At 49.1% G+C, this 142,742-nt stretch overlaps 1 protein-coding gene and 2 long non-coding RNA genes across 11 annotated transcripts; all 3 read right to left on the bottom strand.

Moving 5' to 3' along the window:
- Window positions 1–18,052: 18,052 nt before the first annotated feature.
- On the bottom strand, window positions 18,053–41,132 carry LOC106985564 (uncharacterized). Of its 5 annotated transcripts, none has more exons than XR_008294756.1 (4): window positions 40,793–41,106; window positions 40,160–40,549; window positions 30,674–33,374; window positions 18,053–18,277 (listed from the first exon to the last, which is right to left on the bottom strand). It is a non-coding gene; the product is annotated as an uncharacterized LOC106985564 (long non-coding RNA). The 5 variants fall into 5 exon arrangements; XR_008294759.1 differs by lacking the exon at window positions 18,053–18,277 and having other exon boundaries at window positions 30,360–33,374; window positions 40,160–40,263; window positions 40,444–40,549; window positions 41,054–41,132; XR_001431931.3 differs by lacking the exon at window positions 18,053–18,277 and having other exon boundaries at window positions 30,360–33,374; window positions 40,160–40,263; window positions 40,444–40,549.
- A 30,840-nt stretch (window positions 41,133–71,972) lies between these two features.
- On the bottom strand, window positions 71,973–102,078 carry ALOX5AP (arachidonate 5-lipoxygenase activating protein). 5 transcript variants are annotated; one of them, XR_003421996.2, is made up of 7 exons: window positions 101,878–102,077; window positions 95,504–95,603; window positions 86,114–86,288; window positions 85,392–85,462; window positions 81,039–81,120; window positions 79,365–79,505; window positions 73,263–73,397 (listed from the first exon to the last, which is right to left on the bottom strand). XR_003421996.2 is itself a non-coding variant. In XM_015083762.3 (6 exons), exons 1-6 carry the CDS (start codon window positions 101,945–101,947, stop codon window positions 72,608–72,610), a joined length of 588 nt encoding a protein of 195 aa, XP_014939248.1. In that variant the 5' UTR covers window positions 101,948–102,078; the 3' UTR covers window positions 71,973–72,607. The 5 variants fall into 5 exon arrangements, 4 of the variants coding, with proteins under 4 accessions (XP_014939248.1, XP_053069595.1, XP_014939250.1 ...); XM_015083762.3 differs by lacking the exons at window positions 73,263–73,397; window positions 79,365–79,505 and adding an exon at window positions 71,973–72,697 and having other exon boundaries at window positions 101,878–102,078; XM_053213620.1 differs by lacking the exon at window positions 79,365–79,505 and having other exon boundaries at window positions 72,912–73,397; window positions 101,878–102,066.
- Window positions 102,079–108,353: 6,275 nt separating this feature from the next.
- Window positions 108,354–138,620, bottom strand: LOC106985563 (uncharacterized). Its single transcript, XR_008294729.1, has 3 exons — window positions 136,996–138,620; window positions 122,025–124,150; window positions 108,354–110,092 (listed from the first exon to the last, which is right to left on the bottom strand). It is a non-coding gene; the product is annotated as an uncharacterized LOC106985563 (long non-coding RNA).
- Window positions 138,621–142,742: the final 4,122 nt, after the last annotated feature.

Here is a 142,742-nt window from a genome sequence, read left to right as displayed (position 1 = left end):
CGAGCTCAGAAGCCCTGCAGTCTGGCACACAGGACAAGAACGTGCAGGGAGGCTCACGCCCATGCCTCTGCCTCCCCAGCACCTTCATCTATTCGAGTGATCTCTTCTCCAGTCGTCCCATTGTATGGGGGCTTTAAATAATGTCCACACCGCTTCGTAGACAACAGAGATTCTGGCCTGAGAACCACATCTCCCAGGCAACCCATCTCTCTCTCGAGAATATAACACTTCTCAGAAGAGCAAATTAGAATTAAATATAAAACCGAGGCTTTTGCATCGTATTCAGATGTTTGGCCTACGCCAGCCTCATTTACAGGGTCACTGAGGCCAAGAGACGAACTTGTTCTGCAGCGGTGTGGTGGGGGTTGGGAGGGAGGGGGCAGCTATGTAGGCCGTGCTGTGACATGCAGCTCTTAGAGCAGGTGACTGGCCAAAGTGTGGGTGGTAAGTGTGTGGGGATATATCTCTTGACAACACAGCTCGCAAGTGCTTTTTCAAATGTCATTAAGCATCCTTCCTCGAAGCGTGGCTGCACGTTAGGTCACCTTTAGGTGCACAGTGGGGAAATGTGGTACCCAGGTGGCAGGTCATTAACCGTGTCTTTTATCGGCTTGCGTTCTGGCGCTTTGACATGTGGGGCCTTGCTGGCCCCAGAGGGACTGACCCCCCCCTCTCCAGGTTGAATCGAGTCCTCGAGTTGGTAAATAACTGGCCCAGGAACAGGCTCTTCAAAGGCAAACCAGCTAATCCAGAGCTCACACACACACTCCACCTCCTCCACTGGGGTCTCACACCCTGGGCCCCTATCCATCTGCACTAATGACCCCAGAGCCAAGGACCGGACAACTGGGGTCAGCCCTGTGTCCCAGAGCCTGCTGACATTACTCAAACTAGCCGACCCTAAATCTGCTGACCCTGCCTCATCCATTCCTTCCCATGGAAACTACAATGAAGACCCTGGCTCACAGCTCTCCCCGCCTCCCTCTGTCTCCTGACTGACGCTGGTGATTCCCTGTGTGGCCCTGTGTGCTAAGACAGGCCTGCTTTTCCTGGAAACTGGGTCTGATTCATTATCTTTCCATGGCAATCATCTCCTGTTCTGTTGGCCTTCCCATGCCCCAAATTTCTATACTTAAATTTTTTTAATGTTTATTTTTGAGAGAGACAGAGAGAGACAGAGTGCAAGCAGGGGAGGGGTGGAGAGAGAGGGAGACACAGAAGCTGAAGCAGGCTCCAGGCTCCGAGCTGTCAGCACAGAGCCCGACGTGGGGCTCAAACTCACGAACCGTGAGATCGTGACCTGAGCCGAAGTCAGACGTGTAAACGATTGAGCCACCCAAGTGTCCCAATACCCCACATTTTAAAACAGTCAGCAACATTCGTAGTTGGCCTTGGAGTGAGAGAAGAGAATCCAGTGTTGTGTTGAGCCCCCTGCTTCTCTATAGGTGCAACAGGGAGGTTTCACTCACCTGGTCTTGATATCACAGAGATCCAGAACTTGTATCCAGCTGCCCACCTGGCATTTCTGTTGGGTGTTCCATAGGTAGCGCCACCTGCGCTGTATAAAACCAAACCCCAAAGCTCCCCCCTAAACAGGTGCACATGAACACACACACACCTCTCACACACACACTCACAGCCTCTGCCTCCCCCAGCCTCCCTGTCTTCGTACATGGCATCTCCATTCTTTAAGTTGCTTAAGCCACAAAACGTACTGTCTTCCTGGACCCTTCTTCTCCCTCCATTCCAATCTGCCACCCAACTTCACCATTTCCACCACCAAGCTGGTCTCCGTCCTACCATGTCTCCCCGTCTACCAGCCTCCTGTGAGCCACTATGGTTTCGAGCCTGGACTATGTCAAAGAGCCTCTTTCTCCACTTCTCCATACAATCGCCCAAACCACCTTCTTAAACAATGAATCATAGGCCAGAATCCCTTGCTTTAAAACATTCATTTGTACTTAGAACATGTAATCCTTTCGGGATACGAGCTAAGCCTGACCACCTCTTCAGTCAACTCTCACTACCCCCCCTTTGCTCACTCCACTCCACCCACCGTGTGTTTTCTGAGCCCCTTGCCCCCTGGAATGCCCTTCTCCCCATTCCTGGCCTATGCGGTAGACGTTCCTGGCACTCGCCAAGATTTCTGGGTCTCTCTCCTTCCGGGCTCACGTCTCCTTGAAATTAGGGGCGGCCATGAGATTTGCTTTGGCAGTGAAATGTCAGGGGACTCATGTCCCTTCGGCGGCATTCAGAGCTGGGGCGCACGTCTCCACGCTCCGTTCCCCACCGCAGCGCTCTTGGAAGACAAGTGAACGTGGAGTTGCCGTAAGATCAAAGCCCCGTAGACCCGCCGAGCCACATGTGGAGGACAGCTGCTCTGAAGGGTTACCCGGATCCTCGGCCAATTTAATGCGAGTGAAAAGTCAACTTTTAATGTTAAGCCGTAGAGATCTGGGGTTGGTGGTGACCAGCTGTTTTGACTATCACAGCCTGGCCGGGAAGTTTTCATCCTTCCACTGACAGGCCTTCCCAGACTCTGCCTTAGAGCATCACATGCGCTTCCGGAAGCTCAGCCCCCCTGGTATTCTCCCATAGCCTCCTTTACTCTTCCTTCGTAGATAGCTTTATCGAAATTTGTAATCGTGTGTTTAATTTGTGTTTATTTGCTCATTAGCTGCCTCGCCGATCAGATTATGAACTCCACCTGGATCAGGAACACGTCTGATCCGTTTGTCGGGGAAGCTCCACGGAGCCTGTGCACAGAGCCTGCACGTAGTAGGTACGCAAACAACACTTCCTGAACGAATGGAGGAGCGAACGGATGAGTGAATGAATGAACGAACCCTCTGGGGAAAGAATCACTGCCTATGGCAGGCACAGCCGCTCGTACCCCGTTCCATCCTTCCCACACCCCCCCTTTCCCTCTTCCCCTCCTGCCTCCTGCCTTCCTCTGCCTGTACTGCCTCGGGCTCCTTTCTTTTTTCTTCTTCTCTTTCTTGCCTGTTCTCCACTTTCGTCCCTGCCTAGGATGGTGACAGAGACGGAGGGGCACAATTGGCTCTGTGCCATCTGAACTAACCGGGAGGTAGATTCTGATCCCCGGAGGAGCGAAAAGGAAAAGAGCTAGCAGCCTGTTTCTGCACCTGCCTCGGGGCTCTGAGTCTCCAATCCCCGTTTCCGTGCGATCTGCCTGTGCGCGCCCACCTTCAGGCTGCCCCCCTCTACCTTCTCCATCTCACAGAGTGACGGGACCAGCGAGAAACCTGACAGCATCTCGGGCTCTCCCTGCCACCACGCCACACTGAAGGGGCCGCTCAGCCCTGCACGCTCTATCCCCGAAGCCCAGATCCTGTCCGTCCCTTTCTCTGCACCCTGCTGAGCCAGCTCCTGCCCACCCTCCCACCTGAACTCATTGCATCCCCTCCCGGCTGGCCCCCCAGGCTCTAAAGTACCCCCATCGAGGCCTCTGATGCAGTCTGAACTAACCCCCGCTCAGACCCGTGGCCCTTTTCTGCCCCTAAGGTTAAGAGGCACATGCCGCAGCCCGGCCTGCCAGGCCCTTCAGACTGAGCCCAGCTGCCCTCTCTCTCTTTGTCCCCTGCCTTTTGCCCCTCACACCCAACACTGTGGCCATCCTGGACCGAGGCTGCTGTCAGGATTGTGTGGTAACCGTCCTGCTGAGTTTTATCTCATGTTAAGACATGCCTCTTCAGGGAAGAGCTGCCTCCACTTAGCAAAATACCCAGATAAACTGCTCTTTTTCGAAGATTAGGCCCTAAGATGTGGTTAGAAGGAAGTAAACAAGAGATAGCTGAACCATGATAAGAAATGAACGGGAATGTTTTTCCTCCTTTTTTTTTTTTTTTTTTAATGTAAGCTGTGTTTATTGTACGTATAGAAGAGTCAAGGTGTATTTATTGTACATACAGGAGAGTGAGCGAGTCACCTATGTCCCGTTTCAAAAACAGTTATTTGGGGCGCCCGTGGGGGTCAGTCGGTTGAGCGTCGGATTCTTGATTTTGGCTCAGGTCATGACCTCGCAGTCCGTGGGATTGAGCCCTTCATCTGGCTCTGTGCTGGCAGCTTGGGCCCTGCTTGGGATTCTCTCTCTCCCTCTCTCTCTACCCCTCCCCCGCCCAAAATAAATAAACAGACATTTTAAAAATAAAGCAAATCTCTGCGTAACCATCACCAAAGTCAAGATGGAACATGAGCAGGATCTCAAAAGCCCTCCCTTCCTGGTCACAACTTCCTGGGAGTGGGGGGTCTGGGGCAGGAAGAAACTGGAGGGGAGGACACCCCAGCACCACGGGAGGCTAAGGCAGGCAGTGGAAATGGCCAAGAGGATTTTTAAGCACAGAAAGCCTAGTATTTGTATTTCAATGATCTGCTGTGTCAGCTTCGTGAGTTCGAGCCCCATGTCAGGCTCTGTGCTGACAGCTCAGAGCCCGGAACCTGTTTCAGATTCTGTGTCTCCTTCTCTCTCCGCCTGTCCCCCACTGGCTCTTGCTCTCTCTCTCTCTCTCTCTCTCTCTCTCTCTCTCCCCAATTGAAAAAAAAAAAAAAGAGGGAGGAGTCTGTCCCTTGCTTGGGCTGTTCTGGGGCAGAAGTCAAGGAACACCTGTAAGATTCAGGGAGGAGAAGAAAAATTCGGAAGAAACTGGGAACTGGAGTCGGAGGAGGTCTGGAACCCGGTGCTCGTCTTCACACTCACTTCCTCATTTCAGTGTCGCCATGTTCTCTTTGCAGGCCTGTGTATCCTCGCGTGCACCTTGTGCATGTGTGATGCACGGACACTGGCCGTTGGGACCTAGCTGTTGGGATGTCGTCACAGGGACGTAAGTACCAACAGTGCTGGGGGCCCGTAGGAGATCCACCTCGGCCCATTTTCGGGGCCAAATGCAAGTGTCATACTTCAAGGGCTTACAAGAAGAAGATAAGAGACCCACACGCGGAAGTACCAAGAGCATCCCCGTTACAGTTCTGTTGATCATGGCTCCCCGTGCTCATTCTGGGGGTACAGGCTGTTATGGAGATGGCAGGAAATGTAAACTGGAATGAATCTGGGGGGAAATAATGCAATGCAGAGAAATTCATTGGTTGGATAAGCTTTCATGAACGTTTACTCTTCTGAGTCGGATTAGGAGGATCCCAACTCGAGGTACTAGGTAGTAGTCTAAGGTTCCACACCATTCTGTAAATCGGGTTAGTCTTCTCCTTCCCCCACAATATCCCAGGAACTGGGGGCAAACATGGCTAGCAAGGGGGGCGGGAGGGAGCTCCGTCCCATCCAAGCTTCTGTGATGGAGGAGGAACAGAAACAGCTTGGGAGAGGCACATGCACCTTCTCACCCTGAGAAGGAAGAGCGAGGTAAACGTTCAGCCGCGTCTTGGCCCTGAGAGGTGAGAAACGTCTGCTCTCAGGATGTTGACACTTCTCAGACTGCTAAACGGCAGGTGCCAGCAGGAGTCCAGCCTGCAGGACCTCAAGGGCTCCCACGCCGCTTTGCAAGGTTGGAGGGGGAGGCGTGCACCCCACCAGAGGCCCTGCTGCTCAGGCGGAGTCCGCCATGGGGGTCATCCCTAGGGTCACTGCCACAGCCCCGCACCAGCAGGGGTGCCCTGGGAGTCCGTGTAGCAGCTGGAGGCTCTGGAAGGCCCCAGGACCTCTCACCCTCCCAAACAGAGTGCCTCCTGTGCCCAGGGACATGCCCTCCCCAGAGCGGCGGGGGGGACCTGAAGCAAAGCGGTCGGAAATGGGTCTGCTTGGAAATGATGAGGGCAACCTAAAACAAAATTAGGCCTTCTGTTCCAGGGGCTGGGACCACAGCCGCAGCAAGATATAAAACGCTAGATCCTGCTAACCTTTGGAAGGAGGCAGGAAAATGGGACAGGGCACAAACGTCTAACCCTCTCTACTTTTGATGTTTTTTTTCTTTCGGGACCTCAAGGAGCCTTTTGTCACCTCCAATCCCCTGAGTTAATCCCCATGCTGTGTGAGGGGTTTGGGTTTGGTGCCGTGGAGGAGACGACAGCACCTCACGTATGGTTGTGCCCTCCAGACGCCCAAAGTCCAACGGGACAGATAAAACGGGACCGCGGGTGTCACAGTGTCTGATAGAAATCGATAAATAGAACTAAAATGTTCTCTATTTAGAGGAAAGGAAGGTTTATGGGTAAGACTGTCAGATAAAAATCAAGATGCCCGGTTAAACTTGCATTCCAGATTAACAACGCTGGTTTCTTGTTTTGTTTTGTTTTGTTTTTTTAATATAAGTACAACACAAATACTGCTTGGGACACACTGCACTAAAACATTACGCATTGTTTTGCACTGTTTATCTGAAAATCAAATTTAACTGTGGGTCCTGGGTTTTTACGCGCGCCCAACCTGTCTCCCCTATTTGCGGAAGACTTCATGGTGTAAATAATATTCCATCTGAGTTCCCAAACATGGGCAGGACGGGGACGTTTAGAGAGCCGTGGTCTGCCACAGGGTCAGGATGCCCTCCGACCCCCTGCAGAGACTTCCTTCTGCACAGTCGCAAAGGGAAACTCTGCAGGTTTAACAGGACAGGAAATTTTATTTCTGCAGCCTGTCACCGAGGCCGGCGAGCTGCTGGGAGGGGCGGGTCAGTGCCGCAGTCCCCAAGGGCTGGGTCACGCTGAGATAGCAAATAACCCCCAGCGTCAGCCAGCCAGCCATCCGCCTCTCGGGTCCTCGCTCCAGGACCCAGGCTGATGGGGGGGGGGGGGGTGCGGGAGGGGGAGGCCACTATCTAGGACATCGCCAGTTGCCATGGCAAAGGGAAAGAATGTTGCAAAGCAAAGCAGAGGCTTTGAAAACTTACAGTCACTCCCATGCAAATGCCGGAGCTCAACAAGACAAGAAAATGCCATCCCACCTCATGCCTGGGAGAAGAGGAAAACGCAGGTCTCTGTGAACAACCCTAAAGACGCCCTCAGCCACCCTGCTCCCATTTCTAGTTGCACCGACGACCTTGCTTCAAATGTTCCTGCCCCCACCCCTAAGCAACCCCCCCCCCCATCTAGTTCAGGGCTGTCACATTCTCACACGCAGGCAAATAGCTTTACTCCCATCGTGCCTGTTCTAAAGACTCACATGATGCCCTCTCCCTCGGGATGGTAGGCTGGCGATGACCAGGAATCCCAGTAGCCCTGAGCAGTGTCCCCCCTGAGGCAGCGTCCCGCTGCTGGAACAAAGGAGCTGGCTCCAAGGTGATCGTCAGAACCCAAGGGTGACCCTGGAGACGCACATTTGGAGCCCTCAGGCCCCCAGGGTGGCTGTGGCAGCAAAAGGTTCAGCTCCGCAGGGGCCGCCGGGGGGGGGGGGGGGGCGACCTTCCCGAGGACCATCAGGGAGCGGACCCAAGCCTGACCCGCACTGGCTCTGGCACCAAAAAGCAGCCTGCCTTTAAAAATCAACACGGAGAGGAAATGAAAAGCACTCGCGCAGGGCCACCCAGACCCAGAAGCGGTTTACGAGGCGGTTTCTGGAAGAGGCATGACTAATGCTGTTATTGCTGAAAGCGCCCTGGCTGCGTGCCAGGAGTGCCTCACCAGTAGCCACCTCCGCCAGCAGTCAGGTGCGGCCGGGACAAAGGGGCCTTCTGTGAGCAGAGGAAGCCGAAGGAGCCAGACAATGGTGCGCGCACGCAGGCAGGAGCCTGGGGGAGGCAGCCCGGGGGGGAGCCGGGGGGTGGGGGGTGGGGGGGGAGGCCGCACCTTCGCCCTCCCCCTCCCCCTCCCCCTCGGGCACCCCTGGCCCAGAAGGGGGAAACCTGGGGCCATCCTTGGGCTGCCAAGGATCGTTCACACCCGAAAAGAGGAGAAGCAGACCCCAAGCCGGAGAAGCAGACCCCAAGCCGCAGGGAAGGCCCGGCGCGGGGACCCTAGGGGCGGAGCCCCGTCCGTCCGCCCTTGGAGCCAACGCGGCTGGCGCAGGGCCGGGTCCAGAAACAGCGGCCCTTTATTGACCGCTCACCGCGTACCAGGCCCAGGGGTACCCACTGCCCTTAGACCACCTTCGTTCCTTTCGCCCTCACGGCCAACCCTACCAGTAGGGGATTTATTCGCCCCAAGTGACAGGGCATGAAACTGAGGTTCAGAGAGGTTAAGGACCTGTCCAAGGTCACCCAGCTGAGGCCGCGGTTCATATCCAAGACCTCCCTACGGGAAAGCCGGGTCCCACAGCCGTAAGCCGCCCCCACTAATGCTGCAGTGAATGGTGCTCCCCTTCCCAGAGCAGGGCCCGGGGAGAAAGGAGCCTGGGTCTCCCTGGCGTCTGGTGCAAAACTGAGCACCCGCCAAAGAATTTAGCGATCAGGGTAAATAATATTTTAATGCAATGTTTTAAAACACCAAAATTAATGCAAAGCATCCATGATGAACAAAAGTATCGAAATTGTGAATAAAGACAGGACCCAGCCCGCGTCTGTGGGTCCTGAGGGACTCCCCCTCATGTCACCCTGCACTGGCCCTGCCCCAGAGGGGGCCCCCCTGCTCCCCGCCCCTTGGAACAATGTGCACCCTCGGATACACATCCACCGAAACATCTTCATCCCAACAGACAGGATCCTTTGCCTCTGCCTGGCATGCCAGTTAGATCCCAAGACCCTTTGCAGGTTCTGGAGCCGTCTCTACTCGTGTGGGCAGCACTGGACAGAACCATAAAGGTCTTTGGCCTTCTGGTTTCCCCTCTCGATTCTTATGTCTGCCTCTGCCCCTGGCCCCAGTGTTGCTCATAGCTGGCTCTCGGAGAACAGATTCAGCCGTGGCGCTCATGGCTCTCAGCCCCGACTGCCATTGGCCAACTGAACAGGAGCTCTAGGGGTGGCCCAGGTATCTGTGTTCTAAGGCTCTCCTGGTGATTGCCAAGTGCAGCCAGGGTTAAGAGCCTAAGAGGGAAGGAATTACTCATTCCTAGGGCTGGATTTAGATTTTCATAGCGGACCCCTTAAAAGCAGAATACCCTGGGGTCGCCTGGGTGGCTCAGTCTCCTGAATGTCCAACTCTTGCTTTCGGCTCAGGTCACGATCTCACGATTCATGGGTTTGAGCCCAGCGTTGGGCCCTCCCTCTCTCTCTGCCCCTCCCCTGCTCATGCTCTAACTCTCTCTCAAAAATAAATAAACATAAAATTTTTTTAAAAAGCAAAAAATCTTTTAAGACCCATCTCTGAACTCAAATTATGGGATTCGGTCTCCAGTGGGTTAGTGGATCCTTCTAGCATCTCTCAATCATTACCCCTAGGCAGGTTCTTACTCAGAATAGCACCTGTGTCTTCTAGCTCAATTATCTGTCAGCAATCGGAGGCCCGGATAAACACTGCGGCAGCTCCCAAGCCTGACTTCATTCAGTGGCTTTAATTGTTCAGAACGCCCAACAAGGAACAAAGTTACCTACTTGCTCATCTTTCTATCTCCAGCACCTAGCACTACACTGACTCCAAAAAATATTTGCTGAGTCAACCAATGAAAGATGAATTGTTATTTATCTTCTTTATTCAGCTGTTTGCATGACCTTGGGCTGCACCTGACCTACACAAGCAGGGGATATGTGGCTGCCGTCCCCACCCCCCGGCCCGGCTGCTCAGTATCCGCTCCCTGTCCTAGGAAACTCACCTGTCTGACCACATGAGGGGCTGCCTTACCCTCTGGTTTTTGGTTGGGTGTGGTCAGCGGGAGCCCTAGCAGATTAGAGGACAGAGTGAGGTCAGCCTGCTCAGTCAAAATGGGTTCTTTATGCTAATTGGGGGGGCAATGGTTGGAAAAAATCGGGGATCTTGAGAAACTTGGGATGCCCTCTAGGATTTCAGCTCTGCAGACCCCCTGAATGCTCAGCACCTACAGAGGTGGTTCAGAACTGGCACTTCTGAGTGGCAAGATGCTGCACAGGCCTTGCACCCGCCCCACGATAGCAGGCGGAGAAAGGGCCCCCCAAAGATGTCCATGGCCCAGTCTCCAGACCTGTGAATAGGTTACCTGAGATAGCAAAAGGGACTTTGCGGATGGGATTAAGTCAAGGACCTTGAGATGGGGAGATTGTCCAGGATTATCCAGTAATCCCATGGTCATGTGGGTCCTTACTGTTGAATGATCGTTCCTAGCTAAGGTCAGAGGGCCGTGTGACTGTGAAAGAATGGTCTGAGAGATCAATGTCACTTGCTTTAAAGGTGGAGGAAGAGGCCACGAGCCAAGGGACGTGAGTAGCCTCTAGAAGGTGAAGAAGTTAAGAAAACAGATTCTCCCCTAGGACCTCCAGAGAGATTTGTGGCCCGGCCAGCATTTAGATCTCAGCCCAGTGAGACCTATGGTAGCTGCCGATCGACAGAACTATAAGATAATGAATTTGTGTTGCTTTCGGCCACTTCCCTCTAGCCTCCTCCTAAGTTTCTCCAATAATGAATTTGTGTTGCTTTCGGCCACTAAGTTTAAGGTAATAGTTATAGCAAATAGAAAACCCACTTCCCGTGACTCCCAATGACCCACTTGGGGACTGCCTTAGTCCTTTCAGGGCAGTAACTAAATACCAGAGACTGGGTGGCTTATGAACAACAGAGACTTCTTTCTCCTGGCTCTGGAGGCTGCAAGTCCATGGTCAGGGTGCCAGCGTGCTCAGGTGAGGGCCCTCTTTTGCATCACAGAGTTCTTGTTATGTTTCTATGTGGCAGAAGGGCCAAGGATTTCTCTAGAGCCTTTTTTATTGGGGCATTAATCTCAGTTATGAGTCTCCACCCTCATGACCTACTCACCGCCCCCCAAAGACCTCACCTCCGAATACCTATGATGGGCATTAGGATCTGATGTTGAAATTTATTATATGTGGTCTTCCTCCATGGTTCCTGGCACTTTGTAATGTCCTGAGTGATAAGAGCTATAGGGACATCTTTGTTCCCAGGTCCTATGCCTGGGTGGCTCAGTTGGTTAAGCATCCAACTCGATTTGGGCTCAGGTCATGATCTCACGGTTCGTGGGATCGAGCCTTGAGTCAGACTACACTGAGTGTGGAGCCTGCTTGAGATTCTGTCTCTCCTTCTCCCCCTGCCCCTCTCTTGCTGGCGTGCATGCACCTGCCCCCCCACTAAAAAAGAAAAAAAAAGGACAATAAAATAGTCCAAAGAGATAAAGCTGAAATGGGTGTCTTTGATATTCATAACAAGCCCCTTTCCTCCACACCTGAGTTTATGTTAATGCGGTGACTTTGGGAAAGGTGCCAGGGAGCCCAACTATGCAATTAGAGGGTTAAAAATTGAGATCAATAACCAATAGTCAATGATTTAATCAATTACATCAATGCAATGAACCTTCCAGGAAAAAAACCCAAAAGAACAGGGCTCAGAAAGGTTCTGGGCTGGTAAACAAGAATGCATCTACCTGTCAGGAGGGTGGTACATCCCAAACTCACAAGCTCCTGGGCTTTGGACCCTTCTGGACCTTGCCCTGTGTATCCCTTCACCTGGGTGTTGAAAGGAAGGAAAAATTCTTCCTCCGCCTTCCAGGTCTTCCAGCAGGACTAAGAATTAAATTGACTTGAGACAGAGTAACTGGAGAAAAAAAAAAAAAAACCAAAACAGTTTTATTATGTGTGCAAGGAGCCCCAATAGAATGAAATTGAGACTCAAAGAAATGACCAAAGTAGGCAGTTTTTCTACCTTTTAGACAAGACAGTAAATGTGTGAGGAGTTGACAGGACAGAGAAAATTTAACTTGGGGAACTTCGTTTAGTAAGGACTTCTAAACAGCATTTGGACTGGGGGAGTAAATTAGTAAAAGTAACAAGCAGTGTTCATATAGCCTCCTCTGCTCTGAATTTCTCACCTCTAGTGATAAGGATGTCTCTTACCTCCTGGTGCAAGGAAGGTACCTTTGACAAAGGAGATTTATTTCCTGCTTCCAGGGAGACAGAGGAGGGAGAGTGTCCTTTTTGCACAGGCTGGCTCTTAAGTAACTTTTATTTAAAGTTGTCAATATGCCAGGGCGCCTGAGTGGCTCAGTCAGCTGGGCGTCTGACTTTGGCTCAGGTCATGACATTGCAGTGAGTTCGAGCCCCGCATCTGGCTCTGTGCTGACAGCTCGGAACCTGGAGCCTGCTTCAGATTCTGTGTGTCCCCCTCTCTCTGCCCCTCCCCTGCTCACGCTCTGTCTCTGTCTCTCCCTCTCTCAAAAATAAATAAACATTAAAAAAAATTTAAAGAAAAATAGTCAATATGCCAAAGCGACACATTTGGGGGCAGCCTGGCCCGTCCATGGTGCATTTGTATTCTTTAATATCCTTTGTAATAGGCTGGTAATCTAGTAAATAAATTGTAGTTTTTTCTGAGTTCTGTGAGCTGCTCTAGCAAATTAATCACACCCAAGAAGGGAGTCTTTCAGTTCACGGGTCAGAAGGACAGGTAACGACTTGGATTGGCGTCTGAAGGCAGGGGGCAGTCTTGTGGGACTGAGCCCACAACCTGTGGGATCTGAAGCCTGCTCCAGGGGGAGAGCGTCTGAATTGAGTTACATTGGAGGACACCCAGCGGGTGGTGCAGGGTTGCTTAACGTGTGGGAGACCCACATGTCTGGTGTCAGAGGTGAAGTATCACTGTGGGGGAGGGCTGAGAGGCACAGGAGTGTGGCTTTCCCTAGCAGATCTCAGCACATGGATTTATAGGGGACACATTCAGGCCACAGAAGAGACTCTGTGCTTTCTGTCCCCACGACTCTGGGCTCTGCAGGGTTAGAGACCCTGGCCCCCAAAGGGGATACACTCTTGCCAGGGTACACCACAAGGGTCCCTTTGAAGTACAAGTTACGGCTGCAGCCGGGGCACTTTGGACACCTTGTGTCCAGTGGCCAATAGGAAGGAGAACCACCATCTTGGCAGGGGTGATTGACGCTGGTCGGCAGGAGGAGGCGGGACTGCCTTTCTTCAGCAAGCGTGGGCTGGAATATGTGGGGAGCCCAGATGGGCCTTGGCATGTCTCTTGGCATGCCCTCGCCCAATTGCAACTGTGGATGAACACATGTAGCATCTGTCCTGGCCCCAACAAGGATGGGGTCACCAAGAACCCAGAGCCTCAGGAATGAGGGGGTGACCTGTTGAGCTGATAGCTAAGGGAGAGGGGAATTTATTATTGTTATTTTTTAGTTTTGTTCACGTCCATTCATTTTTTGAGAGAGAGACAGACAGACAGAGCGTGAGCCGGGAAGGGGCAGAGATAGAGAGAGGGAGACACAGAATCCGGAACAGGCTCCAGGATTTGCGGGGCTCAAACTCACAAACCGAGAGATCATGACCTGGGCGACGTCAAACACTTATCCGACTGAGCCACCCAGGCGCCCTGGGAGGAGGGAATTTAAAAAGCGAAGCAAAGAAAAAAAGACGTTGATCGTTGTAGTGTTGCTTGCACTGGTAGAAGAGGGAGTTCTTCCCTCTAGCCTCCTCCTAAGTTTCTCCTTGGGAAGAAAGGCCCACAAGAACCATATTCCCCACACGTGCTTGGAGAAGGAATTCAGCCTGGCACAAGGAGGGCGTGCCGTGGCGGCCATGGACGGTGCCTTTCAGCTCTGCCTCCAAGAGCGACTGCTGCAGCGGGTGTAGCTGACCGAGGGTCTCCAGCTGCCGCACCTCTGGCCCCTCCAGAGCCTTCACTTCCCCTGGATGCTTCCAGCCAATGACTAAGCCTCGTGGGTTCTAGGGCCGGGACATTGCTGCTCGTCACGGACTCTTCCAACAGACGTCCTTTGCTTGAGGTCTCCCCAGAAGCTTGGAAAGACCCTCTCCAAACTGTACAGCGTTTGGAGACCCTGCCCAGCCAATCTTCCTTCCCTGTCCCTCCGCGGATGTCAGCCCTGCCTCCCTGTCCGCAGGCTCTGCCCGCTTTGACTCTTTGCCCTTTTGTGCTTTCCACACATTTCCCCCAACCCGTCTCTCATGTGTCATCCTGTCCTGGCATCCGCTTGTCAGAACACCTAAAAGGGACCGAGGGTGAAAGCGGACCTTTCTTTGAAAGGAACTAATGCCCCTCCAGCCAGCCGTGCCCGGAGGCAGCCAACCCTGGACAGGAAAGGAAACGTCCAGCTCACTTCCAAGCCCAAGGTCCATGTTAGTCCTCTTTCTGAGGCACAGAGATCTGGGGAACATTTATTCAAGTCTGGAAGAATGCAGGAGGCCTGTCCTGTGAGATATGCCGTGGTGGGTCTGGGTCTACGGGACAGGGGGACATATTCTGTGTTATGCTTCCCTTCCATTTGCCCCAGAACCTTCGGTAGAGCCCTGTTTGTAATTTCAGCCTGGTCTCTGCTCTACAAAGAGGCATTAAGGGAGGGAACCACTCTACACCCAGGAGAGCGATGTCCCCTCCCCGCCCTGTGGTCAGAGTAAGGTGACAGCGGTGCCCACGGAACAGGCCCCCCAAGGGGCCTCCACCTGCACGGTGGCAGGTTGAGGAATTGGGCCGGGGGCCCTGGGACCTCTCCTTAAGGCCAGCTCTCAGAAAGAACTAGGGCAAATGTTTCAAGAGATACCAATGTCCAGCCAGAAAGCCATTGGGAGCTTGTGATATCATAACTGAGGTTAAACAGAAACGTACGGGAGTTAAAGGGCCCCTAAATCCTCCAACCAGATGGTCAAAAACTGACCGCATTTATGCTACTTGGCTGCCCAATACTTGTCTGGTTTTTTTGGTCTTGTTTCCTGTGGTTGGAATAACTCCGATTTTCCCAAGCCTTCCAGGCCCCGACTCCCTAGGCTTTCCATCAGTGCTTCTGCAAACTTTAATGACCATAGGCTCCCCAGGGGCATTTGTTAAAATGGAGATTCTTGGTGGATCTCAGAGACTCTGATCCAGTAGGTCTGAGGTTGGTCTCAAGGTATGAGTGAGTGAGTGAGTGAATGAGTGAGTTATTTATTTTTTATTTATTTATTTATTTTGAAAGAGAGAGAGAGAGAGAGAGAGAGAGAGAGAAGGCACAGGTGGGGAAGGGGCAGAGAGAGAGGGAGGGAGAGAGAATCCCAAGCAGGCTCCACACTGACAGTGTGGAGCCACATGCGGGGCTCGAACCCACGAACCGTGAGATCTTGACCGGAGCCAACGTCAGACACTTAACTGGCTGAGCCACCCAGGTGCCCCACAGGGGTATGAGTTTTTAAAAGGCCACCCAAGTGCTTCGAATGCAGAAGGCTGAAGACCAGTCTCAGTTGAAGCCAGTGGTTCTCCAACTTCAGTGTGCGTCGGGATTCCCCACAGAGCTTGGTAAAGCACGGATTTCTGCCTCCGGATCGCCAGAGTTTTTTCAGTAGGTCTAGGGTAGGCCCAAGAATTTGCATTTCCAACCAGTTCTCAGATGGCAATGGTACTGCTGGTCCAGGGGCCACACTTTGAGAACCTTTGCTTTAAGAGATTCACTCCTCTCCCCTCTCAAACCTACCTTTACTGGGAAAGAGTGATCATATTATGTTTAATTCTCCGGAGCTTTCCCACAAGGCACAACCGTCAGGGACCTGAACTACCGCAGGTCTGTCCTGGCCAAGTTGACTGGGGGCAGGTCACAGCTCTGTCAGGCCATCAAACCAAAATGTCAAGTAACTGAGTCCAGGAACAGATGTGACCACAACTTACCTGTACAAGAGGCCTTAAAAGAGGTTGGAATGGGGGTCTGGAAGGCCTGTCTTGAGGCATTGACTTCTTAGCAGGTGCACTAGTCTTATTGAGATTCTATTTTACTTGGAGGGGTTTGGTGGTGAAGGATAGAGTTGAGGAAGACTATGGCAGGGGAGCTAAAGTCCAAGCCACCTCTGAGAGCTGTCTTTGGAATGGGGGTGACTATCAGCCCAGGGTCGGAAAGGGAGAGGTAAGCCGAAAGAGAACAAAAGGTAAGAGGACACAGGAGACTCTCACCCCGTGGCTGAAATCGCAGGGAGGCAGGAACAAACAGGAGAGGAGTGGGTTCCAGCTCACAGGACGGGACAGGGCAACAGACCATTTGTAGAGACCGCCTGAGCCTTAAAGCCCCAGCTCCTGGGGACCCTCACCCTTGCCGACCTGTGTTCCCACCAGGCTGTCAGCCCTCCCTCCTGTTCCCTCCTCTGTCACCACAGTAGATCTGGGGGTGGCGTTGATACATAGAAATGATAAAGGAAAGTCCGGGATAGTGCCCCTCGTAGAGGGTGGTTCTCAAGGTCTGAGTATTTGGACAGAGGGTAAGGAGAATCCTAGGTGTCGCCTTCATTTTGGGGTTCCTTTTGTGGCAGGAGGTGTTAAGGGGTCAGAAAACTTGGAGCAAAGGAGCCCCAGCGTAGTAAGGTGACATTCCGCAAAACAGGAAGCAAGGCAGTTGAGTCCCATCCTTCCCCCCATACACGCACACACACGCACACACGTGTGCACACACACACAGGCACACTTGTTCGAGCTGTGGTAATCACGAGTACCTTCTACCAAATATTTTCGGTTTTCCTCTTAGGCACAAGACAGAATTGCATTTCCTAGCGCCGCCTCCCGCCCCAGAAATTTTGTGTGGCTGTGTGATTTGGTTTAAACAATGAAACGTAAACACTCCTCACACTTCTGTGAGAAGATTTCACGAGCCAGTGAGAGATTCGCTGCCGTATTTTTACCTGTCTTATTGATCGGAGCAGCTTCTCCCTCACGCGGGTCCCAGGGAGAGGTCCAGACAATCAGTGATACACATTTAGAGTGAGAAACTAAATTTCAAAAAATTAAAAAATAAAAAAATAAAAAACCCACAACACTTTGCTGTTTTAAGCACCGAGTCAGGGGGTGGCGGCGGGGGGCTTGTCACCCCAGCATCATGTGGTCTCTGCCACCTGATGCAGGGTACGTTGCTGGCCCTCTCGCCCGCCCCTGTCACATTTTCCCTGGGAACTAAGGAAGACTGGGAGAGATCTGAAGTTTAGGGAAAGACTCCGTATGAGCTCGGTGGAGACTGGTGAGACAGGGAGATTGAAAATCAGATGCGACAACTGTCAGAGAGGAGTCCCACACCACCAGCACCCGCGTCCTCTCATTTATGCTTCATTTGTTTGTGCAACGAACATGAAATAAAAGCGATGCCATGCAGACCTGAGAGTTCTTCTAGTCTTGAAAAAACAAGGATGAATCGACACAGCCTCCGTCCTGGGGAAGCCCAGGGTCTGCATGGGCTGGGTGACACGGGTGACAGGCGTGAAAATAAATGGTCACTATGCAAGTATTATTGGAGACCCAAAGACAAAGCGCCAAGGGGAGCACCAGAGAAGAGTGACCTTCTCTCTCTGGCAGCTTTGTGGGCTTTGCGGAGGGCTTTGTGGAAAAGCCTGAGATGTACACAGAGTAGGAATCCACTAGCTTTCACAGGGTCTGGCCCCACCTGTGACTTCGTGTGAGCCCAGGGCCCAGCCTCGTCTGACAGAGCAGGCCTCTGGCCCCTGGAGGTCATCGGCTGGCTGTGACCAGAGAACAGCCTGTCCACAGGAACTTCACAAGGAGAATCGTTTTCAAGCTGGGGAACTAACAGGTTGTCCCCAAGACAAGCTTCATTGACCGTATCAAACAGAGTCCATTTTAGCACAACCCCTACTGAGGTGTTGATTGGCTGGGCCTCAGCTCTCAGTATTTTTCAGGAGGCCTAAACGCCGAGGAACCAGCCCAGTCTGGAGGAATAACGTAAGGATTACAGACCAATGCTGCACTCTGAGATGTATATGAGGACATGATGCAGAGTTTCCCAGAACCTGGGGGAGAGTTTGCTGTGCAGAAATGAATGCCACAAAGATAGATGATAGACAGATAGATAGATAGATAGATGATAGATAATATATGTGATCGACAGACAAGATAAATAGGTGATTGATAGATAAATAAATGATAAGTAGAATAGATGAGTAGGTCAAAAGATAGGTAGATGATAGATGGCTGACAGATAAGTGATAGATAATTGATACATTAGCTATGGATAGATAGGTAGATAGATAACCAAGGTGAGAGTATGTAGCCTAAGATTTCTGGGGTCCCCTGGAGTGACCCAGTTTCTAAAACAAAAATGTCAGCCCAGGCTGCCATCATTTTTTCTGATCTGTTTCATCATCAAGTTTTACAAAGGTATGAAAATGAAGGTTTTTTTTATTTTGTCACATAATAGTTGCCTTTACTGAAAATATTTAGTGACATCAGATCAGGAAATTCCAGGTGTACAGGTGGCCAGAAATCCACGCTGGGCTCCACCCAGGGACAGGTCTGACTTTCGCCATGGTAGAATGTGGTGGCATCTCTGTTGAAAGGAAATCAGAACGTCAATATATCTGAAAATACTTGGAATGTGATAGTGGAGGACGCGTCCTTTCCCTGCCTCTCCCAGCCCTATCCCCCCCTGGACGTCAGAGGATAGACCATTTGTTGAAACTGAATCCATTTTACTAATGCTTCAAAATAATGACCCAAACTTCACCAAGACATCCTTTGCAGGGAAGAATGACTTGAATTCTTGAGGATGACTTAGTGAACCACCAGAGGCTCGGTGACACGCAGTCCTGTGCCTAGGACTCCAGGGATCGCATTAGAACAATCGACTCCCAATAGAAGAGAAGCCAATGTGAAACAAAGTGCTGTCATTTGGATAGCAATTTGCCTAGCAAAGTTTGCCTTCCCGTGTGACAATCACCCCTTTCTTCAGGGACAACCACGAGGTCAAAACAACTAAGCGATTCTTTGCATGAATACATACATTGGTTGTCGTCTTTGATAAATGGACAACCACCCAAACCTAAGGCTTTCTCTGCTTCTCTCTGTCTTTCCTCCTGATCTCTGCTTGGATTAATTTCTCTCCCTTTGTTCTTTCATTCATCTCTCTCTCTCTCTCTCTCTCTCTCTTTGATATTCATTCCTACTTGAAAAGACATGGGACTTTGGATCAAGTGCCTGCCACAATGTTTGTAAAATCCTGTTCCCGAAAGTGACACTAATGGCCTGTGGAACCTCTCTGGCCCTAATTACTTGGCAGTAGAAATCTCTGTGGGCTGCTTCTCCTGCAATCAGTTCGTCCCGTAATTACCACAAGCCCGAGTGGCTGAAGCCATGTGCTGAGAAAAGCATGGCATTGGGTCCCTGACATGCCTGCCGCTGACTTTATGTGTGCACGGAAAGGTAACAGAAAGGTGAAATGTGGAGCAGGAAGGGCCCACAGATTCCACACATTTTGAAAACCAAAGTCAATTTATAGAAAAAGGGAATTCATTTCTGCAAAACCAATACTACGCTTTGTTTGGGCCAAATCATCCAGTCTCGGTTGGTTTTAAATCAACTTGCCCAGAGGGAGGTCATGACATCTCGGCTCTAGAACTCTGCCACACAGGGACAAGACATCAGAGGACGCCAATGGCCTGTGGGCACGACTTGGCCTTGTCCAGCGCATGCTGCCCCAGAGCTGAACGTTTAACAGAAAACACACCAAACTGAAAATGAGCCACAATGCTAGTTTGTAGAGGCCTCTATCGCTCCGAAAGTGTGGTGAAGAAGGCTCTGGAAGGGAAGAAAACCAGTCTTCTCTGCGGCTCTGTTCTAGTACATCGGGCTACTTTGGGCTAGAATTTTGCGAAATCTAATCACAGGCACTGGATTGTCATCCTATGTTTCTCTGGGTTATGATTATTATTGAGCCGATCTCAGCCCTGTTTTTCATAGCTTCCAGAACTTGGAAGAGCACTTCCACTTTCGTAAGCTTTTAATTTGCCCTGTTTGAAAAGGTAGCACATACTGCATGATAAAAGACATTCATGGCTGTATCCCCAGCACCTAGGACAGTGCCAGGCACAGCAGAGGCATTTGGTGCGTATCTATCACAAGGTGATTTAACGAAATAGAATAGAGCACATTATGGGGTAATTTGTTAACAGGCGTTGGTTTTCTTACTAAATGTTCCGGTAGTCATTCCACCACCAAATCCATTAATTCAACAAATATTCATGGAGAACCAGCTTCATGCCAATTTGGGACTCTGGGGCCAGGGTGGTGAGCCAAGCAGGCAACCAGCCTTGTTAAAGTCACTGAGAACCGTGGTCTCCACCCTTGAGCTGCTTATAATAGGGTGAGGGAACAGAACAGATCAGAAGCAATTAGAAAACAATTAAGTGTTAAATTATATGCCTCTGACTAGCCCAGGGTATTCTCAGAGGGAGAAGATGCTAACGCAGTCATTGCTGTTTTCATGGAGGAGGTGGATCTTTGGCGGGGCCTTGAAGAACGCTCTGGATTTGGGAAGCAGAGCACAGGGGCTGGCGTGGAACGAACCTATTAGGCGGCAGCTACCTGGGAGCCACCCAAGGAAAGCTGAAGCCTTGAACATCCAGTTATACACTGGACCAGAATCGCTCCCAATTAAACAGCCGGAAAATGCTCTAAAGACTTAGAGATGCTCTAAATGCTCTAAAGACTTGGAGATAATAGCCACCTGCTGCCTCAGAGGCTAATTTCTCTTCCTCTAAAAGGCCAGGACGTGACCCTAGGGTTATTTCCTTCAGGTCACTCTGCTGAGGGAGAAGCCTGAGGCCTCCGCCAATTGCTGGCCCAGGCTGATTGCACGACAATCTCCTGGGGACAATCTTTCCCGGCCCTGCCCACAGTCTCCACTTCAGCAGCTCCGGGATGGGATCCAGGAATCTGTATGTTTTTAAAGTCCCCCAGGTGATTCTATTCATCAGCTGGGTTTAGGAACTACTCCCTTAGATTTATTTCAAAGACATTCCCTTTCAGGATGAAAGGGAAGGTGTCTAATAACCAAGAAAATAGATATGACTTCTACCTGCGAATCCCTGTACAACGGGCCCCCTGGAGAAGTCCCAGGGGAAAGAAATCAATCCAACACATTCTACTTCCTTGACCCCCTAAATGAGTCAAAATGGTCAAAATTTGGCTAAAATGAATTAGATTTTGCTTTTACAGCAGAGGCCCAGCCTGATGAATGAAAATGAGAGATTTTCTTTTTATTTAAAATATTAGGAAGATGAAGCTGTGAGCAAACTGGAGCAAAGCCAGATTAAGGCCCTCACTTTTCTTATTTAGCTATGTCAGTTTGTGTCTCCAGTTCCAGAAAAATGTCCATTGGTGTGTAAGGTGTTCCAAGCGCAAAAAGCAGGAACAGCCTATCTCTCAGGCCACACACACTGCTGGGAGAATAATACCACATCCATCAGCATTAAGATTGTTGAACGGATGGGTCTTGTGTGCCATGTTCCACGTCTCCGTCTCTCCATTTTGTAGGAGGCGATGCTTATTAATGTTTCAAGATATGTTCCTCCTCTTGGACTCACCTGGCAAGTCCCTGGTTCTATCTTCTTTTATGTAGCTAATACACACTCTGCCCTGGGGATGAGTTTGCATTTCTCTCTTTGTCTGGGTGTTCAATTCCTATGACTATCAACGGGAGTTATGTGCCCAAAATATACCTGCAAATTTTTTCTTGGCCAACACGTGTATATGCACCACACACACACACACACACACACACACACACACGGAGTTTCTCCTCTTCCCACCGTACTCTTGACCCTTGCTTAATCCAAGACACCAGCGTTCAATGTCTTTGTGACATTTCGAAAATCTGACTGAGGTTCCCTGAGGTCATCCGCCTAGGTGGAAATTAACTAGCTTCTCCCATTCTGAAGCACTACTGCTTTCAGAGGGTCTTAATGGCTCAGAGGATGTACTTAGTCTCTGTAGACCTAACTGTATGACCTAGTTTATTATTCGTTCAGGATTAGTTCTGAACCACTGGGAGCAAATCTCAATGTATTCATTATTTTCCGCTTAGAGCAGGCGATCGTGCAATGGCTTCCAGTTCCTGCCTGAAATGTGTCTCCGCATTGTTTTAACAGACAACCAGCCCAACAATTATCCCGGAGTTAGAGTAACGCTTAACAGAGGAGACGTTGCAAGTGCACACGTCAGAAAGCTCAGTCATAAATATTCCCATCATTATTGCTATGATGTCATGGCAGTTTTAACATCTACTTTAATGATACATTAGGACTCAAGATTTACCTCCACAACAACTGATAAGTGCCCAAGGTAAGGCACGAACACCAGGGCTAATTATATCTACGGTCATGTTACATTAGTCCCAATCCTACGGGAAAAGAAGCATCAAACTCGTCATTAAGCTGAGAAGCTAGACTCCGTTTCCCTCGTATATGTGCCTTAGAAGGTTCAGAGCATTCTTTTCTGTTAGGATTCTTCTCTGTGACATCAAATATGTACTTTTTTTCCAGAGCTGCCATTATTCTGGTGGGTTGGCACAGACATCAAAGGCCCTTTCTGGAGGCAACTTGGTGGCTTTATTCACTCAATGGGCATGTATAGAGCAGGCACGTCGTGCCCGGCACCTTGCAAGCGGCTGAGCATACACTGGTTAAAAACAGACATAGTTCCTAGTCTCACGAAGGCCCGGGCTAGCAAGGGAGACTCAAGTAATGACAGATCGATGTATATCCAGAGGCCGCGCGGAGTGTTAGCACAGACGAGCGGCTCTCTGAGACACGTGACAAGACACCTGGCCCAGGCTGGAGGTCACAGAGGGTGTGAGTGAGAAAGGGGTGTGCCTGAGCTCAGACACGAGGGATGGGCAGGATCAGGAAGGCCACAAGGGCGGCATGTGCAAAGAACGGGCGGAAAACATGGCCCTGTGATGCGATGTGCAAAGAAGACAGGTGTGGTCTGAACAGGAGCTTCCAGGACAGGTGCAGGTAGGACCTGGTGTGATGGAGCCTTGGGAGCCCCTTTCGAGAATGCTGTCTTTATCCCCAGTGCAACCGGGACCTATCGAAGGTTTTGAAGAAAGAGCGACGCAATCAGACGTTCACCCAGGAGAAATGTTCAGGTAGCAACCTGGGAACACAATGAAGGAGGTGCAAAAGCAGAGGTAGACACGGAGACCAGTCAGGAAGCCAGCTGGGCCGTGAGTAGCTGGCATCAGACTAGGAAAGTGGGTGAAGGGCAGCTGGGAAAAAAGGGACCGATGCAAGAGTTAAATAGGAGGTAGGAGAGGCAGGCATTGGGAATGATTGGATTTCTGGGTAGGAGGGTGGGTGTCAATAAAGAACTTCTAGACTTTTGACTTGCATAATGTGATGGACGTGGTGTCCTTGGCTAGAAGGGGATCAGACTTGCTGGATGAGGTGGCCGTGAAGCATCTGAATGGTGATGCTGAGCAGCCATTTGGAGATATGTGGATGAGAGATGTGAACCAGAAGACGTTTGGAATTCATCATTGTCTAGCTGGTCATTGACGTCACGGGCATAAACGAGTAAGACAAAAGAGAGAATAGGTCCACGGCCATACGACCCCGATGGGTGGCTCAGTTGGTTAAGCATCCAACTCTTGGTTTCGGCTCAGGTCATGATCTCAAGGTTTGTGGGTTCAAGGCCTGCGCTGGCCCCGGGTCGGGCCTGGAGTCGGGCCCGGAGTAAGGCTCTGCACTGACAGCTCGGGCCTGCATGGAATTCTCTCTCCCTCTCTTTCTGCCCCTCCCCCATTTGCTCTCTCTCCCTCCCTCTCTCTCATGCTCAAAATAAATAAACACTAAAAAAAAGAAAGAGAGAGAGAGAGAGAATAGAAGGAAACTCGGGCTTCTGGAAAATAATTCTGCCACGTAGAAATGGCATGAGTCACGGAACTTGAAATCAACGTTCCTAAATTTAATATGCACACCGGTTCATTGTTCTATGCAATCCATCTATGATTTTAACAGCTAAATTAAAGGGTCATTGCTATTTCTTTGTAAGAGAAGCCTTCAGAAGTAGGCTTAATTATGGCGAACCACTAATAACACAGGATTCCAATTTTTTTTAAAGTCATTTATCACAAAGGTTCGGTCAAATGTGCTTACTTGTGCCTTGGTCCGTTCCGAGAGATCAGGCTGACTCAGCGAAGCAGGAGGCCGGCTCAGTGTCTGTCATGATTAAGATGGAATGGGCCCCAGAGTTTTATTTTCGTGGCTCTCTTCTACAAAATCAACAGTCTCTCTGCACATTTATCTTGCTCACTAATTTTATTAACCTCTATCAGGCAGGTCCAGGATACATATGATCTTGGGGCAAAGATCTTTATTTTTATTTAGCAGCCCCCTGAGAACATGTTGACGGAGGTACAGTATAATTACCAGTCCTTTAACTCACCAGCCAACTTTTTGTTCTCGTAAACAAATGCAAATTTGGGTTCTTGAACACTCTTGAAAAGTAGGCCTTCCTTCCTCTCTCTTCCCAGATAGAGTTTTCTATAATCAAACCGCTGTTTAGCCTGCATTTTTTTTATGTTGCTTTTCACTGGGAGGCCAGCATTCCCAATTTCCCAGTGGACCCAGTCACTCCCACATTTTGGCCCATCGTGGCTCACGCCAGGCTGGGAGATAAAAAGATGTGAAGAGATAGGTATTTCTTCCTAAGTCAGAATGTCTCAGTGGGCAGCACCACGCCCCAGAAAGTGGTAGAATGTAAGATATGTACCATCATACCATGGATGTGAATTTTCAGAACCTGGTGGCCCAGAAGCTGCTGCCAGACTTCAGAGGAAGCCATCTGCAACTCTGATAACTATATTCACACGGACTACAATTCACAGCCTTCGGCAGTCCTTTCCATTTCTTCAATGCCTTGTGTTTCCTCTCTTGCCTCCGGATGTGTTATCTGCTCCTGTCCAGGATCTTCTTTTCCCCAGTCCTGCCTCTTGGTGGAACTCATACCTCCAGCCTCGGCTTAGCTCTCCCTTCTGGGAATCCCCTGGTCCCCTCTCGTCCTTTAAAGCACCTGTCACATTGTTTCCATGGTACCCTCCACTCCCCTCATCCTAACTGACACTCCCTTGTGAATGTGTTCTTACTTAAGTGTATCCCCTCTCCACCAAAAGGACTGGGTCAGTCCCCACAGGACCATCCTTGTCTCTGTTGTGGGCCTCTTGCCTGGAGCCATTTGGTAAATACATGAATGAACAAATTCATTGTCAACCGTCCCTGCCAGGGCCATGCCCTCACCCTCAGATTCTATGTGGGAGAGGAGAATCCAACCAAAAACAAAACAAAGAAACACAAAGAGCTGTTTATTGAGTACAAATCCTACACCTCATCTAACCTATTTCTCTCCTTCTCTTACCTCAGGGCAGAGAGGACTGAGTCTGCAACCCTCCAGAGGAGCACTTTGGTCTCTGTGTCAATGGTTTACATGGGTAGAGGTGGGAAATTCCCCATGAGGTTCAGGTGAGGAGCTGTCCCATGAGCATGAAGGGCTCTGGGTATATGGCCCCAAAGGGAACCAACCAGGCCAGGCCACGTAAGGTGAGAGTGACTCTGTCTCTGAGAAGTGGTCCCTCTCTGAATTAAGCAATCTCAATTCAAGTACAATTTCAAGTACATACCTCATGGGTCACTCAGCCTTTGCAGAGGGCATCTAGACGATCAAGGCACCTAGGCAACCGCATTGGCATTACCAATAGATCCTGGGGTCTCCTTCCCTTCTCCGAGGCATTGTACCTAGAAGACCCCATGTCCAATGGCTCCCTTCCAGACATCAAAGAAAGACCATAGCATCATGAGCAAATACCTTCTTAACCAAGGAATACTGAGGCCAGTCCAGAGCCACAGCCCTATCCCCACACCAGTGATCAAGAACCTATGGTCCTCTTCCAGACACAGCCTTTTAGCTCATACAAAGCAATAGTTGGGGCAGTTGGGGGTGGGGTAGGGCTGCAGACTCTCTAGAGCAAACATCACAGAGTGGTCCTTGATAAAACCGAACTTCCCGGCACATCTGCTCCAGGAGTGCGATGTGACCAGAGTTATAGGGGAGAGGACCATGGCTTGGCTATGGGATGGCCCCATAGGACTGGGGGGCTGCATTCCGGGGAAGCCAAAGTCTACATGCTACGTTCTACACACCAGGCCCTCCAGGGCCAGAAGCACGGCTCAGCATGGCTCAGAGCTGGATAGATGCTCTTTCTGTTTGTCTAGTTTGGGTTTCCCCAGAAACAAAGCCTACATCAGAGACTCGGGTCCAGTTCACTTATTTGGAAAGTGATCCCAGGAAGAAGGAAGGAGGGAGACAGGAAGGAAGGCAAAGCCACTAAAGCTGAGTTACTGAGCAGGTTGCCGCTGTGACAGGGGGCTCAATCCTACTGGAGTCTCCTGAGGAATGGTGTAGAAGGGTCTCGCAATTGTGCCTTCACATGCAGGGCTCCTGTTCCCATTGGCTGAGGCACGCCCCAGGGCACGTCAACTATTTCACACTTCTTTTTTTTTTTTTAATTTTTAAAAATGTTTATTTATTTTTGACAGAGAGAGAAAGAGAGAGACAGAAAGACAGAGAGCACCAGTGGGGGAGGGGGAGAGAGAGAGGAAGACACAGAATCTGAAGCAGGCTCCAGGTTCTGTGCTGTCAGCACAGAGCCTGACTCGGGGCTCGAACCCACAACCTGCAAGATCATGACCTGAGCCGAAGTCGGACGCTCAACCGACTTGAGTCACACAGGCACCTGGCTATCTCACACTTCTAACCTGCACTGGAAAAATACTTGGCAAATTCCCATAGCCTCCAGGAAGCTGGCAGGTAGACAGCCACTGGGCATAGAGGCAGGATATTGAGTCTCACCCAAGGGTCCTTTGCGGCTACGCATACGATCAGGGCCATAATCAACTCCTTTCTTGTTGTGTGCAGGACATTTCAGCCCTCTGGAGCCTCAGTTCCCCCATCCATAAAGTCAGGGTGAGAACAATACCTAACTCCTGGGGCTGTTTCCAGGATAAAACAAAATATAAGGAAACACATAACATGCCCAAACACACGTTACAAAGAAACTTCAAGGTGGGACGTCAGGTTCTTGTTTCCAGTAAAATATGAAATAGTACAACCAAATAGAGGGGGAGTTGGCAGTATTGAGCAAAATCACACGTGTACTTGCCTTTGGAAGCAGTGATTCCGCTTTTAGGAATTCATTCCAAAGATAAGCTAGCGAAAATATTTCTAAAAAATATGAAGAGACGAATGCACGTTAACTATTTTTAAATACGTGAATTTTTAAAAAGCAAAACCAAGTTGAAGTAAACTTCACTCCACACCTTCTTGGTGGCATAACCACACAAAGAGGAAATATACCAGCAAATTTTCAAACACCATTATTTTATTGTAGATGTCTAATGAGGTATACCCTAAGGACAAGGGCTGGAAAAGAAAAAAAAAAAAAAAAACCTAAACTGCTTTCAATAACACTGTTATTCTGAGATGATACGTGCGTATGGTGGGATAAAGCAGTATCAGCATGGAAGAAAGAAAAGACATCTACAAAGCCAATAAGATTAAGTAAAAACCTCATAGTTCTAAAATGATTGTATCTGCATAAATTCATGATATCTTTTATCTTTTAAAAAAAAATTTTTTTTAATGTTTATTTATTTTTGAGAGAGAGACAGAGACAGAGTGTGAGCTGGGGAGGGGCAGAGAGAGAGGAGACACAGAATCCGAAGCAGGCTCCAGGCTCTGAGCTGTCAACCCAGAGCCCGACACGGGGCTCGAACCCACAAACGGTGAGATCATGACCTGAGCCGAAGTCGGACGCTTAACCGACTGAGCCACCCCGGCGCCCCATGATATATTTTATCTTAAACAAATAAAATGTATGATTCCTGATTCTGCCCACTGAAAAGGTAGGAAGGCATACCTTTAGAACAAATTTTTTTAAAATATTTATTTATTTTTAAGAGAGAGAGAGCAGGGGAGGGGCAGAGGGAGCCAGAGACACAGAATTGGATGCAGGCTCCAGGCTCTGAGCTATCAGCACAGAGCCTGATGCAGGGCTTGAACTCACAAACCATGAGATCATGACTTGAGCCGAAGTCAGACACTCAACCAACTGAGCCACCCAGGCGCCCCAGAGAGGCATATCTTGGTGGCTTCTAAACACTTGGGCTCCTTGGAGAAATGGCTGATAACAGGTCAGAGGAAGAATCAGGACCATCCTGTCACCTAAGGAAATAAAGAAACTATCAGAGAAACTATCACGTCAGATGTCAATTGAAAAGGCCCCCATTGCTAAGGGGATGCTTTGAGCACCCTTATGGATATGACATGTAATAGGCTGAAATATATAAAATGTTTTTTCATGATAATGCTTAAGGAAAAACTCATTGGTAAATGTTGGAGGTGTTAGGGAACCACTCCATTTATCCTTCCTTTGCTAAATGCTCCATGTGTCTGAGTAGCCAACGAGTTGATAAGAGGAATTTTTCTACATAAAAGTGTGTCAGCTAATAAATGGAAGAGCATGACCATTCTTCAATTCCTAAAAAAAAAAATGAATGGATGAATGAAAAATTGGAATGTGAACTGAATCACATGATGCCATTTACATTAGCACCAAGAAAATGTAACAGGTGCAAGTCTAACATAATATGCACAGGAACCATATGAGGACAGCTACAAAACTCAGATGAAAGAAATCAAAGAACATCTGAATAAATGAGAGATATCTCATGTTCACAGGTAAGAAGAATCAATATTACGGGGCACCCGGGTGGCTCAGTCGGCTAAGCGTCTGACTTCGGCTCAGGTCATGATTTCATGGTTCGTGAGTTTGAGCCCCGCGTCGGGCTCTGTGCTGACAGCTCAGAGCCTGGCGCCTGTTTTGGAGTCTGTGTCTCCCTCTTTCTCTGCCCCTCCCCTGCTCACTCTCTCTCTCTCTCTCTCTCTCTCAAAAATAAATAAACGTTAAAAAAATTTAAAAAATATATTATTATGAAGTCAATTCTTCCCAACCTGATCTATAGATTCAATGCAATCCCAATCAAAATTCCAGCAAGTTATGTTGTGGATATCAAAAAACGGATCCTAAAGTTCTTATGGAAAGGCGGAAGGCCCCGGAGAGCTAACAAAGTGCTGAAGAAGAACACAGTGGGAGGAGTCGTGCTACCTGCCTTCAAGACGTACTAGAAAGCCATGCTAATCGGGATGGTGTGGTATGGGTGAGAAAGCAGACAAAGAGATCAATAAAACAGGACACAGTGTCCAGAAACCGACCCACATAAATACAGTTAGTTGATCTTTGACAAAGAAGCAAAACCACTCCGCGAGGAAAGGAATCTTTTCCACAAATCATACTGAAACACCTGGACGTCCACATGCAAAAAAGAATGAACCCAGAACTTACACCTTTCCTAGAAACAAGCTCAAAATGGATTCTAGGCCTAAATGTAAAATGCGGAATTATAAAACTCCTAGAAGACAACAAAGGAGAAAATCTAAATCACCTTGGGTTTGGTGATGAGTTTTTAGATACAACATGAAAAGCATGATCCATGGGGGAAAAAATCAAGAAGCGGGGCTTTATTAAATTAAAAACTTCTGCTCTGCGAAAGACATTGTTAAAACATAAGCCACAGACTGGGAGGAAATATTTGCAATACATGTAATTGACAAAGGACTTGTATCTGAAATATTTAAAGAACCATTACAACTCAAGAATAAGAAAAAAAAAAGAATAAGAAAACAAACAACCCACTTTAAAAATGGGCAAAAGGTCTGAACAGACACCTCACCAAAGAAGAGATAAGATGGCAAACAAGGATATGAAAAGCTACTTCCCCCCACGTCATTAGAGAATCACAAACTCCAACAACGGTGAGATTTTACTCTGCACCTATTAAAATGGCTCAAATCAAACAACCTGACAAGATCAAAAGCTGGCCAGGATATGGGACCACAGCAACTCTCTTTCATTTGCTGGTGGGAATGCAAAAATGATGCACCCACTTGGAAATACAGCTTGTCAGTTTCTTGCCAACTAAAATATTCTCACCACATGATCCAACGATAGTGCTCTTTGGTTTTTACCCCAGTGAGTTGAAAACTTAGGTCCACACAAAAACTTGCCCACAAATGTTTATAGCAATTTCCTTCATGATTGCCCAAAACTGGAACGTTTAGTAGTTGAAATGGTAAACAAAGTTCGGTACATCCATACAACAGAATATTATTCAGCAATAAAAAGAATGAGTAAGAAGCCACAGAAAGAGACGGAAAAAAACATCCGCATGTTGCTAAGTGAAAGAAGCCAGTCTGAAAAGGCTGCACACGGTATGGCTCGAACTATATGACATTCCAGAAAAGGCAAAACTGTGGAGACAGTAAAAAGATCAGTGGTTGCCAAGGGTTTAGAGGTGTGGGGTGGTTAGACAGGTGGAGCACAGAGAATTTTTAAGGCAGTGACATTATTCTGCACAATCCTGTAATGGTGGGTCCGTGGCTTTATACATTTGTCAAAGCCATAGAATTGTACAAAACAAAGAGTGAGCCTTAATATAAACTGTGGACAAAATAAGCCTGCACCAATACTGATTCATCAGTTGTAACAAACGTACCACACTAAAGCCACATGTTAATCTAGGGGAAACTGTGGGGAGCAGTGAGGGGATATCTGGGAAACTCTCTGTACTAATGCTCAATTTTTCTGTAAATCTAAAACTGTTTTTAAAAAATAGCCTGTTTTTAAAAAAATAAGAATTGATCTAGGCAATAATCATCAACAGCTGCCAACCACACACAAAAAAGAAATAACCACACGTTATGTTACGTACCTCCTGATGGAAGAACGCAAGACCAAAAACAAAAGAAAACTCGAATCTCCTCAAGCTCTTACCTCTAACTTCCAAATGGCAGAAAATACCGCTGTACCCTAGGAAATACGGAGAACAATGCATTATGTCCGACAACACAGGGGTGCAATCAGAAATACAGACTATAGGAAACCCTGCAGAACAAAACACAATTTCTTTAGCAAATCATTTGTAAAGAAAAATAACAGAGAGATAATAGGAACTCACAGATGAAGAGACTTAGGAACAGATCGTGCAATTGCCATTTAAGGATCTCCTCTAGATCCCAGCCCAAATAAACGGTGGGGAAGAAAACACAAAACCTGTAATAATAAACTTTCATGAGGGGCGACTGGTTGGCTCAATCGGTTGTGTCCGACTTTGGTTCAGGTCACGATCTCACGGTTCGTGAGTTCGAGCCCCCCCATCGGGCTCTGTGCTGACAGCTCGGAGCCTGGAGCCTGCTTCGGATTCTGTGCCTCCCTCACTCTCTGCCCCTCCCCCGTTCATGCTCTGTCTCTGTCTCTTAAAAATAAATAAACATTAAAAAATTTTTTTTAAATAAAAATAAAAATAAACATTCATGAAACAGCTGGAAAAATCTAATACTAATTCGATATTTTCTGATATTAAGGAATTATCATTGATATTTTCAGATGTGATGATGACACTGTGGTTTTATGTTTAAAATTAGAGTCCTTTTTTATTTTTATTTATTTCTTTTTAATTTTTTTTTTTAACGTTTATTTATTTTTGAGACAGAGACAGAGCATGAACGGGGGAGGGAGAGAGAGAGAGGGAAGACACAGAATGGGAAGCAGGCTCCAGGCTCTGAGCCATCAGCCCAGAGCCCCACGCGGGGCTCGAGCTCACGGACCGCGAGATCGTGACCTGAGCTGAAGTCGGACGCTTAACCGACTGAGTCACCCAGGTGCCCCTAGAGTCCTCTTTTAGAGATAAATACTGAAATACGGATACGGATGAAATAATTTGGTGATTAGAGTTTGCTTCCAAGACTGCAGCAGGGAGGAAGAAGGGATAAGAGGACAGGTAAACCGAGGTCGACCGTGAGTTGGTTTTTTTTGTTGAAAATGGGCTCACAATGGCTTAGGGAATCCTTGTATCATTTCAGGGGTCAGAATAACAACTATTTTTTGCTCTGCTGATGAGCTGAGAATGACCTTTACATTTTTAAATGTTAGGGAAAAGTTAAAAGAAGAGTATTTCACAACATGTGAAAATTATGTGAAACTCAAATGTTAGCGTCCACAAATAAAGTTCTATTAGAACACAGCGTCACCATTTACGCACTGTCCTTGGCCGCCTTTGTGCTGCAGCAGCCGACTTGAGCAGTTGAGGCAAAGAAAAATATGGCTGTCCGTCCAAAGAATTCCCCACTTTGGCCATTTGGCAAAACACACTCCATGCCTCATCTACCCTCCTGGATGCCTTCTGCTCTGCAACTCAGAAGGTGTCTACGACATTGTGAAATGATTATTTTTCACTGAATTAATCTTGACCTTAAGTCCGGTGTCGAAACTGCAACATTAGCACATATATGGCTTGGCAGCCCCGGCTGGATTCTCATATTGAATTCTCTACCCCGAGCCGTTCTTTGATTCTCTGCACCCAGGCTGATATTCAAGCAAAATGAAACTGTATATTAAAGCTACGTACGTTTTACGTGACCCATGGCAGCTGTCTACTTGGAGATTTGTGGGACTCTCGTGAAAGCCTGCCAATTTAGACCCATTACTTGTGATTCTGAATTCTTCCACTGCAGGTGCTCGTGCGGCTCTGGGTTATCTGCTGTGCATTTCTGCTGAAGTCAGGCAAATGACCCGCTAGGAAAGAGCGCCTTGGATCCCAGCCTCCGCTCTGTGGCAGCCAGCTCTCTACGAATCCTGTCGTGTCGGTTTTCATGACAAATCCAGTCCTTCTGGATGGGTCTCTGGGGAGTTAATTGGGCGGGGAAGAAACATGCCGTGCCCTTCGAGAAGAGCCGCAGGATGGAGCCCTCTGCACCTGCCCGCTGGCCGGCGCTGGCCCTGTCGCGGCCCGCCTGTCAGAAGCGATGTGGCTCTCGAGGCAGCTGATGGTTTGGACTGTCGTGCGAGCGCTCCTAAGGGCAGAGCGTGGCTGCTGCCAGCTGGTGTCGGAGAGCATGTCAGGGCAGGCCTCGGTCATGCCCTGGTGTGGCCTCTGTCACCCCCTGGCAGGGCCTGCCCACCTGGCCCCACGCCCGGGGCGGGAGGCGTCAGGCCCGCTCTGCAGTGCGGCCAGGGAATTGCTGTGTTCTTGTCCTCCGTGGGTTACTCCCCACTGATGCTGGCTTCAAGCCCGTGCTCTGGGGGGACAGTGCCGGCGTGTGCGTGCACGCGTGTGCCTCTCCTGACCCCCAAAGCACGGGGTGTGGAGGTTCCTGGCAGCAGCCGGCTGACTCGGCTCCTGGGGGAGCGCCGATGGAAAGCTCCAGCAGCCGTGACCGGTCCGGTTACCCAACAAGCCCGGCTCCTGCCTTTGGTGTGTCGGGAAGCCACGTAGTCTGCGTCTGGTGCCAGCCCCCCTCAGCTGGGAATTAGAGGAGATGGAGAAAATGAAGCTCCGTGGGGATTCGCCCAGCCTGGAGCGGACGAACACCCACTCAGGGCAAAACCGGAAAGGGGCCGTCTGTAAGATTTCCATAACGTTTGGATGAAGACGAAGGTGGGCCCGTTGAAACAAAAAGGCCAGGAAGCCGTGACACTGAAAGGAGAGTAAAAGCCTAAATTCTCACCGTTGCCCAGGCCCTGCTTCGTCCAGCCTTTCGCTCTTCCTGCCTCGTTTCATGCCACTTTCCCTCGCTCCCACCTTGTCTCATACTGGTCGGTTCAGCTGCTCAGACATATACAGCCTTACGGCCTCAGGGCCTTTGCACAAGCAGCCCCTTCTGCCCGGAATGCCTCATGCCCTCCTTCTGCATCCTCTGCTTTCTCCCAGTCCTGACCTCCACCCTGCCTCTGCTCGTAGCCCACCCCTTTTCTTCCGTGAGGCCCTGGGGGAGAGTTCCCCCTGCCTCCTCCTTACAATCTCCATCAGTAATTCTGTCTCAGATTTTTTTTTTTTTTTTTGGACTCCGTCATAGCCCTTGATACAACGTAGCTGTTTTACTTCTTGTTTTACCTACTTAGGTTTTTTTTTTTTTAATGTTTATTTATTTTTGAGAGAGACAGAGACGGAGTGTGAGCGGGGGAGGGGCAGAGAGAGAGGGAGACACAGAAGCCGGAAGCAGGCTCCGAGCTGTCAGCTCAGAGCCCAACTCGGGGCTTGAACCCACAAACCGTGAGATCGTGACCTGAGCCAAAGTAGGACGCTTAACCGACTGAGCCACCCAGGCGCCCCGTTCCGTTTGCCTACTAAAACAGCCCCTACCGACCTGGAGTCGGTGTCTCCCTGCCCCCCAGTTTCAGATCTCACCTGGGAAGCTCCTGAACAGGTTACAAACCCACAAGAAGCCTTCTGCTTCTCTTTAACCCCACACGAGCCTTGGTCAGACCAGAGTTCTTATTATGGGCTAACCTATGCTTTGGGCATTATTTACTATTTTAATGATCCATGAGATTTCTGTCCACTCAGAGCAGGCAGTTGTATTGGTCAGAATAGGCTGTACAAATAACCCCCAAATCTCACAAGCTTCAATCCCTGCAGAGCCCGATAGGAATGTTCTGGATTGCACGGCCCTCCAAAGAGTCATTCAAAGATCCTCCTGTCATGTGATGCTTCATCTTCAACACCCGGCCTCCCCGTTCACCACAGGTGGGGAGGAAGACAGCGGACTCGCCTGGACCCCTCACCTGCTCGGTCCGCAGAGACACGGCTTACCCTCAGTCGGACAGGCAGTCCCACGGTCCCACGGGGAGACAGGGTCTGGCGTGGGGGATGCGAGATGGAACCCCCTGGCGGGCAGCCTCTTCCAGCAACGGCTCTCACAAGGGGAACACGAGGGCCCCTGCCACAGCCGTGGGCCAAAGAATGACCCCCACGTCTTCATATCACCCACTTCTCACACCCCCTTGGAAGGCCTGAGTGCAGCACAAATTCCGGGCCGCCCAGAGGTGTCCACTGTGGTGGCCCTGTTTAAGGGCACGAGTAGGATGTCACCTGTACCTTCTGCTTCCTTTGTCTTCTGTTTCACTCTTGGCCCTTCTCTGGAAGGCCCTGGTGGCAATAGTGCCCGGACATGGCCCTTGCTGGCTGCGCCCCACCCCTCACTCTGCGGCCTGCCCTATCCTACACGTCCTATTCGGACATATCCTGACGTCCAGCCCCGTCGGCCCCAAGAGAGCTCCATTTGGTAAATGATCCTTCTCTTTCTCCATCTCTCTCTCTCTCCTTTCTCACCTTGGCTTATACTTGGGTGCAGGAAGAGAGTGGTCCTCCAGGATGGACTCTCAGTCATAAAGGACTGACAACACACCCCTCTGAGACACGCGCCTTTGAAGCAGGAGGTTGGTGGCGGACAGATTCGTGCAGACAGAACCACAGGCAGCTTGACAAACCGGAGGAAAGCACGTCAGGCTGCCAGCGGTGAGGGTCGTCCGCCTGGGGAGGAGGGCTCTTAAGTAGCAACAGGTAGCTGTTCTCTGTTTTATTCATTCATTCATTCATTCATTCATTCATTCATTCATTTTTGAGAGATGGCACGTACAAGAGCAGGGGAGGGACAGAGGGAGAGGGAGAGAGAATCCTAAGCAGGCTCCGTGCCCAGCACAGTGTCTGACGTGGGGCTCGATCTCACAACCATGAGACCATGACCTGAGCCGAAATCAAGAGTCGGATGCTTACGGACTGAGCCACCCAGGCACCCCGGCCCTCTGCTTTAAGATATAAGCTGCATGACTCTTCAGGTATGGTGAGGCCAGCAGATCAGGAGGTAACTGCATTGTAAACGGAGTCTGGGACCTTCAGTTCCCAAGAGGAGGGCCACCCGGGGAAGCATCAGGGTCAGGCAGGTGGCAGAGACAGGGGACTGTGGGTAAGAGCCTTTATTGTGGTTTTTCCCACAGGAAGGAATGGACAAGGCTTAGGATTGGCTACTCGGAATAAACTTCAGAGGGCTCTGGGGCAAAGCTGTCCCTGGTTGTCTGGTATGCCCATTTGCCATTTAGAGGGTACTTTCCCCAGTTTGTTTCTTTTGCAGTTTAAAGACTTCTCTCGTGTATTTTGTAATAGCTGTTTTCAAGCACGCACAAAACAAACGAGGGTATAATATCCCCCAGCCCCAGCTATCACCTCACCTCAGTACTTATCAACCCACGGCCAGTCTTGTTGTAACTCTACCACGACCCCCTTCCCCCTTTTCCCCACACTAATTTGCAGCAAATCCTTGACAACAGAGGGTCTTTATAAATCGGATCAAGTCACTTCCTAGTTTAAAAATCTCCCACAACTTCCCGAGGCTTTGATAGTGAAAGCCTACACTGAGCATGACACTCGGAGCCCTGCTAACCACTCTGGGGGCATTTCCTCATTCGGCTCAAGCTACCGTGGTGCTTCTGTTCTCTGGACTCACTGAAACCTGTCCCAACTCCATGCCTTCACCCTTGCCGTCCTGCCCTACGTCTACTCAGCTGGCTCTACCCTGGCATTCACATCTCAACTCAGACGCCCCCACCCCACTGGAAGGTCTTCCCAGGGGACCCATCCTGGTAGCCCCCTACCTCTAACGACACACTCTCCACTAGAAGACTCTGAAATCAGTTCACTCATTTCAAAAGTTTGCTCGTCCTAAAATTAAAGCTTCAGGGGCGCCCAGTGGCTCAGTCAGTTGGGAGTCTGACTCTTGGTCTCATCTCAGGTCTTGTTGGGCTCCGTGCTGGGCCTGAAGCCTACTAAGAAAAATAGATAGATAGATAGATAGATAGATAGATAATTGATAGATGATTGATAAATAGATGGATAGACGGATAGATAGATAGGAAGATAGATAGACGGATAGATACATAGATAGATTGATGATAGATCGATAGACGGATAGATAGATATATAGTAGATAGATAGATAAATAGATGGATGATTGATAGATAATTGATAGACGGATATAAGATAGATAGATAGATAGATAGATAGATAGATAGATAATTGATAGATGATAGATATTTAGATAGATGGATAGATAGATAGACCGATAGATCGGAAGATCGATCGATAGGTAGATAATAGATAGATAGATCAAAGCTTCAGAAAAGCTTTGTTCAACATAATCTTGTTCAATGTTATTTCCCCATAAAGTGCTTGGCATATCATAAGCACTGACCGTTTGTGCAGTAAAAGCAAACAGAAAAGAATACAAATGAAAGGTATTAACTTTAGGGCAGTTTTATTTTACTTTTTTAAAGTTTTTTTTAATGTTTTTTAGAAAATTTTCCTTTTCAATGTTTATTTATTTTCGACAGAGAGAGAGAGAGAGACACAGCATGAGCAGGAGAGGGGCAGAGAGAGAAAAGGAGACACAGAATCCGAAGCAGGCTCCAGGCTCTGAGCTGTCAGCACAAAGCCCAATGCGGGGCTCAACCTCACGAACCTCTAGATCATGACCTGAGCCGAAGTCAGATGCTTAACCTACTGAGCCACCCAGGTGCCCCATAAGCACTGACCATTTATGCAGTAAAAGCAAACAGAAAAGAATACAGATGAAAAGTATTAACTTTAGGGCAATTTTAAAAAGCAAACTTTCCTGGTGCACTTACCGTCAAATTAACGGATTTAATTAAACGTCGTTTGTTAGGAAAAATACATGCGCACCAATTTATTTGCGGGGGTAGAGGGACAAAACCTCTCACCGTGCAAAGACATGCACACCTGTGAAAGATCCTAAGTGAGCTGAGTTCTGAATCCACAAACAGAGAAAGAAAGTTCAGGATGAACTGGCTATTTTTAGTGCTTAGAGGTACCTCCTTGCTCCAGCTAATGTGAGAACCACACTCTCTCGCTCTTAATGCCTTGACATGCCAGGGGGGAGAAAGGCGTCTAAGGAGACAGGATTAATGAATTCTGAAATGAGAAGTAAAACACAGAAATTTAGTTCGTTTAAGAAAAGCCTCCATTGAAGGCGTTTGAGTATTTGAGGTCCTATTTGATAGAACTCAGATTCTACAGTGAAATTACATTGTGCGTTTAATTATTTCATATCATGTTTTAAAACAAATATATAAAACATAATTTAAAAACATGATTTTTTAAATGGGGAAAATCCATTCCAAAAAAAAAAAAAAAAAAATCCTCTTTTCTTCCCGGTCCTGCATCCCACACTCTGCTGTCTACACAGCCCCTACCCTCAGCCCCTACCTTCATCTAACCTGCCTTTAGAACTGTCTTCACAACTGAGAATCTCTTTCATCTGCCTGTAGAAATATTTTTGTGGAACGGGTGCTCAGTGCTCCCGATTGTGAGTGCGTATGCCCTTACACACAAAAAACATGTGTAGTAGAAAAGTTTCGTGTTGATTAAATTTGTATTAATCCCAGGCCTTTAAACTCACTAGAAGGGAATCCTTTTACAAAAGCAAGCAACGCTCCCCATAACTGTTCTGTTGTAAGTCCACAGACTGGGAGACTGGGCCGATGTAAGGCAGGTGGCACCTACACAGCCGTGGGGCCTCCCTTCCCCCTCGGGTCGACTCCGGCTTTCCAGAAGGCCTGGGGGGACGACAGCGTACCCTCAGCCTTCTCCCACACGTCCCTCGTCTCCGAGGGCAACGACAGCATTATTAATTCAGGCATTGGCAGGAATGTGCAGGGGCTGGGGCAGGCTCCTGGCACGGAAACTCTTGGAAGACACAGCACTGAGGCAATCGGGAGACCTGGAGCTGCGTGCCGGGCAAGGAATCCGTGGAAAAAACCTCACCTGGTTTCCTGAACTCTGTGACTGGATTCAGGCCTCCTACTTCAAGGCCTTATGTGGCTGGGCTGGGCTGGGCTGGCCTAAGGAGTTGGGGCACAAAGGACTCTGAGGGACGCCTGGGTGGCTCAGTCGGTTACGTGTCTGACTTTTGATCTCGGCTCAGGGCGTGACCTCCCAGTTCGTGGGTTCGAGCCCCACATCGGGCTCTGTGCTTCCAGCTCAGAGCCCGGAGCCCGCTTCGGATTCTGTGCCTCGCTCCCTCTCTCTCTGCCCCTCCCCCGCTTGTGTTTTCTCTCTCTCTCTCTCTCTCTCTCTCTCTCTCTCACACACACACAAAATAAATAAATAAACTTAAAAAAAAAGAAAAAGAAAGAAAGAAAGAAAGAAAGAAAGAAAGAGGGCACGTCGGTCGAGCTCTGTGGATGGCGTAAGTCCAAAGACTTCACCTGTATGCCACATCATTTGGAACATTTTTCTGTGTGGCAGCAAAAACCCTTGACGTGACTGGCTCACTCACACCGCGCACGTCTCTATGAGGTAGGATTAATATCACTTTCTACTGCGTTGAGGGAACTGAGTCACAAAGAGGTAGGAAACCTAGTGAGCTCACATGACTTAGGCAGAGGAGGAGCTGGGAATGTATCCAAAGCCCTCTGACACCCGTGTCTAAGTTCTTGACAAGCACAGAGCCAGCACAGACAGGGATAAAAAAACACAGACCCACACAACGTGGGTTCAGATCCTACTTCTGCTGCTCTTTAGCTGTGCGATTTTAGTAGGTTGCCAAGCTTCTCTGTGCATCAGTCACTTTAGGTATAAGCTGGGAATAACGATAGGAGCCTCCACATGGGGTTGCGTGTGCATTAAATCAGCCACTCACTACACGTGAGTGCTTCTCTGTGCCTGGGATATAGCAAGTGCTGTGTGTCTACCGCGGTCTCCCCAGAGAATGGGGGTCCCTTCCCCCACCCCTGCCAGATGGGCGACTGGGCCCCTGCACTCCAAGGCCGAGCCAGTCTGCTCTCTGAGCCCTCATTGTGCCAGAGCCATATGGGGCCAAGCCGGGCAGCCTGCCTCCAGGGCCTTGCGGAGCACTTAAGGGAATTGGCTTCCGATTTTTTCTCACCGCATCCAGGAGCTCATGGGAGGCTGCGCTGAGGGTCAGATCTGAGGCAGAAATTAGAATTAAGCCTCCTCTCCAAATGCTTGAAGCTCTGCCATTAGCTCTCCCCACCCCCTTCTCCCCTCCCCCTCCCTTCCAGCCCTCCAGCCCTCACACCCTCCCCACCTCCCTCAAGTCCAGGGTTCTCAACGTGACTGCAAAGGCCCCTGGGAGGCTGGGGGGTCTGCAGTCTGCCAAACTGAGCGTGTGTGCGCCCACGCGAGCACGCATTTCTTGGCGAGACTTCCACAGTTAGTGTCCTGTTCTCAAAAGGGGTTTGCGATCCCCCAAACGTCAGGGCCCCTGGCATTGATTCCATCGGATACGTCAATCTATTGGGCTGGGCTCTCCAGAAAAGGCCCCAAGCTGGAGTTAGGCATGCAGGGGGTAGCTGAGAAACTCCTGCGGGAGAGACGGGGGCGGGGGGGTGGGGGGGGGGTGTTGGAGAAACAGAATTGGGGGGCAGTCAGGCAGGAGGGAAACCTACCCAGGAGCTGCTCGCTGGGGTTCTGGAGCACAGACGACTAGCAGAAGGGTCCCGCGCTGGACAGAAGGGCTGGGCCCCTGGACCACATGTTGGCCTCCGCAGTCCTAAGCAGAGTAGGGCCAGGTTTGAAAGCTGAGGTCTATCCTGAAGGACCCGTCACCCCGCCATGCTCATTGTGGCCGGGGCCTGAGCCCTTCCTGGAAGGGGGTCTGGGCGGTACACCCCGGTGCCCTTTATATGTCCTGGGTAGCCACTGCACCCAGCTTCTGGCCCGTCCTCCTCACCGTCCATCAGACTTGCCCAGGTAGATCCAGATCCAAGTGGCCCAGCCTAAGCCACACCAGGGGCCCCTCGCCCTTGACCTAGGAAGTAGGAGTCCCTGAACTTGACCTGCGGAAGAGAGCCAGAGGGATGTTGGGCAGGAGAAGCAAGGGAAGTCTTTATCTCATGAATGGATTATATGCATGATGGTTGTTTAAAATTTGGGAACATTTTCTCGCGGAAATCCTATTAGAAATGGTTCCCCGGGCTCATTTGCAAAAACCTATTAAATTCTTAGCTAGGTTTCAATAATAGGAAGGGTCATCCTGAGGTCGGAGGCCGGAAAGACCCCACCCCCCACCCCCATCCCACCTCTGAGTTGTCGGGGGAATCCTGCAGCAGCGGAGGAAAAGGAAAAATCTGCCAGCATCAGGGGGCAGAAGCAGTCTGAAGGAATCCAGGCTGGCAAGGGCGTCCCAGGACTTCCGCAGTAAAGGGAGAGGGGCTTAGCTGTAGAGAGACAGAACCCAGGGATGCGGAGACCCCCGGGGTCTACGGCAGGTGGGGGGCGGGGGGTCCTGCAGCAAAGGCACGCTGCTCTGTGCAGTGAGGTTACGCCGCCTCTTTACTAACAGGGTTTCTTGCCTGCCATCAGCCCAGGCCTCTTTGCGATCACCCTCCCGGAAAGGCTCAGCCTGGCTGGAAGGAGCCAAAGCGGCCTCCAGCAAGCTCTTGGTTAACCTCTGCGATGCCGGGCTTCTCCTCCCAGAGCGCCCGCAGCGGCAGAGCGCGCCCGAGGGGGACGTTCCGAAAGCGGCCACTAGAGGGCGCGTCCGCCCTTCCCTACTCCGGGAGCGTCCGAGAGGGCGCGGGTGGGGAAACCCTTGGCTGTCATGGCCCTTTAATGAGAAGGCTGTTCCCAAAGTGCCCTCCTCCCAAGGAAAGCTCCAGGCTTCTATTAAAGGGAACAGCTTGGGGGGTGGGTGATGGGTATTGAGGAGGGCACCTTTTGGGATGAGCACTGGGTGTTGTATGGAAACCAATTGGACAATAAATTTCATATATTGAATAAATAAATAAATAAATAAATAAATCAAGGGAACAGCTTATTTATCCTCTAACATGAGGAAGTTTCCATACAGCATCAATCAAACACGCTTAATGTGACCAGAGCGGGAAAACAGCTAACGGATAGAATGAAGGGTTGTTACCATTTTGAAACATCAAACCACCCATTTCGGTCTCCAGGGCGTGTAGACCAGCTCCGGGATGGGTCTCAAGTTTGCCTATATGCCGCCGAGTCCTGTCCCCTCCCCAAACAGGCTGAAGCTTGGGGGGCTTGCCTGGGTATGGTGTCCAGATCCTCCAGACCTGTCGAGTAGCCTTGCGTCGTACTGATTTTTCTTATTAGTACGCACATTGTCAGCACCTTCGTTACAATGCGGGCGCTGAAAAATTGGGCCACTGGTGATATTTTCTACACTGTTGACCTAATGTGTAGGACAGATTCTGGAAGGTTCCATCGTCCGGACCAAAGTAGGTCCACATTGAATAAATGTGTTCCCAGGTGCGGGGTGTTCAAGGAGCACACGATGCGCCAAGAAAAAGCGAACGGAAATCTCAAGCAAGAGCCACAGTTCTAAATTCTGAACTGCCGGAGGGGTGGGTCAGACACAGGATGCCATTAAGGTTGTGGCTTAGTAACTAACCAGAGGGTGAGGAAAGGCGCTTAGGAGAAATGCCCCTCTTTCCTTGGTTCCAAAAATAGTGATTTCCTAAGCAGCTGACCTGCTTTTATCTCAACATTCATCCGTATCCCTTTTCTGTTTACTCCCGGTGCCCGGCTTGTGGCCCTTTGGAAGGAAGTCTGTCAACCGGCTCGGTAAACTTTGTATTTTTCCTCACCTCACTCCTGGCTCCTTGTTACGTCTCCATTCTTTGTTTTTTTTCTCCTGCTCTTGTTTTTAGTGTGTATGAAGCTTATAGCTTGTGTCTCTTTTGTAAACTGCCTTAAATCCTTTGTGGAACAGAGCAAACGGCAAATAAAATAAAACAGACATCAGATAACGTTCTTACTGTGGCACGGCACCAGGCCGAAGTGTGCGTGAAAGTTTGTTACCTGTGATCCTAGGCAGGAAAGGAGACTTTTAACGTTCTCTGCCAGACTGCCTGACTGGGGACATGTTCCAATAACTTTCCACTTCCTATCACCCTTATTTTGCTTACCCTGTTACTTGGACACCTCCAAGTCGCGTCTTCTAGACTTTTCTCTTTTGTATGTCATACCCAACCTCACTTTTCTGATTTTCTAATTTCAGGAAGTATATTCTAACGTCTCAGATGGCTGAAGCAACAGATTCGTTGTTTAAAAAAATTCACTTTGGTTTACACATTTAAACTTTTTTTTTTTCTTCTCTCTCTCTCTCAGAAGACCTAAGTACTACAAACCAGCAACATCATTTCGCCAACCCGGCCGGTCCCTTTGAAACGGATTAAGAAACGAAGAGAAAGTCACAGCGGTTTGTCTCAAAAACTCAGATACTCCCAAAGCAATACACGGTTTGGCTGCCGGTGTTGCTGTTACAAGGATTGGTAGCCTTTCTGAAGGCCTCCTTTCCTGAATCTCAAAGGTTTGACCCCAACTGGACACAATAGGTGCTCAACCCTATTTGGTAAATGAACGAATGAGTTAGCACAACCTAACCAAGATGCAGAGGAGGAATGAATGAGTCCCCTGGGTCGGGCCTGGGTAGTTCCATTACCCGGGTCCTCGAGTGGGACTGACTGACTTTCAGTGATGTTGTGAGCATTTGCTGAACTGGTGTTGCTGCGGTTTTCTTGAGGAGGAAGGGACTGGGCCAGAAAAGGCTGGTCTCTGGAAAAGGCAGCTTTGAAGGAGAAAGCCTTGGTGGACAAGGAAAGCTTTTTCCCTTCTCTCCCCCATCACCTCCCCTGCCTCAAGTGTTAGCAAGTAGCCATGTGAATGCCAGCAATGAAACCCCACCGTCCTGATCCCACAGTCCCTTCTTTCCCGGGCTCGCTTCTGAATGTCTGTCCTGAGAGGCTTTTTCTTTTTTTCTTATTTTTTTTTTTTTTTTTTTTCCTGAGAGGTTTTTCATTTCTGAAGGTGTTATGTCATTGGCCAGGCCTCAAAATTTAAGAGAACAGAGAGGGTAATTAGTCTGTGGGTTTGGGCTGGGTAAACAACCGATTTCTCTAATTCGGGTCAAAAGGTGCATGTACCGAGGACGCACATTTTTACCGAAAAAAATTCATTTATATTAGAAAATTCCACCAGTGGGTCTTTTTTCGACTCCGCAGATGCGTCTCATTCTCTCTGGCTCCTGCTTCTTTTTGGTTTTACTCTGACTCCTTTTTTTAGGAGTCTGAAACATCCCAGTGTTGTGGGGCCGGGCTTTACAAGAAGCAGACAGTGCTTGGTGAAGGGGGGCCTCTCAGCAAGCTGGAAACATTTACTTTCCTAACCAGCTTCCCTCCCTGCCAAGGAATCCGCGAGCCTGGGGAAATGCTTTCCCTACTATGTTTACAAAGCACTAAATTTTCGAAGTCATTAATTCCCTTCATAAAGAAAGGGCCTAATGGAGTTTTCTACTAGTCATTGAGATAGCGGTTATAACCCTGAAAGATCCAGAAAGCAATAAGGAGCCTAAATTGAAGCGGGTGTAAGGTGGGGGAGGGGGGGCGGCAAAATCAGTTCTGTTTTTTCACCGTCAGATTTCTCCGGCTCTAGAGGGAAATATTTTGAATGTCTTCATCGCTACCTCACACATTTGTTTATTTTGTTTTCCTTTTCAGAACATCGGGAAGTGTTGTTGTGTAGACACAGACCTAGTCCCCCTCCAAGCATGTGTTTCTCAAAGGAAGCTTCTTTGTCCCGAGGGTTCTGGCTAACTGTGTCCGGAACGGAGCACCCCGCATGGGGGAAGGGAGAAGGGGGGAGGCTCAGGGTCTCAGCCCCGAGGGGCAGGCACCAGAACAGAGGTGCTGGCTGGTGTGCCCAGAGGGCCAGCAGAAAGGCCCAGTGCTCCAACTCTCCTTGGAACCCAGGCTTCTGGGGAGACTGTTAACCCTTTCAGGGCCTTAACCCTGCAGGGACGCCCTCCTGTTCCGAACCCCTGCTTGGCCATCTCTGGGTGGGCTCTGGGGGAAGGAGAGGGGACCCTATTCTTGGTCAGCCTGCACAGCCCTGCACAGCCTGCACAGCCCTGCACAGCCCAGCCCCCAGGGCCTTAACAGGGCCCTCCACAACTCCCCGATGATGAGTCCGGTAAAGATTCCTACGCACTTCGGCATAGATTTGTTTTCTGGAGAATGTCCTGAGACTCCAAATGGCTCTCAGAAGTGTCTCCGTGGCCAGAGAATCCACTGGAAGCTGTGTCGGCGGGGAAAGCGGGAGTTTTCAAAATAGGGCCCACAGACCTCCCACATCAAAATCACTGGCAAAGCTTGTTAAAAATACAGACTCTCCCCCACCGTGACCACCACCAGCACTGCCCGCTACAAACTCAGAATTTCTCCGGAGGGTAGGCGAATGGCAGGAAAGAGCAGGAAGGATTCCTGCACCTGCCTCTGAGCCCCCGAGGCATGCAGGCCTCTTTGCCTCCTGTGATGGTCCCCGAAGGCTTTCTCTCCAGGTACAGAAATACTGGGCTCCCATGGGAGAGGGCATGCCCAAAGGCCACAGGGGAGCCCGAAGGCCACAGGGGACCCCCAAGGCACGCTGTCCCCATGGAGCAGTCAGCAGGCTGTGCCTGCCAGCCTTCTGGACTCTGAATCTTCTTGCGCACATTGGTGTCTTCACCTCAGTGCTCCCGGGTAGAATCCAAGAGAGTATTAGAGTCTCTCCATAAAGTGCTTACAAGTGTGGATTTCAGTTACCCTGGAGATGACCTTTGTCCCCCCCGGGGCTGCCTGTTTGGCATGTGGGCCTGGCCCTATCCTATTCACATTCCTAGAGAGACACTGCGGGAGCCATATTGGGTGGAAGAAATTTACAGACAGGCACGGGGATCAGGGATGCCTGTAGCAAAAAGAATTCCCAACCTCTGACTATCGGATGCACCCGGGGCATGTTGGCCACTGTAGCACCCACGTGGGACCCACCTCCTCGGGAGGCTTTCAAAGATGCTGGGATTTTCTTCTTGTGTTCATCTTTCCTCTGTGCCAAGCCTTTAGAGGCAAGGAGCCAGGAGCCAGATCCTGGCCCTGCCTTTCATAGATATGCGATCTTGGGTACATTAGTCTCCTCCTCTGGGCCACAGAGGGCCTTACCTGCAAAACAGAAAAAGTAATAATAGTCCTGATGTTCCTGTGGCATCAATGAGATGAAATCTCATACCAAGTGCTTGGCTGGTGCTTCAGCGGATCTATTCCTCCCCTGCCTGCCGGCAGCCTTCTTGCTGGGTGTCCACACCAGGAACTTGGGCGTGTACCTGCACACTCAGAGAAATGGGGTCAGGGAACCATTCGAACTGCCTAAGTTCCACCAGTGATCTGTTGTGCCCTGATAGTTAGTTGCTCCTGATGTTGAGCGGAGATAATTATTGCTCGATTCTCAAAGCAACAAGTTGCCCGGTCTGTCGATGAGACCTCCCATCGAGACATATGATCCCCCAAGCCAGGGGTGGAGGTTGTCAGAGCTGCCTTGCCTCTCAGATTTTCTTCTGAGCCTCCCCCATGCTGGGGGTGGCTCTGAGCGCGGTAAATATTTATGCACATGTCTTGTGTAACTAGCATGGATCTGGGTGCACCAGGAGCCATAGAGAAACACGCTGGCACCTAAGGGTCCCAGCTTCGAGAGACAGCGTTGAGGCCAAAGACGGGGAGTCTGTTGGCTACCGATGGCTGTCAGGTAGCAGAATCTTGCGGTCTGTTCATTGTCTTGGAAACAAAGTCTTGAATTGGGAGGAAGAGAAAGCAACGGTAATTAAAGCTTTCCTTGGGCAGAGCTTCCCAGTGAAGGGAATTGGCACATTTCTTGTGTGCCCATTAAGCTCCAGGCGCTAGGCTAAGAACTTCGCATACATTGAATGTTTTAATCCTTACAACAGCCAGAGAAGGGACTGTGGTTGTCACCAAGAAACAGAAGTCAGAGAGGTTAAATAGTGTCCTCAGAGTTTTACAGCTACTCAGCGCCGGAACCAGGCGACGAAGCCAGGGTTGGGCCCTGTACCAATGGAGAAAGGGAACCAGTCCTGCTCTTTTTAACCCTGAAGCCTTGCCGGTGACATGCTCTCGGAGACTGGCTATCCTTGAGACCAGGGAGAAGGCTCCTGTCTCCAGGGAATGCCTCCGAGCTTCCCGACTAGGTCGATGCTAAACCCCTTCCTGATGCCTCGTGGATGCCCACTGGGAAAATATGTTCTGTGCTATCTCAAAAGATGTACATATTAAGACTCAAGGGAATGGAAAGACATCAGAGACAAAAGAAAGTAGATGCAGGATTGAGGTACTGTGCTACCTCCAGGCAGAGAGAGAGGAAGCCCACCCTACCTTCATCTTCAAGCCCCGCCCATTGGCAGGCACTGTCCCTCTGCTTCGCACACAGACCTCTGGATCCACTGGCCACCGCAGGCCCTTCCGCCCTCTGTTCCCTGGATCGCCGGCAGCCACATTTACTTCCGGAAGTTCCTCCTTACCTGGGTCGGCGCCTCGGCTCTTCAGATGCAGCCAGACTGGCACAGCCTGCTTCTTTTCACCCGGTCCTACTCCTTCTGGACAACCTCATAATGGCACGTGTAGACACTCGTCCCTTCTGCGATCGGTGAGCTCCGCCGAGGCGCTCCAAGGGTTGTCGTCCAAGCGTTGGCCCGCGGAAGGCACGCAACACATGCTAAATGGCAGGCTGAACGAAGGGATGGCGGCCTGGGAATAGAAACTTCGTGCCTCCGATCCACATTCCCAGACAGAAGGATCTGTCCGGTCATTGTTTTCGTTGCAGCCGGAATGCAATACTTTCTTATTCAGAGATAGTCAGGACGACCTTGTTCCCTGAGATGGTAAACAAGGTTACGCCGCCTCGTGGAGAGCTCCTAGGGAATAACCAGTAACTAAGCAGTGGTCCAATGCTCACAGGATCATTGAAAAATGAGACGAAGAGGGCCTCTAGAATTCAAAGACAATAAACAGCGCTGGAAAACTATTTTTTAGATTTCCGAGCAAGTATTTCAGTAGCTCCTGGGACAATTCACTTCACTTTGTAAGAGTCACTTCAGTAACTCAAAAGCATTCACTGAGCACCTCCCGAGTGCTTGAAGCTACGGGGGAAATTAAGATCTTCTACATAGAAAGTGCTTTATGGCCCTCAGCACATGTCGTGGAACGCTTCTGTGTTTCTCGGCGTCTTCACGAGGTGGGCAGAACGGCGGCTGCAGAAGGTGCCCTTGTCCTAACACCTGCAGTGAATGTGTGACCTCACATGGTCAAAGGGACCTTGCAGATGTGATTACACGGAGGGTCCTGAGGTGGGGAGAACACCCTGCCTTATCTGGGTGGACTCGGTGTCATCACCAGGGTCCTTATAAGGGGGAGAGAGGAGGGTCAGGGTCAGTCGTAGGGGATGAGACAAGAGAAGCCCATGGTTGGGAGGTTGGAGCCATGTGGCCAGGAACCGAGGAAAATGGGCAGCCTCCAGAAACTGAAAAGGGCGAGGAAAGGATTCTCTCCCAGAACATCCGGAAGGAGTACAGTCTTGCTGATACGTCCATTTTAGACTTCTAGGTTTGTGTCATTTATTACACGCATCTTTACAACAGAGATAAGGGTAGTCCTTACCTCGTGGGCTCTGCCGTTAGATGATACGTGACAGAGGTCCAGAACAGCGCCAGGCACGTGGCCATTTAGTCAGCTGTCGTTATGATAGAATTCTTATTTTTTGTTCTTTATTTGGGAGATCTTCTGCTGTGGGGTAGGCAGACCCCCTTCGTATTCATAAAACGAACCAGTATTAAGTCCTCACCAGACCCCAGGTCCTCAGTAACCCTGGGGACCAGAGAGAAATTGAATGGCCTTTCTGACCTCAGGGGCTCCTGGCAGGCAGGGAAGGCACGCAGCTTAACATGAAGGCCAGCACGAGGTGACAAGACTCAGTTAGGGGCATGCCCAGGATTGGGAGTCCAGAGGGAGGATCTCTGGTGGGAAGCAAGGTGACTGGGGAGGTCCCTCTAATGAAGGAAGCCTTGAGCCAAGAACTGTAGACAGCAGAGGCTGCCGGGCTGGCAAGAGGAGGGGTTTAGGTATATTGCAGGCGGAGAGACCAGGGGGAGCTGTGTGCGGAGGCAGCCCTCTAGAGAAGAAGGTTTAGACAGCTGCCCAAGATCCCACAACCGAGACTCAAACCCAGACCTTCTGCCTTAGCCCTGTCTGCTGCCCTGGGGATACTCTGCATGCACGTGACCTAGCTGCTGGCAGGCCTCAAGGACAGCATGGTTTACCCAGAGACGACTGGATACAGGATAAGGACACAAGGTAAAACAACCATATTTGAGAAAGCTTAAGAATAAATGGTGGCGAAATTCCACCAGGAAGGTGTAAAAGAACCAGATTTGGGAAGAATTAAAGAGGGAAGGACATGAGTTGGACCCTACGGGTGGGTAGGATATGGACGGTCGGGGGCGGCGGGTGAGGGAAGTACCTTCTCAGCATCATGGAGGCCAGTCCTCCCCGAGGCATGCCACTGGGCGAGCGTGGGGACTAGCCACAGGAGCCCAGAAGGCAAGGATGACGGGCTAGCTGTAGAAAGTCATGTGGGGCCTTGAAAGCTCGTCCCAGACAACACTTTATTTGGAGCGTATTTGGGGAGTCTACTGAAGGATCCTTTGAGTAGTAGGAAGCGATCAGTGTATCAGACACACTAACGGGTCTGCCTCCAAGACGGGACTTACCTTTCTGTCTCTAGCATGGTACGTGCTCCTCCGTTATTTGTTGACCTGAACGGAGATTTGTAGGATGGATAGGAAGGCAGGGGGGAAATCTGGTTTCTGATCGAAATGCTACTTATAACTGAGTATGACTGACTATTGACTCAGTTGTTGAAACAGGAGCTGAAAACGGGATTTCGGCACCGGATTCTGATGGTAAGACGCAAAGCCTTCTCTGTCTTCTGAGCCTTAGCACGGTATGATTCCTGCCCACGCCAACCCCGCACGCGGGGAGTTGCCGAGCAAAATGGGTGCTTGGCTGCCAAAAGGTGCCCAAAACTGTGCACCAGAAATAATGGTAACAATAGGACATGTAGAATGCTAACAAACTGCTGGCAAGTAGAATGAATAGCAGGGACCACAACCTGAACTTGGGTGAAACGAGGCGCACTTCGATTCAGACAACCGAATGACGGCGAGGCACCCTAGCCTGGGGAACGGCTGGAGCAGGGACCCAAATTCAGACAGAACCTTCCAGCCACTTCTGCCACATGCTTCTCTCTGCATGTTAGCTTCACTGTCACCAAAAGGTAGTGGATCTTTTCCTCCAGGACGTGGGGGACACGACCACCAGCGGCGTCCAGGCTCTTCTCTCCCTCCCAGTGAGGACCCCTCTCCTCCACCAGCTGCAGTTCCGATAAATGCCAGGGAGGGACCGTCTCCAACGTCCTCCCCTCAAGGGGACTGAGGCCAGGGAGGCAGAGTCACAGAAAGGGATGACAGCCCCATTTTGGTCCAAGTGGCTGGCATCAGGGGACATAACAGGTAGTTTCATCAAAGAAGGGCTTGGGTAGCAAGAACACTAAGGCACTATTCCAGGCCGGCAAGCCAGCTTCAGGATTCGCACAACAGCTTGTGGCAAAGCTAGGCCTGGAAGGGTTCTGTTCTCTTTTGGGCGTCACAGCCTGTGTTCCCCAGGTCATCCCGTCTGGCCTCTGATTCCTGGCGAATCCAGGAGAACTCACTTATCCCTTCACTGGAGTCAGTCTCCGCTCTCTCCCCAACTTCCCTCTGCATGGGGTCCTCTGAAGTTCCCGGTGCCTGCAGTTCAAAATTCAACTTTGGGGGCGCCTGGGTGGCTCAGCCGGTTAAGCGGCTGGCTTTGGCTCAGGTCATGACCTCACGGTTCATGAGTTCAAGCCCCGCGTCAGGCTCTGTGCTGACAGCTCAGAGCCTGGAGCCTGCTTCGGATTCTGTGTCTCCCTCTCTCTCTGCCCCTCCCCCACTTGTGTGCATGCTCTCTCTCTCTCTCTCTCTTTCTTTCTCTGTCAAAAATAAATAAATAAACATTTTTTAAAAATTCAGCTTTACCATCAAGTTAACATTATGTCAGGTAGGCACAGCAGTGAGAGAGACATATCACGGCCTAACATTCTTGTCAAAGACTCACGAGATCCTACAGCTTAAAAATGTAAGGTGTGTGTGGGTGAAATCAGATTAGGTTGCCCTCAACTGTTCATCAGAAGTTGACAGACACCACCCCTAATGACTTCGAATTTTACATCCACGGTGACCGATCGGGTCATTGGTCATTGCCCTGACAGGTGGTGAAATCTTAGCCGTGGGCAAGCTCACTTGTTGAGAAAAAGGCCTTGCGATGGGTGAAATGTTGACTTAATTTAGGGATAGTGCAATTGTATCTGCACATCCTGCCTTCAGCTGTTGTTAAGACCAGAGGCTGCCCGACTGGTTACATTTTTGTTTCAAATCCTCCCGCACCACTGATCCTGAGTTGACCCCAGCCAGATTCTAGAGCATCAGAATCTAGCCCCCACTTGTTTGTCACTGGCCCCCACGGCCAGCGCTGGCTTTTCTGCGCTGTGTCATCTGCTGTGATACTCTGAGCTCAGCCTCGAAGGCCACCCTCTAACTGTGGGTCAGCCAAGCCCACAGCCTCCTTGGGGGACTCAGCAACGACAGAACCTGCCTGTGGCTAAAGTGTGCTATGTTTTTCTTAAGGGAGGCTATTTAAAACAGAAGCCTTAATTTTCTGGTTAGCTGGCCAATAGAAGTTCCATCCGTCCTTGATTGTCAGATAGCTGACTGCTATTGCCTGGGCTAGTTATCACTTAGAGAAACGGAGAAGGTGGGTTCATTGCACCCGGAGACAAACTCTGTCCCTTGGCCCCCCGGGGCACATCCTGGGACTCCGCCCGGCGGAGAGCAGAGCTCATCCACTTCCCCTGCCCCCGAGTGTCATCCTGATGTGCAGAGGAGAGTGAGTTCATGCATTGAGAACCCACCCCTGCATGTAAGAGCAAACCAGTTGGTTCTGTTGGAGCAGGCTGGGGGTCCGGGAAGCTGCACTGGCGTGGGGCTTCAAGCGGCAATCTGGCCAAAGGTCCCCTGGTGGCCTGAAGGAGACTGCATGTAAGTAAGCCCTGCACTGAAAACAACAGAGCCTTGAGGCCGGTGGTTTATTGGGTGTTTCCAGTAAAGATGCAGAGCCCAAGGCCTCCCAGGGGAATCCCTGGCACAGTAACCCGGCACACATTTATCTGGCCACATTTGCACTTTTAAGCACTTGGGGATATCCAGAAAAGGGGCCGGTGTGCCTTTCCAAGCACCACGGCCGCCTGCCTTGGAAATCAAAGCTGCATGGTCAGATTCAGATGGGAGGAGCCACAGTGCTCAGCCAGAAGCATTAAAGGCTCGGAACGGAACGGCTCCTCAGCTGCAGGCAAAAGTGTGCTTTTTCTTAAACCACGAACCTGGAATGTGCCCTCTGATGATGATTACAGGCCAAATCAACACCCAAGTGATGGAAACCAGTCCCATGCTCTGCTCGCGGTGTCCAGACCGGGACAGCTGCGTCCTAATGGAATCCAGAAGCCCTAATGGGATCCTGCTCGCTAGCAGGCCCTCGGGGGAGGGGGCACCCAGGCGCTGTTCTGAAGGGCTGCTTGCCAGCGCGGGGGCTCAGCAGGTGTGCACCAGAGTCAGCCCCATCCCACACAGGGACGCCTTGCAGGGTGACAGGAAGGGGCTGTGGTGCTGGGGTCAGCCCATCTGGACAGAGCTCTTCCCCCCCGCAGCTCAAACCATGACCTATCTGCCTGCAAATCTCTCACAACCACAAAACTACACCTGGAAAGGCAGGGAAAGCTTGCTCTCTTTGCACTTGGTGGAAAGGATGTTTCTATATGATACGTAAGGAGGCCCCATGATAAAGCACTCACGACAACAGAAGATCGAATGAACAGACAGAGAAGGTGATGGACTCCTGCCCTCTACGCCCACCTCCCCTGGCCATTCCGCCTAACTCATTACAGCACACGCCCACCTTTTATGGGACTGAGCTCCGGGGGCCCTACTTGGGAATTTACTCTATTTAGTAATGCAAATCATGCATAGAAAAATGCCAAGCATACAGAAGTCCCTCCACTTGCTGCCAGGGCCACTTTGGTGAGATAAAGCCCTGGTGAGATGCTGCTGTCACAGACATTTATACCTTAAGGAGCTTACATTAAAAAAATTTTTTTAATGTTTATTTTTGACAGAGAGAGAAAGACAGAGCATGAGTAGCGGAGGGGCAGAGAGATTGGGAGACACAGAATGGGAAGCAGGCTCCAGGCTCCAAGCTGTCAGCACAGAGCCCGACGCGGGGCTCGAACTCACAGACCGTGAGATCATGACCTGAGCCGAAGTTGGACGCTCAACCGACTGAGCCACCCAGGCGCCCCAGGAGCTTACATTTTAAATGCCCACGGGTCACTGTCACCTATCAGTGGTCCCCCAAGTAGAGGCTCAACAGTTAAAGGTGTGCATAGGGTCCTGGTAATGATGTTTGGTCCCTCACAGAGCTGAAGGGTACAGAGATGGTTTAACAGAGAAGTCAGGGCAGAACATGTGCTCGGGTCCCCACAGGACAGCAGACCCAGACTTGCCCTTGTTAATAAGCTGCCGCCTCACACAGCTCTGGGGAGGGTATGCGGCTGATGCTTAATTGTCCACCATTTTGGATGGCATCTGAGGCAAAGACACAAGATCCAGCTGTTCCTTCCAGCGCCATCTTCCCCATCACCATTACTGGAACCATTGGTCCTAAGAAATGAAGCATTCTTGAAAGGTTGGATTCTTGAGAGGCTGGAGACGTGCTCATCCCTAATCTTGCTACGTGTTATTGTCAACGACATTCTCGGGTGTCATGGAGCTACAATTCCTGAACAAGAAAGAATAGTATCTTCTCAACAGCTTCAGCCCAAAAGATGAACTTGAAGAGGAGACATGCAAGTATGGAGGGGGTGCCAATTTTCCACATTTAATATTATTCGGGCTTTCCGGGAAAGAAACCGTGGTATAGTTGAGACCTGGCTACACTCTCAGAGGAAGTTTTCATCACTACCTAGAGCCCCGGTCTCTTTAAAGGGGCAGAACTCTCCAGATGTTACTACAAGGCTGCTGTGATCTTCCTCGGGTCACCCCACAAGCAGACAAGTCAACAAACCCACTCCTCACAAACATAATTGTGTGAACTTCACCCTGCCCTCCGGCTTCACCCACGGGAAGTGCACTCCAGAATATACTGGAATATTCCAGAACTTCCTGAGAATTCTAGAATACCTGTGCTCTCCCACTAGGCCTGCCCAGTTCTCTGCTCCAGAGCAGAGATGTCTTGGTGTCTATTAGCTCACTCCTCAAATTTTGTTTGCTATTCAGTATGTTCTCACTATTTTGCATTTCCTTTTTCTCAAATTTTTAATCACAGTCCACAGTGGGTGTGTGAGAGGCAGGAGAGTCACATCTGGGAGTTTTGTCAGATGGTAGCAATTGAAGGACTTCTCTGACCCCCCAGAGGCAGAGAAAGATACTCCTTTGTATCCTCAACCTCCAGTATAAAAGCTCAACACACTTTTTCACATTATATGGTGACTGTTGATATGCCTTCCCCTAGAAAATAACACCATTTACTGAGCACTTCCTACGTGACAGTGTTTAACGTACATTATTTCCATTCCCTTAAGACACGTATTCCTGGGGCGCCTGGGTGGCGCAGTCGGTTAAGCGTCCGACTTCAGCTCAGGTCACGATCTCACGGTCCGTGAGTTCAAGCCCCGCGTCGGGCTCTGGGCTGATGGCTCAGAGCCTGGAGCCTGCTTCCGATTCTGTGTCTCCTTCTGTCTCCGCCCTCCCCCCCCCGCCCCCATTCATGCTCTGTCTCTCTCTGTCTCAAAAATAAATAAAAACGTTAAAAAAAATTTAGAAAAAAAGATACATATTCTTTTTTCACCTATAACAGATGAGAAGCTAGTGTTCAGAAAGGTGAAGTAACTTCTCCAACATCACACAGAAAAAGATTGGGCAGAGAAATCAAGCTTCTGTTGGGCAGGCCTGGCTCCAAAGCCAACTCCCTCTCTGTTCTTCACCTGCCGGTCAACATCCTATAAACCTGAGGTCTGGGCTCAGACTTTCCTCTCTGGCCTGAAGGTTAACGCTGGGACTGAGACGTTTCGTGGGACGTGGGACTTTTGGTACTAAAACCGGGACAGTTGGTCATCGAGGGAGGGTGGACATGTGGACCTTAAGGTGGGCCTCAGGTTGGAGTGCAGATGCCAGGGGGTGAAGAGCCAAGAGAAAGAATATCCACTATGCACAGAGACGTCTCCTGCAGGACAGACCCTGCAATGACAAGTCTTCCAACTTTGCAGAGGGTTACAACTTGAGTCTCCAGGCCAGAGCACGGTCGTGATCATTTGGATAGTGGACGTGGGTTTTGTCAGTGGGTAAGATTTGCCAAACATTAGAGAAACATCCCTAAGGTTTTCTTCCCTTTATGTGAATTCAAGGAATCTAAAACTAGATAAAATTTTTGAAAATATTCATGGATCCACTGGACTCACCCTCCTCGAATGCTCATCTCTAAGAAGGCTTCTGGGCCCACATGACCCAAGGTCCTTAGGGTGCTCCAGATCCGATGCCTGCCAACAGCTCCCATGCCATCCCCCTCTGCGCACACACACACACACACACACACACTCCCCCCCCCCCACATGACCTTGTCAAAGTGTCCTTGCAGCTTCACTCCATGCTTCTGCACATGCCGTGGCCATGGGTTAGACCAAAGCTCTCCTCCCAGAGCCTCCCGACTACCTGTCCCCTGCCTGGGTCGCATGGCACTGTCCTTCTCTGTTGAGGGTGTGTGTTTATCTCACCCCTCGAGGCTGGCACACCAGGGCTGTGTCTTATTCCTGGGTGCTCAGGATCCACCACGGTGTTTGGGAAGCAGATGATCAATAGGTATTTGTTTCAATGACATGGACGCAGGGCTGCAGAGGGCGTGCTGGTAATGAACGACCCCAGCCGGAAGGGCGCCTTGCTCCGGGTTGCAGCCACAGGCAGCTCCAGGCTTATAAGCCTACTGTTAGCTTCTAACCAGGGCTACTCAGTTCCCGGCAGCTGTGGAGGCCACCCCATGGTTGCCATGGGAACCAGCCACTCACAAAGCCTCTGGGGCCCCGAACTCCACCCGTGCTCCCTGCTGCAGAGCCTTCTCAGATGCTACCGTGGGAACGGCCCGGGTGCCAGCGGCTCTCTCCAGCCCACCCCTTAGAGTTGCCTCGGGCCAGAAGATGGAGGCCGGGCCCTGGCCGTGATCCCCGTACAGCTGCTTTTATGGAAGAGTGCACTCCAAGTTGCAAAGTTCCAGTAAGTGAACTCCTGGAACACAACCTGTGAGATAAAGTGGCTTGGTTCTAGGCAGCTGGTCTGAGAAGGGTGAGAACCAAGAAGCAGGCAGTTGGGCAAATGGAAGAGGGATCGGACCTCCTTTATCTCCAGACTGGGGGTGGGAAGTCCGATGCTGGCAAATCGGGGAGTTGGGGAATGTTGTCAGACCTGCCGGTGGTGGGTCCCAGCAGTCACTTTACCAACTGGCAATCGGTGGAGTATTTCGCAGATGAGGGAACTGAGGCTCAGAGAAGCTAGCTGAGTCCGTGTTGGTTTCTTCTTCCTGGGCACACGTTGCATGGCCTCTCTTGCAACTAGGAGAGGCCATGTGGCTGTCCAAGGGATCTGAGAGGAAACAATGTGGGCCCCTTCCAGGCTTGGTCAAATCTCCCACGCACGCCTCCACGCCCTGACCCTCTTATGGCCGGCTGGGCTGATGATGACCCCCAGGCAACCTTGGAAATGATCAGTGACCTGGTGAAGGTAGCAGAGCCTCCACCGGTTCAAGTCCATGAATGACTGTGCTGAGTGGGTTCCCCCACAAATCTCTGTACCTGCCCAGAAGTATTACTTGAACAGAAAATAAACTTCTACTGTGATTATACATGTCAAAGTCTGTTTGTTACAAGTAGCCTTCCCTAACGGATAAGACAGGACGGTTCTGTCTGGCTTTCAGCTTCGCTGTGCCACGTCTCACAGGTCAGGGCTAGTTCCAGGGCAACTCCTGGCATCCGAGATATATAGGCTCAGTTGGACAAGTCCAGAGATGCTGGGATCAGAGCTGTTTTGTTCATTGCAACAGCTGCTTCCTATGCTCTGGAGGCCTTCCAAGAAGCTGGCTCCAAGACAGAGCATGAATTGTCCACATGACATGTTCCCAGGGAGATTATGGATTTTCTTCCTGGTCTCTGGTACTTAAAAGGTGTTCTATAAATAGTTATTGGATGGATGGATGGATGGATGGATGGAAAATAGCTTCTACTATAGGGTTCCTACTATAGGGAAAGGAGAGAATGTCCTAAATATAGGGCTGAGAGTCTAATTGAGACACCGGAAGGTAGGTAAAGAGAGCTGGTCACTCCAGTGACAATATCCATTTGCAATCCAGCTGGGTTGAGGGCAGTATGTGACCAGAGATGGACAGGCCCAACGAGGCAGCCAATGTGTGGCATTAAATGGCCCCTACTGCTGGAAATGCTTCACACCCATCCCCAACCAGGGCTGGGCTTGCCACTTCCTCAAATAAAAGCACAGGATGTCCAGTTAAGTTTGAATTTCAAATAAACAACTACTATCTGTCTCTATAAAACTTGGGACATACTGGTACTAAACCATTATTCATCTTTTAAAATCTTATCTTCAAATTTAACTGCATGTCCCGTAATTTCATCTGGCAACCCTAAAGCAGGCTGCCCAATAATTGATCTAGTCTGGACAAATGGAGGAGGGAGCTGACATGGGCTGATCAAAGACCATTGTTTCAGGGACTCAGTCTCACTGTCAGGGCGGTTTGCCTCGTGTGGATAACCAGGAGGCATAAGACCTGTAGCAACTTCATTTGGCCTCTTTCCTGCATTCTGGAAAGTATGCTAAGTATGGAAAATGGTAGGTCTATAAATAGTGGTGTGAATTAGAACGGGGGGGAAAAAAAAACAGCTTTGGCCTTCAGTCCATTAGATCCAGAAAAGAAATCCTTCCAAGCCAGTGACTGTTTAGTAAATGTGAAACATACAACCTCATTCATAACAGAATTTATGGAACAGGGGTACAAGGGGCCTTGCTGTTTTCAACCTTTAGAAGAATTCTCTGTGTTTTTTTTTCAAGATTCTCAAAACAAATATCATTCACATATAGCTACTGTCGTTGTCCAAAAGCTGATATTTAATAAATAGTCCGCTGTCGGCACAGAATTCTTGGTGGGTCTTTACTTAGACACTGTTGTTCTCTCCCTTTAGATTCGACACAATTTTAGCTTATCTTAATATTCCTAGGAGCCATGGGAGAAAGTTCTAGAGGCAAAAGGAATCTAACCTCACCCCTTTCCCCCCACACTGATCACATGACAAGTTTGCAGTAAAATCTCCGAGAGAAAAGGCAAGAGGGCTGAAGGGGTAAGGCAATCACCATCCTGGGTCGGGAGGTTTGGTCTGAGACAGCTAACACCACATGCTGGCTGGTGTTATGATGCCTCGTGTTAGTAACAAGATTCGGAGCTGCATCTAAGCATCACATTGTGCCAGAACCTCCATCATAATCACCCTCATTGGCCACGTGTTTTACTTGTCACTGTCCCCCACTGGTGTCCCTATTTTAAGGCTTGCCTCACGGCAGGCCATGCTCAACCCAGCAGCAGCCAGAGGGATCTTTGTGAAATGTCATTCTCCCATTTTAAGCCTTCCCACGATTCCCAGCCCTCTAAAAAATATATCCACACCCCTTGGTGCGGGCTACAATGCTCATGACTCGACCTCTCTGACCTCACTTTCTTCTCCTACTCTCCCCAACGACATTCACCCCACCCTACCAACACTGGCCCGCCTTCTTCTCCTCAAACACACCAAGCCTGATCCCTGCTCAAGGCTCTGCATGAACTGGTTACTGTGTTTGAAAAATTCTTGCCCTCGGTGTTTGGCTGGCTGCTGCCTTTTGTCATTCAGGTAACAGCTTAAAATTGCCTTGGAGAGCAGCTTTTCGAGATCATGAAACCTAAAGTAATTCCCTCCCCCATCCCTCCCCCTCTCCTCACCCTATTTTATTTTATTTTTATCATCACACTTACCACTAGCTCATAATTTGTTATTTATCTGTTTATTGTCTGTATCCTCAAAATAAAACGTAAATTCCAGGAGGACAGAGATCTTATTTGTCCTACTCAACCCATATCCCCAGTGCCCAGAACGGCATGTAGGCTGTCACTATATGAGTCTTGCAGAAACTTTTTCAAAGCTTTGTCGTATCACCAGGCACCAGATTCTTCTGAAGGCAGCATCATGAAGAAATCCTCATGAAGACAGCATATACACAGACTGATAATGCTAGTGAATATTGATCCAGGGCTTACCACATGCCTAAGCACTTGACATGTATAATTAATTCCCCTAATTCTCACCATAGCTCTAGGAATTCTGTTATACACTATCCCATTTTACATTTTACAGACAAAAGCCTGGAGCGCAGGCGGGAAAAGTAACTTGCCCATGACCACACCGGGGTAAGGAGTTGCCTGGATGTACCCAGGGAGTCCACCTCCAAACTGTAGGAACCGTTCACTGAGCTGTGCTGCTAACCCCAAATAAACCCAAATCCTGGGACATAAATGGGGCGGAGTCCAAGCTAGTTTCTGAAAGATATTCCCCGTGAGGCTTTTGGTTGTCCATGTTGGTTTGTTTCATCTGTAGAGTTTCGGTCATATATTCAACGTTAGGAAGAAGGAGAACCAATCGTGATTTGGCAAGAATTACAAGACAGCCAAAGACAGAAGAGGACAAAGGCCATGAAGGCCTAAATAAACCAGTGTCTTCTGCGTCTCACCCATCCATCCATTTGTCTCTGACTCAACACACGTGTTTTGACCACGTAACCACTGCTGGGCACTACTCTAGGCACATTTGTCCATCAAGAGGCAGTAAGGTCGAGAAATATGGAGCACCCAGGAATAGAACCATGCTGCTTTATAGGTCCATGAGGGGTCTGGGAGCAGGGTATTCGAGGCAGTGGGGGCAGCAAGTGTAGAGGCCCTCAGGCAGGAACACGCCTGGCATATCTGGAAGACGAGGAAGGAGTGGATCTGAGACGGAGAGAGCAGTGGTGACGGACGAGGTCAGAGGAGAAGAGAGGGGCCTTACGGGTGTTGTAAGGTATTTGAATTTTACTCTGAGTGGATGGGAAGCAATGATTTGACTCATCGTGTTTAAAGAATCACTCCGGCTGCTCAGACACCATGGGGTCCCCGCAGAAAGCCGAAGACCAGCTATGGTGGTGGTTCTGCCCCCTAGTGGACATTTGACAACGTCTGGAGACATTTTTGGCTGCCACAACTTGGGGCGGAAGGGGCGAGTGCAACTGGAATCCAGTGGGGAGAGGCCAGGGATGCATGCTGGCCTCCTACAGCGCCCACAAAGCCCCCACAACAGAATTACCCAGCCCAGAACGTCAGTAGCGCTGAGGTTGGGAAATCCAGAGTCAGGGAATTACTACAATAATCTAGGCAAGAACCAAGCACCTACGATGTGCCAGGCAATGCACCGGGAACTGAAGATACCACAGCGAACAAAACGGACGAGGTGGGCACCCTCACAGAGCTTCCCTTGAAGTGATGGCGGAAGCTGAGAACAGAGCAGAGATTGGCAGGGGGGTAAGGACGGTCAGATTTTTTTTTTTTTTTTTTTGAATGTCTGTTGAAGATAACACTGACAGAGTTTGCTCAGAACTGGATGTGCAGAAAGCAGAGTCAGACTTGACTCCAAGGCTTTGTCCCAAGCAATTAGTACAGATCTGCCATGGGTTGAAATGACGACCCCTGGAGGAGAAAGTGATTTGGGGGCTGGAGCAAAGGGGGGTTCTGTTTCGGATGTATGACGTAGACAAGTGGGCAACGGGATATTTTAGTCTGGAGGTTTGAAAACAAACAAAAGGCCTGGAGATGAAAAAAAATAAGAGAGAGAATCTTAGAAATTGGCAAATGTAAAGAAGAATACTCAGGGATTCGGTTTAAATGTAAGAACACATCTGAGAGATCCTCCCCCCCCCCCCAAGCCCAAACTCTCCGCCGTGGGGGAGCTTGGGGAGGAGCCAGCAAAGAAGGTTGAGTTAGGAAGATAAGCAGGCATGCAGAGTCGTGTCAGAAGCCAAAGGGAGAAAGTGTTTCAGGAGAAGAGAGTGGTCAAACCATGCGAGGTAAGGGGTCCCATGCAAGGAAGGAAATCTAAATACCACCCATTGACATTTTCTAACACTATGAATTGTTCTGGTGAGGCCATCACGAAACTTGGCCCGCCCATCATTGCCTTATGTGTTCAGTCTCTTCCAGGATAATTACTGAGCGTGTATCCTGACCGATAAATTAAACCGGATCTCACATAAGACGCAAAAATGATAAATACATAGTGTCTGTCCTCATGAAGCTTTCTGCTAGAGAAAACACAATATCCCCCAAAATTTCTGCCACATCAAAAGAAGGAATTAATCCATCCGTACTCATTGGGTATCTACTAAACTCAGGACTCTCCTTATGGTTAAAAATATACAAGAGAGGGGCACCTGGGTGGCTCAGTCGGTTTAAGCATCCAACTTCGGCTCAGGTCCTGAGCTCACGGTCTGTGAGTTCGAGCCCCACGTTGGGCTCTGTGCTGACAGCTCAGAGCCTGGAGCCTACTTCTGATTCTGTGTCTCCCATCTCTCTGCCCTTCCCCTGCTCATGCTCTGTCTCTCTCAAAAATAAAAATAAAATAAAATAAAATATATACAAGAGAAGGGAGCCTGGGTGGCTCACTCGGTTAAGCACCCAACTCTTGATTTCGGCTCAGGTCATGATCTCGTATTTGATGGTTTCAAGCCTTGCATCAGGCGAGGGCTCTGTGCTGACAGTGGGGAGCCTGCTTCAGATTCTCTCCCTCTCTTTCTGCCCTTCCCCCACTTGCATGTGCTCTCTCCAAATAAATAAATAAACTCTCTCTCTCTATATATATATGCACACATATATGTGAGTGTGTGTGTGTATATGTGTGTGTATATATATATATATATATATATACATTTATATATGAGAAATGAGAAATGTACAACAAAGACATTTGTCTCACGGAATTTATAGTGCAGTAGAGGAAACTGGGACCGGGGTAAACACAAATGAAATATTTAGAGAAGAAATAGAGGCAAATGCCCTAGGTGTCTGAGGAAGGAGGAAACCATTCATATTAAAAAGCCTCTCTTCCTGAGCCCCAGCCTGAAATGCTTCCCCTTTGCGGTGGTTCACATAGGCGTGGGGGATGGGAGTGGCACGGAAGGCGGCCATCAGGCAAGAAGATGTAAATAAATCAGCATCTGACCATGACAGCCTCTGAGAAAGTGGCCCCAAAGCACACCGGCCACCCGCTGCCAGTCAGAGGAGACTTTTTCTAGGTGCTCAGCCTCATGATTAAGCATCTGCTGGGACTGGTGGTGTGAGTGGAATCGGGGCCAACCAACGCGGAGCTATCTTGGTGTCTCTTCCCATTCATTAGCTCCCAGCTGTTACTTCCCCAGAAGTAACCAGATAAAAGAGGTTTTGCATTTGAAATGTTGAGGCTTTGGAAAAATCAATTTCCACACCAATTTCTCCCTCAGTCTGATATAGTAACCCAAAATACTTCTCAATTTTGCATACCCAAACATTACAGTGGGAAGTTCATGAATTTCTGCATAATATAACCCAATCCTCATATTAGACTGAGCCGAGCTTTGGTGCTCCCTGGAACTTTTTGTGTAAGGGGCAGATGAGCCTCAAAGGACAATCAAGGATTTGCCTCTTTTAGCCTCATTTCTGGAGTACGGACGGGCTGGGCGGTAAAGCAGCGGATTGCTGGGCACTTGTAAGCAGAATATGCTTCAAGTTACTGCACAAGTTAGATGCCTTTTTCTATATCAATTCAAACAATTTTTAAGATAACTGTGTATGACCAGAGTAGAGAAGGGATAAGAGAAACCGTATATTCTCTTTTTGTATGAATTCCTGAAATACTATTTCACTACAGCTCAAAATAGCTCAGAAGGAAGATTGAAGGACAAATTGTTTCAAGAAAATATCTACTTCCTCTATCTCCCCCCGCCTCTTCTTTTTCAAGTCAGTTTGCCTTAGCAACAGTAAGATATTTCAATTATCCGTTCTGTCAACACCCCACCAAAGCCAAAGGAAACATGATCATTTCACTTTGGTCCAGATAAATGGGGGGGGGGGGGAGATTATCTTTTCAAACAGCAAAGGACCATAGAGTTAGAAATTACCTATAAAGTCTGGAAGGCTTGTAAGGCCATTATCAGGAAAATGCCTTAAAGTCTCTTGTCTTTAGCAGAGAAACAACTTTAAACAATTTTAAACATATTTTTATTTTTCACAGTGTGGAGCCATCCTGTTCTCTTTGAGCCCAATCCTAAATTGGAAAATTCAGAAAAGTCCATTATAAATACAAAAGATCAATTGATTTCTTATGAACGTGATTTTTCTTACCTGACATGCTTTCCATAAATTAGGATAATGTGGCTGTGTTTTTAGATTCAAAGACCCGGTTCAGTATGTCTATCCGCGGAAGAGAAAATGAAACATCTACCTCGTGCATCCATTAGGAAGATGGACTTATGACAGGCAGCTGTCAGGCAAGGCGTCTGGATTCTGATGGTGCTGGTTTAGATCGTGGGGCTGAAAGTCGTCAAGAATCCATTGAAAGTCATAGAAACTTACCACAGCCCTTCCCCACCCTCCATCCCCAGAAACATCATGTACGATATGGCTGCCCACACATCCACAATCCTGGGTTTTTGAGCTTCCCCACCCCCAAGGTCCAGACCTGGATCCCACGTCCATGAGTTTCAAGCTGTCCGACCTGGGTCAAATAACTTGTTCTCTTTAAGGTTCACTTTCGCTTTCCCCCTTTGTACAATGGGCATGGAATAATGACACCTGCCTCATCGGTTTGTTCCGAAGGTTAAATGAGTAGATACATCTGAAGCCCTTGGCACAGTCTCGCCCATCATGACAGCTGGTTATTATGTGTTATTTTCATGCTTGGGCCGTGAGGTCAAGATTTCCTGGTCAAAAAGAATAATATAGGTGCTTTACAGTTTATTGCTACCATTTTTTAAAAATCCATATTACAGTTTTATGGAATAACAAACAGTTCAACGTATGGGTTTATTTTACAATGTTCCTAATTTACTTTAAAATAGTTGGACATTGAGCATGAGAACATGAGTTTGTATTACTGGAAGTCTCAACTCTAGGGGCATTTAGTAGCCCTTAGAAATTCAGGGGCGGGTGGTGCGCGTGGGTGGCTCAGTCGATTAAGCGTCCGACTTCAGCTCAGGTCATAATCTCATGGTTCATGAGTTGAAGCCCCGCAGCCGGCTCTGTGCTGACAGCTCGGAGCCTGGAACCTGCTTCAGATTCTTTGTCTCCTCCTGTCTGCCCCTCTCCCGCTTGTGCTCTCTCTCTGTCTCTCAAAAATAAATACATGCAGGAAAAAAAAAGGAAAAGAAAAGAAAGAAATTCAGGGGCAATAGAGAAATTCAGCCTCGAAACGTATTACATCAGAAAGCCATCAGCTCTTCTGATCTCAATCACCACTTGAGGCTTTAAAACTCAGAATAGTGAGTATCAGAAGTGAGTTTCTTTAAGTGTTTATTTTTTTAAAAAATGTTTTTATTTATTTATTTTTGAGACAGAGAGAGAACATGAGCAGGAGAGGGGCAGAGAGGGAGGGAGACACAGAATCTGAAGCAGGCTCCAGGCTCTGAGCTGTCAGCCCAGAGCCCGACGAGGGGCTGGAACCCAAGGAGTGTGAGATCATGACCTGAGTTGAAGTCGGACGGTCAACCGACTAAGCTCACCCAGGTGCCCCTGTTTATTTATTTTTGAGACAGTGCAAGAGAGGGAGGAGCAGAGAGAGAGGGGGAAAGAGGATACAAAACGGGCTCTGTGCTGCGAGCAGAGAGCCCGACATGGGGCTCAAACTCACGAACCGTGAGATCAGGATCTGAGCCAAAGTTGGAGGCTTAACTGACTGAGCCGCCCAGGCGCCCCCATGAGAAGTGAGTTTCTGTTGGCCAAAAGAGAGGCTTGCTGGTTTACATGATGAATGTCAAAAATGGGCTCTCAGTGTTCAAATTAAACGTATTCATATTTTGAGGACTGGGTAAATATTGGGCAGGTGCTCCCCAGCCCAGGTGTGAACGGGCCGTAGGAATCCAGTGAGGCCTGAGACCATGTCCTTAGGGACGGCATCTGACTCAAAAGAAGCTTTTGGACGAGAGGAATCCCCGAGCTCGCAGTTATATGAACTGTCCCAGGCCTGCTTTCTAAAGGGAGGTTTGTTTAATAAAAGATCTATATTTGTGGCCAAATCTGGCCTGAGAATTGCTTCCTTGATAACAAGATAATGAGGCCGAGGACATAGCTAACTCTCACCCACCTTCAATGCCCCAGTGCCATTGTAGTGGTTGGACCTTTTGGATAAGGTCAGTTGACAATGACCTTAAAAAGAGGTAGACTTAGAAGCCTGGGTGGCTCAGTCAGTTTGAACATCGAACTCTTGATTTCAGCTCAGGTCATGATCCCAGGGTCGTGGGATCGAGCCCCACGTTGGGCTCTGTGTTGAGCGTGAAACCTGCTTAAAATTCTCTCTCTCTCTCTCTCTCTCTCTCTCTCTCTCTCCCTCTACCCCCTCCCCATGCTCTCTCTCTCTAAAATATAAATAAATAAATAAATAAATAAATAAATAATAGACTTGAACTTGGATCCGGGATCTGCTCCTTGCCAGCTCTTTAACCTTGGGGCAAAAGTCCACAAGTGAGAAAGTAATAAAAGCATGGTCATGGCTATTATTAAGTGCTTAGCAATTCTTACTTCTCCTGATTATAAGTGGCTTCTCAGTGTCCCTTGATTTTCATTTTTCTTGATGTCTTACACAGAACTGTAAGTCAAAACTGTTCACTCTTATGTGTCTGTAACCTCTGTTGCTCCGGTGATTCCTCGACCTCTCTGGCTGCTTACTGTCCCCTTAGAATAAATGTTCCTCAAGGGTGATCTTGTCTCTCTTTGTCACTGTCGATGCCCAGCCCCTAGCCCTAGGCCTGGGATATGGTAGGGGCACTCTGGGAATTTAATTACAGGCTGATTCTCTTCTCCCCCAGACTCAAAACCCAGAATTCTCTTTTACTCTCCTTCTCCTTTCCTTGCTTCCATGCAACCAGTCATGCTCCCTCTTATTCAAAATGTTACATCTTCTACTCGCTTCTCCATCTTAGTCCAGGCCCCATCTTGCATTTAAACCATTGAAATTTTCACCTACCAATGATCTCCAGCGCGTTCCTCCTCCCCCATCTAGATATTTCCTTTCCTCGGCTATCTTCAGTAAAGCTGCCAGGTTTTTCTATGAAAATCCTGCTTTGCACAAGGCATCATTCTCTTAAAAACAAAAACAAACACTTTCAACAACCCTCAACTGAGAGCATCCAAATCCCACAGGCTGGGCGGCACTGCAGAGTCCGCGACCTTAACCCGTGGACCTTCCTTTTGGGCGATCTTTCACTCCAGTCAAAATGGTTTACTCATGATCTGCTGTTGATCCCTGTGTTCACAGTCCAGCATCTTTCAAACCTTCCTACCAGTCTCCCCAAATCACAGAGGAGGTTGACCCAAGTACACCGTGGGAGACGTGACTTTCAAGCCTTGTGTTTTATATGAAAAGCCATATCTATCTTGCATATATCTGTCAGTGGTAAGAGCTTTTCTGATGCGATGCTTTAAAATGCTTCCAACAGAGGGGCGCCTGGGGGGCTCTGTAGGTTAAGCGTCAGACTCTTGATTTCGGCTCAGGTCACGATCTCACAGCTTCTGAGTTCGAGTTCTGAGTCGGGCTCTGCGCTGACAGTGCGGAGCCAGCCTGGGATTCTCTCCCTCTCCTTCTCTCTCTTCCCCTCCCCAGCTTCTGCTTGCTTTCTCTCTTAAAATAAATAAGTAAACTTGAAAAAAAGGAGGAATATAAGTAACAAGTAATGGCTACTTTTTAAATTAATTCGTTAGCACTTTATCAAGGTCAGAGATTTATTTGACTTGTTTCATAGTAACACACTAGTTAAGAATCCCTCACTGAAGTAATGCGGAACATTCTAGAAGAGTACCCACGCAACTCTTGACTTTCTGGCGGCCCACTTCCTTTCTCTGCCTGGCCTCCCCCCATTTAATTCCTCAATAACAGCCTCACGACAGGGAAGAGTGAAGGTAGTGATCTCAGGAAAGGAAGGGCTTTGAAACAAAGGATTATGATGAGAGTAGGTTCAGGCATTAACTATGTTTTCTGTTGTCCTCATTAACCTAGGTGATTGAGAGACAGAGAGAAAGGATGTGTCAGCTGATTCACAAAATGTTATTGTGGGTTTTGTCCTCTCTGTAGGCGCGAACGAATCACACACACACACACACACACACACACACACACACACTTTCCCCAGCTCCCCAACCCCACTGCCAATAAGGCCTTTTGCTGACGGAAGTTACAAGAATCATCCCACTTCACGGTCAATGGCATCAGCTAGCACTCTTTTCACACCAGCTGAAGCATTGGTAAATTTGAATATAATTGAGGTGAGGGAGGGAGGCTGTGTGCCCAGTGGGCGTGGCTCTTGGGCTCCAGGTGAGAATAGACGTTTCCAGACAGTTGCTGTGGCCGCGTTCTGGTTGCCATCGTGTTGACGTCGAGGAAGCAAACATACATGTAGGGAAGGAAGTCATCTTGCACCAAAGGTTCAGTCTTCTGCTGTCTTGTTCATTGGCTGAGAAGTCATTTATTAGTCTGAATTCTGCGAAGGCTTATATTTCATTTTGTTTATGCAGTGGCTTCTAGTCCATTTTTGCAAGTCTTCAACTATGAAGGCCAATTTCCGTTAAAAATTGTTTCTAAAAATTATCATAAGAGAGACAGAGTGGTTGCTTTCCTATAGATAGACCTTCTGATATGCTTGAAGCCCGCGCTGACTTCTTTTAGGCAAGTTCGAGTGCGCCCATTTGCAGGGCTGCAGGAAATTCAAACGCGTGTGCTCCGTGCAGACCTTCTGCGCTCCCTATCAGCACGGCATCTAAGTGCTTAGGCAAGGATAAGGAGAAGAAAAGGAGGATAAACTTCTCCCGGGACTCTGGTCTATTGGTGTGCCAAGCCAAATTTTTAATTTGGAGAGCAATTCTGCAGAAAATGAACAGAAACTGCTATCTAAACATTTTAATAAGAATAAGCCCCCAAGCCAATATGCAATCGAGTGCACTGCTTTCTAGTAATTTCATTTATACAACAGCTCCCACAAGCTGTTTCTCTCTCCATATTCAGATAACCCTCGCCTCTAGGGTGACCGTAAAAATGATATTTTAATAATGTGCCACGTCTGTGATCAGAAATACGTAATGAAACACTCTCGTGATCATATGGTAACAAGCTTCAAAGAACTATTTCCAGATTCAGACAGGACCAGTTTGCTTCTTGTGGTAACTTTCATCGGCACATTTTTCAATATTGTCTGCAAGAAATCATCCCTGAAGATAAGTGCGCAGGGTAGGGACCAGCACTTATTTCAGCTGTGAGGCTTGCTGGCTCCCGTAGAACTTCTAGATCAATAGGAACATAATGTGAGCTGTATATGTAATTTAAAATTTCTAGTAGTCAGATTAAGAAAAGTACAAAGAAACAGGTGAAATTAATTCTAATAATACATTTTACTTAACACCCACAGCCACGAGAGTATCATTGCAACGTGTGATCCATACAAAAACATTATAAATGAGATACTTTACATTTTTGGTATTAAATCTTTGAAATCTGGCGTGCACTCCACATTTTCAGCACATCTCAGTTTAGAGGAGCCATCTTTCAAGGGCTAGTAGCCGCCATATTGGGTGGTACAGCTGTAGAACGGAAAGCTTCTGGAAGAGTGGTCTTCAACTATCTGCATCAGGAAAATCCAGAGAATCTTAATAAGAATGTGAATTCCTGGGCCCAATCCCTGAGGGATTTCCATTTTCTAATGGGTCCCCTAGCTGGAGTTTGGCTTACTCAAATTTAAGATCATCTGTAAGGCTCCCTGTCCTGAATTTGCTCACAGCCCTTTAGCCATCACCACTGCAACCTACCTCCGAGTCACTTAAGCCAGTAGACACAATCATCCAACCCAGTCCATTCTTCCATTGACTCATTCTGTATGTCTGGAGCACTGATTATCTGCCTAGCACTGTTCTAGGCCATGGGAATGGAGGGATGAGCAATACAGACAAAATCCCTGCCCTTTGGAAGCTTCTATCCTAGGGCAGGAGACAGACAATGGACAAGTAGGGGACTAAATAAGTGATCTAACTTCAGGCGACAGAGAAGAAAAAGTAAAACAAGGGTAGGAGATGGAGGGCGGGGCAGAGGAGGAATTGTACTTCTATGTAGACTCTGCACTGGTCTTGGAGGGCTCTGTGAGGAGGTGACCACTGGCAGACTCTGAGCGGAAGGAGGGAGGGAGCCACAGAGCTCCTGGGGGAGGAGCCCCGCATTACAGCCGGCAGCAGGAGGGCCAGCGGGGCTGATGCCCAGTGAGCCAAGGCGGGCAGCTCGAAGAGGAACACGGCCACCAACCACAGACGCCCTGGAAGGCCACCTCAAGGCACTTGGGGTTTATCCTAAGAGTGATAAAAATGCCCTGGCAGGTTTCAAGCGAGGGCATGTGATGTAACACCCAATGGAGGTGGCTATGGAAATGGTCCAGGAGAGACATAACGTCGGCTCAGGCAACGGGGACAGCCAGTCAGGGACATTCTTATGAAAATAGCGTATTTTAGTCAAAATGGAAGGGGAGGGTGGGGTTCATTTCTTGTTTGTCACAGCTTCATCTGTTCTATCACTGCACTGTTTCCCACAGGGGATAGAAAAGGTTATGAATGAACTTTCCCTGCTCCTAAGGAGTTGGGAGAGACCCCAGCCTCCTTCCTAGTAGAATTCTCACCCAAATGTTCACACGTGCACGAGCACACGCACACACACACACACACACACACACTCCACCCTGCTTCTGCCCAGAAGACCCATAATCTCACCATCCATCCCGCTCCCTTTGGCTCCTCTGAGACTGGAAGGTAAGCTGGGTAGTCAGAATCCTAAAATGACTCACCCTTCTGTATCATCTGCCCCCCGCCTCGAGGGTGAGCAGGGCCTAGATTGTAATCTCACTAAGTTGCATTATAAGGTAAAAGTGAAGGGGTTTTGCAACGTCACTGTGGTGCCAAAGCAGTTGATTTTAAGTTCATCAAAGGTGAGCTTGACCTGGGTGGGCTTGGCCTAATCAGGAGAACCTTATAAAAGTGGGTCTAGAGGTCAGAGATGAAAAAGGCACCAATGTTGCTCTCCTGTTGGCCTTAAAGAGGTAAAAATGCCATGTTGTGCAGAAGCCTATGTGTCAGGGAAGGGGCTACCAGGAGCTGAGGGCTTTTCTTCTGGAGTGGCAAAGAACCGAGTTCTGCCTACAACCAGTGAGCCTGAAGAGAATGCCAAGCCTCAGTGGAGATTGCATCCCAGGCCGACATGTTGATTATGGCCTGCTGAGACCCTGAACAGAGGACCCAGCTCAAGCATATGACCGCTGACCCAATGAAACGGTGAGGTGGCAACGTATGGGGTGATAATCAACTAAGGTTGTGGGAGTTTCTTATGCAGCAATAGAAAATGAATCAAACAATGTAACGATAATAAATATAATAAGTATAGCAATACCAGATGATAATATTCAGCACGTATTATATGCTAAAATTTTTCAATTGCTTTCTCTCTTTATAGCAACCCCATATTTTGACGCTATTATTATCCCAATTTAATAAACGCAAAACTGGAGGCTTGGGGGGAAGTCACAGAATGGAGGGGGTGACAGGGCAAGGGTTGAGCCCAGGCCTGGAACTCTGAAGACAGAGTCTGACCACTAGGCAGGGTCACCTCCGACCAGACAGCAGGAGTTCTGCCCTGAGACCCTCTTCTTCATAACAGTCAAGTCTCCTCTACCTGCACCTCAACCCCTGAGTGCCCTCAGTCGTGGACTCTCCACCCAAGCCAGAGTCCGCAGAGCCTCTGATGGGCCATGACGTCATTTCCTGTCTTTGCACTCTGGAGGTCCCATGGTCAGTTCGGACGGTGCGGCCTCTGGGAGCTAAGGGGTCCCCAGGCTCCCCCGAGCATATCCTGGCCCAGCTCGCCCTTAGAGCAACCCACTCATCTTGGTTTTCCCAGGACTGTCCCAGTTTTAAAACCGAAAGCGTCTCCTCCCAGGAAATCTCTTAGTCCCAGACAAACATGGATGCCTGGTCACCTTGTTGCCCTCCACACCAAGCCAGGCTGAGGTGGCCCCTGGAGCCCCCTCCACCTTGCGGTCTGCGAAGCCCTTTCCTTCCCACTGCCCACTGGCACATTTCGGTCCTGGTCTCTACAGAGAGCTAAGAGCGGAAGCAACTCTGCTGGAGCCATGGGCACGGAGAAGTTTCTGCTGGTTGGGGTTTGGCCAGAAGACCCCAAGCGGGGCTTTAGTCTGGACCATCAGATAGGCCTAGGAAACCATGCCCACATGGGGGTTTTCCCGCGAATTGAGAAATCTGCTTGCCTTGGGCATCGCATGCGAAGCACCTTGATCCAGACGTCACACAGGCCGGATTCCATGTTTCATTCCCTCCACACCCCAAGCAGGCAACTCCGAGAAAACTGGGGAGCTGTGGCCCCTGGATTTGTCTCATTCTGCCTAAGACTGTGACCATCATGAGACTCAGCGGGGGTAGCAGGGACTCATCCATCGCTGTTCACCTCAGCCAAGAGCTCAGTCCTCAGGAGTTGCTGGCTTCTCTCTGTCGGGAGTCCTGGACCCTTGACCACACCCAGCTATTATTTAAATTGTGACAAGGGACACCGTGTGTGTGTGTGTGTGTGTGTGTGTGTGTGTGACAGTTGGTTGCACCACCGTGAATCCATCCTCAATATGGGAAATGGCTCGCTCTACAGACATATTTTATTAAATACTGCTAGCCAGTGATTTATAAACTCGTTCATTCATTTATTCATTTGTTCAACCAATACCTGGGGGCCCCACAATGGGCCCGGCATTATCCTAGGCTCTGACACTGAGTTACGGCATGTTTCGTTTTGTTTTGTTTTAAATGTTTATTTCCGAAAGCGAGCACACAAGCAAGGGAGGGGCAGAGAGACAGGGGGACAGAGGATCTGAAGTGGGCTCCTCACTGACAGCGGTGAGCCCGATACGGGGCTCGAATTTACGAACCGCAAGATCATGACCCGACGCTCAACCTACTGAGCCACCCAGGCGCCCCACAGCACATTTTAAACTGAGATGATATGATGGGTGCTGGGCACGATGCTAGCACATAAATATACCAACCTAATCCTCATGGGGTGTGTGAAGGATTCTTAAGGAAGTCAACAAAAGATCCTTCAGGAAGTCTGTCTAAGGAAGGATAGTGTGGGGGGCGGGGGTTTGTTTTCGTTTTTGCTTTTGCATTTCTCCACAATTAATCCCATTAAAACATCGAAAGAGAACATCTTAATCTCCTAAAACACCCCAACTGTCCCCTACCATATATCACTTTGCAGGACGTCTGTTTGAGTTCCGAACTAGCTTGAGGCAGGATGCCTGCGATGTGACAGTCTCCGAGCTTGGCACAGGAAAAGCAAAATAGATGGGACATCAGGGATATCCAAGAGCTAATGATTTAGTGGGACGGGGCGACACACGCTAATAAACATCTTTCCATTGTAATATGGATTTGCTGCGGTTGAGATGTTCAGAGGGTGCTGTGGGAGGTCAGAGGGCAACACTAGACCAACCGGGAGATGGGAAAGGCTTCCCAGAAAGGCCACGCTCTGGCTGTGTCTCTTCTGGTTCTGTGCTGAGTGCCATTTATTTGCTGCAAATAATACATGAAAATATAAACACAGAGTAAAACTCACCCCCAAATCGCTTCAGCCCAAGATAATCCTAATTGACATTTTGGTGAATGCCTTCCAGGCACGCCTGCGTGTAAGGACAGTGTATTTTCTATTATCGTCGTCGAGGTTGACGAAAACCGACTAGGTGTTCAAATGTAGCAAGAAACCCACAAAAAAACTCGACCCCCAGCCTGAAACATGTCTCTGCGCTTTATTTGAGGAAAACATAAATGTGGTCACAAAACATCTTCGGGAAGTGGGGTAACTCAGGAAACCTACAGAACTACCGAACGGGTCTGAGTAAGAGATACGGGGCCACTGCCATTCTCAAGGGCGGGGGAGCGGACACTAAGTTATTTTCTTCCGGGGAAAGCAAGGTTAACTCAAGCTGCGGAGCCCAGATGGTCATTCGATTTACAGCTGTCTAAAGAGGAGCTGTATCTTTCCAAGGGCTGAGTTATGATGACTTTAGGTATCGATCAGATGGAAATGCCGACCCTGTATTCGGCGGAGAGTCAGGGGATGAGGAGTAGAGGGGAGACGGTGGTGGTTACTGTCTTTATGTAGTTTTCGAAGTCACTTCCGAAAAAGAAGATGAGATAATAGTTGAAGATTCCGGCAAGGGACATGAGGAACAGGAACAGTATGATTCGCTTCCCAAATATGTAGCCCGGTGTGCTGGAAAAGAGAGAAAACGGTAGAAGCGGCAACTGAGATGGGCTTAACAAAGAACGTCACCAATTTGAGACACAAGGGGTTTCGATTATAGTTCCTTTTACTCAGGCATGCTCCATTGACTTCCTATGAAGAATGGAAGGGTCTCTGCTACTATTAGTCACTGAACGTATTTCAGAACCAAGCTACAAGAGCCGAGACCCCAAACCCCATCATCATTAGGGCTCTGCTCTACAGCTTCTCTGCGTTCCCCCAGTGTCCTTCTGAACCCTGATGGCGTGAAGGCAGTGGGTGCTGTCGGTCGGTCGTCAGGCCTTCTGACCTGGGATTAGGAACCCCAGTGACTCGTTCCAACCCTTTCTGCAGCCGCTCTGCTACAGGAGTGCCTGCGAAGCAGTGCTGGCCGCTGTGTCTCACCCAGGACTGAAGTGCCTCTCCGAGACAGGGGCTGGTTTCACGAACCAGTGAGGCTGATGGAATCTAAAAGGTGCTTCAGGATCCGAGGGTTCAATCTATTCTCCTGAGGCTGCTTGGGAATGAGCCATGTTCACACTAATGAAAGCTGGACCCCTAGCAGCGGAAGACAGGCTCTTACATTTTAAGCGAATGGAGGTGGGGCAGAGATGTTTTAGTACATTCATATTCTTCTCTCAAAGGCTCTAAATCCTACGCTGCTTAGGCAAGTCATCAGCTGGGGTCAGGAGGCAGCTCCCCAGTGATAGGTGACCACCTAATTGTGCACAGCGGCTGCCCTGGCTTCCCTCTGAACGATCCTTTTGTGACCGCTGTGGCCGGATCCAACCCAGGTAGCGCTAGTGCGTTTGGAAAGTCCAGCCAAATGGCTCGTTAAGGCTGTTAGTCACGACCCAGTGAGGGGACCCTTTGGCAATCATGGCTGTTCAACGAGAACAGCCACCTCAGCTAAACAGGTGCGTCAGTGCTGCTGAGCATTATGGTTTTTGACATAATCAAGAGAGAGAGCAGAATTTGGCATCCCCAGGCTCGACGTTAGAAATTTTATCTTTTTGAAATGGACCGCAAAGCTTCATCACGGAACTCCTAACTTCCCTATGTCAAGGGTCTGAAAAACGTTCAGCGGTGCGACTATTTCCTTGCTACTCAAAGTGTGGGCCGCGGACCAGCAGTGTTGGCATCCACCGGGGGCTTGTTAAGAAACGCAGAATCGCAGGTCCCTCTCTGGATTCAGCGGATCCAAATCTGCATTTTGACAAGTCCCTCCGTGACTCACAGGCCATTAAAGTTTGAGAAACATGGCTGGCCGACATTGTCCCTGCTCCTTGGCCCGCTGTGTTCTTCTGCCCCGTTCTGACCTGTTCTTCTGTCCTCGGTTCCCTGTTTACAGTCATGCTCACGAAGTGAGACCTCCTGTTTCTTTATTGGGGAGAAAAATAATATGCTCTCTAAAGAGAGCATGATGGGCTAAATTGTGTCCCCCCCCCCCCCCGTCATATGTTGAAATCCTGACCCCAATTCCTCAGGACATGACCGTGTTTAGAGACAGAATCTTTAAAGAGGTAATTAAGGTAAAAATGTTATCACCAGGGTGGACCCTGACTCAATATGGCTGGTGTCCTTTAAGAACAGAAGATCTGAACACAGACCCACACAGAAGGAAGACACAGGGGAAAGATGGCCACCCGTGAGCCAAGGAGGGAGGCGTCAGAAGAAGCAAGGCAGCCAACACCTTGATCTCAGATTTCTACCCTCCGGAGACAATCTCTGTTGTCTGAGCCACGCCGTCTGTGGTACTTGATTACAGTGGCCCTGGCGGACAAATACAGTCACCTGCTAATGCTGATGAGAAAGTAACAGAGTCTAAGGAAGGGCTATCTTTTAGCCACAGAGAGAATAGAGGGTTCAGGGAAATTAACTTGTGAAAAGTCAAATATTGTGGTGGCTCAGATTTATCACAGGAATGAGGCCACCATATGCTCATTACAGAAACAAGAAAAAGCGATCTGCAAAGCTGGTTCAGAATGTGCTCGAGATAAATCTGCGGTGAAGGATGAAATGGCAGCGCCTGCTGCTGAAATAGTGGTGTTCTCGACTTCGGGGCAGCATTTTTCAAAGGTCTCAAGGCATCCCGCCCCCGAGGAGGCGGCTGTGTGGTGCCTTAACTCTTCCCGGACCGTGCGAAGGGTGTGGAAGGCAAGGGTTCAGCACGTGCCCACCACCCGCAGGGCTGAGTGTGAATGGGGGTCCCCACCTCGGGCACTTCGGGAGCCTCAGTTTGAAATCTGTCCAGCCTGGCGGTGGGTGTGGTGGGGGCAGAAGGAAGGGCCGGGGTGGGGGGCCCGCGGGACACGTCCTGCATAATTAGACTGAAACCCAAGGCATCTCTATGATTGTCTCTGGAACCTGATGCACAATTCTCTCTAAATGGGGCGGGGAAGGTCAGAATTAAACGAAGCATCTGAGGGACAGGCATTTTGTATCTGTGACTTTGTGAGGTATTGGTAACCCATTATCCAGGTGGGGAAACTGAGAAGAGACGGGTTGAATGATGTGCCTAAGGGCACACAGCCAGGAAGAGGCAAAGTGGGAATTCAAACCTGTCTGGGTGAGGCCAGAGTCCTGCTCTGTGTACCTTCCCGAGGGCTCCTTTGGAGACTAGGATTTTGTTGTTACGTTTCGAAATAAATGTATCCCCCCTCTCTTACACACACACACAGCATCAAACCTACGTGAACACATCAAAAAGGCATTATGACAGGGGCACCCGGGTGGCTCAGTCGGTTGAGCATCCAACTTCCGCCCAGGTCACGATCTCTCGCCATTTGTGAGTTCGAGCCCCGCGTCGGGCTCTGTGCGGACAGCTCGGAGCCTGGAACCTGTTTCGGATTCTGTGTCTCCTTCTCTCTCTGCGCCCCCGCCCCCCAACTTGTGCTCTGTCTCTCCCTATCAAAAATAAATAAAATAAAATAAAAAATTCAAAAAGGCATTATGACAGACAATTCCCATCTCGAATGTGCCTAAAACTTCGAGGAGGAGGAGGTGTGGTGTGAGGTGTAGTTGGGGCCAGGCACCAGGACCCCTGAGCTCCAGCCCCCCCTCCCTGCTGTGTGGCCTTGGGCAAGTCGCTGACCCTCCCCCGCCTCACATAAAAATATATACAAAATGTGGGTGGAAGAAAGAAAGCTGCATGGTCCCATCTGGCCTTAAAATTCTGTTCTTTTCAGAAAGGAAATACCACTTTAAACCCGGTAACTTCTAAAGGGAATAAAAATTGTAAGGCCCACGAGAACAAGATATTGTTCCTCTGCTCACCCACATATCTCCAATAAATGAGGCCCTCCAGAGATTTTTGTCAAATGAATCATTCTTAGAAAAGAGGCATGAACAGCCTTCAGTGATCCCCACACTGTGTGCAGAAGTTGTTAAAATGCATACTCCCAGGCTCCCACCCTAGAGATTCTGATTCGGTACATTCAGGGTGAGGCCCAGGAATGTCTATTTTTAACAAGCACCCCCAGGCAATTCTTGGTGCACTTGGTTGTTGGTTGGTGGGTTGCACTTTAGAAACACCAGCCTTGAGGGGCGCCTGGGTGGCTCAGTCGGTTAAGGGTCCCACTCTTGGTTGCAGCTCAGGTCATGATCTGACAGTTCATGGGTTCGAGTCCCACATCAGGCTCCATGCTGATGGTGTGGAGCCTGCCTGGGATTCTCTCTCTCTCTCCCTGTCTCTCTCTGACCCTCCCCTTCTCTCTTTCTGTCTCTCTCAAAAATAAATAAACTTAGGGGCGCCTGGGTGGCTCGGTCGGTTAAGCGGCCGACTTCGGCTCAGGTCACGATCTCGCGGTCCGGGAGTTCGAGCCCCGCGTCGGGCTCTGTGCTGACCGCTCAGAGCCTGGAGCCTGCTTTGGATTCTGTGTCTCCCTCTCTCTCTGCTACCCTCCCCCGTTCATGCTCTGCCTCTCTCTGTCCCAAAAACAAATAAAACGTTAAAAAAAATTAAAAAAAAAAAAAGAAAAAGAAACCCCAGCCTTGGTACCCATACACTCACCCCGGGGGTTCCAAGAAAGCAAGTTCATTCTCTAACTCTGGTGAAGTAACCCAGAGTCCACACTTCAGGTGGGGGAGGGGAGGAAGAGATTCTAAAATATTGACACGAGAGGGGGAAATGGCTATGAGGGATCGGGACTTTTGAAAACTGTGCCCGTTATTGTTTCTATAAGGTGAGTAATTTTGGTACTGCTCCTGACTCTAGCAGACCCCGGGCCTCTTTGAGGGCAAGGGTTTTGTCATGTTTATCATCATCTCAGCCACTGACTCTTACCACCCCGGGGGAGGGGTGGTCAGTAAATATTTGCTACACGGGTGCTGAGTGCATGGGGAGTGAAGGTGGGGCTGGTTAACCTGAGTTGCCAATCCTTGCTCGTCCACCGCTAGGTTAAGAACTTCCAAATGCACAGAGGGATTTTAGTGGGAGCTCCGACAGGGAACAGGGCCCTGAGGGACGGGAAGAGAGAGCAGCTTGGTACCAGCTAGGGAAGGTACATGATAAAAGTCAAGTAAAGGTACGGGTGCCCGGGGGGCTCAGTCGGTCAAGCGTCCGATTTTGGCTCCGGTCATGATCTTGCGGTTTGTGGGCTCGAGCCCCGCGTCGGGCTCTGCGCTGACAGTTCAGAGCCTGGAGTCTATGTCTCTTTCTCTCTCTGCCCTTCCCCTGTTCATGCTCTCTCTTTCTCTCTTTCTCTCTTTCTCTCTCTCTCTTTCAAAAATAAATAAACGTTTTTTTTTTTTAAAGTCAAGTAAAGGTAGATGGTAAAAGCCAAGTAGTCTTGTAATATAATGCCAACTGCCACTGAGTTTGGGTCCCGATAGTAGCTTAGAATGAAAGGGGAAGAAACTAAAATTCATTTTTTTTTTTGAGAGTCAGACAGTGAGCGGGGGAGGGGCAGAGAGACAGAGGGAAAGAGAATCTCTGGCAGGCTGCATGCTGTCAGGAAAGAACCCAACACAGGGCTCGATCTCACGGCCCTGAGATCTGAGATCTGAGACCTGAGCTGAAATCAAGAGTCGGACGCTTAACCTACTGAGCTACCCAGGCGCCCCTGAAATTCACGTGGTTTGAGATGCTACAAACTACCTAATTAAAACAGGGAGAGAAGTGTCAGGGAGTAGGATGTAGGGCTGAGAATGAGAGCCATAAGCTTCTAGGAGGGACAAAGATGGGGGCTCCAAAATTCCAGAAGGAAGAAGCTTTGGTGGGGGAGACACATCAAGGAATGTCATGCCCACCCACTGCACCCAAAATGACACTAGAACTTCTGATGTGGATAGGGCCAAAGCAACTTCTGGGGAGGAGCAAACATGATTGACAGCCCCCGGGAGAAATTCCTGGAAGGGTCTCCCTGGGCAGTATCTTCCTCTATGGTGAGCCCAAGAACTAAAGCAGATCCCGAAGACATTTGGCCATTAGAGCATCTGCAGAGAACAAGTGCGACACGGCCCAGGGACGGAAGTGGGGATCCGAAAGAGGGGGTCCACGGCGGAAGAGGGTATTAGCACATAGTTTCCAGAAGGCAGAATTGAAAATCCTCTTGGACCTAGCCATGGAGGCTCTCGGGGTTGCATCTACCTCAAACTATATGTCGATCTAGATTAGGATTAGACATTTCATCCCATAGATGTCATTTCTCCTGATGCCAATAGCTCCGAACTCTGTGTTCAGAAGTATTGTAAGGCCGTGTTTGGTCTCGGCAGGAAGGAGCACCGTGATGGATGAGTAATGAAGACTGTGGGTGCGGGACAGGTGAGAAGGCTCTGAAGGCACCACAGACAGTGGTAAAGGGGCCGGTGGGATCTCACGGGGGAGACCAGGACAGGATATAAAAGGTTAGGCCAATTACATTTTAATGAGGTCCAGGGAAGTCTAGTATTTTTAAGATTTTAAGTCTAGATCTTATTATTTTTTGCCACCTCGGTTCATTCCCTAGCAGTGATTACCTTTAAAATGCAGAGAGCCTACGGGCAAATCAACAAATGTTGTCATGCTCCACAGATTGTCTTAGAATTAAAGCAACTTTAAGATCTCAGGCGAGAGGTGACAGGCCAAGAGAACAGTGACTGGGCCAGACCCCGGAGACTCTGCGGAGGAAGACAGGGATGCACGGGAGGCAGCCCAAGAGAGCAGAACCCCCTTATTTTACTGATAGACACCCCACCACCCCTCGCTTCTTGACAACAGGTGCTCTCCCGGGAAAAGGCGGAATAGAGGCTTTCCAGAGTGGAAGAGAATGAGGAATATCATTTATGAGAGTGTTGATAAGGGTAAGAGAGATAATGGAACTGTGGTTTTCAAGGGTAAATAAGAACCCCACTAGAGAGGAATGAATAGCAGACGAGCCCAGGAAAGAATCTCTGAGAGACGAGTCATTCTTCTCTTGGCTGCAGCTCGCCATCAGCCCCCGGCCCCCAGCCATTTAGTTTCACAGGCTCCCAAGGTCCCCAGACAGAATGCTTTCACCTGCCGACCTCCCGGGATGTCAATGCCTTTGTCACCGCTGCAGATGTTAACTAAACGGAGAGCCCATTAACCGCGAGAGGAGGGTGCTATCGTAAGAGACGGGGGGGGGGGGGGGGGGGGATGTGAAACTAGACAAGGGAGAAAAATGGAGGGGAGGGCTGGAGTCACCACTCGGGCAGGCGGCAGCCTCCCAGAACACACGCCTGGCTCCTGGAGCCCTGCTGGTACATTAAGAATTCGAAAGAAGTGGGAGCGCCTGGGTGGCTCAGTCAAAGTGTCCGACTCTTGATTTCAGCTCAGGTCACGATCTCACGGTTCACGAGTTCAAGCCCCACATCGGGCTCTGCGCTGGCCACGCGGAGCCTGCTTGGGATTCTCTCTCGCCCTCTCCCTCTCTCTCTGCCCCGCTGCTGCTCACTCTCTCTCTCTCTGTCTTTCTCTCAAAAAATAAATAAATAAATAAAATTCGAACAAGAATCCTGAGGAACTGGTGGCAGACTATAACATGTCTCCTGTAAGTATCCTCATTTATTTTATGGAAATCCGGATTTCCCAAACCGGGTGTAGCCAAAGTTATAACTGCTGCTCTGGGGCTTTCCGTCTGGCAGCCTCCATCAGCAATGCAACGGGGACTCTATTCACAGGCTCCGTCCTCTGAGTGTTCGTGCGTCCTATTTTTGCAACATTCTTCCTGCTGGTCCCTGGAAAATCTGTTACTCAAGAGAACTGATCACAAGGTGCACGTTTTAGTTCTCATTTCTTTAGGCAAACAGTGAAATGCTTCACTCACCGGAGGCCTTGGGAAGCCAGACCCAGAAAGTCAGACTCTGAAGGGTGGGAGTAGAGCAGGGGGCAGAGGGGGTGCAAGAAGGGGCAGCGGGCGGTGTGAAAGCATCCTTCGTGGGCCCGACGCCACGTGGAGGAATGTGTTACTGGGCATAGGAATCAAGTCCCCCAGCGGTATTTGCCGAGCCCGCAAAGTTCAGGGGGAAAAGGGGGAGGGATACTATAGCCCTCACCCTCCAGCCCCGAGTGACACGCCCCGCCCCCGCCCAGAGCCTTAAATCTTGGGCAGAATATGGTGGTGAACTATCCCTCTTCTTGCTCAAAAAGCATGGCTCACACCTGGTTCTTAAACAGTCCCAGTGGCCTACCTCTGAGTTCTCTCCCCCAGGTAGCCGACGAAGTATTTTTGCCTCACGAACAGGTACATCAGTCCAGCAAAGGCGGCGGGAACTAAGTGGAGAAAGGGAAACACCCGTGTGAGTTTCACAGATGCCAGAACATGCTAAGTTAGCATGGTATTAATCCAGTCATTATACAACGAATGTTGGTCACGAAATCTAGCAGAAGCCTCAAGTGCTGGCAGCTGGGGCTGAACTTCAGCAAACGCCCAGGGCTGGTAGAAACCTAGAACCTCGATGATAGTAGTGTTACTTTCTACGGGCGTCGTGGTACAGTTTACAAAGTGTTTTCCTGCCCATCATGTAATCTGAATCCTTCGCACATGACCAATATCATCTTTGCTTATTCGACATGTGAAAACTTGGGCTTCAGGGGTCAAAGGGCTTGTGTAAGACTGCCAGGTGGGATGGGTGGTGTGTGTGTTTGTGTGTTTGTGTGTATGTGTGCGTGTGTGTGTGTGATGTGGTCCGGGGCAGGGGATGGGGAACCAGACCCGGAACCCCAAGCCCAGCTCTAGGCTGGCTCTCTTAAAAGTATACCCTTCCCCTCTGGGCCACCAGGCAGTGCAATGCTCAACCTTTTCTGAAAAATTGCTGCCAATTCAGAAAACATCTCTAGAGAAGGAGATTCCCTTTGCTTTCTAGTCCCCTGAGGAGCACCCGTGAGCATCAGGAGTCCTGAAACTTGGATTTGAGAGTTAGAAAACCCAACCCCACAAGAACCATTTGGATCAGGAGCTAATACTTAACTCATTCTACATCTGGACAAAGGGGTGACTGCAGCTTTCCTACCTCTCAGGAATAATTATGAGGGTGATATAAGTGATGGGTATAAAAGCACCCTGAAGACCTCCCAGCATTATTCAAATGCCAAATTAATTGTGTCGACAGAGTGCTTTTTATATGTCAGGCACTGCCCCCAGGCACTTTGGGTACTTGGGTCTCCAATCCTCCCAGCCCCCTGGTAAAGAGCGTATCACTGTCGCCATTGGGCAGGTGAGGAAATTTAGGCTCAAGGAAGTCAGTTTGCCCAGCTGCACTTACCAGACCAAAAGGCCCATGAGGACACACATTTTTGGCCAGCCATCATCTCTGTGCTTGGCATAGTGCCTGGCACATAGTGGCTTTCAAAACTTATTTGTTAACTGAATTAATAAACGTCAAGTAAGCCAAAGAAAAGTGTTAAAAAGAAAACCACACACCCAAAATGGCATCAGTTAGGCCAAGTCCCCAAACCGGGCTTCTTATCTAACCTGATACCAATTTCCATCTCCCTCCAAAATGCAGTCTTAATCTGTAGTCAGGAATTTTCTGATCCGAGCCAAGGCAGTCATGGGTCACATGGGCCCTCTCCCACGTGGGGGATGGAAGGAAGGTGAGGTCTGCAGGATAAGGGCCCCTCCTCTCCTCTCTAAGGGAAAGAAACCTTGCCCGGAAAAATCCTTTTCTTTTGCTAACAACTTTCTTGCCTCACCCTCCTTCCTATAAAAACCTTCCATTTTGTACAACCCCTCTGCCCCCCTCCCTCCCCCCATCCCCTCCCCACCCCCCCCACCCCCCCGCTTGCTAGATGGGATGCTGGATTCGTGAATCCTTTAATGAAGCCGATTAGGTCTTCAAATTTATTCGGTTGAATTTTATGTTTTAACAAGGTGGAATCTGAAACCAAGTTTGTATAATTTTAAAACCATGTTACCACCACCAGTGCCATCAATAATCACATTTACTGGGCTTCTATTGTTAGGTTGAACTATATGAACTGCCATTTTTGTGGATCCTAAACTGTCAGGCATCAGCAGTTTTCTATGGTTCAATGTGATATATGCCATGCACTATGTCAGGGACTTTATGCACAGTCTCTCAAGCACCCTGGGAACTCAATTATTCCTGCTTTACAAATGGGGAAACTGAGGCTTAGGAAGGATGAGTGAAGAACAGCCCAGGGTCACAACACCAGCAGTGAGTGTCCTCACAATAGTCTCTAGGGATGCCTGAGTATTTGATTAAGTATCTGACTCTTGATTTTGGCTCAGGTCATGATCTCACAGTTCGTGTGTTAGAGCCCTCCCATCAGGCTTTGTGCTGACTGCGCAGAGCCTGCTTGGGATTCTCTCTCTCCCTCTGTCTCTGCCCCTCCCCTGCTCATGCATGTGTGCTCTCTCTCTCTCTGTCCCTCTGTCTCTCAAAATAAAGAAAGAAAACACTTAAAAAATTAAAAAAAAAAAAAAAGAACTGTCTCCAGTCTGTCAGTCCCCAGACCCTCCCAAAATACTAGTGTTATGTGACAGGTAAGAAAACCAAAACACAAAAGAAACCACTTATGAAGTTCATGCTATTATCTGAAAGTCACGAAACTGTCACAATTCACAATCTGCCCTGAACAAAGTTTTTCCTGGTTTGTCCCTTCTGGATGGCTCTGCTCTAACTTACCAGCACATCTCTCTCTCAACAGGAGCTAAACTGAACATGAGCTCACAAGAGTCAGGGGTGGAAAATGGCTGGGCTCATGCCTCGTGGACCCACCAGGCCGCCTGGAACAGTAGGAAAGGCACAGTGGGTTCGAATCTGGACTCGAAAATTCTGAGGTTTGAGCAAACCGCTTATCCCTCTGGGACTCGGGCTCCTGCTCCTGTAAAGCGAAGAATCTGGGCGAGAATGATCTCTGAGGTTCCTTTTGACTAAACAATCCAGGAATTTACTATAGAGCATAAGAAATGATGATTACCGAAGCGGGTTTACTGACACTTTTGACCCCTAGCAATGCCAACAACTGTTTGGCAGAAAATGCATAGTTCCGGGGCTCTGAAACACCTTCACACTCCCTTTGTATTTATCTAGCTAGAACAACTCTAGATCCGCCTCTATCATCTAGGACCTAAAAGGAATCGTAACTCCTCGTATAAGCATAGTTTGGCTTGATTTTTCAAGTGACGCCGGACACGTTTCTTATTTCACCCGGGATAGATAGTGGTAAATAAATAGTGAGTGATGACAGCCTTATGGAGCACAGGAGGAGGCCACATGCTGTCCCTGAAGGGGTTTCTGCTGCCATCCCTCACCTCTGTTCTCTGTCCCTGCGCCTGATTCCTTTCCTTCATGGCGCTTCTCACTCTCGGCAGCAATGTATCCATTCGCTTTTTTTCCTGTGGTTCGTCTCACCAAGTGCCATGTGCTCGGCCACTATGTCTTGTTATTTATCACTGTGTATCTAAGCACAGGGCTTGTCACGTAGGAGGTGCTCAAGGTCTATGCATCATATACGTGGATAATGCAGAAAAGCCCTGGTGCAAAATCCAGGACTTAGCGCCAGAGACCTGGGCTCCGTTTCTGGCTCTGTTATTCACCAGCTGAGTAACCTTGAGCCCGTCATCTCATCTCCCCGAACCAAAGTGTTCTCCAGGTGAATAGAGGGAGGGGCGCCTGGGTGGCTCCGCGGGGTTAAGCGTCTGGCTCTCGGTTTGGGTTCAGAGCCTGTGTGGGACTCTCCCTCTCCCTCTCTCTCTCTGCCCCTCCCCCACTCGCTCTCTCCACCACTCTCAAAAAGAAATAAAGAAACTTAACAAAAAGATAACAGAGGGAGATAATACGCCCTCTACCTACTCCCTCAAGTGGGAGAAGAGGTAAGGATTAGAGAGTCCCTCGGGGGACACTTGTGGCCTTTTCTTACACACCCCCGCGGGGGGCCACATTGTGGAAGCTGGCCAGGTCACGCCAGCACCCCCTCCGCCACCCCCCCCCCCCCCCCCCCGCCAGGCACAGTGCCGATCTCCAAAGGGGACCCGAAAAACACGACTCTGGTTTCCTGGTCCTTTTAAGTCAACTCTGGGAGTCAACCTGCTGAAGTCAAGACCGTGGGCGGCTGCTAACCCCGGAGAAGGCTGGGGACCTGGAATCCGGCCCGTGGCTCTGCAGACCCAGGCCCGACAGAGGACCTGCCACCCTGCAAGCTTATTAGCAGAAGAGCAGAGTGACGGCGGTCCCAGAATAGATCCCTCAGGCGCCCTCATTTATAATGCCCTTGTATCTGCGCTAACACTGCTTAAGGATTCTGAGTCACATTTAGCCTTAAACCACCCTTGCCGGCACAGAAGCTCTCAACCAGCCACGGGGGAGCAAGCATTAGCAATGCATTATCGCACCCGCTCCGCACAGGCGCAGAGCATGCCTGAAACACGACCTCCCGAGGGTTCTCGCCTCTCCGAGGGCTTCACGGGGATCGGAGCTGGAGGTCAAGCAAAATCTTTTCAACAAAAGAGCCCGCGCTTGAACCTCCCCACCGCGCACGCTCCAGAAAGAGAACACACAAGGAGAAGCCAGAGTTACCTTGGCTGCAGAGCAGCCCCGCGCTCCAGAGCACGACAAGGAACGTGGGGTACGCGTCCACACAGTTTTGGCTGTAGAATAAAAAAAATAAGGAGAAGAAGCATCAGGAAACACGCTATCGCGGCACCGTCTGAAAACCACCTGAAACCCCAAGCCGATAATCACCATCACACATGAAGCACGAACCCCATTCATGACTCCACTTATGAGACATAGGCAGTGGCATAAAGCAAATACATGCTCAGAATCCATTTAGTCCCTTCCTCAGTGAAGCCAGTCGGAGACTCAGTTTCTTGATGGATTCGTTTTGGCAGGGTTCCTGCTCCTGGCTGTGCCAAAGTGCTTCTTGGAATTGAAAAGTGAGCAACACAGACAGCAGGGCTGTGGCAGCTGTCAGGATTGGGGGTGGGGGGGTGGGGGGTGCAGGAGAGAGGAGCCCAACTGAGAAACCTTTGTCAGACACACAAGTCAGCTGAGACCCAAAGGCGAGGCTGGCGGGGGGGGGGGTGGGGGGGGGGTGGGGGGGTGGGGGGGGTGGGGAGATGAGCTTCCAGCGTGAAAGAAACCAGGGTCGATTCAGAAAAGCTGACGCTCAGAAAGGTCTCATGCTGGTGGTGCGATCGCCGTGTTCAGGGCTCAGTCTTCGCTCTCGGGGAGGGGCTCTCCCCTCACACCAGCCACCATGCTGATATTTTACACCCTTTGTCCCCCCAGACACTCACCGCAGCCGTGTGAGCGCGCAGGGTGACTGCATGCGTTTTCTGCGGCTGCTGGAATAGGTAGCCCCAAACGTCGGGGCTTAAAACAAGACAAATCATCTGGAGGTCAGAAGTCCAAATGGGTCTCACTGGGCCACGGTCAAGGTGGGTCAGCATGGCTGCAAGCCCGCTGGAGACCCTAGGGAAGAATCCGTTTTGCCTTGCCTTTCTCAGCTTCTAGAGATCACCTGCATTCCTTGGCTTGTGGCCCCCTTCCAACCTCAAAGGCAGCAGTGGCCGAGAGGGTCTTTCTGACACCCACTTCACCTCCTTCCTTCACATTTAAAGAACCCTTGTTAGGGGTGCCTGGGTGGCTCAGTCGGTTAAGCATCTGACTTCCTCAAGGCATGATCTCGCAGTTCACGGGTTTGAGCCCCGCGTCGGGCTCTGTGCTAACACCTGAGCCTGGAACCTGCTTCAGATTCTGTGTGTGTCTCTCTCTCTGCCCCTCCCCCACTCACTCTCTGTCTCTCTCTCAAAAATAAATAAACATTAAAAAAAATTAAAAAGAAAAGAAGCCTTGTGATCCCATTGGTTCCACCCAAATAATCCAGAGTAATCTCTTGATTTTAAGGTCAGGTGGTTAACAATCTGAATTCCTTCTTGCCATGTAACAGAACCTACAGGTTCCTGGGATTGGGATGTAAAGATGTTTGGGGGCTCTTTATTCAGTCTACCACAGTTACCCTCATTGTCGCATGAGAAACTGAGGTTGGGAGAAGTTGACTAACTGCTGAGTGTCACTGAGCTACGAAGTGATGGGGCCAGGATGCATGTCCTGGTCAGTCCAACTCTGTAACCATATCTGTTAGCTCTTCGACTACACTAAAAAAATAGCAAATATCCTCTGGAGAAGTTGACAGTCTCGGTCAGGACCATCAATATGCACATCCACATTGATAAAAATCCCCAACAAAGTAGCCAGATGGAACATACTTCAACATCACAAAGGCCACATATGAAAACACCCACAGCTAATATCATACTCAATGGGGGAAAAACTGAGAGTGTTCCCTCTGGGGTCGGGAACAAGACAGGGATGTCCACTCTCACCATTCACTATTTAACATAGTACTGGAAGTCTTAGCCTCAGCAGACAACAAAAGGAAATAAAAGGCATCCAAATCGGCAAGAATGAAATCAAACTTTCATTATTCGCAAATAACATGATATTCTATGTAGAACACCGGAAAGACTCCACCAAAAAATTGGTAGAACTAATACGAGTTCAGCAGAGTCGCAGGATGTGAAATCAATGTACAGAAATCTGTTGCATTTCTATACGCCAATCATGAAGCAGCAGAAAAAGAAATCAAGGAATTGATTCCATTTACAATCACACAAAAACAAGAAGATACCTCGGAATAAACCTAGCCAAAGAGGTAAAATATCCGAGGTAAGATACCTCGGAATAAACCTAGCCAAAGAGGTAAAACCTAGCCAAAGAGGTACAGATATTTTCTAGGACTCAGTCGGATATCATTCTATGACTGATTCCGTAGAACAGTTATGGAATATCTTGAAGAGGACACAAAGAACTGGAAAAATATTCCATGCTTATGGACTGGAAGAACAACCATTGTTAAAATGTCTATACTACCCAAAGCCATCCATACATGTAATGCAATCCCTATCAAAATACCACCAGCATTTTTCACAGAGCTAGAACGAACAGTCTTAAAAGATGTATGGAACCACAGAACACTCTGAATAGCCAAAGCAATCCTGAAAAAGAAAAACAAAGCTAGAGGCATCACGGTTTGGGACCTCTAGCTATATTACAAAGCCGTAGTCATCAAGACAGTAAGGTACGACACAAACACAGACACATAGATCGGTGGAACAGAATAGAAGATCCAGAAATGGACCTACCACTACATGGTCAACTCACCTTTGACAGAGCAGGAAAGAATACCCAATCGAAAACAGACAGTCTCCTCAACAAATGGTGTTGGGAGAACTGAAGAACAAGGTGCCGAAGAATGAAACTGGGCCACTTTCTTACAGCATACACAAAAATAAATTCAAAATGGATGAAAGACCTAAATGTGAGGCAGGAAACCATCAAAGTCCTAGAGGAGAACATGGCAGTAACTTCTCTGACCTCGGCGGTAGCAATGTCTTACTAGACATGTCACAAGAAGCAAAAAGGAACTCCTGGAGCTTCATCAAGATAAAAAGCTTCTGCACAGTGAAGGAAACAAACAACAAAACTAAAAGGCAGCCGACAGAATGGGAGAAGATATTTGATAAAGCATTAGTCTCCAAAATCCATAAAGAACTTGTCAAACTCAACACCCCAAAAACAAAAAGACCAGTTAAGAAATGGGCAGAAGGGGTGCCTGAGTGGCTCAGTAGGTTGAGTCAGTCAAGTCAGTCCAGCTCTTGATGTTGGCTTAGGTAACAATCTCACAGTCAGGAGATCGAGCCCCATGCCGGGCTCCTCACTGGTCACGGAAACTGCTTAAGATTCTCTCTCTTCCTCTGTCCTTCCCCATTCTCAAAAAGAAAGGAAAGAAAGAAAGAAAGAAAGAAAGAAAGAAAGAAAGAAAGAAAGAAAAGAAAAGAAAGAGAGAAAAAGAAAGAAAGGAAGGAAGGAAGGAAGGAAGAGGAAAAAATGAGCCGAAGACATGAATAGATGTTTTTCCAAAGAAGACATCCAGATGGCTCACAGACATATGAAAAGATGTTCAACCTCACTCATCATCAGGGAAATACAAATCAAAACCACAATGAGACACCACCTCACACCTGTCAGAATGGCTAAAATGAACAACTCTGGAAACAACAGATGTTGGCGAGGATGTGGAGAAAGGGAACCCTTTCGCATTGTTGGTGGGAATGCAAACTGGTGCAGCCACTCTGGAGAACATATGGAGGTTCCTCAAAAAGTTAAAAATAGAACTACCCTACGACCCAGCAATTGCGCTCCTAAGTAGTTACCCAAAGGATACAAAAATACAGTTTCAAAGGCAGTGCATGTACCCCAAAGTTCACAGCAGCACTATCAACAATAGCCAAACTATGAAAAGAGCCCAAATGTCCATCAACTGGTGAATGGAGAAAGAAGACGTGGTATACATAAATACAATGGAGTATTACTCATGCTATGTGCAATGACGTGGATGGAGCCAGAGGATATGCTAAGCAAAATAAGTCAGGCAGAGAAAGACAAATACCCTATGATTTTACTCATATATACAATTTGAGAAACAAAATAGATGTACATACGGGAAGGGGGAAAAAAGAGAGAGGGAAACAAATCACAAGGGACTCTTTATGATGAGAACAAACTGACGGTTGAGGGAGGGAGGTGGGTAGGGGATGGGCTAGATGGGTGATGGCCATTCAGGGAGGGCACTTGTCGCGTTGAGCACCGGGTGTTGTATGTAAGTGATGAATCACTAAATTCTACTCCTGAAAACAATATTACACTATATTTTAACTAACTATACCTTGGATAAAACCTTGAAAAAAGAAAAAAAAATACACGCACATCCGTGGAAAAACCACCTTACAAGACATGGAAGCGTGAATGGGGAAGGGCAGCACAATGGAGTGGAAAGGGCACGTGACTAAGGTTTCGCCTCTGACCTGACATTCACCATCTGTTTGTCAATGGCAAAATAATCACTTTGGATGTAGTTTTCCCACCTGAAACACTAAGAGACTGAGAGTAACTCTAAGATCCACGTAAGCTTTAAGAGTTGATGCTCTAGTGAGGTGGTCCTCAAAGTGTTGTCCCTGGATCAGCAGGCATCCGGAATACCTGGGAACTTGCTAAAACTGAAAGTGTTAATGCCCATTGGAGACCTACAGAATTAAACACTCAATGGGTGGGGCCCCGCAATCTGTGTTTTAACAGGCCCTCTAGGTGACTCTGAAGCACACTCAAGTTTGAAAACCACTGGTCTAATGTCACTCAAACTAACAGGCAAAGCAAAGATGCACTCTTCAAAGCGTATTTGGCCTTTTATCTGAATTCCTTCCTTGGATTCCTTCATCTGGACCCTCCCTGATCTGGTTCTCATGACTTTCCTCCTAAATCGGCGACGGACCCTTATTCAGACTGATAGCGTCTCATGCCTCAGTGGTACCATTGAGGACTCTGGTCCATCCCCCACAGAGAACCCAGAGAGGATGTGCCGTGTCCCCGGCCACAGGAAGTTTCATGTCCCTCTGATGATCAAAAGATCCGCCACCGGAGAGGTCAATGAAATTAAAGGCAAGAAAGCAGCGTATCCTACCCTGGGATACAGGCACAGGGGAGAGAGCACAGCCCCGCTGAGCTTGCTGGGTACCCAGGGGTTTCACTGATCTAGCGGACACAGTAGTACTTACGTAAGTACTTCTGTGTCTCATTCCCAAAGGTGGAGAAAAACAAAAGGGAAAATACGAGTCCTTTTCTCCACGAACACATTGATGGTGTGGTGCATCATATTGAACACAGCACAGTGACCTGTCCACAAACCCAGCAAGCACCTCAGAATCAGACCCGGAGGAAGGGCAGGAGCCTTGAACCAACTTATCATTTGGGGTGAAGTACTCAGCGAACAAACAGGTACCGTATGCAGCTATGGAGCGCCCCAATGTCACAGCTATTACGTACTAGAGGAACAAACCCACAGCCTTGGGACTGAGAATGTGACCCTAGAAAACTAGGTCACATTATTATTTATTTAATTGAATAATGCTCTATGTCTGATGGGATCTAATACCTGAGGCTCCAACAATTTGACGATCTATTGATGCCAAAGATCGCCCCTACGTCCTCCTCATTCACATGCTTCTGGTTTTGTTTGCATTTGAGTACTGGTTTGGGCTGGGTGATGTAGTTTTTCAAAATGCTTAATTATCTAAGGAATTTGCTCATTAGAGAGAACGGTATAGTAATGTGACATTGGATCAGTCCTTCAATCATTCTTGCCTGTTGTCTCAAGTCACCCGGGTCCCTCATAAAACACGGTCTGTCTGGATTGGAATGAAACTCCCAACTCCTGTCCCTCGATCTAGCTCAAGCCAGTCTTTTTCCGATCCAGAGTCTCTGACCCGCCTTCGATCCACAGCTCCCCATGCATATGTCCCTCCTTGGCAGAGAGCCACCGCCGGGCTGAATTCAAGTGGCATTGGTCAGTGACAGGGCCGTCCCTTGAGGTGGAGCCGGATGGATGTTCACATGCTCTTTAAAGGCACAAAGCCTGGGTCCGATGCCTACTCTGCCGCTGCGTGAGTGCACTGAGCCTCAGTTTTCTTCATCTATAAGAGGTGAGTGGAGGGGCGCCTGGGTGGCGCAGTCGGTTAAGCGTCCGACTTCAGCCAGGTCACGATCTCGCGGTCCGTGAGTCCGAGCCCCGCGTCGGGCTCTGGGCTGATGGCTCGGAGCCTGGAGCCTGTTTCCGATTCTGTGTCTCCCTCTCTCTCTGCCCCTCCCCCGTTCATGCTCTGTCTCTCTCTGTCCCAAAAATAAATAAACGTTGAAAAAAAAAATTAAAAAAAAAAAAAGAGGTGAGTGGAGACGTAATTACCGCCCTGCTTATGAAAATAAAATGAGATAGAGCAGTGCCTAGCCCAGAACAAGCATTCAATAAACGGTGACTGTTACCTCTCCAATGTCTTCCTTCTTACAGTCCCCAGTGGAAATGCCTTTCCTGCAGACAAATTATTATTACTCCAAATTTTCTTTTGTGGAGGGTTTTGTGCCGTTCTTTCTACGAGACAAAATTGACAGACCCATCTTGGCTCTCTTCATTTCCCCAGGTCTGATTCTGAGGCACTTGCCCGATTTGTCGACAAGTCACTCTGCTGTGTTCAATGTGATGCACGACACTCTGTGTGCTCATGGAGAAAGGGACTCGTATTTTGCCTTTTGTTTTTCTCCACCTTCGGGAATAAGTGCAGGAGAACTTACTAAGGGTTTTGTTTAGGTTAACTTAAAGCAAGTAAATTATCACTAATAATGGTAATAGTAGCTATACTAATGGATGGAATCAATGCAGAACTATTAGCTTCAAGTTATTTACAAGTCCACCCTACTTAGAAGTGAGCCTAAAGCGAATTCTGAAGGGTGCCTGGGTGCTTCAGTCGGTGAAGCGTCCGACTTCAGCTCAGGCCGTGATCTTGCGGTTTGTGGGTTCAAGCCTGGCATTGGGCTCTGTGTTGACAACTCAGAGCCTGGAGCCGGCTTCGGATTCTGTGTCTCCCTCTCTCTCTGCCCCTCCCCCCCCTCAAAAATAGATAAATGTTAAAAAAAATAAAAATAAACAAAGTGGATTTTGAGAGGTGCAAGGGAGAAGGGATATTAGGGTGGCATTTTCCAAAAAATGCATTTTGTGAAGCACTAAACCCTGGATATGACCTGCCCAAAAAAAGGGATGGGGGGGTGTATCTGTACTTAAAAAAGACTTCCCCTTCTTGGAGAACCAAGAATCACAGTGTTCCTCAGTACCTTAGAAGTTCTCAAAAGTCCTGTTTTACAGAACTTGCTCTCCTCTGTAATACCTGTTACCAGCCCAGGAACATGTAATCTATGGAACATCTGTAGAAAATTACATTTCTCCAGAGACCCGTCACCTCTCTGCAGCCTGTGCTTACCAGCATCATGGGGAAGAATCTTGGGTCAGTTTAACTGAGACTTTTCTCCAGAAATCAAGCTCTGTTCTAGCTGTGCTCATCATCTGGGAACAGGGCTTTGGACTACGCCTTGCACACGTGAACAGAGTCAAGGTCAAGATTCTTTTTATCTCTCAAACCCTGACTCGGCTCTACCCTCGTAGACCGTTAACCGGGGCCCCGTTGGAGCCGATGGGCCACACCCAGCCACGATACCCATTTATCAACGGCCCCCCCGATCTCGAACCATCTGCATCACTCAGCAGTCATATTTGGTGCTGAAAAATCTGCATCAGGCGTTTCAATCCACCAGCATCATTTATCCTTTACGCTAGTTTTTCTTTACAGCCATGGTCTGGAAACATTTATGATCTCACACCCCATCAACCAGAAGATCTGATTGTGCAACCCTGTGACGGGTATAACATACACACCGCTCTCAACCTGTGTATTAAAACCGAGCAAAGCTTAATTTCTTATTTTTTTTGATAGCAAGATTAAATCCCTGTTCTTTTCTTGCTGCACATCCACGGCTCAGCTGGCACCCTCTTCGGTGCTTTGGGGGCCAGACGAGTCCCTCTGACACAGGACCCCTTGGCAGGAACTTCCTGGCAGACGCAGGCACACCGGCGCCTCTGGGTTCTGCGAGCACGTGGTGGCCCGTGGCCCTGATCTTTCAGCCCTTGGACAAACCACCACAGGCACACAGACTGCCGTCAGCTGGGTCAGGGAGGAAGTGGTCTTTGTAACAGAACCACAGCAGCGTCTGGGCCGCCTCCCTCTTCCAGAAAATTCTCCGTCTCTCCCCCTTAGCTGATCCCGCTCTGCAGCTCCCTCTCCTCCCAACTCTTGTGGCTCTCCTCCCACGGAGGTGAAGCACAGACGCGTGGCTTTGGGGAGCTGGGCCACGCGCCCACACCGTGGGGACCCCCGGCGCAGCCGGGATGGGCCACCACGGTCCTCCAGCGCCTTCTTCCCTCCCGGAACCCCGCAGCCTTGCGGAACTTCCAAACCGCCCTCCCAAATGACGCAGCGCAGCGGCCACCAAAGGGCGACTTCTGCAATTTGGAGGCTGGCACCCCGGGCCAGGTATGGGCGGAGCCGCTCCTTAGGCGCAGAGCCAGCGCCCCCCCTGGGGGACGCGGCAGAACCCAGACGGCCTGGCCTCCTCCTCTTCGTCTCCTCTTCGTCTCCTCTTCGTCTTCGTTGCTGCCAAAACGGAAACTGAACTTCGGCACGAGGTGAAACCACCTCAGGCCACCTGCGCCGCCCGGCTTCTCCGGAACGGAGCCACCCGGTGCAACTGCTAAAAACGCGGAGATCTGGGCAGAAAGAAGCTTCTCCTTCCCAAGTAGTCAAATAGCGTCAATGTGCCCTTCGGGGTTGTTTGCAGAGAGCGTTTCGGGGCGTCCCTGATCAAAGACACCTTCTTCGCACCTCTCGCACGCAGAGTGTCTGAGAGGCGCTCTCACGGCTCCCCCTGCAAATGGCACAAAGACAGCGATGCGCCCTACGTACGTTCCCTGTGCTCCTTTAAGTGTCAGTGTCTAAAATGGCTTCAGACACATCTTTAAACTTTTCGACTGATTCTGAGAATTAATACCCCGAAGGTCCACATGTTAAAAGAGAAATATCCCGGTAGGTAGTTTAGCAAAGGATTTCCCTGAGACCAGACTGCTGGAATGACCCTACTGGGGACAGCAGAGTGTGAGCGAGGGGGGCCCCACGGCAGGTGGCCTGAGTGAAGGGGAGGTCTTGGAGGGGCTTCGAGCACTCGGGAGTGGCCTCAAGTCCCGAGCCCAAAAGGCAAAGGGCTCAGAAAGGGTGAAGGGACCTGGATATCAGCCTGTGACAATTTCCTTGGGTATCCACGACTGCCCCTGTGGGAAGATCTCTGCGGCCATCAGAGCCACCTCCGAGTTGAGACTGAAGGCCAGCTCCTTGGCCAGCTCCTCTCCGAAGCCTTTCCCCGTGACAGGCCCCTGGTCACAGGCACAGAGAAGCAGACAGGCCACTGCCTGAAACTGCTGTCCAAATACATTCTGCGTAAAGGAAAAACGCGTGTGTGAATAACGTCCATTCAGATTTGCATCCCGAGTAGCTCCCATCTCCTTCTCTGAGCTGCTCAGGTATTTTCAAACAGCTTTTTTATTCAAAAGTAAAGAATGGCGGGGGGTGGGGGGGGGATGGGGAGGAATTACACAGCTCCCCCATTCTTTTCTGTTCTTGTTCTGGTTGCTCAAGGAGAGCGGGCGTTACCAAAGGTCCTGGCACACCTCCAGAAGTCCCCCCAAGGGGGACGCAAGGGACAGTGAGCTGAAGGCTGTCACCATCGCGTCCCACCTGTTGCCTCCAAAGCCAGCCGATGAGTTTGCATGGCTGGTTTGCATGGTAGTCCCTTTGGACGAGTTCCCCAGGAAGTCGGTAACGCCGTGGCTACGTGACTGGCTCAGAGGCTTCTGGAGCACGGGGGAGCTGCGGCGATTGTACCTCTCCCCACTCCCGCCCCCCACTACCCCTAATTCCTTTCTTTAAACACTAGCCCTTATTAAGATGACCAAGGGTGCCCCCAACACCCCCCACCCAGGTGAGGTTCAATCGTCCCTGGGAGCTCTGCCTTCCTGGCACTCTGAAGGTCGACCCAGACAGACATGTAGCCTTGACGGTGGCCTTCACTCCAGTAGGAAGGCCCCCTTTGCCCAGGGCCCCACTCTGTTAGTTTGCAGTGTCAGGGTTTGAACTCACTTGGCAGTGTAGACGCGTTCAAAGGCAAGTGTTCCCGTCCTCTGGAAGCTCCGCCCATTCTGTGTCTTGCTTTCATGCTCCACCTTGTGGGCAAAGAACCCTGACAGAGGGAAAGGTTTGGATCTGGTTTACCATGGGCACGTTCATGAGCCTGTCGTCCCCTTATTTTACTAGAACGTTAAATGTTTCCTCGGTGTGCCCTCCAAACAGCCCCAAATGTCTTCTGTCAAACGTCATTTGCCAGAAATTCACTCAGCAGCTATCTCTACTAACCTCTGACTTGCCACGAGCCGGACACTTAGCTTGCATCCGAGAACAAAACACACAAAGGACGTTGGCCTGAGAAGCTCATGCTCTGGCGGGGGTGGAAGAGGAGGAGGCAGACCGTAAACCGCGAACAAAACACTTAGATGAAATTTATCCAGTGCGCCCAGCCGCGGATGGAGGGGAACGCAGAGCCTGGTGGGGGGCCACGTGCGGTGCCCACAGGGTGGACAGAGCGAGAAAGCACTAAGCGAGCCCAGGCCTGGAGAAGAGGATAGTTGAGAAGCGCCTGCCGGATTTGGTGGCGTGACTGTGACCTTGATGTGAGCCGCGGTAAGAAAATCAAAATTCATGCCCATCTCATGAGCCACAAGGAGTCACTGGCAGGGATAAGCTGAGCAAGTGGTGGAAGCAGGAAGCCACTCCGTCTTCTGCATGGGGAGCGTCCAGAGGGGTCAGGACCGGGACAGCGGAAGATAGGGAGCCCGCTAAGGTGGGGCGGTGGGCTGGGGGGGGGGGGTTGCCGAGAAGGCAGAATCCCAAGGGTCTGTCTATAGATTGGATGGAGCGGGGAGGGATGGAGGTCTCTCTCCCTTCCCCTCGTCTTTTACTCCTCTGCTCCTATTTCCAGAATATCAGGGGTCCCTGTGGGATCCCTTTTCATCAGCTTGATATTAGCCTCCTCAAAAAGCTGTGAAATGGATGCCTTATCAACCGTGTATAGGAATAAAAGCCTTCTCTGGTTTCCTTTTGGGCAAAAGCACAGCCGTACCCTAGCAACATGCCTGTCTGGGGGCATAGCAGCTACGGGCCCACTGGTAAGCAGGGGGCGTCCCCCTCCAGTAGACACCTGACGTCTATTCCCTCGATGGGCCTTGTGCCCACTCCGCGGAGTGGGCCATGCTGTCTCCCCTTTGTAGACAAGGCCCCAGTGACTCAGGGGGGTTGGGTGGCATTCTCAGAGCCACCCCACTGGGGAACAGTGAAGCTGGGGACTCAGATCCAAGGGGGCAGATGAGGATATTTTCTTCCTGTTGCTGTCACATTGCAGCTCACCGCAGGGGACCCACCAGCCACACAGGGTTTAAGTACACATCTGTCTGTTCTGAATGTCTCTTCTTAGCACAAAGGACAGCAGGTAGTCCTGCTCACTGGCTTTCCAGAACCTAAGGGTTCCGAACCTAAGGGTCCGGAACCTAGGAGGCCCTTGCCTCTGAACAGGTAGCAGAGATAGTATTAAGAAAGTCAGAGGTGATTTCTGCAACCAGCAGCACGACGTGGCTATAGTTCTCCGTGCCTGCCTGCCTTCTCTCTCTCCTTGCTCAGACAGACCCCTTCCTCGTTTGAAGGGCTTGCCCTCGACCTGTGACTTCCAGCCCATTCCTGCTGCCTCTCCGGGCCTTTGTCTCATCAGTGTTCTCCCCAATTCCTGAACCTTCCCTCTCTTTTTTCCTCCTTCTCTTGACCCTAGAAACATACTCGGATCTCTCCTACCCATTAAACAAAAAAGCAAGCCTGCCCCAGCCTACGAGGCTTTCCCTCTCCCTCCTTCTTAGCTACACTTGAACGAATTTGCCTTCCTTTGCCCACGCCTCGCCACCCATTCACACCCCACCCCCGTGTTATCTTCCACCATGTTACAGAAACCTCGAGCGCAGAGACCATTGATATGCTTATCTTGGCCAGCTGCTGACGGTGAGCCAAACCAGAGGGATAGCACCAGAGTCAGAGACACAGAGAGAAAAGGCTGCCGACCACTAAAGAGCACACACACCGCATGCCGGGCACCGCAGGCTACTTTCCCTAGGTTGTTCCATTGCAGGGTGGCTTTGTTTGTTTGTTTGTTTGTTTGTTTTTTGGGTAGGCTTCATGCCCAGTGCGGGGCTTTAGCTCACAGCCCTGAGATCAAGACCTGAGCTGAGATCAAAAGTTGGACGCTTGACCGACTGGGTCACCCGGGCGCCTCTCCGTGCGATATATTCAACAGACACGCACGGAAGTCATCGTAGCCCCACTTGTCAGTTGAGGAAGCTGGGAGTCAGAGAAGGCAAACAGCTTTCTCAGGATCACATAAAACGATCTTGAGGACTTAGTTAGGCACAAAGTTAATACGAGCCAGCAGTGCGATAACAAGTGTTCAAAAGAATAATGCACCTGTGATTATCTTAATCGGATTGATGTCTGGATCTCAGGAAGAGTGAGTTTCCCTGTACAGGAAGCGTCTGTCTGCATCTTAGAAAGCTCAGGGCAAGATGGGTGGAAGGGTGTAACCCAATGACAAGGGACTCTGGAAACCAAGTCACAAAGGAAATGATACATTGATGACAGGATGGCTGACTCTGTAAACCTAGAAGCAGCAAGCATAGTCCAAGCTTTTCCAGACAATAGAAACAGGACCAGTGGTTAGAAGTTACAGGGCAGTAGATTTCAGCACGCGTAAGAAAGAACTTCTTGAGTAGGGAGCTTTTGAATAAATGAATTTGAGGCAATAAACATAGCATAAGCGTCTACTTTTTGGAATTGGATTGAATCTCAGTCCAACCATTGTTCTAGCCTCTCCAAGCCCCACTTTGCTTATCTGTAAAATAGGATCGATCGATCGATCGATCGATAGATATAGATATAATTCACAGGCTGCAAGGATTCAGTGAAATAGTATTATGCCCAGCACAAAGCACCATGCTCGACACAAAGCAAACTCCCAATACACCTAACAACGGAAAGGGGGAGTCCAGTAGCCGTGAGCTCTCTATCACGGGAGGGTCCAGGCCGGAGCTGTTGAGAATGCTGCAAATAAGATTTCTGCTTTGGGGCGCCTCCTGAGTCCTGTTTCCACGGCCCATTTAACCCTACGTTGGGCCGTTAGGTCTTCCAATATGGTGCCCGCGAGATTCACTTCGAGTGTGTGTGGTGGGGGTGGGAGTACCAGGGTGGCACGGAAATGGAGGTGTTCCCTGCCAGCTCTCTAGCCCTCCTTGTCCTATGCTCACAACCCCCTGCGAGAGCAGGGCCACGATGTCTCCCTTCCTGGCTTCACGGTAAGAAGAGAGTTGAGAGAGAGAGGATGATGCCAGTTCCCACCACCTTTCCCCACAACCAGAAGGGCGGCCGGAACGGCTCTCCTGCTGGAGGACATCTCTTCTCTGCTGCCACTCAGGCTTCCATGCATGGGCTCAGTGGCCCTTCCCCTCGGCTCACCTTCTCCTCTCAAGCTAACTAGTTGGGCTGCTTATGGAAATCACTTTCTCCAAATTCATGCTTATTGCCTGCGTGTTTCTGCATGTCAACGCTGCTGGCACCTCGGCAGGAGGGGTCGGAGGCCCTCTGGATGCTATTTATAGGAAATGCATCTATCTGCATTCCCTGGGAAACCAGCCTTTGGTGGTTCTGGCCCCGCTTTCTTGGAACGACGTATTTGAAACTTGCTCTGTGCTTCCAGATCTGTGTTTTGCTGGATCGAGCTGGAAGAGGGTCACAGGTTCAAAGATCTTGATGACTCAACAACGTTTCAGAGTCGGAGGGGGAAGTTCTGGGCTCTGGGGGAAGGCTGGGCTCTGGCCTCTTTCTGGGAAATGAGGTTCTCACACAGTGAACAGAGAGCACAGACCCAAGACACCATCACGGACACATGCGGACCGGACCTCTCTGTCGTGGGGCAAAGACAACGTCTGTGGTGCCGGGCGACAACACGGAAATATTTTTTAAAACTAAGAGGAAGGGTTTGAAGTGGCATTTGGCGGGGCAGGGAGAGAAAGGCACCGTTTTTGCATATTTTCTGAACTCTCGGAGGAGGACCCATGGTTGCAACCTTGAGGTTAATTAGCATTGCAAAGGGTTCGGGACAAGCACTTGAACCTTTGCCTTCGCCTGAAAGCCCAGGTGTAAGCGAGCACAGATATTCTCTTCCGGGTCGTTTGGATTTGTCTTGTTCCCCGACATGGGCACATTTGACGGTCACAAGTAAAAGGCCTCACCCAGCGGTCTCCACATCACACGGCAGTCCGGGTCTCGGCCTCAGAGGGAAAGCATGGCTTTCATGTGGCTTCAAAAAGAGCCTGAAAAAGTCTCCGGGCCCCAAACGATGGCTCCACCCTGGTCCAGGTTTGCAGCTCCCCACCGGGCAGCCTTCATCCCGCATCAGCGGCTGGAGCTCTAGCAGCGAGGCCACTGTGTTGTGTCGCCATCTCTCTGAAATGGCCTGCCAAAAGTCAAGGCCCCCACGCTGCAGCTGTTAAGGCTCAGACATTTGGCCGCCTATCATCTCCCCTTCCACACCGTACCAAGGAAGAAGACTTAATCTCATCTGCCAAAAATAATTAGGAACTTCGTCGTCCCCCTCAAGTCGGATCAGGGCTTGCTTTGCACTCGGGGAAAAGCCCGGGACCCACTCGACAGGCCCGGACCGGGTTCTGCATCTCGGGAGCGATGAAGAGACTCTATTCTCACAACAGGAGACCCTGCGGCCTCCCCCAGCTCAGCTCTGAACCGAGAGGCAGCAGTTCGGGGTGACCTACAGCCTTCCAGCTAGCTTAGCCCCATCCACACTGGCCAGTGACAAGGCACTGGCTCCCGGGTCCACCGGTATTTGTCAGTTACCTTGCCATTTACAAGGGGGAGGGTGGGAGGGGAGACCCTACACAGAGCTGGAAAAGCACCGCCCACTCGCCCAACCAGACCGGTTTTTGAAGGCTTCCTACTGACCTTGCCTGGTCATCTCTTTTCGCTACCCTTTCTTTCCTGGGACACCCACCCCACAGCTATGTCCCCATAAAGCCAGGACTCTGACCATCACAAGGGCGGGGGGCGGGGGTGTCCCTGCACGTTGAATAAATGAATCCCTTGCTGATTCGCAAGGCCAAGGGAGGTCCTGACGCCTGCAGGAAATAGCAATGGCTCGAGGAATGGCAGACTAAACAACCCACCTGTTCCCTCTCGGAGCTGCCACTTTATCGTGTGGGTTTAGCATGAAAATGGTTGGGTCAAAAAGCAGCCAACTGTTGTTCCACAGAGGAACATACAGGGGAAAGCGGGTCTCTCTGGTGTGGGGAGGTCTCAGGGAGGCCTTACTCAGGGCTCAGAAGGCTAATCCTCAGCCTCTGTCCAGGTTCAAGTTGGGGGGAAATAACAGAGGATCCCAAATTGGTGAAACATTCAAATGTCCAAAGTGTGACAACAGTGTGTGAACACGCAATAATTACCATTAAGTGGTAACAGCCGCCCTTGGTAGTTACTTTCTTTTTTCCTCTATCTTAATAAACTGCAAAACACAAAGCCACTGGAAACGCTTAGAAAAAGAATCTGTGGCAGTCCTAACTCGGAACTTTAAAGAGACAATGCTACACGGTCTTGTCTTTTTCAGGTCCCGGTACCTTGCGTATTTCTTTCTTCCTTGCTCGGTTTTCTTAAGTGAGAGCGAGGTGGATGGAAATGCAAACCCCGCGCAAGAAAAAATGTTTCCTCTCTCTCTTTACATTAATAGTTAATATATAACGCGTATGAAAAATGCTTCAAAACTACACATCGCTAGGAAAAAAAAAAAAAGTATTACAAAGAATCTCTTTCTTCCAAAGAAAAAAGAAGCAATACAGAGATAAATGATAATAAGGTGATTTCTTCCTCCCACTATCCAAATTCAATTTTTTTTTTTTTTTTTTAGCCTACAGGTGACAGGTAACGTCAGTTTCACTGAAGTCAGCCCAGCTGCGCTTAACAAAAGCCCAGTGTCTTGAGACAACATGTATTTCACTTTCCCTTTCTAGGCTTCTTGCCTCCCACCCGGTCTCTGGCCACAGTAATTAATAGTTAAAATGCTGACTGCAGACACTTTAGTAAGGGTTTTTATAAAGCTTCTAGATCGCAGCCCCGGCTTTACAAACATGGTTAGTCACCAACATTGAAGTGCAAGAAATACCAGACAGAAGGAAACCCCCAAAGTCATGCATAAGTGCATATATCCTATACATTCAAAGCAAAAAGAAAACAAATACAAATAAGGGGGAAGTGGGCAAAAGTGTGCACAGACACAGAGAACGGTGTGAGCCTCTGACTTTCAAGCGATTGACAAACAAAATCGGTTTTGTCTCCCCCTCTGAGTGAGGGCGTTCCCTTACCGTTCTGGACCACGCTGATGAGGGTGACAATGGCCAACAGGACAATATTGCCCACGGTTTCCTGATCCATGTTTGCTTCGGGCTCCCCGGCAAGGACTGCTCCTGTCTGGTGACACCCTGTGCTGCTCAGAAAGAGGAAGTGAGGGCCCTGCCTTTCATCACTAGAATTTCCAAAGGTCCCAGCACAGTTACACAGTGACTTCTTCTTCTTCTTCTTCTTCTTCTTTTTTTAACTAGCCACCAAAGTGTCCTGGCTCAGTGTGACCAGCCAGGAGAAGCAGGGCTTGGAAGCCGAGCCGGAAGGGAAGACAAAATAAAACTTACGTTTTAGGGGCACCTGGGTGGCTCAGCTGGTTAAGCGTCTGACCCCTGATTCCAGCTCAGGTCATGATCTCTCGGTTCATGGGATGGGGCCCCACGTCGGGCTCTGTGCTGACAACATGGAACGCGCTTGGGTTCTCTCTCTCGCTCGCTCTCTAAAAATAAGTAAACTAAAAACAAAACTTGTGTTTTATTTAGAGAGCAGCAAAAAGATCTGTGTTTTGAATGCTGTCACTGCTTTCTTGAATTCCCAGGAAAAAACCCTGACTACATAACACATGGCAGGGTCCAGAGTAGCAGCCACAGAATAAGGCCTGGATGGGTGAATAAATGGATGAATGAGTAAGAGGGGGACAGCTGACATCTCTATTTCCACAAGGGGAAGAAAAAAAAGGCAACAAGAGAATTAAAACTAAACCAAAGAATTTAGATAAGGAACAGAAATGAGGTTACAGATGACCCTTAAGGAAAACTTTGAACAGAAGTATTATTAAACACCGTGGCTTGACCCCTCAGAGCTCATTGTTGAAACACCTTCCTGCAATGGCCTCAGTGTAATTAATGATAAGAGAGGAGAGAAGGTGTAAGAGTGAGCCCGCTGGGGCAGGTAGGTGGTGACCTGGCATTTTACGGGACAGCTTTCTCCGTGTAAATGGCAATCCCTCGGAAGCCACACAGAAAGTGCGAGATTCCTGCGATCTTCGGCCCAGACCCAACAACTCTTTAGCAGCGACAGAGTGGAGCTTTTATCAAAACCTCACTTTGAAAGAGAACGTTAGCCACTATACTCGGTGGCCGCAGGGAGCTGCGCCATAGTGTGGGAGAGGCCGGCTTGAGTGTCCTCCGTTCAACTGAGAAGAGACAGACGTCCGTGGAGGCGGCGTCCAGAGCTTGGACGCATGGAGGCCAGTAGCTAGGGCGATCCAGATATGGTCTTGACACTCTTGAGTACTCTCTGAGTACCTGGGGCACTCTGCCAGGTGTGATGTCACAAGACCGCTTAGGGGGCTCAGCACCAGCGAGATTTGTGTATTCACCTTAATGAGATCTGACTCGTATGGGAAGTTTGGTGAAGTTTCAGGAGCTGCTTAGGGCCGTGTAGATAAGGAGTCTGACCCTCATAAAGAGGTTGCCTTTCTAATGCTCATCATAACTTAGAGATAATGCATCAGAGGCGAAGGCCAGTCCCTTTTTAAAGTACTCCCGTTGCAAACAGTGGCAACTTAGCTCAAACTAGCATGGGCAAAAAGAAAAGGGGGGAAGTGATTGGCTCAAAAAATCCAAGGAACCAAGCAACCAAAAGTTGGAAAGAACAGAGATGTGGTTGGGCCTTGGAGGTCAGGCATTCTCACTCTCTCTCTCTCTCTCTCAAATAGAGTTCTCTCTGTCTTTCAGTCTCTCTTCCTCTCTCAACTTTCTCTTGGTTTGTCAGCTTTGTTCTCTCTGCAGATCGCTTTTCCCCACCCTCTAAAGGACTGACTTCTCTCATCTGAATTCTTAGAACGATCTCACGGGCTCTGGGTAGTCACATATCATTCCTTGGACAACCAGATGGCAAGAAAATGAACGAACTGGTGGTTTCACATCGTTCCCTAAAGAAAGATTGGGAGGGGTGGAGGCATGCCAGGTGTATGTAAACACTATCACACTGTGACTGTCCACTCCTTGTAATTCCAGATCGAAGCACCCACTTATCAAAGAAGTGTCTCTCTCATACAGCCTGATGTCTTTAAGGCTCAGCCTAGTCTCCTTCCTGCCTGGGCGTTTGTGTTTCTGGCGTGTAAGTGTGTGTCCGCAGGCACACAACAAACAGCATCAACAGAGTCCAACGATGTCTTTGAAAATCACCCCAGCCTGGGCTCCTGCCTTCCAAGAAGGGCAACCTCTCCTCTTGCTTCCCAAGCCTCCAGGGGCCCCGCAAGGTGGGAGTGGGGTGGGGTGGGGTGTGGAGATTGGGGGGGGAGGGGGTTGGCGGGGGGGAGGGGGTTGGCGGGGGGGGGGGGGGTGATGCCTAGCCATCTCCCCTTTAGAAGAGAAGGCCTTGGTAGGAGTTCAGGAGCTGCACCCCCCTCCCTCCCACGGGGGGCCAGCCACATCCGAGCTCCCCGGAGTCACCCTGGCAGCGTGAGCACGTGCCGATGGAGCGAGTTCACTTCACCCGGGAAGAGCGCTTTAAGAGTCAGCCGAGATGGCCGTTAAATTACAGGGCGCACATTAAGATTCCCGCTGCCGCCGCAGAGGAACACTTATCAGAGGTGAAGCCTCCGGAAATGCCATTCATCTCAATAGAGAGCTGCTGAGACAGAACAAAAAGACGAGGGGCGCCCGGGGAGCGGGGGAGGGGAGCGCACGGCCGGCTCTCCTTTCCCACTGCTAACGAGATGGTCCCCGGGTGGGCAGCCGGGCCTGGCGGGGCCCAGACCAGACCGGGCACAGGCCCCGAGGCCCTGATGGGCCTGTGCTTTTGCTTCTCAACACAGCGCCCTGTGCACAGGTTACTCCTCCCATTGCCCAAAGGGCTAGAACTGAAGTTCAGAGGGGTTAAACTCCATGCCTAAGGACCCACGTGTAGTAAAGGAGCAGGACCAGGATTCAAACCCGGGCTCGTCCAGCTTCAAAGGCTAGGTCCTCAACCGCTCTGAATGCTGCTTCGGGAACAGTTTTCAGAGTTTGGGACTCGCTGGTGCTTCTGCATCGGTGCTGGGCGGGCCCCTCAGAGGCTAAGGCATTAATCAATGGCCCAAGGCCCCTAAAGAGAGATTTATTTTTTATTTTTTTAATGTTCAGTTTATTTTATTTTAGAGACACAGAGGGTGTGAGCACAGAGGGGGAGGGGCAGAGACAGAGGGACACAGAATCTGAAGCAGGCTCCAGGCTCCGAGCCGTCAGCACAGAGCCTGACGCGGGGCTCGAACTCATGAACTGCAGGATCATGACCTGAGCTGAAGTCAGAGGCTTCGCCGGTGGAGCCACCCGGGCGCCCCAAGAAAGATTTTTTTAAAAGGAAGGAAAGGAAAACAAATACACGTCACAGGAAATAACATATTCCCCAGACACCCCACGGTTGTAAAGGTAGTTTAACTAGAACTATCCCACGGCTCCGAGCTGTGAGCCCAGCCCTCTGCTCCCAGATCCCTGCTCCCAGCACCCCCGTGATCATGCCTGTGCTGCACTTACAGCGTGTGACAGGTTAGTTAGACAAATGTGCTGGGAGTAGGGAAGGATAATTAGCACATTCATTAATTAGAGTACTGCTGGTAGTTTGACTGCGAAGGACAACCATTTGTCAACAGAGATCAGGACAGCTGGGGCCACGCAGCCACTCAGGGGGGCAGCAATTCAGAGAAGGCAGTGGCACTGACCAGCTGCTATAAAAAACATGGGAGCTGCTCATACACTTAGCGTCAACAGGCCTCCGTCACCATGGCAACATGGGGCCACTTCGTAGGCTGTCAAGCAACAACATTCACATATCCTTCATCTCACCTCCAGTGCATGTTGCCGTTCCATGATATCTCTTCCCTTCACTTTCCAGACAGGGTGGCCCTCTGTGTTCACCAGGATGAAGATTTCCCTGTACATAAGTGCTGGGAACGAGGCAGCAGGCACAGAATTCTCTCGGGCTGGGGCCATCAACTCTAGCTGGGACGTAGAGATATAGCCCAGGCCCACGGGCGCACACTGTGGAGGGGTACAAAGCAGTTCCTTTAATTTCAGGTATTCTAAAAACTATTCAGACCACATTGATCTGAAAGATAGGTGATATCAACAAAGACCAGGCCATGGTGCATTCTAGATATCACACATCAGTAGTCTCCAAGAGAACCAAATCAGCCTGATTAAAGTTGTCAAGTCTCCTTCCCCAGCTACTATCAGATGGTCTTTCTTTACATGAACAAACAGCCCATGGTCCTGACTTGAAATGAATTAAATAGAGATGAGCCTTCATGCCAATACATAGATGAGGAAACTGAGGGACAGTGAATTGGCCATAACCTCAGTCCTACTGACTAAATTGCACACACGCCCAGGGCATTGAGCTAGGTGCTTTACAAATGAAAATGACATTCACAGATACGATCTCCATGTCCTAGAGTCTCAAGCTATAAGCTGATAATACCAGCGCAAAGAAACGAATAGAAGCTGAAGTCCGCAGATACTCAATGCAGACTGTACGAAACCGAGGTAGCATCCAGGAAATGTCTTCCCTCCCGTATCACAAACACACAAAACACAGTGTGTGGCTAGGAGCTTGTGGAAAGATTAAGTCACCCATAAGAGCAGAAAACATCATACATGTGTCGTACAAAAACAGGTATCTCGTGTGGGTTCCTTTCCCCCAGCTATCAGCTTGTCTTACAGGCTCTCTATGGAAAGGAGGTCAGTAGTGGGCATGACCAGATGTGGACGCATTCAGTTCTAATAGAAATAAAAAATTGTGAGGCTCATATACGCCCAGTTAATTTTTGACAGAGTAATTCAATGAGGAAAGGAATGTCTTTCAAACAAAGGGTGCTAGAACAACTGGCCATTCATGGGGGGGGGGGGGGAATGAACCTTGACCCTACGCCCAAATCGCACACGTATAACTAGAAATGGGTCTTCAACCCAAACCTAAAAACGAAAACTGCAAAGCTTCTGGAAGAAAAAAATAAAAGGAAGTCTTTGTGACCGTATGGAGGGCAAAGTGGTTTTTCTTTCATTTTTTTTAATTTTTCTTTCATTTATTTTTCATTTTATTTCTTTCATTTCTTTCATTTGTTTTTCATTTTTTCATTTTTTTATTTTTTCTTTCATTTTTTCATTCTGTGTACAGTTGACATACAACATTACATGAGTTTCAGGTATACAACATGGTGATTCAACTTGTCTGTATGTTACTCTGTGCTCACCACAAGTGAAGCTGCCATCTGTCACCAGACAATGCTATTACAATGCCATGGGCTAGATTCCCTAGGCTGTAAAAAGTTGTTGTTTTTTAAAGACACAAAAAGTGTGAGCTGGATAAAGAAAAAAATCAAAATTTAAAACATTTGTGCCTCAAAAGACACCATTCAGAGAATAAGAGGGCAAGCCACAGACAGGGAGAAAATATTTGTAATACATAAACTTGATGAAGGATGTAGTCTCTCCAGAATATATAAAGAACTTATTCCCAGCCAGTGATAAGAAGATGAACAATCCCCGTTTAAAAAAAAAAAAAAAAATGGGTAAATGACTTGAACGGACATGTCACAAAAGAAGATCTACAAATGGCCGATAAGTGCGTGAAAAGATGCTCGGTGTCATTAGTCATCGGGAAACGCAAAGTAAAAGATCCCACCATAAACCTTCTGGAATGGTTAGCAAGGACGTGGAGCAAATGGGACTTTAATCTAACCCGTTTCTGGTCAGAGCGTAAAGTGGTAAATGTAAAAAAGGGGCAAAGTACAAATAAAAACACTTCGGGAAAAGTTTGGTAGTTTCTTAAAAAGCTAAATCCACATTCACTCTATGACCTGGCAGTCCATTCTCAGATATTTGTCCAAAAGGGATGAAAACACGTGTCTTGTCGCAGTCAGGGTTTCACCAGAGAAGCGGAGCTGCTAGAAGATTCTATACATGTTTACAAATTTATATTTATACATATAACCCCTACACGTATATGCATGTGTCATAGGGATCGAGCTTACACAACCGTCTATGTGAATGTATTTGTTTTCTAGGGTCGCTGTAAAGAAATTTAAGACAATAGAAATCTATCGGGACACAGTTCTGGAGAGTAGAAGAAATCCAAAATCAAGGTGTTGGCGGGGCCATCAGCTTCTGAAACCTATAAGGGGAAGGTCCCTCTCTGCCTCCCCCAGCTTCTGGTGGTCGCCAAGAGTCCTTGGTGTCCATTAGCTTGCAGCTGCAGCCCTTCAGTCTCTGTACCTGTCACTACCTAGTGCTCACCCCTTAGGTCTCTGTCTTCACATGGCCATCTTCTCATGAGGACAAAAGATCCTCAAAAGGATCAAAAGTCCACCCTACCCCAGTGTGACCTTTCTTAATTCATTATATTTGCAACGACCCCATTGCCAAGCAAGGTCACATTCTGAGGTACGGGAGGTTAGGACTTCAACAGGTCTCTTGGAGGACACAGTTCAACCCTTAACTGCGCAGCCTCTGTTCTCCATTTGGTGCTGAAGCCTCAAATCCAAAAGGGCAAGCCGACAGGCAAACAGGGGCAGGTAGAGAGGCACATGAAGCGGGGGAAGCAAGAACTGGACAGACGCGAAAATCTGTGAGGAAACCACGAGGACAGGCTGGAACCCATATCTTTCACACACCGACTTTAAGCCCAAACCTCAATGACTGCGGCTTTCCGCCGGAGAATCTGGTAGCCTCGTCACAGTCCAGTCAGAGAAGCTGAAGGAGTTCCTAGAACAAGCTGCAAGAACTGAGGGCCCAGCCAACTGCCCTAAGTCAACTGGTTGAGCCAGCAGATAGGCAAGAATGTGTGTGCCAGAGAGCCATGTGCCCTGCCTAACTGCTAAGCATAAAAAGATGGCTGCTGGTTCGCGTCGACCTTCCAACCTCATGTCAAATGCCTCCTGTAGTCCACACTAACCCAGAACTATGCAGGGAGATGAGAGGAGGGTGGGAGTCAATTTCTGCCAACCGCCTGTGCGTGTTGATATTTTGACCTCCTCCCACGAATCGTGAATGTTCTTAATGGCATCTAGAATAGTGAATCCTTTCCAGAAGATTTTCAATGGACTTTGCCCAGATCCATCAGAGAAATCACTATTTATGGCAGCTCTAGCCTTACAAGATGTATTTCTTAAGACTCCTAAGTCAAAGTTACTTCTCGATTCATGAGCTATAGAATGGATGTTGCATTAGCATGCCTGAAAACAGCATTAATCCAAATAAAAAAACATTAATCTCCTTGTACAACTCCTTCAGAGCTCTTGAGTGACAGGTGAATTGTCAATGAGCAGAATTGTTGGAAGGCATCTTTTTTTCTGACCAGAAGATCTCAACAGTAGCTTCAAATATTCAGTAAGCCATGTTGTAAACAGATGTGCTGTCCTCCAGGCTTCGCTGATCCACTTATAGAGCACAGACAGAGCAGATTTAGCACAGTTCTTAAGGGCCCCAGGATTTTTGGAATGGACAATGTGCACTGACTTCAGCTTCAAGTGATCAGCTGCACTGGCCCCTAACGAGAGAGTCAGCCTGTCCTTTGAAGCTTTGAAGGCAGCCATTGACTTCTCCTCTCCAGCTCTGAAAGTCCTCGGTGGCATCTTCTTCCAACAGAAGGCACTTTGGCCTACACTGAAAGTCTGTTCTGGAGTGTGCCACCTTCATGAATTATCTTCGGCAGATCTTCTGGAGAACTTGCTGTAGCTTCTACACGAGTGCTTACAGATTCACCTTGTACTTTCATGTTACGGAGACGGCCTCTTTCCTTAAACCTCACGAACCCACCTCTGCTGGTTTTAAACTTGAGTGGCTTCCTTACCTCTCTCTGCTTACAGAGAGCTAAGCCTTGCTCTGGATCAGGCTTTGGCTTCAGGGAACGCTGTGGCTGGTTTGGCCTTCTATCCAGACCGCTCAGACTTCCTCCACATCAGCAATAAGGCTGCTTCACTTTCTTATTTGTGTGGTCACTAGAGCCGCACTTTTAAGGGCCTTCAATAACTTTCTTTTTTCATTCGCAACTCGGCTGCCGGTGGGGCCCAAGAGACCTCGCTTTCAGCCTGTCTCGGCTTTCAACACACGTTTCTCACGAAGCTTCATCATTTCTAGCTTTTCATTTAAGGTGAGAGACATACGACTCTTCCTTCCATTTGAGCACTTAAAGGCCGCTGTCGGGTGACTCACTGGCCTTATTTCAATATCGTTGCGTCTCAGGGCACAGGGAGGCCTGAGGAGAGGGAGAGAGACAGGGACGGTTGGTTAGGGGAACAGTCAGAACACACACATCTATCCATTCGTTTCACCTTCTTATATCAGCGTGGTTCCCGGCACCCCAGAAACAATGACCATAATAACATCAAAGAACCCTAATCGCAGATCACTGTAAAAAATGGGATAATAATGAAGAAGTTTAAAATATCATGAGAGGAGCGCCTGGGCGGCTCAGTCAGTTGAACACCCGACTTCGGTTCAGGTCATGATCTCGCAGCTCTTGAGTTCGAGCCCTGTGTCGGGCTCTGCGCTGCCAGCTCAGAGCCTGGAGCCTGCTTCGGATTCTGTGTGCGCGCGCGCGCGCGCGCGCGCGCGTGTGTGTGTGTGTGTGTGTCTGCCCCTCCCCTGCTCACACTCTGTCTCTCTCTCTCTCAAAATAAACATTAAAATAATTTTTTCATCAAAATGAAATAATAAAATACGATGAGAACTACCAGAATGTGACACAGAGACATTAAGTGAGCAAAAATGGCACCCATAGCCTTGCTCTATGCACGGTTGACAAATCTTCGACCTGTACATCTACGTTAAAACCTGAAGGATGGGTAGGAATCAGCTTAGCAGAGACGAGAGGAAAGAGGAAATGATGTGTTCAAAGATCCTGAGCAGGAGACAGGTCACAAGGCAGCTGAGGAACTGAAACGCTCGGCATTTAGCTGGAAACTAGATTGAGGAGATGGGAGGGGAGGGGCCTGGGGAACCGCTTCACCGAGGGCCTCGCCAGTGCGGCCAGGAGTTTCAAGATGATCTTGGGAACAGAGAGAAGCCACTCCAGGACTTTAAGGGGAGTTGTCTCGAAACAGGATGGGCATTTGCCATCAGCTGAGCAGGGTGGAGATGGGGAGAGCAGCTGGGAGGCCGCGCCAGAGGTCTATGGAGAAAAGGGGATGAGTTAGACTGGGCGTGGTGGCAGTGACCTTGGGCAGAAGTTGGTGAGTTGGAGGACTGTTTCTTGAAGAGTAACTGCAAGGGTTAGCGAGGGATGAGGGATAAAAGGAAGAGGAGTCAAGGGTGATTCTCAGAGGTCTGACAACCTTCCAGATGAGTGTTGGTGTAATTCCCTGAGAAGTTTCTCTCGAGACTCTTTCCTTATCATTGCCCTTGCAGCCCTTTGCTGGGGGGAGCGTGTGGGCACACAGCCGAAGTTCCCGGTGCCACGTTGACTCGGGCTACCGTCGAGTGAATGCTTGATAAGCACCCTAACTCGCACACAGTCGCGTGGCAACACGACAGTGAGGTGGCAATATTAGACCTGCTGCGGACGTGTGTGTATTAAAAAGGAACGCCCGTCTTCCGTGGTCTCGGATAGCAAAGGACTAGAGGGAGGCATGTGCGGCCGGCAGAAGGGGGGGGCGGCATGTGGAGTAGACTCAGTGAAGGGTCCATGAACCCTGTGCCGTGACGGAGAATGGAATTACAAGCTTCATTTCCCCCCAAGTACATGGCCACAGGGGGTTCCCAGCTCGAGATGAGGGGTGGAGCATCCGCACAGAATTCCGATCCCTGCGACCACAGCGCCCGCAGAGAAGTGGAGGGACAAATTAGAAAAGCGGCTCTAATCCCAGGAGGGTGCCCTCGGGCGGCAGACGGGTCCTTGTCCTCCGCAGAGAGCAGGGAGAGGCGAGGAGAAGTCCTGTGGGGGTTGCTCGGCCTTATTTTATTGACGGAAATGATGCAACAGGCAAGGAAAGAGAATACTCAGATCAAATGACGGGGCATTTAAAGATTCAGAAGTTAAACTTCTTCCCCCAGCAAAATTAGCCTGACCACAGTACCAGAATATATATAGCATTAGAGTGTTTTTGTTCCTGTTTTCCTTTTGAATAAACCAGCCGAAAACATTATTGTTTGCGGTGCTAAATGGATTTCATAACCAATACAGGATGTGGCTAAATTCATATTACTGTGATAATTTTAATTGAATTTCCTGACTCTTACATGCTTAATTGTCAACTTTTAGCACTGCATTAAACATAAGTTTCCAATGTTATTAATATGAAATGCTCACATTCCCTTAAGACCGTGATTATATTTTGCTTATCATTCCTGCATGTTGTATTAAGTCTATTTAAAATATGTCCCGAGAGACCCTTATATGTTTACTGCATTAGAAGAAAAACAGATGTTCTCACATATCCTGATAGATATTGCAACTTACATTGTATATGAAGGTTGCTGAGAACCACTTAGAGGTTTTTTTTTTAGTCGGCCAGAGGGCTTAAGATTTAAGTAATCCACAGTATCCGATAGTGTGTGACACTATAAAATTCAAAACAAATGCCAGTCACATTTTCCAAACGCAAACACACATTTTAAAAGTATCCTTGGAAAGAGGGAAAAAGGAGCATTTGAACCACAGCCTCGTTGTCCTCAGGCTGTGTTTGAATTCCATGCACAAGTGAGCACTTGCCTCAAGTTTACCTGCAGAACTGCCCCAACTGTCCCTCCTCACTCACGTGGAACTTGTCCATGAACCCCACTTGTCCAGCGCACGCCGCGAAGTCCGACATAGCGAAGACAACCCTGAGCAGCTCAAACAGATTTAACGGAGACTATTCACTAAACAAAACAGCGTTTGATTCTCTAAACTGCCCTAAGAAGGCTGGTCATTTTATACAGGATCGTAACAAGCTTAGTCGTCTGAAGTCCATACTTCCGGCAAGAGAATAAAGAGCTAGAATAAGGAGACAGGTGAGTGACAATGTGGGAATATTTATCGAATGCAGCTAAATGCAAGCAATCTTACACACGTCACTTTATTTAGACTTTAAAACAACCCTACGAAGAGGTATTATTGTCCCCTTATCCAGAGAAGAACACTGAAACTGAGGGGTCACCCGGTAAACAGGAGGTGAAACCGAAGTCCCAGTCAAGGTTGCTTTGGCTTCGGAGAATCATAACAATAACGTAGTTGCTAACAGGTTGCGGCTGCCTTTTCCCCTGCACGGCGCCGCCGACAGAGAAACATCCAGGTTCCCGAGCGAGCCCGGATGCACGTGGAGATGTTCTGCACGCCCACTGCCTGAGAAGGCAGCACCACCTTCACCTTGGCCAGGGCACTGTGGCACAGCCGTATTCCTCAAAGCAGAGAACCTTCCTAATAGCAAAAGGTAACATAGATCAGGTGCGGTAAATACACCAGGCACGGTACCAGGTGGCTCGTACTCAACGTCTCCAAAGTCCCTATGATGATTGCCCTCATTTGCAAATGAGGAGAGTGAAGCTCAGAGAACCCCAGCAACTTGTCCGTGGTCACACAGCAAGTTAGAGCACGGTACTTAAGGCCATACTTGTCAGTCCCCAAAGCCAGTGAGACCTAGGTGTTTCATGGAGGCCCCGGGGGGCTTAGGCAACCGGTCATGGGCACACGTCGACCTGGAGAAGGAGCAAGGTGGCGAGCCCAAGGACCAGGACAGCCCTCCTATATCTTGCGACATGCCATAGCCAGTTGAGAAACGATCTGACCTCGGAAGGGCCCCCGCCCCCGCCAAGGGCTAATCTCTCACGACCTTGACAGACGCTCAAAAGGGGGAGCACGGCACAAGACTGCAGTGAGTAGCAAGACAGAAGCCAAGAATGGCGTAGTTCACTTAGTAAAATGAACACTTTGGCAAGCCCTGAGTTTCCCAACAGGAACCAGAGACCGTAAGCTAAGTGGAGACGTTCTGCCAAATGCCCAGGGCCCGTTGGCAGGCGGTCCTCTAAGAGGCCACAAGAAGTCCCCCAACGGAACCACCTGCCAATGTTTCCCACGTCTAGGGTCCTCCCCTCTGGCGCGGCCACAAGAGCCCGACAGCGGACTGCACACCACGTGCTGGTCCCCGGAGCACCCCTTGGGCTCCCGGGCAGCTGGCAGCCTGGCAGGGGTCCCCCCCCCCGACAAGCCCCCTGCCAGCCGCTGCCTCTCGGGCAGGAGCCAGGGGAGGAGGGAGAGCGGGGCAGAATGAGTGCAGCCTGCGGAAAGGGATCACTCACACACGACGATGACCAAGTGCTCACCCCCCTGGTTTCCACACCTGTGGATGTCTCCCTCTCCTTGCCCTCCCCCTCCCCCTGCACAGCAAAGGCCTTTCTGTGAGGAGGGAAGGAGCCCTTCCCTGCCCAGGTGTCTTTCTCAGGAGAGAGGAAAAGGGGTCCTCTGGCCTCTCCCTCCAGAGGAACGGAGACATAGTCTAAGCCCTTCATGAATCTCGGAACACGCGGCTCAGGTTTTTTCTGTTAAGGTTAGTACATCCATCACTTATCCTAATGCTTATTCAGCATCCCTTTAGAAAGAGCCAGGGCTGGGAGTTCCCTCGACAAAGTAGCTTTCAGGGACTTGCCATTATTTAGTGCAAGGCAAGTAAGAATCCCTTAGCTGTTGATTAGGAGTGTGACCGCATGATGCAGATTTATGGAACAAGACGGGAGAAGAAATTTGGTTCAGAAGTAGGTGAAGTTGGATGTACATCTCAGGACCTTCGCGCTTCTGGGAGCCGTCGGCTCTTAAAACCACTGCATGTGCCCGAGGACTCAGGTGGGTTTGTAGGGGGGCACGTAGAAGATGCCTCCAACACACACACACACACACACGCACACGCACACGCACACACGCACAATGAGCACCTCAGAGACAGCCAACATCTTCTATGTTCCCAAGGCTCCCCAGGGGGCCTAAAGATTTCCCAAATTCAGAGGTTTTCAGACTTTTCCCGTGCATTCCATGAGAGCTGCGGTTAAATGCCAGCATTTTTTGCTTCTGTTGACTTCCCGGAGTTGTGCGAGGCCCTATTTGCAGTGACAACAACTCTACAGAGCTCTAGCAAGATCATCCAGCTGTGTCGGAACGCCCCCTTTGCACGGGGGCGGGAGGGGAGAGAGGGGCAGAGGTGGGGGTGGGGAAATCAGGACCTGCAGAGCCCCCACAGTGGGAGCGGGTGCCTCTTCAGCCTCACCTCTGCCAGAGCTGTGGCACCTTCACTTCCCTAGTCCCATGTGCCGGGAAGCGATTTCTGTTCCTTTCCTGGGTGCCTCATGCCTCATCAGCCTCACCAGACAAAACACACTTCAGATGAGGATGGGGGTTGGTACAGTCTTCTGACTGTGGGGTCAGAGGCGGTGCAAGGAGAGGACCCGAAGTTGCAATGTTATCTCACTTACTCATTTCCTTGTACCCTGCAGAGAGGAAGGCTCATAGGTTCAGGTCCACAGAAGGACAAGTGTCCCACGTGGACACTTCCTCTTTTCAAACGTCTGTGTCACCCCCACTTAATCTGTCTCCTACTCTACCCTCGCAGCCCGGTGTCCTCGCCCCTTCTCCTCTTTAGAAAGCTAATCCTCCCCATCCACCATTTCCAGCCCTTCAACCCCCACCCCTTCCACCATCCCGCATCCCCAGAAAGTTCTCCTTCTTATGTCTTGGAAAGTCCAGCTTCTCAGGCTTTGCTCAGATGCACAACCTCTCTTCTGCTCAACTTTTGCCAATTTAGGATTGGAGAAAATGAAATGCAGCAAAGAAGATGTGTGGGCTCTTATACCCAGGCATGGCTGGAGGCAAGTTGGCTTAGGCGCATCCAGGACCGGGACCCAAAAATCCTGACAATGCTCCCTGCCTACAGTTCTGTGTCTTTGCGAGCCGGCTTCTTCCCCTCCGGCTGGAGTCGGGCTCTAATTCAAGGGCAATGGTGGTGGTGGGTGTTTCACTCCACTTCAGAGTCCCCAACAATGAGAGCGACGACAGACGATACCCGTTGTAATCTGGAGTAGCAACCCAGTCTGGCTTGACTTGAGGCAAATGTGTTCTTCCTGTTAGCATGGCTTTGTTCCTGGACCTTGCAGAATAAAAAATCCTGGCACCTTGGTCCCGGCCCACCTTACAAACTCCATGACATGTCTTAGCAGCTGTTACTGGTTGAATTGCATCCTCCCAAGTCCTAATGCCTGCAGCCTCAGAATGTGATCTTATTTGCAAAAAGGGTCACTGCAGATGTAGTTATTTAAGTTAGGATGAGATCATCCTGGGGTCAGGGGGGCCATTTTCCAACATGACTGGTGTCTTATAAGAAGACAGACACTCGGGGAGGGGGACGGGGGGGTGACAACAGAGGCACATGTGACAATGGAGGCACAGGTTGGAGTGATGGATCTACAAGCCAAGGTTTGCAGGCAATGCCAGGAGTTGAGAGAAAATCATGGAAAAGATTCTCTCCTGGAGCCTTCAGAGAGAGCATGGCCTGCCAACATGTCCGTTTGGGACTTCTAGCCTCCAGAATGAATTCCTGGTGTGTGAGGCCTCCCAGCTTATTGTACGTTGTTATGACAGCTCTAGGAAATGAATACCGCAGTAAATACGGGTTGTTCCAACTCGAGTCGACTCTTAACGGTCACTAGCTATCACGGCGACAGGAGATACTTGTGCCTCAGTTCACCCCACCAAATGGAAAACCGTTTGAGTCGAGGCCTGCTAGGCACTTGCCTGTCCCTAGAATCAATTTCTTCCAAGAACAAGGATAGGTTAATATTAAAGGCTAAACGAATTACTCAATGGCAGGCAGTATAGACGGACTTACGGAATCTCAAGGCAAGAAATGGTGCAATATCCATGCTGGGAACTTGAGCAGTGCCTGCTGTGGGACAAGGTAATACAGTCTGTCACTAAGTGCACGAAGAGCAGGTTCTGAACAGAAGTGCCTGTTGTTCTCCCCGACATCTCCAGGATCCAAACATTTGCCATCATGCTTTCTCTGCCTTTGAGTTTTTAAGACATAGATTCGGTTAAGATATTCACGAGGCGGTTACCTCTCAAAGATTCAAAACTTGCAAATGTAATTGGTGCAGCCACTCTGGAAAACAGTGTGGAGGTTCCTCAAAAAATTAAAAATAGACCTACCCTATGACCCAGCAATAGCACTGCTAGGAATTGACCCAAGGGATACAGGAGTGCTGACGCACAGGGGCACTTGTACCCCAATGTTTATAGCAGCACTCTCAACAATAGCCAAATTATGGAAAGAGCCTAAATGTCCATCAACTAACGAATGGATAAAGAAATTGTTGTTTATATGCACAATGGAATACTACGTGGCAATGAGAAAGAATGAAATCTGGCCCTTTGTAGCAACGTGGATGGAACTGGAGAGGGTTATGCTAAGTGAAATACAGATACCCTATGTGTTCACTCTTATGTGGATCCTGAGAAACTTAACAGAAACCCATGGGGGAGGGGAAGGAAACAAACAAAAAAAAAAGAGGTTAGAATGGGAGAGAGCCAAAGCATAAGAGACTCTTAAAAACTGAGAACAAACTGAGGGTTGATGGGGGGTGGGAGGGAGGGGAGGGTGGGTGATGGGTATTGAGGAGGGCACCTTTTGGGATGAGCACTGGGTGTTGAATGGAAACCAATTTGACAATAAATTTCATATATTGGAAAAAAAAAACTTGCAAATGTAATTAATGACCTGAATAAGACAGTGCTGCTTCTATTGTAAATAGGGGCAGCCTTGTGGAAGGAAGGTTGAAAAACTCCGTTCATGAATCTTATGCCCTCCTGTGTACCCCTTACCGGGTTGAGAAGCCATGAAATAAACTTATATATATAATAACTTATATATATAATATTATATATATATAAGTAAACATATATATACAATAACTTATATATATTATATATACACACACACATATATATATACACATATACATATGTATATATATATTCTGGATGTTTCTTTGTCCTCACTCTGTTTTTAAAAGTTTTCCATGTTTACTTATTTTTGAGAAAAAGAGAGAGACAGAGCACAAGCAGGGGAGGGGCAGAGAGAGAGGGAGACACGGAATCCTAAGCAGGCTCCAGGTTCTGAGCTGTCAGCACAGAACTCGATGCGGGGCTCAAACAGGCCATGAGATCATGACCTGAGCTGAAGTCAGCCGCTTAACTGACTTAGCCACCCAGGCACCCCCGTCCTCACTCTTTATTTTTCCCCCAAGATGTTTTGTAGCACTCTCCTGGTTTGTGAGATTGACCTACATCCAGCTGCAAGGGTGGGTTCTGATTTGTCCAAAGTGATAGGTGCGATCACTCCCCTTCTGCCGCAGTGGTGGGTACACTAATGTGGTCCTCGCACAGCATGAAAATATTCCTCTCCCTAGTCTCCATTGCCACGAGGGGGTGGCCATGTGATCGGTTCTGAGATGCGAACAGAGTCCTGATTGGGGCCTCCGGAAGGTTTTCATGATGGTTTGGTTATTTGGGTTTGGGATTTTTTTTTTTCTTCGATTATAAAGGGGCAGACTCAGCAGGGTGCTGAGTCTTAACCTGTCTGTCCTCTTCTTCCTGCCAGAGGCCAGAATGGGACGCCATTGACGAAGCAGCCATCTTGCTTCCAGAAAAACAAAATCCGCTCACTGACGATGGTGGAGCAGAGAGCCAGAAGGAACCTGGCTCTTTGCAGACAACTCCCTTGAGCAGCTTTACCAGCCTGGGTCCACCTACCTCTGGAAACAAACTAAAAACCCCATCTGAATCAAGAAGGTGGAAACTGGCATAAATGAGAGTAGACAAGTAGATCAATAGAACAGAACAGAGAGCCCAGAAATGGATCCATGCTGGCCATACAATTAAAACCTGATCTACTGAAGTTCATCAAAATTTAAAGTTTCCACTCGTCAAAGACATTAAGAATATGAGAAGGCAAACCACAAGCTGAGAGGAAATATTCACAACACATTTATCGGGCAAAGAGCTTGTATCCACAATATACACACTGCTGTAAATTAAAAAGAAAAGAAAACAAAGGGAAATGCAACCCAGGGTTTTTAAAGAACGAGCTGAAGACTTCAAAGGGCATGTCACACAGAAAGCTGCAGAAATGACCAAAGAGCGCATGGAAAGGCGTTCAACATCACCGGTTATCAGTGAAATGTAGTCACAACCACGTGATATTTCACATCCGCCAGGATGGCCAAAATGTTTAAAACTGGCAACACTTCTGTCCGCGAGCATGCGGGGCAAAGGAACGCTCACACGTTGCCGTTCAAATGATCGTGGGCATTTGGAAAAAACGATGGGCAGTTTCTCGAAATATTAAATACGCACCTATTTATTACCCAACCATTTTCCTTCTGGTTATTTGCCCCAGAAAAGTGAAAACTTAAAAGACATATACAAGAATGTTTTTAAATGCTTTACTCACGACAGGCAAGAACTGAAAATGGCCCGAATGTGTATCAACCAAAGAATGGGTACAAAAAGTGTGGCATATTTATGCACTAGAATACTACTTAGCAGTGAAAAGGAAAGGACTACTGAAACTTTCAACCACGTGGATGAATACTATGAATATTACATTGAATCGAAGAAGTCAGACACAAAGGGATACATTTGGTATTGTTCTATTTATATGAAGTTCTAGAAGCAGGCACAACTAAGCTATGGTAAGAAAAATCACAACAGTGGCTGCCTAGGGGAAGGGGTCAGGGTTCACAAGAAAGGGACATAGGATCATTTCCTAGGGTGATAAACATGTTTTATATACCAATGGGGTGGTTTCATAAACTATATAGTACCTTTGCCAAAACTCACTGAACAGTAAACTTAAAATATGTGGATTTACATCACGTAAATATCTCAAAAACAAAACTAAACTAAACTAAGCAAAAAACCTTATTTGGTTAAGTCCCTGCCGTCGTGTTTCTTTTAATGTGGCTAATGCCATCCATCCTGATTCAGGAAGGAAAAACTGGAGCAAAAAATATAAAGATAATAACAGGAAAATGAAGAATCAACAGCAGGCAGTGTGGTACACAGCATACCTCCATCCACAAGTCCTTAAATCATGTAAAAGCGTGTAAAATTAATTGCATTCATCATATAGTTTAATGGAGTTTCTTGTGTAGGTGGGTAAGCTTTGTGTACCAGTCATGTTGCATGGAAATAGGACACATATAGTTATTCCTGAGGGGAAGCTCAGGCCCAGGGGAAGGTGGGCTACCAGATGTTCCTGACATCCTGGGACCAGCTTTAAAAACACAGCTGCAGGGGCGCCTGGGTGGCTCAGTTGGCTAAGCCTCCGACTTTGGCTCAGGTCACGATCTCACGGCTCTCGAGTTCAAGTCCTGCATCAACTCTGTGCCGACAGCTCAGAACCTGGAGTCTGCTTCGGAGTCTCTGTCTCCCTCTCTCTCTGTCCCTCCCCTGCTTGCTCTCTCTCTCTCTCTCTCTCTCTCTTTCTCTCTCAAAAGTAAATAACCATTAAAAAAAAAAAATAACTCACTGCTGGAAAACTGGGTGTGTGAACCAGACGTACCCAAATCTTTGAAGTTCCAAGAAACCCAGACTAGAATAGGAGTCAGGTTTGCCAAGGGAGGAGAGGGGACGTATCCTTGGTGCTTGGACCCCTTCTGAGGTCCCGCTGGTGGTTCTGTCCCCATCCTGCACCCTGGTATCCAACCCAGCCACATATGTGGTGATTTGGTATTAGCTCAAAGCATTTTTCAAGGCAGCAGAGGACCTTCCGTGGAAGATCTCCTGCCTTGCCCATTTATCACTACCCAACAGACATAGCCTTGTCCCCTGGCTCCAGGGCAAGCATCCTCCCCAAATCCTCCCCTATCCCCCCGCTGAGGCTCCAGAAAGAAAATCCTGCAGTTGCCATCTGCAGCACATCATCCAGAGTAGATTCATGTGGGGCCTTCACATCATTAGCAACGGACCCTTGCGTTCTGATCCCAACACATTCTCAACGTCCACGCAGTTCTCATGGAAAAACACTAACAACACCTTTGTATTACTCATCCCTACCGCTCGTCTCGGGCACACGCCAGGTAAATGCTTTGCCGATGGTGGGGGGGGGGGGGGGTGATGGTGATGCTGCAAAGATTATATTCCCCCCAAGGGTGGCTCTTTTTCTTCAAACCCCCCCCCCCCAGTTCTGAGGACCGCACCCGTTCGGAGTGACACGTGATATTGTTTTGCTGAACCCCCAACCCTCAAACCAAGAAAGTGGCCCTGCCTGTCCCCCGCAGCTTTGCTGGCATTCCTGCTTTGAGCTGCTGCTACACCTTTGTTGAGACACGGCACAGAGATGTCACCTGGTCTCCACGGGACACCAGCGCTTTGTTCCGTACTAAAACCATCCTTTCGTCTTTTCCATCGGTCTGCAACCACTTTTAAAACACCACTGGAGGGGGCATCCGGGTGGCTCGGTTGGTTAAGCGTCTGACTCTTGACTTCAGCTCAGGTCAGGAGCTCATGCGTTTTGAGCTCTCGGTCGGTTAAGCGTCTGACTCTTGACTTCAGCTCAGGTCAGGAGCTCATGCGTTTTGAGCTCTAGCCCCGCACTGGGTTCCAGGCACTGACCGTGTGGAGCCTGCTTGGGATTTTCTCTCTCTCTCTCTCTCTGCCCCTCCCCTGCTTGTGCTCTCTCTCTGTCTCAAAATAAATAAATAAATAAACTTAAAAAAAATGATAAAATAAAATAAAATGCCACTTAGCATCAAAACACATTTGTGGATATGGGTCCTGAGGGGCGAGGTAGTACTCCTACATAAGGGGTCAATCAGCACCGAATATGCTTATTCCAACCCATTTAGACGATCATAAACTATAAAAAGCACAATTTCTAAAATTCTGGCAGAGAACTCTTACAACTCTGGGGAACAGTCCGGTGGGTTCTCGCCCCCCCCCAACCCCCAGCCTTGGCCCGGGGCTGCAGACCCCATCGGAGAAACCCCTCACCCTCTCTCACGTTTCCCTCGATGCTTTTCTGGCTCTGCCTCAGATCTGACTCCATGGGATGCAACAGCACGTGTGACGAGTCCCAGGGGGGTTTCACGCAGGCCTGTCCTAGGATTACTATAAAAGCAATATTTATGTCCTGGTGGTTTTCTAACGTCACCTGGCCAGCTATTACCTTCAGACTGGATGTAGCTGTCATAGAAGGAAATTGCAGGAGAAGCTTCCTGCCTCTTGGGCTTTATTCACAGGCTTCCTTACTTTTCAGCTTCTGACGTGCACTGACGTCGTTAGGCCTCAAGAGCAGGACAGAAGGGAGCGGGGTGGAGGCCTTCGTGCCCAACTTGCGGCCTGCCTTCCTCTCCCCTAGCAGAGTGGCAGACTGTCGCCTGTCGGGCCCAGCTGAAGCTCCCGCCCGCGTGGGTCACTGGCTGTCAGCTGGAAGAGAAGTTCCAGGAAGTGGATGTTGTTTTTCAGGCTCAGAAAGGCCACATGCTAAAAATATCGATGGCAGAGGCTGTCACCAGGGAACACTTGGCAGTGAGGAAGATGTGCTGTGAAATGGAACAGCCTCGTCCTTCAGGGAGAGGTTTCTCGACCAGCCCGATCTGTGAAGGAGCCTTGGTGGCCGGCCCTCCGCGGAGCTCTGGACACAGGGAGCTCTCCTCGCCAGGAGGTAGACACCCCCACTTCTTGACTCCTACCCACGCGGGCTCCCTTCTGTGTTTCCTCTTTGGGTAAATGAGATCATGGCTCCCCCGTGTTCCTGGGCTCAAAACCCAGGAGTCACCTTCATGACTTCTTCGCCTTCACCCCCCTGCGTTGACGCGCCATTCTCTGGTCCCCCAGCGGTGCCTCCGCTTCCGCTCTCTCATTACCTCTCGTCTGGACGACTGCGGTGGCCTCTTAAATTTTCTTCCTGCTCCGGCACTCCTTTCGCCAACTTAGGTTACACACATCCTCACAGTCATCATCATCTTTTACGCCTTTAAAAACACATCGCCCCCATTGCATACAAGCGTGGCGCCTTGAAAACGAAGGCTCTTCCCAAACTCTTCTCCAAGCCTTCGTTTCTGTACGTGTGTCTATTGCTGTCTATGAAACGACTCCCAAAACCAAAGCCTTAAAGCATCAAGAGAACACCTGCTGTCTCTCAGTCACTGTGGGTCAGAAAATCAGGAGCGTCTTAGCTGAGCGGTTCTGGCTCAAGGTCTCGCCTAAATTCCAGTCAGGATATCAGCTGGGACTGCGGTCACCTGGAGCTCTGACCCAGTTCTAGCGGATCAGCTTCCAAGAAGGCTGGTTCACACAGACAGTAGGAGCGGGTTGGTGCTGGCTCGTGGCGGGAGGCTTCAGTTCCTTCCCCACGCGGGTCTATCCCTAGGCTGCTGGGTGTCGTCACCACAAGGCAGCTGGCTTTCCCCACAGCAGGCAGTCCACAGAACAGCAAGGGAAGTGGCAACATCTTCTGTGGCACAGTCTTAGAAGTCACACACCATCACTTCCACCACGTTCCGTTGGTCACACAGACCGCCCCTGAGACAATGCCGGAGGACTACAAAAGAACATGAACAGCAGGAGTTGAGGATCATTGGGCGCCATCTTGGAGACAGTTTTCCACCTTGACCCTCACCGTCTCTTCCTACGCATCCTGAACTGCAGTCGAACAAATGGTCCTCCTCCCGTTTCTACCTGACAAAATCCTACCTGTCCAACCAGGACTCACACGGCCATGAGGTCCTCCCAGACCCCACAGCTTTAATAAATTCCTCCCCTCCTGGTCCACTTAGCATTTCTTTTGTTTTCTCTTCGCTTTTCTTCTCTTTTCTTTTCTTTCCTCTTCTTTTCTTTTTTTATTGAGAGAGAGAGAGGGAGAAAATGAGAGGGGAGAGGCAGAGGGAGAGAGAGAGGGAGAAAATCTCAAGCAGAAAATCTTAAGGTGTGACTTCCACACCTAGCACGGAGCCCAATCCCACGACCCTGGGATCATGACCCGAGCCAAAATCAAGAGTCAGACGCGTAACTGACTGAGCCACTCAGGCACCCCCCACTTTTCTTTTTTTTTTTTTTTTTAGCACTTAGCATTTGGACCTCTATGGTAGTGCTTATCACATTCTGCCTTGTGTTACAGTTGGGTACAAATGTAACTAACTACCTCCTAAAACCCCTGAAAGAAAGGACCCATGATCTATTCTCCTGTTCACCCAGCCCTTGGGAAAGTACTTACAGAAGTAGATGCTGTATATGGGTTTATTGAATGGAATGTGTCCTCCTTCCTGTCAGGGTTACTGGTTGGGTTAAATCCTACAAAAGAAGAGAATATTTCACTTAGCATCATACTATGTGCCTACTGTGTGCTAGCTTTTGGGGATAAACATGGTCCTTGCTGCCACAGTGTCTCAGCCTAGTGAAACATTTGTAAATTCTCATGAATGACCAGACAAATGGAGCCACATTCAAAATTCTCTACTCCGTCAACTCAGCACATTGGAATATTCGAGAATATTCCTAATTTTTGAAAAATATTTTACCTGGAAGATTTTGTGGCCCAATCTTTCCACTTTATCCTCAGCTTTTTTTTTTTTTTTAATTTTTTTTTTCAACGTTTATTTATTTTTGGGACAGAGAGAGACAGAGCATGAACGGGGGAGGGGCAGAGAGAGAGAGAGAGAGAGGGAGACACAGAATCGGAAACAGGCTCCAGGCTCTGAGCCATCAGCCCAGAGCCCGACGCGGGGCTCGAACTCCTGGACCGCGAGATCGTGACCTGGCTGAAGTCGGACGCTTAACCGACTGCGCCACCCAGACGCCCCTATCCTCACCTTTTTAATGATGGTTCCTACTCATTCATTCATTCATTCACCTACCCAATCAGCCATTCATACATTCAACAAACACTCACTGAGCAAGCCACTGTGGGTATTTAAAGATAAACGAGATGAAGTGTCTCCTTTTAAGACTTTTGAAATCCAGCAGAGGAGACAAACAGGTACACAAAGCACTATAACACAACCAACCGTTAGCACAGGAAAGGGAGGAGCATGACAGCAACAGATTTCAAGGGCAATTCAGAAGATGCTCTCCAGCCTGCAGGGTGAGGGGGCGGAACCCCCGCGTCTGCTGTAGAGGCTGCTGAGGGCAACATTAACCTCCTCAAACTACATCAGAGATGAACAGCTGTGTCTTTTTTGTCCAGAAAGATCTGGACCCCCTCCCCTGGTCCCCAGAACGAAACCTCACCACCAACCTCTCCCTCTTTCTACTCAAGGTGTTGAGAGCCAACAAGGGAAACAGGAACAGGACTGTCAATTAAGATCAAGTTCAAGTTCGCCAGGTGAGCCTTCTCAGCAGCATCCCTCCCTGGGTAAATGGATCAGTCCTCACCTGAGTACTGTCCTTCCCCGCTCTGAAGCGGCCTGGAGAGGACAGGCATACCAATGATTCAATACTAGTGACTCTATGAATCTAGAACCTGCCGTCGGTCCAAGAAGGGAAAAAATAACTACATGCTCGTGTATTAATTCCTAGAAAATCGGTACTATTTCTATAGTTACCGTATTTTTTTTTTGAATCATGAATAAGAATACCTGGGCGGTCCCATTGTTTGCTACATGAATCCAATAATGGGATGGAATATTTTATTTCATTGTTTTCCTGGAACCCTGGGACAGATGATTGCTGAAACAAACCTCATAAATGCTCATTTATTTTTAATGCATTTATTTTAATGCATGCAAGACAGATCATACACATAAAAAGGATTTATAAGACATATGCACATTTTAAAGCTTAATAAAATGAACACCGGGTACCCACCACCCCACTCAAGAAATATATGTCAGTTGATTATTAATAATAAGAGCTAATATTTTCTAAGCACTTATTATGTGCCAGACACTGTTCTAAGCACTTTACATATATTATCTGATGGATTTTCACAACAACCTTATATGTTAAGCATCACTATTATTTCATAAATGGAATAACAAGCCTCCGTGTGGGAGCTTGCCCGAGGACACACAGATAATAAGTGGTCGAGCTGGGGTAGAAACCTAGACAGTCTGCCTCTAGAGCCCACACTTTATTATTTTTTTAATATTTATTTATTTTGGGGAGAGCACAAGCCAGGGAGGGGCACAGAGAGGGGGACAGAGTATCCAAAGAGGGCTCTGGGCTGCAGGCTGATAGCAATGAGCCCAACGCAGGGCTGGAACTCATGAACCTCGAGATCATGACCTGAGCCAAAGTCAGACGCTCAACCGACGGAGCCACCCGGGGAACCCCCAGAGCCCACACTTTAAATCACTACACTATACAGAGGCCCTTGGCTGTACAGGATATTGGGACAAATTGACCATAAGATGAAACGTGTATGCAAACCAAATGTCTCTACTGACTCCTACTCTTACATGGAGGGTGAGTTTGGGGGCAGAAGCCTTCCTAACCACAACAAACAAAAAACTCCTGAGACCCAGGCTATCGTTGCCAAAGAGCAGCAGATTTAAAAGATGTAAAGGCAGAAACAACAGGGCAAAAGGTATAATGATTTTAAAAAATCCTATTACCCGCACCTACAGACACATATACCTCATGGTTATTTTGCATCAAATGCAAACTTTATCCTGAAACAGCCAAACGTGATGTTAGAGCTTCAATGATCATGGGAATTTTTGATTCCACAAATAACTATTAAGGGGAAGATGGTTTCAATCGATATATTTATCTTAATCTCAATAGGGCGGCATGCAAGGGCCATGACTTTTTTTTTTTTTTCCAAATGTCCGAAATCAGAGTATTGGTGGGAATCAAAGATCTTTTTAAATGACCGAGCTTTAGGGGCGCCTGGGTGGCTCAGTCGGTTGAGCATCCGACTTCGGCTCAGGTCATGAACTCGCGGTTTGTGAGTTCGAGCCCCGCGTCGGGCTCTGTGCTGACAGCTCAGAGCCTGGAGTCTGTTTCAGATTCTATGTCTCCCTCGCTCTCTGCCCCTCCCCCGCTCATGCTCTGTCTCTCTCTCTCTCTCTCTCTCTCTCTGCCAAAAATAAATAAACATTTTAAAAAAATTAATTAAAATAAAAAAAAAAAAGACCGAGCTTTAGAATGCCAGACAAAACGCCAGGAAGGTCTGGCTGAGGTTGTGCGTCTGTGCAAGGCGTCCGGGGCAGGGAGAGAGCCTGCTGCAGAGCCCGGTGGGCGAGGTCCGCCTCCTCTTTCCCCTCCCCTTCTCCTTTCCTGGTGCTTGGGCTCTTCCTCTCCGCCCTTCCCTTCCGACTTCACTTCTTTCCTCCCACTCACCCTCCACTCCACGCACTGCATTTGTCTTTCCTTCCACACCCATTCTTAGAATCACCTTCTATTTCTGCACCCAAATGCCTCTTCTTTGCACCCTTCAGACCCTTCGGGGAAGCTCACCGAAGATGTGTAATGTGCCTCCATTAACAGCTGGTTCCGGGCTCCAAAGCATGGAGCACATTTGTGCAGGGACATAGGCAGGCAGGGTACAGATGCGAACGAGACTGGGTCCTCCTGGCCCCAGACAACTTCCCGTCTAGAGAAGGAAGCAGACGGAAGCCCATATAACAAACCCAGGCTGAGTGGGCTAAGGCAGAAAAGTAGGGCTAATACTATGGGTGAGCAGACCCCTGGGGGGAGCCCAGATTCATGCTGCAACAAGGAGGGCTTCCCGGAGGAGGCAGCAACTGAGCAGAAGTGCAGGGTCCTGCCTTTCTTATCTCTGAAGCTTCACGTGAAATGCTCAGGAGAGATGTCTTCCCAGGGGTTAGGAGAAAGGGTTGCCGGAGAGTTTCAGCACCCTCTTGCATAACCGCGGGAGCCTGAGCTCTGCACACAACCACGCCTGTGGCTCCCCGCCCCAGCTCACACAGCTACGATTCCCCCGGGATTCTGTCTCCAGGTGCAGAGCTCCGAGGGAGATCAGCAGAAGGGAGCAGAGTCGGTCTTAAAGATCTTGCCTTCCTGGCCCGGAATGAGAAGCAAACGTAGGCCCGGATACTCAGCTTCTCTCACGTTCCCTCACCCCCGGCCCCTCTGTATGGGGTTTCCAGCCTGCCTGTCCTTCGGTTCAGACTCAGGACAGCAGGGAAGGTGAGGAAGTGGAGAGGGAGGGCGAAAGCAGATGATTCTTTCAAGAATCTGCTCTTGAGCAAACCACTTCCCCTCCCTGGGCCTCAGTTTCCTCATCCGCAAAATGAGAAAGCCCGTCCCTGCCAGCCCAGTCGGGCCAGCTGTTTTCTGTTTCCGTCCTGCCCTCCTTCGGTATGTCTTTCTCTTGCAGTCAGATGGGGCTGTTTCCCAGTTTCTGGAAACCGCTTCTCACCATCTGCCTATCATCGTCCTCTGTCACAGGAGCTCTTCCCCCCCTGTGGCTTTTCTCTCCCCTGCCTGGGCTCCACGGTGGGGGGACACAGGCCATGCTGCTGTTACTTTGGGGCCGGCCTTTCTGAGCCTCCCTCCCCTCCGCCTCACAGCTTTCAGTGGGCACACACGGACAGGAAGCCGGGCCCTCGAACTGTGTGCTCAGCACTTGGGGCAAGAGCCATTGCCCCCAGCCTGACTCACAGAAGGGAATTCAGAATCTCTGCAAGGCCAGCCGAGCCAGGTTGGGGAAATGGCCTCCTTTTTTTTTCCCCCCCTTCGAATCCTGGTTAAGACTTCAAGGAAGAGTTAGGTGAGCGCGGTTGTTGCAAGACGGAAGCAAGGGGCCCTCCAGGCAACGGCGAGGACACGGTCTGAGGCGGGTACGGAGTCCGCGGTTGATAAAGGGAAGAATGAACGCTGCTGTGGATTCTGTCGCAGAGGACGTTCCCTCCCTTTAGAACCGCTGCCAGAGAAAGGGACTTTTCTAGGATACACTCCATATGGAAAGAAAGGACAACAGTCCCGTGCGCGTAAAAGCCACTTCCCTTTGGCTCTTTGTGCTGGAAGCTTCCTCCCGGCTTCCTTCTCCCGAAGCAGCCCCTGACAGGACACATTGGTCGGAAGGGCTGGCAAAGCAGGGCAGGCTGCTCAGGCGACCCAGGCGTGCGGGTGGTGCGACCCTCCTCCGCTTGGCCGTTGGTCCATCTGTCCCTTCACTCCCGCGGCCCTTCCTTTGTGCGCCCACCTCCTCCTGCCTCCCCGAGAACAGACCTGCGACGCTATGCCAGCCTGAACTTCCGTCCCCACCCCGACAGGCGCAGCCCACGGTGCCAGGGGTGAGCTCCTGAAGGTCACAAATGTATCTGTTCTCATCCCTCACGACAGTCTTGCTCTCTCCCTACACGAAACGCCTCCAGCATTTGTGTTCTGGAACGCTCAGCCAGCGTCCAATAAACTCTGCCTTTTTTGATTGTAATCCCTTTGATGCACAGGCCCAGGGTCCCCAACCAAACTGCAAGTTGCTCTCTAACCTCTCTAACCCCGGTACCTGTCAACGTGTCTCATTCATAGTCAGCGGATTCCTTTTTATTTTTTATTATGGTTTATTACACAGATAAAACATGCTCACGGTAGGATCACATGTTTATTGGCAGAGTAAATCACCACAGAATCAAGTGCACAGCCTCCAAAGCTATTAAAGAAATGCAAATTTTTTTAAAATGGAAGATATTCTTATACATGTATTAAATTAAGGCAAATCAATAAAAATGAAAAAATGCTATGCAAGAGTGATTATGGAAAAGAGTGTGCTTACACAGCATTGGTGGTGGGGGGGGGCCACCTATCGTTCGGTTCAAGACTCTGGAACACTACCTGGAGGTATCTCACAGGACGTATAAAGATCCCCGTGCCCTGGGGCGCCTGGGTGGCTCAGTCGGTTGGGCGTCAGACTTCCGCTCAGGTCACCATCTCGCGGTCCGTGAGTTCGAGCCCCGTGTCGGGCTCTGTGCTGACAGCTTGGAGCCTGGAGCCTGCTTCAGATTCTGTGTCTCCCTCCTCTCTGCCCTTCCCCCGCCCGCACTCTGTCTCCGTATCAAAAATAAAAATAAACGTTAAAAAAAATTTAAAAACAAAAGATCCCCATGCCCTTTAATTTGGGATACGAGTGTTAGATCTGGCATCGGGGTATCCTGAACCTTCTCCATTCTATATTCTCCTCTCCTTGTTGCCTTCTCTCTCTCTGTCTCTGTCCTCTCTGTGTCATCTCCTCTCTGTCCACCTCCCCTCACCGGGGATTTCCTTCTGCCACTGTGTCTGTCCTCAGCCACATTGCCAAGAGCCTGTCCTCATTCTGCTCCAAAGTAGAAGGAAATGTCTCCCTGGGCTAGACTTTAAGCCTCGGTCTTCCAAGTGTCTTCTCCGGTGTGGATAAGTCCCGCCTTGCTTGTGCTCCTCCCATCAGAGACTTCACCAAGCCCTCCGGGTGAATCAGGGTGTTCCCTGTGAGACATCACCAAACACCAGCACTCCGTGTGCAAGGCCAGGGAGCTATCCTTTCCTCCCTGGAGTGGGCGTGCGGAGCAAATCCCAAGAGCAGAGACTCGGAGCTTGCTCATGGAGAACATGCACAGGCCAAGGCCAGCAGCGAGACACCCCCCCGCACTGCTTCCTCCCCAGCTCACTCCCAGGACCAGAGGAAAGAGGAGATGGGGGGGGGCGGCGGGGAGTGGGGGTGGGAAGGGAGTGCCTGTGCTGTTTCCTTACTTAGCTGGTCCTGTTTGTCTTCTCTCTGCCGTCCAGCGGCCACTGTCATGGTAGCCCTTGCCTACTTCTCTTCCGAGCCAGTTTGGAGGTTCCGCTGTGATTGTCCCGTGGACAATCCCTCCGTTGGGAACTTCACAGAAGCACAAGGTCTTGGCTCAGATACTGTAGCAGACGCTGAGGGTGCCACGGCTGGAGGCCAGAGGTCCACACTCTTCACGGCACCCGGCAGATTCTTTCTTTCCTTTTTTCTTTTTATTGGAGCTTCGTTGACATACAATGTCATGTTAGTTTCAGGTGTTCAAGGTAGTGCGTCAACAGTTGTATACGTTATACAATGCGCACCACCTCCAGTGTGGTTACCATCTGTCACCATCCAACGTTTTTACAACATTATTGACGATTTCTTCTCATCCCTGTGCCTTATTGATTTCATAACTGGAAGTTTGTACCTCTTAATCCCCTTCATCTATATCGCTCATCTCCCCCACCCCTCCCCTCTGGCAGCAAGTTCTTTCTTTCTTTCTTTTTGAGAGAGAGAGAGAGAGAGAGAGAGCACAAGTGGGGGAGGTGCAGAGAGAGGGGGAACAGAGGATCCCAAGTGGGCTCCGTGTTGACAGCAGCGAGCCTGACGGGGGCTCAAACTCACAAACCGTGAGATCACGACCTGAGCCAAAGGCTGCCGTTCAACTGACGGAGCCACCCAGGTGCCCCTGTGAGTTCTTTCCTGTAGAGAGAATCCAGAGCACCTGCATGGCTTCCACAATCACCTAAACATCACCTACTTCTAGGGATCCAGGAACGGAGTTTTCTTTAAGAAACGTTAGCCTTAAAGTTCTAAAGTTGCCCCCTTCCCCCTCCCTGAGACAGGAGCTGGATGCTTTTCCCCCCAGATCAAGCAACAAGTGAAAGGAGATATAAGGGAACCGCTGGAAGAAAGCGGGAGCCCCTCTCGCACGTGGAAGGACATGTGCCTGGTGCTGCTGTAGGATGGGCAGAGGGCGGCGGGATGGATCTTGCTAGAGCTCCATTTGTGTGTCTTCAGTTTGGGAAGCATGGACCCTGGTGCCAGGGGCACGGGATGAGGGTAACAGCGGGAGCTCCTGGAATTCGTCGGCTAAAAACGCACACGGTTCCTGTTGCACAGCAATGTGAAAATAGTTAACCCTACTGACCTGTACATTTTAAAGGATCAAGATGGTGAGGTTTGTGATATGGTTTTTACCACAGCTTAACAACAGGGGGAGAGATGCACAGGGTTTTCCACGGTCCAGATGGGCACTGCGGAAGGTAGCTGTCGGGAGCCCCAGAGGATCCCTGTCCAGAGAACTGCCTGCCGTGGGGACACGCAAGCAGGAGGAGGCCAGCGCTTACTGCTTCTGGGGACGGGGACTGAGCCGAGTGGTGGCAGATCACCCGGAAAAGGAGCACCCTCTTGAAGGGATAGACACGTACAGACTCCCCAGCAGAGGGGTCACTGTGGAACCTCAGACAGGGGTCACCCTAGGGCCTCGCTATGCCTGCCCCATGTGGTACCCACTAGTGGACAACTGCTGGCCCAGAGCTCCCCACTGGGTTGGCTACTACTTCCTCAGATTGCCACCATAGTCTGGGGCGTCCCCGTCCAATCCTGTTTCCTCCATCAGCTTTTACAGCCATTGCTCTGCACTGGTAACCAGTTCAGTGTCTGCTCCCAAGGGGATCCAAACAGTCACAACTGCAGAATTTCAGAACTGGTCTCCCCAAATCATGCCAAGTGCCGCGGGTTGAGCGAGTGTCTCTCTCTGGGATGTGTGAGTGCTTTTCACCCTTTTCCTTCAGCTCTGAAACACCAACACCTAATACGCCGTTTGTTACCCACGATTTCTGTATCCTGTTACGTATCGCACAAGCCAACTTTCGCTACGTAACACTGTGGTGACAAAACCTAAAATCTCCGTGGCTTACCACGACAAAGGTTTATTTATTTATTTATTTATTTATTTATTTATTCATTTTAAAGTTTATTGACTTATTTTGAGAGAGGCAGAGACAGCGCAAGTGAGGGAGGGGCAGAGAGAGAGGGAGAGGGAGAATCCCAAGTAGGCTCCATGCTGCCAGCGTAGAGCTCTACATGGGGCCCAAACTCACAACCCCAAGATCAAGAGTCACACACACTACCAGCCGAGCCAGCCAGGTGCCCCAACAAAGGTTTATTTCTAACTGATTTTATAGGTTACCAGTCACTTCTAGATGTCTTCTCATAACGGAATCTGGGCTAAAGGAACAGCTTCTCTCCTTGATGTGCCTTTTTAACGGCAACGGGAAGAGAGCAAAAATGCGAGTGGACGTGTGCAATGCTCTGCAAGTTTCTGACACTCATATTTTATTAGCCAAAGCAAATCACATGGCCAAACCTGACAATGAAGCATGGAAGTATATTCTTCCCACAGTCCCAAGGCAGCAGGCAAGGATATCTAATCCTCCTCTGAAGGGGCAAATATTTGAAAATACAGAAAGATGCCAGGGCTGAGGTCTCCAAGAGTTCTTGACCTTTCCTAGTTGTGCCAAAGTGGCTGCCACGGCTCCAAGAAACAGAGCTATTCCACACAGGAAGGAAAAGAAAGGGGGAAGGATAAGCGGGAAGAAATGCTGGCAGAGTCTGTCAATCTCTCTCTCTCTCTTTTTTAAGATTTTTATTTTTATTTAAAAAAATTTTTTTTAAGTTTATTTATTTTGAGAGAGACAGAGACAGTATGAGTGGGGCAGGGGCAGAGAGAGGGAGACAGAGAATCCCAAGCAGGCTCCGTGCTGCCAGCACAGAGCCCAAAGCAGGGCTCAAGCCCACGAAACCATGAGATCATGACCTGGGCCAAAATCAAGAGTCAGACACTTAACCGACTGAGCCACCCAGGTGTCCTTAAAGGTTTTTAAGTAATCTCTGCACCCAGTGTGGGTCTCACACTCACAACCCCAAGATCAGGAGTCACACGCTCTACTGACTGAGCTAGCCAGGAGCCCAATGTCTCTTTGAAGAGTTGTTGTTATTGGGGTGTTTTTTTTTTTTTTTGCTTTTTTTTCTTTTCTGGCAGGCTGCCTTAAAGCCTTCCACTTACTTACGTTTCATTGGCCATTTCTCTGTGCAAGGAAAGCGAAGCTATGTTATTCAGCTACCATTCCCAATAGAGGGGTTTTGTGAGTAAGGAAGATAGTATGAATATTGGGTGCTCAGCTGGTGGTTTCTGCCATTCCAACAACAGAGGTATCTAAAAGTTTTTGAAAGCTGCAAGACAGAATGAAACAAATTAACTAATGAAACTGAAAAAGAAGCCACAGTCTCGAATTTTCTGTGGTTGTTGCAGAGATGCTGGAAGCTGATCTACCTACTAGAACCCTGACATGTTTCTGGGCTCCGAGTCAGCAGCTGGGCTAGAAGACAGAAGCAAGAAGTGGGCTGAAAAGAGAGAGAACTCGTGAATGTCTTACATGGACAACTACCCTTCACACCATTTTTCCCATCACGACCCAGAAAGCCAGCACTCAGCATTTACTCCCATGCAAAACAAAACAAAACCCAAAGATACTAAACAAAATATTTCAGCCCTCTTTCTTTAAGCCTCTATTTGGAGGCCCCTGCAGCCTGACAGCCCCCTTCTCGCCCACTTTACCCAGAGCTCTGAATCCAAATCCTAGTTGGTAAAGATAACTGGCTTGAGAACAGACCACTGTGGAAGCCCACATCAGCTAGGCAGTCTTTCTGCCTTATATATGAGCAAACCGTTGGGGCTTACCAGGCAAATGAGGGGCTCTACTGCAGGATCAGATGCAACCTCAGCTGATGCCACACCCACAACCAAATGTTAAGTGAAAGTCTGTAGGCTGAACCATAGGCCCACCCCCAGCCCTCTTGTATCCATGCAACAAGAACAGGTTGCTATGAAAATGGAACATTCAGAGAACCACAGAGGAGTACTTATAAACTTAAAAACTCTGCCTATCACAAATATAAATATTAATACTGGGAAGAGGGTGGTAGTCTGGGCAGTGCAAAGTAAAATCTTCATATTGAAGAGTTAAAAGATAATGTCAAAAGTCTTCCAAATAAGTAAATAGAGGTAACAACACATAATCTAGAGTTCTGAAGGTAGCCACAAGAAGAACTAAATAAAGAACCTGTTTTGAAGGAAAGGAAGGTAGGTAGGAAAGAAAGGAGGGAAGAAAGAAAAGAAAAAGAGGGAGGGAGGAAGGGAGGAAGGAAGGAAAGAAGGAAGGAAGGAAGGAAGGAAGGAAGGAAGGAAGGAAGGAAGGAAGGAAGGAAGAAAGGAAGGAAGGAAGGAAAAGGAAAGAAAACATTTTCTCTGAGTTTGGGATTCAAGGAGGGGAGGAAATGTGGAAGTCCACGACTTTCCCCTATAACCTGTTCTGTATTATTTGATCTGTTGCCAGTCACATGGACTTCTGTACCTATGCTTTCTGCAACACTATATTTTTAGATATATACACATTGAAACTGCTATATAGCATTGCAGTGTCTAAATATGCCATGTTTATTTATACAGACCCTTTAGATGACTATTTGAGTCATTTAAAATGTTTCAGTGTTAAGAACAATATTGGATCAAACAGTCTTGTATACATCCTTCTGTACAAGTCTGGAGGAGGGATACTCTGCACTGGAGGGAAGGAGTCTAACTTCACCAGGAAACTGACAAATTGCTCTCCAGGGCATGTGCGCCAGCTCTCATCCATAAGAGATAAAAGTGCCAGTGTTCCACACCCTCACCAATTGTTTTTCAAGTCTCTTACATTCTGCCAGTCTGGTGGGTGTGAAATGACGTCTCACTGTGATGCTGCTTCCCAGATTATTAGAAGAGTTGAAGGTCTTCTCATGAGTTTGCTGGCAATACGGATTTCCTCTTCACTGAGGCTTTGCCTGCGTTTCTGTTTTGTTGTTTATCTTCCGCTAACTGGTAGGCATTCTTTACGAATTCTGGATACTAAGGCTTTGTGGGGCACATGTGTTGCAAGGTCTTCTCTCAGTCTATTTGTTTTTTAAATCTGTTTACTTTTTGCTCATTCATTTAACATACGTTTTAAGTGTAATCAAATACATCAACCTTTTATGTTCATACTTACGTTGTGTTTATGAAATCCCCTCTTACCCTGAGGTCATCATTCTGTCTTCCTTAGAGCACAAAGTAACGCTTCAGTTAATATATGAATAAATACACGAATAAATAAAGTCTTTCCAGGTTGTTGGTCTCCGGGACATTACACAAATCCAATTTTTATTTTGTGCAAGCACCTTGCTCATACAAGCAAATTTGTATTGCAAGATCAGACTTAAAGACAAATGTTAAAGGGGTTGTTACCATTTATCATAATGAAACCAAGCTGAAGCATGCCTTACTTTACACACACGGAAGTGTACAACCAGCGAGACTAACTAATTCTTCTTCACAAAAGATGCACTTGAGAAATGGGGTTTTAATATACAGCAATGTTTAGATTAGAAGTCAGAAAAACAATCTTGTTAGTAAGGGCTACAGCAATACAACAGGGCACCTGGAACAGCCCATGTCTTGAAAAAATTGTACTGAGCCTCTATTGTATGGCAGACCTGTAAGAAAAATTGTGGAACTTCTTTTTTAAAAAGGGTGGGGGGAGGGGGTGGCGCCTGGGTGGCTCAGTCGGTTAAGTGTCTGACCCAGGTCATGAGTGTGAGCCCCTCATCGGGCTCTGTGCTGACAGCTCAGAGCCTGGCACCTGCTTCGGATTCTGTGTCTCCTCCTCCCTCTGCCCCTCCCATGCTCATGTCTCTGTCTCTCAATAATAAATAAGCATTAAAAAAATTTAATAAATAAACATTAAAAAAACCCTATGCAATCATTAGATCTGAAAGCCAGAGTCATTGCCATCAGTAGCACCAAGTCAACGGCTCTAACACGCATGTTTATCAACTGCATCCCACTGCTTTTCTCCTTAAGCCTTTGTCTTTCGTGTCCTTTCCATTCTCCGTGGCCCCATCAAGGCCTCCTCTCTCCGCATCGAGTTTATAGAAGCAGTCACCCAACTGGTCATCCTCCTTCCAGCTTGCTCTCCCATCCTCCCGTGCTGGACGAAACGTCCCCCGAACCTGGCTGTGATCAAGCCTTCTGCTCAAAATTTTCACCGCATCCTCGCCGCACTTTGGATAAATATGCCATAGAAATGTGTACATTGTCCCTTTGATGAGTATTTAAGTCATTAAAAATTTTCCACTCTTATGAACAATACCATTCGTAATGCAAATTTTCTCGCTGGGTATTCAGGGCCCTCCATACTCTGTCACCAATTAGCTTTCTGTATGTCCCATCGCATCCTATGTAAATCCTCTGCTTCCTCTGGGCTGATCTTCTGTTCTCCGCCTTTGTTCCTTCTCCTCCCTGGCTAAAAGATCCTGCCAAGGACAGCCCAAGACCCACTTCTTCCACTGATTGTTTACTGACTGTTCAGTGATTATTCCCACCTCACATTCCTAAAACACTTACCATCTGTGCCATGCAGTTGGCACATGCTGTCTTGAAACGTTTTTATATATCTCCTGGTTCCCAAAGTAGATTAAAGCGATCTGTGGGCAGGAATGATGTGTCAGGGAGTCTTGGGCAGAAGGGAGGTCCCCGAAGCATCCAGCCCAGTTCCTTACAAGATTCAATAAGTATCTGCTGTCATTTAGCCCCAAATGTATTACATTTTTCATAGTATATTCACCAACGCTAAAGAGAAAAGTCTTAATACTCTCCAGTAGGTTGGGTTATGCTTCCCAGATGAAAACGACTCATGGTAGAAAAAGACAAATGATTGATGCGAAGAAGTGTTTTTGAACATTAAGAAGAAATATAAGAGTGACCTAAAATCTCAGGCACCCCACATCTCTTTTTAAATGAAAGCATATTTGGGGTGCCTGGGTGGCTCAGGCGGTTGAGCGGCCGACCTTGGCTCAAGTCATGATGTCACGGCTTGTGGGTTCGAGCCCCGCATTGGGCTCTGTACCGAAACTCGGAGCCTGGAGCCTGCTTTGGATTCTGTGTTTCCCTCTCTCTGCCCCTCCCTTGCTTGTTCTCTCTCTCTCTCTCTCTCTCTCAAAAATAAATAAACATTTAAAACAAATTTTTTTAATAAATAAATGAAAGCATATTCATTACTGAAGAGTCACACGTTGTAAAACTCCCCGCAGAAGTTTACACGTTCCCCAGACACCCTTCTCTCAGGGGGTTGAAGACTTGGAGAAGAGAGGCCAGCATTGACGGTTACGCTGTGCTCAGCCAAGACCCACAAGTCCGCACACTGGGCTGCCCAAGTCGCCACCTCACGCGGGCACTCTTCTGGCCCCAGACAGACCAAGTGGAGAATAACCACCTACCCCCCTCTACCTGTAATTTCGGGAAACTGCTGCTGTCGCCTTTCATCACTGGCTCCTTAAAAGTACTGCTTGCTGCAAATGCTTGAGGAATTAGCGAAAAAAGGTAAAGAAGAAAATACAAACCACCACCCAGGCATAACCACTAACACTCTTTTGGAGGTTTCACCAAAACTACACACACACACACACACACACACACACACACACACACACACGCACCGCCCTGTGGGCTCCTGCCCCACAGGCAGTGAGAGGCTGTGTGGGTCAAGGTTACAAGTGTGGCCTCCGGAGCCTGACTCCAGGTCTGAAACCTGGTCCCACCGCTCACTGGCTCTGTAACCTGAACAAATTGCTTCCTGTGCACATTCTTTCACCTGCAAAATTAGAATCATAGCATCTGCCTCATAGGGTTGCTAGGGGTTTAAGTGAGGTGATATATATGTCACATCCGTACCAGCCAGATGCGTAGAAAACACCGGGCAGTTCTGAGTTATCATGATTGGACAAGTCCCCATCTTACCTTTGAACTTGACATTTTATCAGGGCTCTGTTGCCAAATCTTCTTTGAAAATATTGTCTTTATGGGGGCGTCTGGGTGTCTTAGTCGGTTAAGCGTCTGACTTCAGTTCAGGTCATGATCTCACAGTTCGTGAGTTTGAGCCCCATATCAGGTTCTCTGCTGTCAGCGTGGAGCCCGCTTCGGATCCTCTGTCCCCCTCTCTCTGCACCTTCCGCTTGCTTGGTCCCTCTCTCTCTCTCAAAAATAAATAAATACATACATACATAAATAGGTTTTTTTAAAAAAAGAAAATATTGTTTTTATGATTATATGTTTCTCTATCCTACTTTTAACCTACCACTTTATCACGCCTATATGTTTTTAATATTCTTTTAAAAAATTATTTCTGGTGTCTGTATAACTAATACTCTATCTTCTAAATATGCCACATTCATCATTTTCTTCTATTGCGGGATGTTCAGGTTGTTTCCTATTTATCACTATGATATATAATACTGTGATAATAAAAACTTTAGTCACATCTCTGTTTGCTTTCTTGTGACTTCTAACATAGAATTTCTAGAAGGATAGGGGATAAGCATTGTTTAATGTTTATGTTACCAAACCGCCATCCAGAAAAAATACTCCAAGTTCACACCCATCAGTCCTGTGTGAGAACAGCCTCTATATCCATGATGGTGTTTTAGTGTTATCTCTTTTCTCTTTTTTTTTTTGCTACTTGGGAAAAAGAAAAATTTTATGTCATTTAATTTTGATTTTGACAGCCAAACTTTTATGATTATAATGGTCAAGTGTATTTCCTCTTTCGGGAATATTCGATTCATGCCCCCACTCTTTTGCATTTGTTTGATTTCTTTTGGTTGAGTTGCAAAGAGGTTTTTCATATTAATTGGTAAGTGCTCCTTATACTAGCAATTTAATTTTTCTGTTACATTTTATTTTTTTCCAGTTTACTTTAGAGCTTACGGCTTTTATTTCCTCATTGACTCAGCACATAGTTATTGAGTGCCTGCTGTGCCAGACAATGTTGTAGGTGCTGGGGATTCAGCAGGGAGCACAGCCGGCTAAAATCTCTGTCCCTGGAGAGCTTACATGTTAGTGGGAGAGTGGAATTGCAATGCACAGAACCATCTAGTTCCTGGAATGCCTGCTCTAGAGTTTTATAAGCACCTGTAACTTCTTAGACACAACTGGCCTGTTAAGCCATCTTCTTTTCAGAAAACCATTGTACCTACAGGAATACAGAGGAAGAGAGACCCCAGGGTCTCTTGATAGAGAAAATTAGATAATATTTTCAAACGCGTCTGACTGGAAGGGCACCCATAGACCTTCAGACGGGACTTGGGATATCAAGAGCACATCTAGTGCTGTTTCTTTTTCCTTTCACACACACACACCTCGCTTACACATCCCACACTAGGGGGCAGGAGAAACAGAGGGGTGTGGGCACGGATGACGAGAATAGAAAAGCTTGCGGTCCTATCTGAGTTGGCTCAGGCTGTCACCACAAAGTGCCACAGAGCGGGTAGCTTATAAACAGCAGCACCCTCTTTCTCCCAGTTCCGAAGGCTGGAGGTCTCAGATCGGGATGCTAGCCTGGTCAGGTTCTGGGGAGAGCCTTCTTCCCGGTTGCAGACTGCTGACAGCTTGCCGTGGCCTCACACGGTGGGAAAAGGTTGAGCTGGCTCTCTGGCCTCTTCTTAAAAGGGCACTAATCCTATTCATGAGGGCTCACCCAAGTACCTCCCGGAGGCCTCACCTCCAAAACCCAGCACACTGGAGATTAGACTTTAACATGCGAATTTGGGGAGGCCATAACGAGGCTCCATAAGCAGAGGGGATTGTGCCAGGAAGGACTTTATGGAATGGTTGATGCACCAGCACCAAGTTTACAAGAGATTCCCTTCCCTCAATGAATGCACAGGAGAGCTAGGGGGCCCACAAGAGGAGCAAAATGGCCTTCTCAGCAATCTGTGTGCACGTGTGACTCAAGCACCAGATGAACGACCACCCCTCCAAAGTGCCAACTCTTGGAGGGGTGCCCGGGTGGTGCAGTCAGTTGAGCGTCCAACTCTAGATTTGGGCTCAGGTCATGATCTCATGGTTCATGAGTTCGAGCCCCGCATCAGGCTCGTGCTCACAATGAGGAGCCTGCGTGGTATTCTCTCTCTTTCCTCTCTCTACCTCTCCCCTGCTCTCTCTTTCTCTCTGTCTCTCCAAATGAGTAAATAAACATTTTTTAAAAAGTTTAAAAACCAAGTGTCAGCCCTTGGAAACAACTCCAGAGAAGCAGACAGAGAGAATCCTGAGTTAACTGAGGTTGTGCTTTGGGCGGCAGCAGAACAAGGCTGAAAATAAAAGTTGAATGGAGTTATAGAAAGTTCTATTTCTCATACCTCTGAACGATCTCCCTGTGCTTTTAAGAGGGATCATGCAAAAAAGAGATCATTATTTCAACACTCAGACAAGAATTCCCACAGTTCTTAAGAAACCGAAAATGCAGATAGAAGGTTCTGTTACATTAGCATAATCTTACATTCACTTTTGCAAAGGCAGTTCCAAAAACAGCCGTTCCGATACGTACAAGGTGGAGGTCATCAATCCCTCCTTCACCCTTGGCCCCTCGCAAGCAACACATAAACATCCCTACAGAGCCAGGACAAACACAACGGACCCCCAAAGTCGCCCAACGCAGATGAACAAGATCCTCGCGAGGACAAAATCTCTAGATGGCCCTCCTCAGAAGACTCCTCCCTCACCCCCTCTCCTTGCACGGCTCAGGCTTCCCTGCGGCCTCCACTTTGTCCGCTGTCTCCACTCTTTGTCAAAAGCTGCCCTCTTATCAGACGCTGCCCTCTGTCACTCTCAGCTTACTCCTCAATAAAGCAGAGCTGGCTTGCCAGGAGGAAACAAGGAGAGGAAGGTCGGTTCAGAAAAGATGTTCCGCATCACTAATCGTTAGGGAAATGCACACCAAAACCACAATGAGATAACACTTCGCACCCATTGGGATGACTACTTAAAAAAGGGGGGGGGGGGGGTTGGTGGGCAGGGAGGTTGGTGAGGACAGGGAGAAAGAGAAACCCGGGGTGGCGGGAACGTAAAATGGCACACAGCTGGTGTGGAAAATGGTGTGATGGCGCCTCAGAAATTTTTAAAAGGGGATTACCATACAATTCCCCAATTATACAGCTGGGGATACCCCCAAAAGAACTGAGGGCAAGGCGTCAAAGAGATGCTTGCACACCCATGATCACTATCACTGCAGCATCAGTCACAAAAACCAAAAGGCGGAAGCCACCCAAGTGTCCCCAGACGGATGAATGGGTAAAGATGTGGCCTCTTCATACAATGGGACATGATTCAGCGTGAGAAAGGAAGGAAATGCTGCCCCAGGCAACAATATGGCTGAAATCTGAGGCCATTGCGCTAAGTGAAATAAGCCGTCGTCGCAAAAGGACAAAGACCGTCCGATTCCACTCCCATGAGCTGCCTATAGTCAAAGTCATAGGGACAGAAAGGGCAAGGGTGATTGGCAGGGTCAGGGGGGAAGAGGGGAATGAGGCGCTCGCGCTTGAGGGGTCGAGAGCCTCAGTTGAGGCCAGGACAAAGCTCTGGAAGTGGATAGTGGTGGCCGTTGCACAGCGATACAAATGTACTTAATGGCACAGAACCGTGCGCTTCTAAACGGGGGGGGGGGGGGGGGGGGGGGGGGATGCTGAGAAAAAGAACTTGGGGGAGGAGTGGGTGTCCGGCCAAATCGGACGGAAACAGGAACACTCAAGGACCGGCTTTACGCCCTGGAGAGCTGGAGTGAACTCCCCAGGCTGTAGGGCCAGGAGCGGGGAGGCGGCCCCACCGAGCTCTAGGGACTGGCCACCCAGAAGGATGTCTGCAGCTTATCTTAATCGCCACACCCTCCACGAAGCCCCCTTCTGATGTCCCCTAAACTCCGCCTGATCAACGGAGGCCACATGCCCTCCAAGCGGGCACCGGCTGGGGCTCAGGAAGGGAAACACATCTTACATTCTTTAGCCCAAGCACAGATCGACGTTCGGCCCGGGCGCAGACGCACGGTGCCTGCGGAATTAAAAGGTAACGGTGAGGGGTGGTGCCGAAGGGGGGGTGGGAAGCCTCGGGGCGAGGGGACACACGCGACGCTTGGGCGACGCTTGGGAAAGCCAGCCCTACAGTTTGGGGCCTGACACACGCGGCCCCGTGCTCCGAGCCCACAGCGCACTTGCTTCTTCTCTCACAGGCTCTACCGGGACCCCTTTGCCCAGTTCTCCCCGCGGGACCCAGGGCGGCGTCTGCTGGGGGCCTCGGGCACCCGCCGCGCCCCGCACGCGGCCAGC

The sequence above is a fragment of the Acinonyx jubatus genome, chromosome A1 (genome assembly GCF_027475565.1).
Source record: "Acinonyx jubatus isolate Ajub_Pintada_27869175 chromosome A1, VMU_Ajub_asm_v1.0, whole genome shotgun sequence".
NCBI lineage: Eukaryota > Metazoa > Chordata > Mammalia > Carnivora > Felidae > Acinonyx > Acinonyx jubatus.
Note: the sequence above shows the minus strand (reverse complement) of the source record. Positions and strands in the feature narration are given on the sequence as shown.

Bases quoted from the DNA above. Each gene is read 5' to 3' on its own strand.
- ALOX5AP (XM_053213620.1), bottom strand. From the start codon at position 101,947: ATGGATCAGGAAACCGTGGGCAATATTGTCCTGTTGGCCATTGTCACC. The intron at 85,463-86,113 runs GTGAGTGTCTGG...TTTATTCTACAG, and splicing joins TGCGCGCTCACACGGCTGCG to CCAAAACTGTGTGGACGCGT. The intron at 81,121-85,391 runs GTAACTCTGGCT...TTCTCCACTTAG, and splicing joins GGGGCTGCTCTGCAGCCAAG to TTCCCGCCGCCTTTGCTGGA.